Source organism: Hyla sarda, chromosome 2, assembly GCF_029499605.1.
Source record: "Hyla sarda isolate aHylSar1 chromosome 2, aHylSar1.hap1, whole genome shotgun sequence".
In the NCBI taxonomy this organism is placed as follows: domain Eukaryota; kingdom Metazoa; phylum Chordata; class Amphibia; order Anura; family Hylidae; genus Hyla; species Hyla sarda.
The window spans coordinates 153,370,447-153,514,625 of NC_079190.1; positions in this window are offsets into that span (position 1 = coordinate 153,370,447).

Genomic DNA, 144,179 nt, shown 5'->3' on the forward strand with positions numbered 1-144,179 from the left:
TAGGAGATGGCACCAAAAATATTTTTCACAATCTCATGTACATCTCATTCAGGGTTCTATTGAAGGGACTGTGGGCAAATTAGTACCTACTAATATGTGTGGTGTGAGATCCCACCAAAATATAATTTTTTGTTTATTTATATTATTATCAGCAACATTCAGAACTCTCCTAATCCAGAATTTGCATTTTGGTCTCTAGACTTCAACAATATGCCTGGTCAGCACGAAGTAGTGTATTTTTTTTTCTTTTTCCATTCTGGAATATAAATCAACCACCTTCAAGACATAATTGGCAGTGTCTGTTATACCTTCTCATACACCAATCGTACCCATACATCTACATTGTCTCTAAAATGTTGGCTTCAATGGAAGATATATTAAACACATTGTTAATTCATGAACCCACTATAGCCTGGTTAATGTATTTGTCACACCAATGTGTGACCTATTTACACTTTTAAACTACTTCAATACAATATCACAGCATGACAATCACAGGGTGTTCACACATTGTCAAAAACAAAATATGCAGTTATTATCTTGTGATAAAGCGTCACTAAATCATGTTGTTGTGAAAGGCTCACCACAGACATGTTGAGAGAAAGAGGATAAAAGGCTTCAGAAGGAACCCGGTTCCACGGCGCTGAACGACCACAGCAGGTGAAGGATTAAAAGGATTTTATTGTCCAGAATGCAACGCGTTTCGCTGCGCATGTGCAGCTTCATGTTGCCTGATACGCGATACGCGTTGCATTCTGGACAATAAAATCCTTTTAATCCTTCACCTGCTGTGGTCATTCAGCACCGTGGAACCGGGTTCCTTCTGAAGCCTTTTATCCTCTTGCCTTATATCTACCGGAGGGCAGCAGACGACCTAACATCTTCCTACGCCTACATCATTGTTGTGTATGAAGTTGCACAACCACCCAGGGTGAGCAATTTATTTATATACTTACCTCACCATTGGATCCTAAACATTACTACTCTATGGAGCGCTTGTTTTCCTTATTCCCATGTTGAGAGAAAGGACACATATGAATAATGTTTTAGAATTGTTTGCTAGGCTATAATATAAAATGTGATTGAGTGTATAATATGGTCACTTGAATATATTCTTGACACTTTCTTGTTATATACTTTATTTGGAATGTTACTTTGACTCTTTGTCTTATTATTGTAAAAGTCTTCAATAAAAATGCAAAATAACTGACAACAGTGTCAAAAGCAGTGTTCTATAGTCAGTGCTGTTACCACCAAAAAATGGTGTTTAAAATTGTCTCTATGTGCATGTCACTGATCTCAAGGAAGTCATATCAACGTGCCCTTAGAATTTATCTCCTAAGATGACATCAATCATGTCCCCTTGAGCTTCTTTGGGCTCTCTCCATCACAGAAGGACATGCACTAATATTAATAAAAAAAACAGTGAATATATGGTCAGTGTTTTGACAGGACACAATAACATTTTTATTAATAGGTATAGTAACTGGACTGTGATCAAATTATACATTATGGGGGGAAGCATGCACAAAAAAATAGCACATTTTTCCTCTCTGTGCTGGGAATGATACATTCTATACATTGACTTTACTTTTGGTTTATTATTTATACATTGTAATGAAAAATTTGACTTATCCATGCATGTTCTCAGCCTCATAATTGTAGAGTAGGTTGAGATTGAACTGATGTATCTGTTTTTGGTCATAGATATATCATATTCTTTCCTTCTTTCCATCAAACATAGATCTGATAAATTAGATGAACACTCTAGGCAAAACGGCTCCCTTTAGATCCTTTGTAGAGCTGGTTTCACATAAGCATAATACATATTATGGCTGAAAGGCTAACCACAGGTCTATAGTCCCAGATTGACAACATCATAGATCATCATGATGCTGCTAGGTTGAGTCATTAGACCTGTGGTTGAGATGGGACTTGCAAATGTAATACAGCTGAAAAAATGTGTCCTCCTTATGCTCAAGTGATACTGGCTTAAAGCATACCATAGTGTTTATTCAAAGGAAACTAGGTTTGAATGAAAGATTTTTTTTGAAAATAATTGTTTCAACAACAAAAAATGTGCTGTTGAATGACTAATTTTGGCAAAATATATCAATTGCTGCATGAAAGTTGTATGGTTAACAAAAAAACCACTAAAATGTATAGTATATCCATCAAACCCTAATAATAGTAACATAGTTCATAAGGTTGAAAAAAGACCAGAGTCCATTAAGTTCAACCTATATCCCCAATGAGTCCCTATTGAGTTGATCCAGAGGAAGGCAAAAACCCTCATACTAGAGGTAAAAATTCCTTCTGGACTCCAAATATGGCATCAGAGTAAATCCCTGGATCAACGTTCTGTCCCTATAAATCAAGTAAACATAACCAGAGATGTTCTTACTCTCCAAAAATGCATCCAGACCCCTTTTGAACTCTCTTACTGAATTCAAAATTACCACCTCCTCCGGGAGATAATTCCACAGTCTCACTCCCCTTACAGTATAGAACCCCTGTCTGTGCTGGTGTAGAAACCTTCTTTCCTCAAGACGTAGAGGATGCCGCCTTGTAATTAATACAGTCCTGGGTATAAATAGATCATGAGAGAGATCTCTGTTAGGTCCCCTGATATATTTATCCATAATTATTAGGTCGCCCCTAAGCCTTCTTTTTTTCTAAACTAAATAACCCCAAATCTGATAATCTTTTTGGGTACTGTAGTCCTCCCATTCCCCGTATTACTCTGGTTGCCCATCTTTGAACGCTCTCCAACTCCACTGTTTCTTTCTTGTACACTGGTGCCCAGTACTGTACACAATATTCCATGTGTGGTCTAACTAGTGATTTGTACAGTGGTAGAATTATTTCCTTGTCGTGGGCATCTATGCCCTATTGATGCATCCCATGATTTTTTTGCCTTGGCAGAAGCTGCCCAACACTGGTCACTGCAGCTAAAATTACTGTTAACAAAGACTCCCAAGACCTTTTCCATATCTGTCATCCCAAGTGTGCTCCCATTTAATACATAATTTCAGCCCGTATTTTTCTTGCCCATGTGTATTACCTTACATTTATCAGTGTTGAATCTCATCTGTCACTTCCCAGCCCAAACCTCAAACCTCTCCAGATCAATTTGTTACAGTGCTCTGTCCTGTATTGTGTTGACCACTTTAAATAGTTTAGTATCATCTGAAAAGATTGATACTATTCTACCCCTCTACAAGGTGATTGATGAATATATTAAATAGATTAGGACCCAAGACTGACCCCCTGTGGTACTCCACTAGTGACAGTCACCCAATCAGAATAAGTACCATTAATAACCACCCTCTGTTTCCTATCACTGAGTCGGTTACTTACCCACTTGCACACATTCTCCCCCAGCCCAATCCTTCTCATATTATGTACCAATTTTTTATGTGGTACCATATCAAATGCTTTGGAAAAATCCAGATATACTACATCCAGCGATTTCCCCTGGTCCAGTCTGGAGCTCAGACTGTAATAATAATAATAATAATAATAGCTAATCATGCTTAAAGGGAACATGTCATGAGATTTTACCATATATAATGCATGGCAATGGGAGACGTTCCTGCCCACAGGAATGGGCGGGAAGCTATGCTTACCTAGTCCATTCTTCCCCAGCTGTAATTATGCCCCTTCGGCGTGATTTACAGCCCACATCACCATTCTGCTCTTCAAGCAGATCTAGCTGAGCAATGGAGCAGGCCATGCCCAAGCTGTACAGCGGGAGAAGACAGGACTAAGTAAGTATAGCTCCTCGCCCAGGGGACTACTTACAGGGCTTACAGTGGACACTTTCTAACTTTATACCCTCTTCCCACAAAGGAACATCCCCTAGGGATGATGAAGGAAATTTTACCATATGTCATGGAAACTATCATGAGATTATAAGGTAGAAGCTCATGAAAGGTTCCATTTCATACTATTAGTACTTATCATGTTGATTACTAAGAAAAAACAATCTCTGAGTTTATATTTAAGGGAATGTGAAGCACATTTAGCATATTATGTTGAATTGACATGTACTCTTTTTTATTTGTATTATTTCCAGAATGGATCTGCAAACTCATGTATGTTCTGGTATACTTATTACTTGAGATGAGCAAACTTTTTAAAAATTCTATTCGGCCGATTTGCCGAAATTTTTGAAAAAATTTGTTTTGGTCTGAAATTATTTGCGGGGAATCTGTATTAAAAACATCTCTTTCTGGCCTACAGAGAGCATCAATAGGGGTGTAGAGCACTTTGCCTTGTCCTAACACACATAGGGAGTACTCTGTGTTAGTAAAATTATACTGTTATTCAGTATGACATTCAGATTAATGACATTGCTCTTAGAATCACTGCAGCAGGGAGACCATATGGTGTCAAAATTGAAGAGTATAAATAGATTTTTTTATGTAATTTTAATTTAATGTAATTTAATTTGAATTTATTAACATTTTTGGCGTACCCATTCTGGTGATCATTGAGCTGGCGGTCCTTCGCCAGCCGAGATACCACCTGTTCCAGGTCCTGCCTTTCAGCACCCCCTGACTATGAAAGTGCAAATGTTTCATTTAATCAGTTATGCTACAAGCTGTTTCATTGTTCCAAGCTGTTTCGTTGGATTCTTGAGAAAATTCCACAGGTAATATGATGTAGATGACCATTGGGCATCAATCTTGAAAAGATTACATAATTTTTTTTAAATTTAAATTTAAGATTGATATAACATTCCCGGCAGCATTAGGAGACCATATAGTGGCAGAACGACCTAGTCTGGAGATGGGAACAGACTGAAAAGACCATAGGGCCTCACAATAGAGAAGATTAAAGATATTTTTGAAATTTTAAATTGAAGATTTTAGATATATTAAAAATTTAAAAGTTTAATGTCAGGTGCCAACAGCATAAGGAGACCATATATTGGCTGTATGACACTGCCTGGAACTGGCGGCAGCATGAGTAGACAATAAGGCGTCAGAATCCCTAAGATTAAAAGATGAATTTAAAAATTGAAATTGAAGATTTATGGTAGCTAGTGCTACCATAAAATATTTTTAGGTAATGTCCCAGGCCCAGCTGCATCAGTAAACAATATAGTGGCTGAATGTTACAGCCTCGAGCTGGCAGCAGCCTGAGTAGACAATGTAATTTTATTTATTTCATTTGAATTTATTTACAATTTTTGAGTACCCATACTGGTGAGCATCGAGCTTGCGGTTCGTTGTGAGGCGAGCTACAACCTGTTCCAAGCCATGCCTCACACTGCCCCCGCCCCCCTCCTTCTGTTTTACTCTTTTGTGGAACTGCAAATGTTTCATTTAATGAGTAATGGTCCATTGTTATCACTCCAACCTGTTTAACCTCTTCAGGACCCATGACGTATGCATACGCCATCACACCCTGGGTCTTAAGGACCCATGACGTATGCATACGTCATGGCGTTTTCCGGTCTATGCCGCTCGCCGGGCAGAGATCGGAACCGGATGCCTGCTGAAATGCTTCAGCAGGCATCCAGGGCAAACGCCGAGGGGGGCCATGTAGGCCCCCCATGTCGGTGATGGCCGCAAATCGCAAGGGAAATCGCCCTTGCGATATGCGGCGATACCGGGCTGATCGGGTCTCTGGGACCCGACCACCCGGTAATTTCGCATGATCCCGGCTGTCACAGACAGCCAGGACCATGCTAACGTATAGGAGCGAGGTGGCAAGCCGGCCACCTCCTCCTATACCCTGCGATTCTTCGGTTAGTTAACCGACCAATCGCTGGAGGGGGGGGCGGTTACTTCCTCCCGTCCTGCCCGGCCCCTGAAAGTCCGAAGAGGACGGGAGGAAGACCGGAGGACGCGGCGGGGGACGGGGGAGTGCTGGGGACCGGCCCCGGTACTTACCTCGTCCCTGAAGATCCGGATCCCGGCGAGGAAGACGGCGGCGGCGGCGACAGGTGAGTATATCTTTAGCCGCGGTCGGGCCCTTTACAACAATGCACGTCGCCGTAAAGCGACATGCATTGCTGTAATAGGACCCTGTAAACTACAACTCCCAGCATGCCCAGACAGCCCTTGGCGTCTGGGCATGCTGGGAGTTGCAGTTTTGCAACATCTGGAGGTCCACAGTTTGGAGACCACTGTGCCCTTCCAGATGTTGCAAAACTACACATTCTCAGCATGCCCTTACTGTCCAGGCATGCTGGGAGTTGTAGTGCTGTAACATCTGGCCCTTCAGATGTTGCAGAACTACAACTCCCAGCATGCCTGGACAGTTTTGGCATACTGGGAGTTGTAGTTTTGCAACATCTGGAAGGGCACAGATTGGGAACCACTGTATTAGTGGTCTGCAAACTGTAGTCCTCCAGATGTTACAAAACTACAACTCCCAGCATGCTGGGAGTTGTAGTTCGGCAACATCTGGCTCTAAAGATGTTGCCGAACTACTACTCCCAGCATGCCTGAGAATGTTTGGGAGTTGTGGTTTTGCAACAGCTGGAGGCACACTGGTTGGGAAACATTGTTTCCTAACTCAGTGTTTCCCAACCCGTGTGCCTCCAGCTGTTGCAAAACCACAACTCCCAAACATTCTCAGGCATGCTGGGAGTAGTAGTTTTGCAACAGCTGGAGGTCCCCCCACCTGTGAATGTACAGGGTACATTCACATGGGCAGGGGGCTTACAGTGAGTATCGGGCTGCAAGTTTGCGATGCAGCAAATTTTGCGCGGCAGCTCAAACTCGCTGTAACCCCCCGCCCATGTGACTGTACCCTAAAAACACTACACTACACTACCACAAAATAAATAAAATAAAAAGTAAAAAACACTACATATACACATACCCCTACACAGCCCCCCTCCCCTCCCAATAAAAATGAAAAACGCCTGGTGCGCCACGGTTTCCAAAATGGAGCCTCCAGCTGTTGCAAAACAACAACTCCCAGTATTGCCAGACAGCCGTTGACTGTCTAGGCATGCTGGAAGTTTTGCAACAGCTGGAGGCACCCTGTTTGGGAATCACTGGCGTAGAATACCCCTATGTCCACCCCTATGCAAATCCCTAATTCAGCCCTCAAATGCACATGGCGCTCTCACTTCGGAGCCCTGTCGTATTTCAAGGCAACAGTTTAGGGCCACATATGGGGTATCGCCGTACTCGGAAGAAATTGACTAACAAATTTTGGGGGTCTTTTTCTCCTTTCACCCCTTATGAAAAGGTGAAGTTGGGGTCTACACCAGCATGTTAGTGTAAAAAAATAAACTTTTTACACTAACATGCTGGTGTTGCCCTATACTTTTCATTTTGACAAGAGGTAAAGGGGAAAAAAGCCCCCCAAAATTTGTAACGCAATTTCTCCCGACTACGGAGATACCCCATATGTGGGCGCAAACTGCTCTGGGGGCGCACAACAAGGCCCAGAAGGGAGAGTGCGTCATGTACATTTGAGGTGATTTGCACAGGGGTGGCTGATTGTTACAGCGGTTTTGACAAACGCAAAAAAAACAAAACCCCACATGTGACCCCATTTCGGAAACTACACCCCTCACGGAATGTAATGAGGGGTGCAGTGAGAATTTACACCCCACAGGTGTCTGACAGATCTTTGGAAGAGTGGGCTGTGCAAATTAAAAATGTTGTACAGCCCACTGTTCCAAAGATATGACAGACACCAGTGGGGGGTAAATGCTCATTTTATGCCTTGTTACGTTCCTCAAGGGGTCTAGTTTCCAAAATGGTAGGCCATGTGGGGGTTATTTTGCTGTCCTGGCAACATATGGGCTTCCTAAATGCGACATGCCCCCCGAGCAAAATTTGCTCTCAAAAAGCCAAATATGACTCCTTCTCTTCTGAGCATTGTAGTTCGCCCGTAGTGCACTTCAGGTCAACTTATGGGGTACCTCCATACTCAGAAGAGATGTGGTTACAAATGTTGGGGGGTATTTTCTGCTATTAACCCTTGCAAAAACGTGAAATTTGGGGGGAAACACACATTTTAGTGAAATTTTATTTTTATTTTTTTACATATGCAAAAGTCGTGAAACCCCTGTGGGGTATTAAGGCTCACTTTATTCCTTGTTACGTACCTCAAGGGGTCTAGTTACCAAAATGGTATGCCATGTGGGGGATTTTTGCTGTTCTGGCACCATAGGGGCTTCCTAAATGCAACATGCCCCCCAAAAACCATTTCAAAAAAACGTACTCTCCAAAATTCCCTTGTCGCTCCTTCGCTTCTGAGCCCTCTACTGCACCCTCCGAACACTTTACATAGACATATGAGGTATGTGCTTACTCGAGAGAAATTGGGCTACAAATATAAGTATACATTTTCTCCTTTTTCCCCTTGTAAAAATTCAAAAATTGGGTCTACAAGAACATGCGAGTGTAAAAAATGGAGATTGTGAATTTTCTCCTTCACTTTGCTGTTATTCCTGTGAAACACCTAAAGGGTTAAAACGCAGACTGAATGTCATTTTGAATACTTTGGGGGGTGCAGTTTTTATAATGGGGTCATTTTTGGGGTATTTCTAATATGAAGGCCCTTCAAATCCACTTCAAACCTGAACTGGTCCCTGAAAAATTGTGAGTTTGGAAATTTTGTGAAAAATTGGAAAATTGCTGCTGAACTTTGAAGCCCTCTGGTGTCTTCCAAAAGTAAAAACACATAAATTTTATGATGCAAACATAAAATAGACATATTGTATATGTGAATAAAAAAAAATTATTTGGAATATCCATTTTCCTTAGAAGCAGAGAGCTTCAAAGTTAAAAAAAAATGCAAAATGTTCAAATTTTTCATAAAATTTTGGGATTTTTCACCAAGGAAGGATGCAAGTTATCACAAAATTTTACCACTATGTTAAAGTAGAATATGTCACGAAAAAACAATCTCGGAATCAGATTGATAACTAAAAGCATTCCAGAGTTATTAATGTTTAAAGTGACAGTGGTCAGAATTGCAAAAAATGCCCGGGTCCTGAGGTGTAAAATGGCTGGGTCCTTAAGGGGTTAATTGGATTCTTGTGGTAATTCCACAGCTACTATATGACGTTGACGACCATATCGGCCTCAGTCTTTCAAAGATTACATAGATTTTTTGAAATTTAAGATTTTGAAATTGAAATTTAAGATTACACTCTTAAGTTTTAATGTCCCGGGCCCTGGTGTGTGGTTACAAAATACCAAATTTCACAAGGAGTCACATGGTGGCATCAGTATGAGGAGACCATATAGTGAAGAGTTGGCTGAAGAATGAGGAGCACAACCTGGAGTTTGCGGCAACATGAGGAGACCATATGATGTCTGAATGGCAAAGCCTGAAGGTAGCTGAAGCATGAGAAGACCATATATGGGCTTAATGGCACAGCCTGGAGTTTGTGGTAGCATGAAGAGACCATATAGTGTAGAGTTGGCTGAATAATGAGGAGAATGAGAAGAGTGGTTGAATGGCACAGCCTGGAGGTGGTTGAAGGAAGAAGAGACCATATAGTGGCTGAATGGCACAGCCTGGAGTTTGTGGTAACATGAGGAGACCATATAGTGTCTGAATGGCACAGCCTGGAGTTGGCAGAAGCATGAGGAGACCATATAATGGCAGATTGGCACAGCTTGGAGTTTGTGGCAACATAAGGATACCATATAGTGTCTCAATGGCAAAGCCTGGAGGTGGCTGAAGCATGAGAAGACCGTATAATGGCTGAATGGCAGAGCCTGGAGTTTGTGGTAGCATGAGGAGACCATATATTGTCTGAATGGCACCGCCTGGAGGTGGTTGAAGCATGAGGATACCATATAGTGGCTGAATGGCGCAGCCTGGAGTTGGCAGAAGCATGAGGAGACCATATAATTGCTGATTGGCACAGCCTGGAGTTTGTGGCAACATAAGGATACCGTATAGTGTCTCAATGACAAAGCCTGGAGGTGGCTGAAGCATGAGAAAACCGTATAGTGGCTGAATGGCAGAGCCTGGAGTTTGTGGTAGCATGAGGAGACCATATAGTGGCTGAATGGCACAGCCTGGACGTGGCTGAAGCACGAGGAGACCATACAGTGTATGAATGGCACAACCTGGAGGTTGCTGATGCATGAGAAGACCATATGGTGGCTGAATAGCACAGCCTGGAGTTGGCTTAAGCATGAGGATACCATAAAGTTTCTGAATGGCATAGCCTGGAGTGTGCTAAAGCATGAGGATACCATATAGTGGCTGAATGACACAGCCTGGAGTTTGTGGCAGCATGAGGATACCATATAGTGTCTGAATGGCACAGCAAGGAGGTGGCTGAAGCATGAGGAGACCATAAAGTAGCTGAATGGCACTGCCTGGAGGTGGCTTAAGCATGAGGAGACAATATAGTGGCTAAACGGTACAGCCTGGAGTTTGTGGCAGCATGAGGAGACCATATAGTGTCTAATTGGCACAGCCTGGAGGTGGCTGAAGCATTATGAGACCATACAGTGGCTGAATAGCACAGTCTGGAGGTGGCTGAAGCAGGAGGATACCATATAGTGGCTGAATGGCACAGCCTGGAGTTAGCTGAAGCATGAGGATACCATATAGTGGCTGAATGGAACAGCCTGAAGTTGGCTGAAGCATGGTGATACCATATAGTGGCTGAATGGAACAGCCTGGAGTTTGTGGCAGCCTTAGGAGACCATATAGTGTCTAATTGGCACAGCCTGGAGGTGGCTGAAGCATGAGGAGACCATATAGTGGCTGAATGGCACAGCCTGGAGTTTGTGGCAGCATGAGGATACCATATAGTGGCCATTTAGCACCTTATAGTGACTGAATGGCACAGCCTGGAGGCGGCAGCAGCACCTGGAGTGCTGAAAGTGACTTGGTGATAGAGTGGTGCGGTGGGTGGCAATACCAGTACCCGGTGACGAAGGTGGGTGAAAAAAGGTCTGATGCAGAGTTATGTTTGCAAATAGGGAGCAGTGGCTTAGATCTGTTTGGCACTATCCATATTTGTGAAGTGTTGGTGTGGCACCATGTTCAATCTACTCTGATGCATCAGGCATTAGTGGGTGGAAATCCTGTCTGATCCATGCCTGATTCATCTTCACAAAGTCTTTCAGTTTCTCCTGGAGGTGGCTGAAGCATGAGGAGACCATATAGTGGCTGAATGGCACAGCCTGGAGGTGGCTGAAGCATGAGGAGACCATATAGTGGCTGAATAGCACAGCCTGGAGATGGCTGAAGCATGAGGAGACCATATAATGGCTTAAAGGCATAGCCTGGAGTTTGTGGCAGCATGAGGAGACCATATAGTCTCTGAATGGCACAGCCTGGAGATGGCTAAAGCATGAGGAGACCATGCAGTGGCTGAATGACACAGGCTGGAGTTGGCTAAACATGAGGATACCATATAGTGGCTTAATGGCACAGCCTGGAGGTGGCTGAAGCATGAGCAGACTATATAGTGTCTCAATGGCACAGCCTGGAGGTGGCTGAAGCATTAAGAGACCATATATTGGCTGAATGGCACAGCCTGGAGGTGGCAGCAGCAGCAGGAGCCCTGAAAGTGACCCGGTGATAGAGTGTTGTGGTGGGTGGCAATACCAGTACCCGATGATTAAGGTGGGTGAAAAAAGGTCTGATGTGGAGGAATGTTTGTAAATGGGGAGCAGTGGCTTAGATCTGTTTGGCAATATCCATATTTTGTTGTTGTGGCACCATGTTCAATCTACTCTGATGCATCAGGCATTAGTGGGTGGAAATCCAGGTTGATCCATGCCTGATTCATCTTTACAAAGTCTCCTGGAGGTGGCTGAAGCATGAGGAGACCATATATTGGCTTAATGGCACAACCTGGAGTGTGTGGCAGCATGAGGAGACCATATAGTGTGTGAATGGAACAGCCTGGAGGTGGCTGAAGCATGAGGAGAACATAATGGCCGACATTTATCATTGCAGTGCAAGTTAAGCATTTTTTTTTACACCTTTTTTTTGTGTGTTGATAATGTGTAGGAGCACCAAATTTATTAAAAGGTAAAAGAGCTTTAATAAATTTTGTGCAGGTCCACATTTTCTAAAATTTCTGTCTACACATACACCAAAAAGCTACACCATGTCTGGGCTGGTGTAGTTTTAGAGACTTTTCAATGGCTTTTTTTGCTCCTTTATACAAAAAGGCGCAATGATAAATACCTTCTCTATCATGTGTATTGCCGAATTCAGTGGATTGCAACTCAAAATCAATGGATTGCAACTCAAAATCAGCAGAACTGTGTAAACCAAAAGGGGCAAAAAAAGGCGCAAAAAACCCTGCTTGCGCCTTTTTTGCGCCTTTTTAAGACACAAAAAACAGTCTAAAGACAATGATAAATGTGGGCCAAAGTGTCTGAATGGCACAGCCTGGAGATGGCTAAAGCATGAGGAGACCATATAGTGTCTGAATGGCACAGCCTGGAGGTAGCAGCAGCAACATAAGGAGTCGTGAAAGTGACTTGGTGATAGAATGGTGCGGTGGGTGGCAATACCAGTACCCGGTGACAAAGGTGGGTGAAAAAAGGTCAGATGCAGAGGAATGTTTGTAGATGGGGAGCAGTGCCTTAAATCTGTTTGGCACTATCCATATTTGTAAAGTGTTGGTGTGGCACCAGTTCAATCTACTCTGATGCATCAGGCATTGGTGGGTGGAATGACATTGTTCATCCCATAATTCTGGCGACTTACTAACAAAGTGGCTTCCTCAAAGAGCCTGAGCAAATGGCAGGTGTCACGTATAAACTGCTATTGGTTGACATTAAAGTTACACAGGGGAGTTCCCCTATCCGCTTAGATCATCAAGAAATCGGTGATGGCTATTCTCTGTTCGTACAGTCGGTCCAACATAATAAGGGTGGAATTCCATCCTGTGGCAATGTCGCAAATGAAACTATGTTGGGGGATACCTTTCTGACGCTGCAGCTCAAGGAGGGTTTGCTTTGCAGGGTACGAGTGGCTGAAGTGCATGCAAAGTTTCCTTCCCATTATTAGGATGTCTTGGGGGGAACACTTCAGGAACTGCTTGACAACCAAATTGAACACGTGTGCCATGCCTTACAATTCGCAGTGAAAACAAGATGTTCTTCCCATTGTCAGTCACCATGGTTCTCATTTCCAGTTTTCGTGGAGTAAGCCATGCTCCAATTTCGTTACGGATGACTTTTAGCAGTTCCTCCCCTGTGTGACTTCGTTCGCCAAGACATATCATGTGAAGAACAGCGTGACACTGCCGTGCCCTGCACACATGGTATGCTGAAGGGCCACTGAGACTTGTCTGGGCAGTGGAGCTGAGGACACGGTGGAGGATGAGGAGGCGGAGTCGCACACTGTCACAGGACCAATGGCCTGAGAGCGTGGAGGAGGAAGTGGCGTGACCTGTCGAAGCTGGTGTTGTGGCTGTGCAGGAACCACATTCACCCAGTGAGCCGTAAAGGACATGTATTGTCCCTAACCTTAGCTACATCTTCAGACGTCAGCGCTGCTGTGCACTTTGGTACACACTGACAGGCTCAAGGACTGGCCCACCTTCTCTTCCACAAAATTGTGCAGAGCTGGTGCTGCCTTCTTCACAAAGAAATGATGGATTGGCACTCTACACCTGGCTCGGCACAAGCCATCAGTTCTCTGAAAGGTGCAGAGTCCATCACTTGAAAAGGGAGGGACTGCAGCTCCAGCAACTTAGACAGGAGCACATTCAGCTTCAGAGTGGACGCATACTGTTATCTCCTAGACATGGCTTCGCCGATGGATTGTTGGCGGAATGACTGACTAAAAGTAGGAGGAACAGGAGCATCTGGAGCGTATGACAAATAGCTCCCTTTGGCTGAGGTGGTGGAGCCTTGGCTGGCTGAAAGAGGGAGCGGTGTGCCACTGGGTGATGCAGCAGGCTGGACCACTACATCGGAGCCACTGTTCTTCCAGGCTGCTTTATGGTGATGAAGCATATGTTGATGCAGGGCCATGGTGCTAATTTTCCCACCAACAGACCACACTAATTGACTGCTACTGCCGCCGTCTCCAGGAACCCCTGTTCCACTACCTCCTGGGAAGGTAGGCAAAGCAAGTGGTCTCCCCGGGCACGATTGGCTCCAGAATTTCCACTTCTGCCATCATGTTGACTGTCAACCATGCTACCACCTTGCTGGCTCAGCTGCTGCCTCATGGGCAACCTGCAACCTTGTTCTCCTGATGATGACTTGCGATCGGCTTCATCATTAGAGGTAAACGAACTTTTGAAAAATTCGATTCGGACGATTCGCAGAATTTTCCGGAAAAAATTGTTTCCGGTCGAATTTATTTGTGGCAAATCTGTATTAAAAACAGCTATTTATTTCCTACAGAGAGCCTCAGTAGGGGGTGTAGAACACTTTGCTTTGTTCTAACACGCATATGGAGTGTGCAGGGGTAGTGAAATAATACTGTTATTCATTATGACATGCAGATTACAGGCATCACTATTAGAGCTACTGCTACAGAGCAGCACAATGACAGAGCCTGGAGGTGGCATCAGTATGAGGAGACCATATAGTGCAGGGGTTGGCAACCCCTGGCGCGTGTGCCACTCATGGCACGCAGGGTGCATTTGAGTGGCACACGAGCGAATGCCGACCTGCGGGTAGTCCTGGAACACTGTCACTTTAAGCGGCTGCTAAAAGATCCAGTCATGGACGGAAGATGTATCCCTCCTTCTCCCTGCCCGGTTATTGCTGTGCTGCACTGGGAACAACTTTTTAGGGAGAGAGTTTTCTCTCTTTTCTTCCCCTTTCACCTTTCAGCTGCCGTGCTCCGCTGTCTGTCGGCAGCATGGAGGGGGATCGCTCTGAGCTCTGTACAGGCTGCAGTAAGGTGTCTGAAGGAGGTCAGGGGTCACTGCTACAGACCAGTAAGTCATTATGTTTCTGCGGAATACACGTAGCTCAGCTCCTGGCTCTGACAGCAGCTTTCCTGCCCCAGAGACAGGCTCTGGACTCTGTCAGTCTATAGATCCTCATAATTGTGTTATCTACAGATTCCCCCATAACAGTGTTCATTCACAGCTCCCTGATAACAGTGTTCATTCACAGCTCCCCCATAACAGTGTTCATTCACAGCTCCCCCATAAGTGTGTCATTCACAGCTCCTCCATAAGTTTGTCATTCACATCTCCCCCATTAGTGTGTCATTCCCAGCTCCCCCATAAGTGTGTGATTCACAGCTACCCATAACAGTGTTCATTCACAGCTCTCCATAACAGTGTTCATTCACAGATCCCCCATAAGTGTGTCATTCACAGCTCCCCCATTAGTGTGTCATTCACAGCTCCCCCATACGTTGTCATTCACAGCTCCCCCATAAGTGTGTAATTCAGAGCTCCCCATAAGTGTGTCATTCACAGCTCCCCATAAGTGTCATTCACAGCTCCCCATAACACTGTTCTTTCACAGCTCCCCATAACAGTGTTCATTCACAGATCCCCCATTAGTGTGTCATTCACAGATCCCCCATAAGTGTGTCATTCACAGCTCCCCCATTAGTGTGTCATTCACAGTTCCCCCATAATTTTGTCATTCACAGCTCGCCATAACAGTGTTCATTCAAAGCTCCCCCATAAGTGTGTCATTCACAGCTCTCCCATAAGTGTATAATTCACAGATCTCCATAAAGTGTGTCATTCACACATCCCCCATAAATGTGTCATTCACAGATCCCCATAAGTGTGTCATTTACAGCTCCCTCATAAGTGTGTCATTCACAGCTCCCGAATAACAGTGTTCATTTACAGCTCCCCCATAACAGTGTTCATTTACAGCTCCCCCATAAGTATGTCATTCACAGATCCCCAATACATTTTTCATTTACAGATCCCACTATAAGTGTGTTATCTTAGGAACCCACATAACAGTGTGTGATTTGCTTATCCCACAAAGGTGTATCATCTTAAGATCCCCCATAAATGCGTCATCCAGAGATCCCCCCCATAAGTGTATCATCCACAGATCCCCCTATAACAGTGTATCATTTACAGATTCTAATAACAGTCATCTACAGATTATGCATGGCAGTGATTCTGGGGTCTGATTCTGGGGTTTATATTATGCAGGGCGGTGATACTGGGGCCTGATTCTGGTGTCCGTATTATGCGGGTCATGATATTGGGGTCTGATTCTGGGGCTGTATTATGGTGGGGTCTGATTCTGGGGTCTGTATTATGGTGGGGTCTCATTCTGTGGTCTGTATTATGTAGAGCAGTGATACTGGGGTCTGATTCTGGGGTTTGTTTTATGGGGGGGTGATTCTGGGGTCTGAATTAAAATGTGTATCCATGCTAAATAAATATTTTTGGCTGTTGTGGGCAATACCCTCTCTTTTTGTATTTTCCTCTCTGTAAGTTCCTTACATCAGGGACAATAGTTTGGAAACATTCAGTCACACCCTGTGACAAGCCACATCCCTACAAACCCCACCCACAGTAAGCCACACCTATAATAAAGCCACACTCATATTTCTGACACACCAAGTGACTTAAAACATTTTTTTGGGCAAAGCACTACCAAAAGGTTGCCTATTAGAGATGAGCGAACATTTCAAAAATTCAATTCGGCCAATTCGCCGAATTTTCCCGAAAAGTTTGTTTCGATCCGAATTTGTTTGCGGCGAATTGATATTAAAAAAGGCTATTTCTAGCCTACATACAGCCTCTATAGGGGTATAGAACACTTTGCTCTTAGAATCACTGCCGCACAGCAGCACAATGACAGAGCCTGGAGGTGGCATCAGTGTCAGGAGACCATATAGTGACTGAATGACATAGCGTGGAGGTGTTGGCAGCATGAGGACACCATATAGTGGATGAATAGCACAGCGTGGAGGTGTTGGCAGCATGAGGACACCATATAGTGGATGAATGGCACAGCGTGGAGGGGTTGGCAGCATGAGGACACCATATAGTGGCTGAATGGCACAGCGTGGAGGTGTTGGCAGCATGTGGACACCATATAGTGGATGAATGGCACAACGTGGAGGTGTTGGCAGCATGAGGACACCATATAGTGGCTGAATGACACAGCGTTGACATGTTGGCAGCAAGAGGAGACCATTTAGTGGCTGAATGGCACAGCGTGGAGTTGGCTGATGCACTAGTACACTACACACCAGGGCTTCACAATCCCCCCACAAAAAACAACACAATATATGAAATTTTTGACAAAGATTTCTCATAGGTAGCACCCGCTATCCAAAACTTAGAAATTTCCAGACCCAGGCCCCGCGGCATCAGGAACCCATATATTGCCTGAAGGACACAGCCTGGAGTTGGCTGATGCACCACTACACACCCGGGCTTCACAATCCCCTCCAAAAAACAACAACATTTTAGAATTTTTTTTAAAGAAATACCTATGTGTAAGAACAAGCGCATATCCAACAGTTCACAAGACTCTGTAATGCAGGACGGTGGACCACCCAAAGACATTCTTCTCAAAAATAATAAACCACACAATGTTTGAAATTTTTTTTACAAAAACTAATTCAATATGTGTGTAAGCGCATCTGTCTCCAAAAGATCAGATCACCAAAGGACTTTTTTCGCCCAAAATGATGAAGCAGAGTTAATCCCTGTCCTTATTTATTATTTTTTTAAATTTTCATTAAAAAATCACACGCAACAAGCGTTCCGTTGTGTAACGGTTAGCATTCTGGAAAATTCAATTTTATTACTTATAAAATTATCAGTAAATAAAAAAAAAACACTACCCAAGAGTGTTTAATTACCCCATGCATTACACCAGGAGCAGTCAGGAGTAGGCCTCAGCAGTACCCAAGAGGCTTTAATAACCCCTCACCTTTGCACGACCAATTGCGAGATCAAGCAATACCAGGTGTGTTATGCCCTAAGATTTCCAGGGCCGCAGCAGCGCTCCACTGAACGGATTAGCGTGTCTCTATCTTTCAAGGACAGGTGCGTGTTGCACGCTGAAACCAGTTCGTGATAGGGATCTGAAGATTGCAATTATTTAACCTTAAAATGAGGAATTACCAGTAAGTGAGGGTCATAAACTGGCGTTGATTAAGTCCCTGCCCTTTGTACACACCACCCGTCGCTATAAGCGATTGGATTAGTTAGTGAGTTGGTTAGTGAGGTCCTCGGATCGGCCCAGGCGGGGTAGGAGAAAGCCCTGGCAGAGCGTCGAGAATTTAACGATCATTGTTGGAATTTGCATTAAGCATGTATTTAGCTACTGCTAAACATCCAAAAATTTTAGGCCCAAGGCCAGAGGCACCAGGGAGGCAAGTATTTCCTGAAAGACACAGAATGAGTCTGGAGCATGCATTTGCAGTACCCAAGAGGTTTTCATAACCCCTTTCATTTAAAGATCAATGTTTACATTTGCATTAAGCATGTATTTAGCTACTGCTAAACTTGAAAAAATTATAGGCCCAAGGCCAGAAGCTTCAGTTTTCCCCATATTAGGAGCATAGTTGTCCCCCAGATTAGGCAGCATAGATGTCACCCAGATTAGGCAGCATAGATGTCCCCCAGATTAGGAGCATAGTTGTCCCCCAGATTAGGCAGCATAGATGTCCCCCAGATTAGGAGCATACCTGTCCCCCAGAGTAGGCAGCATAGATGTCCCCCGGATTAAGAGCATACTTGTCCCCAGATTAGGCAGCATAGATGTCCCCCAGATTAGGCAGCATAGATGTCCCCCAGATTAGGCAGCATAGATGTCACCCAGATTAGGCAGCATAGATGTCACCCAGATTAGGAGCATACTTGTCCCCCAGATTAGGCAGCATAGATGTCCCCCAAATTAGGCAGCATAGATGTCCCCCAGATTAGGCAGCATAGATGTCACCCAGATTAGGCAGCATAGATGTCACCCAGATTAGGAGCATACTTGTCCCCCAGAGAAGGCAGCACAGATGTCCCCCAGATTAGGAGCATACCTGTCCCCCAGATCAAGTAGCATATATGTCCACCAGATTAGGAGTTTAGTTGTTCCCCAGATTAGGAGCATAGTTGTCCCCCAGATAAGGAGCATAGTTGTCCCCCAGATTAGGAAGCATATATGTCATCCAGATTAGGCAGCATAGATGTCCCCCAGATTAGGAGCATACTTGTCCCCCAGAGTAGGCAGCATTGATGTCCCCCAGATTAGGATCTTAATTGTCCCCCAGATTAGGCAGCATAGATGTCCACCAGATTAGGATTTTAGTTGTCCCCCAAATTAGGAGCATAGTTGTCCCCAGATAAGGAGCATAGTTGTCCCCAGATTAGGCAACATAGATGTCACCCAGATTAGGCAGCATAGATGTCCCCCAGATTAGGCAGCATAGAAGTCCTCCAGATTAGGAGCATAGTTGTCCCCCAGATTAGGCAGCATAGTTGTACCCCAATCAGCGCGGGCCAGTCAGAGCCAATTAAAGGGCCGTATGTGTCAAGCGGGCCGTACAATGCCCAGGTCTACCCCAGAGGGTTTCATAACCAACCACAATAGTGAAAATTTTGTTGTAGGAGCATGGTTAATCTACTCAGACCCATCTGTCATTGGTGGCTGGAAATACTGGCTGATCCATCCCTGATTCATCTTGACAAACGTCAGTCTCTCCACATTTTTAGTGGACAGACGAGTTCGCCTTGGGATGACTATGGCCCCGGCCGCACTAAACACCCGCTCTGATGGCACACTACTGGCTGGGCAGGACAGCTTTTCCAGGGCAAACTCCCCTAGTTGCGGCCATAAATCGAGTTTGGCTGCCCAGAAGTCCAGCGGATCTTCAACAGTTGTTGGCAGGGTCATGTCGAACCTGCTGGTTCAGGTCCTGCTTCATGTCCACCTGCTACTGATGAGTAGCTTCACTATGCGGCTGAAGGAAGCTACTCATCAGCGACTGTAGACTCAGGCTGCTGCTGATTGAGCCAGTACTGCTCCTGCCACCCCTCCCCTCCCCAGCAGCCGTGGCAGTGGAAGGTGAGCGCAGAGGGCCCCCCGAGTCAGACCTGTGAGTGGATGTACCATGTGGCTGATAGGCATCGGCCAACCGACTACGTAGAAGCTCCCTGAAGTAGGTCAGTTTGTCCTCCCTCTCAGTGGGTGTAAAAAAGGCCCCCATTCTGGGCCGGTAACGTGGGTCTAATAAGGTGGAGATCCAGAAGTCATCACGCTGACAAATTTTGACAATTCGGGGGTCACTACGCAAGCAACTCAGCATGCATCGTGCCATTTGTGACAGTGACTCGCTGGGACTACCTGCCTCCATCTCCACTGCATACTGCCACGGTGTGTCTGGGTCCTCTGTCTCGCCTCCCTCGTAATAACCCTCCAGCTCCTCTGGCTACTCCTGCTCCTCCTCTCCTGTCCAATGACCAGAAACACCGGCCATCTCATCCACCGTAAACTGTGCTCCGCTCTGCCCCTCATCATCCTCCTCCAGTTCATCCCCCACAGGACTCATGTAGCCTTCTGATGTAGGCGCAATGTCTCCATTACCGTGACCAGCCATGTTTTCAATTATTTTTTGGAGTAAATGTAGGAGTGGAATTACTTCATTCATGGCGTAATTCGAGCGACTTACAAAAAATGTGGCTTCCTCAAAGGGCCTCAGCAAATGGCAGGTGTCATGTATGAGCTGCCACTCGTTCACATTGAAGTTACACAGGGGAGTACTCCTATCTGCTGGTATCATCAAAAAATCTTTGATAGTCTGTCCAACATATGGAGGGTGGAATTCCAACGTGTGGCAACGTCACAAATGAGACAATGCTGTGGGATACCGTTCTGACGCTGCAGCTCAAGCAAAGTGTGCTTGGCGGTGTACGAGTGGCTGAAGTGCATGCGCAGTTTCCTTGCCATTGTCAGGACGTCTTGCAAATGCGGTGAAGACTTGATGAACTTCTTGACAACCAGATTCAACACATGTGCCATGCAGGGCGAATGGTTCACACTTCCTTGTCGCAGCGCGGCGACAATGTTCTTCCCATTGTCGGTCACCATGGTTCGCATTTCCAGATTTCGTGGAGTAAGCCATACTCGGATTTCTTCCCTAATGAACTTTAGCAGTTCCTCCCCTGTGTGACTCCGTTCACCAAGCAAACTATGTGAAGGACGGCTTGACACCGCTGTGCCCTACACACGTGGTACGATGAAGGGCCACCGAGATTTGGATGTGCAGTGGAGGCCGAGGACACGGGGGAGGAGGAGAAAGAGGCACACACTGTAAAAGTACCAACTGCCTGAGAGCGAGAGCGTGGAGGAGGAAGCGGTGTGACCTGTCCAAGTTGCTGTTGTGGCTGTGCAGGAACAACAGTTACCCAGTGGGCCATAAAAGACATGTATTGTCCCTGCCCGTAGTTACAGCTCCACACGTCGGCGCTGCCGTGCACTTTTGAACGCACCGACAGGCTCAAGGACTGGCCCACCTTATCTTGTACAAACTTATACAGGGCTGGTACTGCCTTCGTCGCAAAGAAATGACGGCTTGGGACTCTCCACCTCGGCTCGGCACAAGCCATCAATTCCCTGAAAGCTGCAGAGTCCACCAGTTGGAAAGGGAGGGACTGCAAAACCAGCAACTTGGACAGGAACACATTCAACTTCTGCGCCGTTGGGTGAGTGGGCGCATAATGTTGTCTCTTGGACATGGCTTCGCCGATCGATTGTTGGCGGAATGGCTGACTACGAGCGGAAGAAGCAGGAGCGCAAGAAGGAGGGTTTGACACAATGCTCCCATCGGCTGAGGTGGTGGAGGCTTGGCTGGATGACGGAGCGGATGGCCACTGGGTGATGCGGCAGGCTGGATCACTACATGGGAGCCATGGTTATCCCAGGCCGTTTTATGGTGGCGAATCATGTATTGACGCAGGGCCGTGGTGCCGAGATTGGGACCCTGGCCACGCTTCACTTTCTGCTGACAGATTTTGCATGTGACTACGCTAAGGTCCTCCAGATTCTTTATGAAGAACAACCACAGAGTAGCTGATTTTCCCACCAGCAGTCCGCACTATTTCACTGCTACTGGCGCCGTCTCCAGGAACCCCTGTTCCACTACCTCCCTAAATGATAGCTTTCCGCAAAGCAGGTGGTCTCCCCCTGGCACGTTTGGCTCCTGAATTTCCACTACTGCCACCACCACGCTGATTGTCAACTGTGCTACCGCCTTGCTGCCTCATAGACAAAGAGCAAATCTCTTCTCCTGATGATGATGAAGCCCCGGCTTCTGCACCCGGCTTCCAATTGCGATCGGCTTCATCATCATCAAAATATGTGTGCACATCACTGATGTCCTCCTCCTGTTCCACAACAGTGTCTGCCTCAGGACCCTGAACAATTGAAACACCGCCTCCCACGTCACTCTCCGCATAACTACTTGCCCGCCTTGCGGAGCAAGCAACGCATGTCTCCTCACATTCTTGGCTGCCCATTATCTGATGACTGTCCTCTATTACATCATCCTCACTAAATAGATGAGCTTAACCCAAACCATGAGATACTTCTTTGGGAGAGGGAACAGCATAGGACAAAGGCAATGGGATTATGGGGACTGATCCCGGGCCATGCCAACTGAGGGTTGTGTCTGAGGAACCCAGCGACTCTTGACTGGGGTTGTCAGATGTCGCTTGTGATGATGGGGATATGTGTACAAACCAATTGACGAGGAGAGATGGGTCGACGACACGACCGCTGGGTGTTAACGGGAGCTCAGACCTATTCATGCGACTCCTGCTGCCACTCGCCCCAAGTCTGCTGCCAACTCTGCCTGACGTAATTAACCCTCATACTGCCCCATATGTAGAAAAATAAAAAAAAGTTATAGGGGTCAGAAGATGACAATTTTAAAGGTATACATTTTCCTGCATGTACGGCAAAATCAAACCTATATAAATAGGGTGTCATTTTAACCGTATGGACCTATAGAATAAAGGGAATGTGTCATTTTTACAGAAAAATGTACTGCGTAGAAACAGAAGCCCCCAAAAGTTACAAAATGGCGTTTTTTTTTTTTTCAATTTTGTTTCACAATGATTTTTTTTCCGTTTTGCAGTAGATTTTTTGGTAAAATGACTGATTTCATGACAAAGAAGAATTGGTGGCGCAAATAAGCAATCATATGGATTTTTAGGTGCCAAATTGAAAGAGTTATGATTTTTTCAGGTAAGGAGGAAGAAATGAAAGTGCAAAAATGGAAAAAAAAAAAAACTGGTCCTTAAGGGGTTAAAAGATGAATTTTGAAATTGAATTTGAATATTTATGGTAGCCAGTGCTACCACAAAAAATTTTGGGCCCAGGCTCAGCAGCATCAGTAAACCATACATTGGCTGAATGACACAGCCTGAAGGTGTCTGAATCATGAGGATACCATATAGTGGCTGACTGACACAGCCTGAAGGTGGTTGAAGTATGAACAGATCATAAAGTGGCTGATTGGCACAGCCTGGAGGTGGCTGAAGCATGAGGAGACCATATAGTGGCAGACTGACACAGCCTGGAGGTGGCTGAGACATGAAAAGACCATATATAGGCTGAATGGCACAGCCTGGAGGTGGCTGAAGCATGAGGAGACCATATAGTGGCTGACTGACACAGCATGGAGGTGGCTGAAGCATGAAGAGACCATATAGTGGCTGAATGGCACAGCCTGGAGTTTGTGGCAGCATGAGGAGACCATATAGTGGCTAAATGGCATAGCCTGGAGGTTACTGAAGCGTGAGGAGACCATATAGTGGCTTAATGGCACAGGCTGGAGTTTGTGGCAGCATGAGGATTCCATATAGTGGCTGAATTGCACAGTCTGGAGTTGGCTGAAGTGGAAGGATACCATATAATGGCTGAATGAGACAGCCAGGAGGTGGCAGCAGCCGCATCAGGAGTCCTGAAAGAGACCCTAATTCAAGGAATTTCTGAAACTGGGGACAAGCACCTTAATCATGTTTTGCAATATCCATGGCAACAGAATGAGAGAGCCTGGAGGTGGTAGCATCAGCATGAGGAGACGATAGAGCAGCAGAATTAGAGAGCCTGGAGGTGGCAGCATCATCATGAGGAAACCATATGGCAGCACAATGACAGAGCCTGGAGATGGTAGAATTAGCATGAGGTGACCATAGAGCAACACAATGACAGAACCTGGAGGTGGTAGCATTAGCATGAGGAGTCCATAGAGCAGCACAATTATAGAGCCTTTAGGTGGCAGCAGCAGCATGAGAGCCATGTTGTCACGATTTGGCTGGCAGGAGGTGGATCCTCTGTGCCAGAGAGGGATTGGCGTGGACCGTGTTGGTGGACCGGTTCTAAATTGCTACTGGTATTCACCAGAGCCTGCCGCAAAGCGGGATGGTCTTGCAGCGGCAGTAGCAACCAGGTCGTATCCACCAGCAACGGCTCAACCTCTCTGACTGCTGAAGATAGGCGCGGTACAAGGGAGTAGACAATAGCAAGGTCGGACGTAGCAGAAGGTCAGGGCAGGCAGCAAGGATCGTAGTCAGGGGCAACGGCAGGAGGTCTGGAACACAGGCTAGGAACACACAAGGGAACGCTTTCACTGGCACAATGGCAACAAGATCCGGCGAGGGAGTGCAGGGGAAGTGAGGTATAAGTAGGGAGTGCACAGGTGATAACACTGATTAGGCCTGCTGCGCCAATCAGTGGCGCAGTGGCCCTTTAAATTGCAGAGACCCGGCGTGCGCATGCCCTAAGGAGCGGGGCCGCGCGCGACGGGACAAGACAGACGGGGAACGGTTCAGGTACGGGAGCCGGGACGCGCATCGCGAGCGGGCGCCTCCCGCGTTGCGAATCGCATCCCGGCTGGGAGAGATATTGCAGCGCACCCGGTCAGCAGGTCTGACCGGGGCACTGCGAATGAGAGGATGCTGCGAGCGCTCCGGGGAGGAGCGGGGACCCGGAGCGCTCGGCGTAACAGTACCCCCCCCTTGGGTCTCCCCCTCTTCTTAGAGCCTGAGAACCTGAGGATAAGACTTTTGTCTAGGATGTTGTCCTCAGGTTCCCAAGATCTCTCCTCTGGGCCACAGTTCTCCCAATCCACCCAAAAAATTTTTTTACCTCTGACAATCTTGGAGGCTAGAATCTCCTTCACAGAGAAGACGTCAGACGAACCGGAAACAGGAGTAGGGGAAACAACTTTGGGAGAGAAGCGGTTAAGGATGAGTGGTTTAAGGAGAGAAACATGGAAGGCATTGGGAATACGGAGAGAAGGAGGAAGAAGAAGTTTGTAAGAGACAGGGTTAATCTGGCGAAAAATGTGTATAAAAAATTGCTTTAAATCCTATAGACACACTAGAACACCAATTTTATACAAAAATAATAAACTTTATTGAGAACATCATTTAATAAAAACAGTTAAAAGGGACAGTATAGCCAGACAAAAAAGGAGTTGGTAAGGCAGGTAGTATATTGTTGGTTAGTATAAATGCAGAAATGCAAAACATGACATAGTTATTCCTAACTACAAAGTAGGGCCACCAGTATAACAACAATTACAAGTTACACATAATAGTCATGTAAAAAATTGCACCAAAAAACAGAGCTAACCTAAATAAGGAGGTCACTGCATAAATAGCCTCCAGCGAGTGGTCAGGAGAAAGGCAGGTAATGGTGTGCAATTAGAGCACAGAATATCAGCATTACCATAAGGCTTCCCCACTCACAAAGCACAGGCCGGGAGATATAAACAGTGTACCTACCTACACAACACCAGTACCCCAACGTCGTTTCGCCGTTTGGCTTCCTCAGGGAGTATGAGGAAGCCAACCGGCGAAACGACGTTGGGGTACTGGTGTTGTGTAGGTAGGTACACTGTTTATATCTCCCGGCCTGTGCTTTGTGAGTGGGGAAGCCTTATGGTAATGCTGATATTCTGTGCTCTAATTGCACACCATTACCTGCCTTTCCCCTTTCTCCTGACCACTCGCTGGAGGCTATTTATGCAGTGACCTCCTTATTTAGGTTAGCTCTGTTTTTTGGTGCAATTTTTTACATGACTATTATGTGTAACTTGTAATTGTTGTTATACTGGTGGCCATATTTTGTAGTTAGGAATAACTATGTCATGTTTTGCATTTCTGCATTTATACTAACCAACAATATACTACCTGCCTTACCAACTCCTTTTTTGTCTGGCTATACTGTCCCTTTTAACTGTTTTTATTAAATGATGTTCTCAATAAAGTTTATTATTTTTGTATAAAATTGGTGTTCTAGTGTGTATATAGGATTTATTGTTAGTCATTAACACACTCGACTCTAAATATATTGATATTATTTTGCCCTTTCTTTGGATTTATAAAAAATTGCTTTGCCAACTGAGGCGCTGAAGGAAGGCCAGGAAGAGGAATAAAATGTGCCATCTTGGAGAATCGATCAACGACCACCCAAACAACGGTGTTGCCATGGGATGAGGGCAAGTCCGTAATAAAGTCCATACCAATCTGTGACCAAGGCTGTTCAGGAACAGGCAGAGGATGAAGGAGACCAGCAGGCTTCTGGCGAGGAGTCTTATCCCGGGCACAGACAGTACAGGCCCGCACAAAATCAACAACATCAGTCTCCAGAGTCGGCCACCAATAAAATCGAGAGATGAGTTGAAAGGATTTTTTGATGCCCACATGGCCTGCGAGGTGGGAGGAGTGTCCCCACTTGAGAATCCCGAGACGCTGGCGTGGAGAAACGAAGGTCTTCCCTGGAGGAGTTTGCCTGATGGATAGAGTTGCTCGCGAATATTCGCAATTCGAATTTTATTCGCGAATATCGCATATTCGCGAATTCGCGAATATTCGCGAATATAGCGCTATATATTCGTAATTACGAATGTTCGTTTTTAATTTTTTTTTTTTCACAGTACACATCACAGTGATCATCCCTCTCTGCTTCCAGCTTATGTGGTGTAAGAAGGCTCTAATACTACTGTGTGAGACTGGTGTGCGAATTTTCGCATATGCGAAAATATGCATATGATAATTTTCGCATATGCGAATTTTAGTTTATGTTAATTTTTGTATATGCAAATTTTTGCATATGTTAATTTTCGCACACGCAAATATTCGCATATGCGAAAATAAAACGAGAACATTACGAATATGCGAATATTCGCGAATATGACGAATATTCGTCCATACATTCGCGAATATTCGCGAATTCGAATATGGTCTATGCCGCTCAACACTACTGATGGAAGCTGGAGAAGTGGAGATCAGACAGTCCGGAGGAATGATGTGTTGCGGAGAGGCTTCTACTTCAGAGGCATCAGAAGCACGAGAGAGGGCATCGGCCCTAACGTTCTTGTCAGCAGGGCGAAAATGGATTTCAAAGTTAAAACGGGCAAAGAACAACGACCACCTAGCCTGGCGAGAGTTCAGTCGTTGGGCAGACTGGAGATAGGAAAGATTCTTGTGGTCAGTGTATATAGTAACTGGATATTTTGATCCCTCCAGCAGGTGCCTCCATTCCTCAAGCGCCAATTTTATGGCCAGTAGTTCTCGATCACCAATGGAATAGTTTTTCTCCGCCAGAGAAGGTCCTAGAAAAAAAACCACAAGTAACAGCATGCCCGGAAGAATTTTTTTGTAGAAGAACTGCTCCAGCTCCCACTGAGGAGGCATCTACCTCCAATAGGAAGGGTTTAGATGGGTCAGGTCTGGAGAGCACGGGAGCAGAAGAAAAGGCAGACTTGAAATGTTTAAATGCGTCTTCCGCTTGGGGAGACCAGGACTTAGGATTGGCATTTTACTTGGTTAGAGCCACGATAGGGGCCACAATAGTGGAGAAGAGTGGAATGAATTGTCTGTAATAATTGGCAAACCCCAAAAAACGTTGGATAGCACGGAGTCCGGAGGGGCGTGGCCAATCTAACACGGCAGATAGTTTATCTGGGTCCATTTGTAGTCCCTGGCCAGAGACCAAGTATCCTAGGAAAGGAAGGGATTGACATTCAAAAAGACATTTTTCCATTTTGGCATAGAGTTGATTGTCCCGAAGTCTCTGAAGAACCATACGGACATGCTGGCGGTGTTCTTCTAAGTTGGCAGAAAAAATCTGAATATCGTCCAGGTAAACCACAACACAGGTATATAGCAGATCACGAAAAATTTCATTAACAAAGTCTTGGAAGACGGCAGGGGCGTTGCACAGGCCAAAGGGCATGACCAGATACTCAAAGTGTCCATCTCTGTTGTTAAATGCCGTCTTCCATTCGTCCCCCTCCCTGATGCGGATGAGATTATAAGCACCTCTTAAGTCCAGCTTGGTAAAGATGTGGGCGCCTTGTAGACGATCAAAGAGTTCATAGATAAGGGGTAAGGGGTAGCGTTTTTTTACCGTGATTTTATTAAGTCCGCGGTAATCAATGCAAGGGCGTAGGGAGCCATCTTTTTTGGACACAAAAAAAATCCAGCTCCGGCAGGAGAGGAGGACTTGCGGATAAACCCCTTTTTTAAATTCTCCTGGATGTACTCCGACATGGCTTGGGTTTCTGGAGCAGACAGAGGATAGATTCTGCCCCGGGGTGGAGTAGTACCCGGGAGGAGGTCAATAGGACAGTCATAAGGCCTGTGAGGAGGCAAAGTCTCTGCTTGTTTTTTGCAAAAAACATCAGCATAGTCCAGATAGGCCTTAGGAAGACCAAATACCGGGGGGACCCACAGGGTCACGACTGTGAGTACTGGGAACCGGTTTGAGACAGTCCTTGTGACAAGAAGTACCCCAGTTCTTGATTTCTCCTGTGGACCAATCAAGGGTTGGGGAATGGCGTTGAAGCCACGGTAATCCAAGAAGAATTTCTGAAGTGCAGTTAGAGAGGACCAAAAATTCAATTTTTTCATGATGGGGTCCGATGCACATTAGGAGAGGTTCCGTGCGGTAATGCACGGTACAGTCCAATCTTTCATTGTTAACAGAATTGATGTAGAGGGGTCTGGCGAGACTGGTCACCGGGATGTTGAACCTGCTGATGAGAGAGGCCAAAATAAAATTTCCTGCAGATCCGGAATCCAAGAAGGCCATAGCAGAGAAGGAGAAGGTAGAAGAAGATATCCGCACAGGCACAGTAAGGCGTGGAGAAGCAGAGTTCACATCAAGAGCTGTCTCACCCTTGTGCGGAGTCAGCGTACGTCTTTCCTGGCAGGGAGGGCGGATAGGACAATCCTTCAAGAAATGTTCGGTACCGGCACAGTACAGGCAAAGATTTTCCATGCGGCGTCGTGTCCTCTCTTGAGGTGTCAAGCGAGACCAGTCAACTTGCATAGCCTCCACGGCGGGAGGCACAGGAACAGATTGCAGAGGACCAGAGGAGAGAGGAGCCGGGGAGAGAAACCGCCTCGTGCGAACAAAGTCCATATCCTGGCGGAGCTCCTGACGCCTTTCGGAAAAACGCATGTCAATGCGGGTGGCAAGATGAATAAGTTCATGCAGGTTAGCAGGAATTTCTTGTGCGGCCAGCACATCTTTGATGTTACTGGATAGGCCTTTTTTAAAGGTCGCGCATAGGGCCTCATTATTCCAGGATAACTCGGAGGCAAGAGTACGGAATTGGATGGCGTACTCGCCAACAGAAGAATTACCCTGGACCAGGTTCAGCAGGGCAGCCTCAGCAGAAGAGGCTCGGGCAGGTTCCTCAAAGACACTTCGAATCTCCGTGAAGAAGGAGTGTACAGAGGCAGTGACAGGGTCATTGCGGTCCCAGAGCGGTATGGCCCATGACAGAGCTTTCCCAGACAGAAGGCTGACTACGAAAGCCACCTTAGACCTTTCAGTAGGAAACTGGTCCAACATCATCTCCAAGTACAGGGAACATTGCGAAAGGAAACCACGGCAAAACTTAGAGTCCCCATCAAATTTATCCGGCAAGGATAATCGAAGGCTGGAAGCGGACACTCGCTGTGGAGGAGGTGCAGGAGCTGGCGGAGGAGAAGCTTGCTGGAGCTGTGGTAATAGCTGCTGTAGCATCACGGTCAGTTGAGATAGCTGATGGCCTTGTTGCGCTATCTGTTGCGACTGCTGGGCGACCACCATGGTGAGGTCGGCGACAACTGACAGCGGGACTCCAGCGGGATCCATGGCCGGATCTACTGTCACGATTCGGCTGGCAGGAGGTGGATCCTCTGTGCCAGAGAGGGATTGGCGTGGACCGTGTTGGTGGACCGGTTCTAAGTTGCTACTGGTATTCACCAGAGCCCGCCGCAAAGCGGGATGGTCTTGCAGCGGCGGTAGCAACCAGGTCGTATCCACCAGCAACGGCTCAACCTCTCTGACTGCTGAAGATAGGCGCGGTACAAGGGAGTAGACAATAGCAAGGTCGGACGTAGCAGAAGGTCAGGGCAGGCAGCAAGAATCGTAGTCAGGGGCAACGGCAGGAGGTCTGGAACACAGGCTAGGAACACACAAGGGAACGCTTTCACTGGCACAATGGCAACAAGATCCGGCGAGGGAGTGCAGGGGAAGTGAGGTATAAGTAGGGAGTGCACAGGTGATAACACTGATTAGGCCTGCTGCGCCAATCAGTGGCGCAGTGGCCCTTTAAATTGCAGAGACCCGGCGCGCGCGCGCCCTAAGGAGCGGGGCCGCGTGCGCCGGGACAAGACAGACGGGGAACGGGTCATGTACGGGAGCCAGGACGCGCATCGCGAGTGGGCGCCTCCCGCGTCGCGAATCGCATCCTGGCTGGGAGAGATATTGCAGCGCACCCGGTCAGCAGGTCTGACCGGGGCGCTGCGAAAGAGAGGATGCTGCGAGCGCTCCGGGGAGGAGCGGGGACCCGGAGCGCTCGGCGTAACACATGTCAACTGAGCGTTGAGTCTGAGGAACCCACCATTTGTTGACTCGTGGTGTCGGATGTCACTTGGGATCAAGTGGATGACCGATTGAACCGATCAATCATGGCTATTGGGTTGCTGGTAGAGACACGACTGCTACCTGACACCGGGAGCTCAGACCTCTTGCTGCCACACGCCCATACTCTGCTGCGACCTCTGCCAGCCCCAGATGAATTTAGGCCTCTGCCACTCCACTGTGCATGTCCTGGCACTACTCTGCCTGACATACTTATTGCGTATATGAGGGGAGTATAATACACTTCACTACACTTAACCCCTTAAGGACTCAGGGTTTTTTCCATTTTTGCACTTTCTTTTTCTCCTTCTTACCTTTAAAAAATCATAATTCTTTCAATTTTGCACCTAAAAATCCATATGATGGCTTGCTTTTTGCATCACCAATTCTACTTTGCAATGACATTAGTCATTTTACCCAAAAATGTACGGAGAAACGGGGAAAAAAAATAATTGTGTGACAAAATTGAAGAAAAAACGCCATTTTGTAAATTTTGGTGCCTTTCATTTCTGCGCAGTACATTTTTCAGTACAAATGATAACTTCTCTTTATGCTGTAGGTCCATCCGATTAAAATGATACCCTACTTATATAGGTTTAATTTTGTCCTACTTCTGGAAAAAATCATAACATCATGCAAGAAAACGTATACGTTTAAAACTGTCATCTTCTGACCCCCTATAACTTTTTAATTTTTCTGCTTACGGGGTAGTTTGAGGGCTCATTTTTTGTGCCATTTTTAGCGGTACCATTTTTGCATTGATCTGAATTTTTGATCGCTTTTTATAATTTTTTTCATGATATAAAAAGTGACCAAAAATACTCTATTTTGGAATTTTTTTGTGCGCACGCCATTGACCGTGCGGTTTATGTAAAGATATATTTTTCTAATTCGGACATTTCCACACGCAGCTGTACCACATATATTTATTTTTATTTACACAGTTTTTTTTTTTTAAATGGGAAAAGGGGTGTGATTCAAACTTTTATTAGGGAAGGGGTTAAATGATCTTTATTCCCTTTTTGTTCCACTTTTTTTTTTTGCAATGTTATAGCTCCCATAGGGGGCTAGAACACTGCACACACTGATCTCTTTCATTGATCAATGGTTTCTCAGAGGAAACCATTGATCGATGATTCTGCCGTTTGACTGCTCATGCCTGGATCTCAGGCACTGAGCAGTCATTCGGTGATCAGACAGAAGGCAGGTAAGGGGAACCTCCTGCTGTCCTACTGCTGTTCAGGATGCTGCGATTTCGCTGCAGTGATCCCGAACCGCCCACTGAGCTAACTGGCAACATTTTACTTTCACTTTAGAAGTGGCTTTCTAATTTGAATGCCGCTTCAGAAGGGTTAATAGCGTTAATAGGGTTACTTAAACACTGTGGCCTTATAGAACGGGAGCGGACTCAGGATGTACAGGTACGCCCTGAGTCCTTAAGGGGTTAAAACAGTATTTGTCTAGAACAGTAGCAGGTGTGTACTATTAGCTGTCCTTTCACAGTATATAGGACCTTGACAGATTAACAGTTACAAAATGACAGATTAACAAGTACATAATAGTACACTACGCATTCATTGCAAATCAAAATTTTCCTGAAATTCGTAACAAATTCGGGTTCGTCGGCTTTGATTCGCTCATCTCTATTCATCATCATCATCGAGTTGTGTCTACATGTCACTGATGTCCTCCTCAGGTTTCTCAACAGCATTTGCTTCAGGACCCTGAACGCTGGCAACACCGCCTCCCACGTCACTCTCTTCATCACTACTTGCCCGCCTAGCTGAGAAAGCGGTGGATGTCTTCTCCACTTCTTGGCTGGGCAGTAGCTGCTGACTGTCCTATATTAGATCGTCCTCTGTGAATAGTGGAGCTTCTTTAAGGAGGGAACAGCATAGGACAGAGGAAATGGGAGGACAGGGACTGCTCCCAGGCCATGCCAACTGAGGGTTGTGTCTGAGGAACCCACCGACTGTTGACGGGGGGTATCGGATGTCACTTGTGATGAAGTGGATGACCATGTTAACCAATCGATGAGGGCAGATGGGTTGCTGGTCGAAACATGACTGCTAGCTGATACCTGGAGCTCAGGCCTCTCGCTGTGACTCCTGCTGCCACTCACCTCTTGTCTGCTGCGACCTATGCCTGATTAATTTAGGCCTCTGACACTCCTCTGTGCACATCCTGGCACTTGACTGACATACTTAGTGCGTATATGAGGGGAGTGCAATATGTTTCACTATGCTTAAAACTTTATTTGTCTAGAACAGCAGCAGGTGTGTACTTTTGGTTGTAATTTCACAGTATCTAGGCCCTTGACAGATTAACAGGTACAAAATAGTACACTACTTAGATGTAGGTATGTGGTATGCACTTATGAGGTCAGAAAAATGCCCTACAGTACGCTTAAAAAAACGTATTTTACTAAAACACCAGCCTGTGATTACTTTTCTTTGGCCTTTCACAGTATCTAGGCCCTTGAGAGTTTCAGGTACAAAATAGTCCGCTACTTAGATGTAGGTATGGGGTATGTACTTATGAGGGAAGAAAAATGTGCCACAGTACACTTAAAAGAGTATCTGAGTAAAAACACCAGCTGGTGATTACTTTTGCCTTGACTTTCACAGTATCTAGGCCCTTGACAGATTAACAGGTACAAAATAGTTCACTACTTAGATGTAAGTATGTGGTATGCACTTATGAGGGCAGAAAAATGCGCTACAATACACTTAAAAAATTGTTTTTGCACAACACCAGCAGCGCACAGTCTCTCACAGACTATGAGGAATGGACTGCTGGATATGTATTATACCGTCTACGGACTAGTTCAACCAGCAGATGATTTGTTGTGGAACAAAAAGGGCAGAAAAATATGCTACAGGCTTAAAAAAAATGTATTGGAGTAAAACACCAGCCGATGATTACTTTTGCCTGGACTTTCACAGTATCTAGGTCCTTGTCAGATTAACAGCTACACAATAGTACACTACTAAGATGTAGGTTTGTGGTATGCACTTACGAGGGAAGATAAATGCGCTAAAGTACGCTTAAAAAAATTGCACAACACCAGCAGTACACAACAGTGCTGCAGCACACAAAAACTGTGTACTAAACCCAAAATTGCACTTTGTCAAAGAATATTAGGAATGGACTGCTGGGTATTATACCGTCTACAGACTAGTATAACCAGCAGATGATTTGTTGTGGAACAAAGACACAGAATTGCGCTGAAAAATTATTCCTGCCTCCTCTGCTAAAGTTTATGAAGGTGAGGCAGCTTGTTTAAATGTATATGGCAACACACAGCTCTCTTTTCAGTGAAGAAAAGCACTGCTCTCTGTCCACCAAAACGCTGATGTGACCAGGAGGTGAAACACTGTTGGAAAAAGCTTTTCTATGTAACACACGTGCTTTCTGTCCTATCTCTCTGCAGTGTAATGAATGAAGTGACTAGCCGGAATATGGTTGCCGTTTATATAGGACTGTGACATCACAGGAGCGACTGGCTGCTGATAGGCTGCATCCTGCATGTGATTCAGGGTCATCCCGCCTACCATCATTCCCTCCTTCCCAGAGTTCCTTGCCCCATGTTCTCACATGTGGATACAACATTTTAGATGCCCTGGAGCCTGGACTGAAGTAAATGGAGTTTAATGAAGCAATTTGCACGATAGAATCGTGGAGATATTTGAATTCATTGCAAATCAAATTTTTCTTGAAATTTGTAATGAATTCGGATTTGGCAGCTTCGATTCACTCATCACTACTTATTACTAGTTGTGTTATAATCTTAAAAAAAATAATAATAAAAAATATAGAAAAAAACATGTATAATTTAAAGTCATATTGTTGAAATGTTTACATAAATGTTAAAATACTTTTAATAAGCATTTGTGTATGCTAGATTTGTTCCCTAATAAAAAAAAAATTCATAACTGGAATCCCACATGAACCTTTTATGAAAGTTTTTTTTTTTTCTCTCTCTTGGTTAGGTAAACATACCTTAAAAAGTAGAACCTTTGGACTGCAATAGTTTTGGCAGGAACTTCATGACCCTGAGGAATCATGTTCACAATCCACAGTGAAAATACATTTGGGATTTTTGGACAGCATTCTTTAGAGAATCACCAATTGCCTGCAGGCTCAGTAGTGATGCAGGAACAGGAGGGTAGTCAGATGGAATCATGGGGAGTAGTCAGGTGGAGTAAGATATAGAAGTTCAGCCAGGGCAACAAATCCAGGTAAAGTAACAAAAGTCCTGGTCAGTTGTCAAAATTGAAGAAGCTGCAGAGAACATAAACAAATATTTTGGATAAGAGAGGGGGCAGAATTTAAAAGACAAGTTGGGTCAAACACAGGTTGGTTGGGAATTATAAGACAGTAGAGGTGTAGACCAAAAAGAGACACTGGACATGAGTTTGTTGTGAGCTTTCAAATGGCCACCAGTGATTTGTAGCTGGATGCATTAGCAACCAGACACCCTGGTTGGTGATGCCATGGACACATGCTGGTTGATGCAATGTACTGCAAGAGGAGGCATGTAAACCTTTTTTTCTGAATCCACAGGCCAATATGTTGCTTACAGGCCCATAGATGTGAATGGGTAAAACATAGTCCAATTGTGACTATGGTTAGAGGCTCGCTCTGTAGATCCAGGCAAATAACATAAAATAGCAGTCAGACAGTGACAAAGAACTATCTTAAATCTTTTAAAATCTTAAATAAATCCTACTTTTCAAAGCACTAGCTAATCATATTTCCTAGTTATGTACATGACTTTCTACCAGTCATCGGACCAAAACAAAAGGCATCAGGATGTATCACAGCAGTTTTACCTGTCACACAAGAGACTAGCAGAACTGTCTTTTTAACTTCTAGCAGAGTTTTAATTGCCTCACAGTCTCTTAGTGCACATAGTGTAGAACCTTTTGTAAGCCCAGTAATGAACTGGCCTCCAGCACCTTGGCTGACTTAGGTCAAAATGGCAACCAGGACAGGGAATGACAGATCCTACTACCAACCTGTTTGTCATTCCATAAAAACCCATGCCCATTAACAGACTTTTTCAAAAATCCCTTAGCAACTATGCTTGCTATAGATTTCCAACTACTCCTAAATTTCTCATATCTCATTCAGATTTTCCTGGATGAGGAATGAGGTATGCACAAAGACAGATGTGATAGTGATCCCATTCACCATTCCTGTCACTGATTCACACTACTTTGTCCATTTCCAAAACATAAACGCTGTGCAGAACTCAAAAATATGGTTTCTGGTTTTGAGATCTGTGCGTTAAGAAATCTAGAGTTTGCTGAAGAAGCAGTCTATTTGGGCCCTTTGTGTATGCTCTTCCAACCTTTCTTACTGCTGATACTATCCCCTTCCCCTCTAGGCAGTTAGAGAGGGGAGGGGGGGAATAGACAGAAACACACAACTCTTAGATTTTTTGTAAGTGGACAGATAAATGACCAAAAGTGACCAAACAACTACAATTGATGTCAGCAGAACATTTATTCTAAATCTTCCCAAAAACATGGACGTTCAGTATGGCTAAATGTTTATATGTTCTCACTAGAGAAGGAAGGAGTAAGCCACTGCCAGACAAAGAGCCATTGTTGTCTTTAAGAACAAAAGGGTTATCTAATATGTTTCATCCTTCTCTCCTCTGATGTGCCCTATAAACTTTAGTCAGTTGGCCAGCTTGTCTGATGTGATCAAGTTAAGCAGATCTTTGACTGAAGTGTATGGGGAAACTTACACAGACATCAACAAAAATGGTGGGGCATTTTTCAGAAAAAAATGAGTAGCAAAAATAATAAAAAATACTAGTCAATAAGTTTTAATTGCCAAAGAAGATAAGCTAGCAAGATGTACAATCTCACGTTCCACAAATTCACCCCGTTGATTCCAATTGCATGAGAAAATGCATCAGTTGATGAAGACCACAATGACAATCATGATGGCCCATATTTATCAATCTCTGAGACAAATGTGTCTGATCTTTGTCTCAGATAGTAATTAATTACAACTTATCTTTCATTTTACTAGAACAATTTGAGAAACAAAAGCCAAGCTATCTGTTTGCTATATGTCTGGACAAAAACAAGCACATTGGTTGATAAAGCTGTGCCCAAGTTCTGAGTGAAATGGAATCTGTTGAGACCTCCCAGTTTCCCCTTGAATACCAAAGGAATAAATGAATATAAAATAATGTTTGTCCATTAATTTGATGACCCTTAGGCTGGGTTTACACATTTTAAATGTTCTGCATGTATTTCTTATGAAAATGTGACCATGTAGTGGATCTGCTGGGCCTGTGTGGCAGATGATGCAGGCCGGGCCAGGGAGCGGAGTCTAAGGTGCCGCTGGTTTTCACCAGAGCCTGCCGCAAAGCGGGTTGGACTTGCTGCAGCAGGTGACACCCAGGTCACTACCCCTGGCACGACTCGACCACACAGGCGGCTGAGGTCAAGCGTGGCACCGAAGGAATAGGCAGGAGGTAGTCAGACTGACTAGAGGTCAGGGCAGGCGGCACAGGAGCATAGTCAGTAGGGTAGCAGAAGGTCAATAGGCTGGCGGCTAGAAACAAGGTCGGGTAAGGGAATACAAAGGTCTGGTACATGGCAAGGAAACACTAAGACTGCTTTCTCTAAGGTGCAAGGCAAACAAAGATCCGGCAAGGGTACTAGGGAGGAGCTAAAACTTGGTGCAGGTGTGAATGCTAATTACGGGCGCACTGGCCCTTTAAATTTCAAAGCCCCGGCGCGTGCTAGAAGGCAGGGGCACACACATCGGAGCTGAGGGACAGAGGCCGGGGATGGAGATGAGTGACAGGCTGGGACTCGCATGTGGGTGCATAACGCGATGCGAATCCCAGCACCGCTGGGAGCCAACATATGGGGAAAGATGCGCTGTCTGGCCGGAGCGCTGTTCATTACACATATGTTCATAGCAAATAATAAAATGCTCTGAATTTTACGCAGTGAGAACCCAACCTTAATGTGTTGACCACCAATAAGAATATGTAGAAATAAGTCGGATCCTGTGTATTCAAATGTCTTTTAGTTTATATTCTCTTGTGCAATAAATGTCATTACTTGATGCGATGAGTAATAAAGATTTATAATATAACCATTTATCTGAAGTCCTTGGATGTGACCAGCTCATGGACAATCAGGGGGAGCTTTTTGGACCTGCTCCCCTCAATGAAGTAAGTCTGCTTATTGTTCAAAGGAGTTTGAGAAGCTTTTTTTTTGCATTGCAATATTTGTACATTATTACATTTTGTTACTAAGAACTACTACACATGTTTTCTAATATTAAACTAGGTCAATGGGGCATAAATACCCAAGATAAGGCACGTGCTTGGCAAGTAAAGAAAATGTAAACTATTGATGAAAAGTACAATGTCTAGATTAAAGGAGTATTCCAGGATTTTTATTTTATTTGATTATGCTACAGAGGCTACAAAGTTAGTGTAGTTCATAATATAGTGTCTCTACCTGTGTGTGATGGTTTTCTCACAGTTCTTATGTGATTTTCACCCCAAAATGTATTTTTAACAGCATACAAAATGACTGTTGTCTCAGATTTTTCCCAGGTGGCAATACGGCCGAGACCTGACTCACTATTCAGATGATGACAGGGAGCCTGTCTTCTTCAATGGGTGGAGGGATTGCTTGGTGGGAGAGAGATCAATCTGCAACTAATGCAACAGCTTTAGGCACCCTGATTGAAAACCACAGATCTTTTGAATGGATGCAGCTCATTTATGTTTCAATGGGTGGGGTGGCTGAAAAAAAAAACTGAAACAGGAAATACCAGTACACAAGAAGCTAGCCACAGTATTATGGTAATCTCACAACATAGCCATGTAGCCCCAAGACAAGCGCAGATCCTTCCTAAGCATGTCCATTACTGCCTGCCACGTACATACTAAAATCACCTTATGATGGATAACCCCTTTAATGATAACACAGCAAGCGCAAGGTTAAATTAGTTTCAACTTTCAAATTATGGCTACTATTTCAATGGTGATACTTATTTCTGAAAATGGGGTTAGAAGTATTGTGAATAGCAAGTAAAGCTATCAAACAAGCTGTCTATACAAACAGAAACATAGTTTATCCATACATTTATGTGCTGCAGATGTTTGGGTAAAATGCTGCCAGACACCTGCAACTTTTTATACATTGTACATTTTGCTTAAAGACAAAGTGGTTTCAGATGCCCATAATATGGCAACAATTTGATACGTTTGCTATTGCAACAAGACCAGTAGCTAAACTGAGCTAAGCTTAAATCACTATAGGACACTGATAAATATGAATAAATGCTCCTATTCTGAGGTAAGAGTGTAGCTGTTTATTCATTAAATGGAGAAAAAAAAAACTAGAGATAACAGAGTAGCAAAATAAGCAGTAGCACCCAATGCCAAGCAGCGCTTCAAAAGAAATTAAAATACAATTTGAATCTGCAGATACAAAGAGATAAAACGTGATTCAAATATAGAAAACCCAATATACAGATTAACTGTGAGGACATATCCTGAATATGAAGTTCACCTTTGGTCATCACTCTGTGAAAAGAATAAAAAAGAGTTGAAAAGGGTTCATAGGTATGCAAGTAGATAACTAAAAATATTGAAAGGTTCCTTTTAAAAGTATGATATATTAGATACAATGACAGTATGCAAAGTACTTAAGCCCTTAAGGAAGACTAGTGTGGAGCAACTATGATTAGGTAATTAGGAAATAATCTATTGTTTAAATAAAATAAAAAAATAAAAAAATATATATATATTTTTGGTGTTTTTTATTACTATTATTATTATTATTACTACTAATTAGGTCCTTCAGATCGATTTGGGTGGGGGGGGGGTGTGAAACATAAAATTACAAAAGTGTCATGACTCACCTGATAAATCCCCTGTCATTCCAGCTTTCTCCATTGGTGGTCCACAACAGCCTTTGAATACTATGCTGCAGCCCCTTGCCTGTATATTCAGCTTGGCATTTAATATGCATTTGATAGTTGTACAAAGAAACTTTCAAATTTGTGGTCTGAGAAACTTCCTGTAAAAATAAAGGAGTTCATCCTTAGGCTGAAACAAGTCATTAGAATGCTAAAAGAATGTTTAAGTGGCCAATTCAACAGTTTTATACAATCCTGAATGTAAGGGAAGCACTAGTAAACTCAGCAATACCAAACTGACAATATAGAGATTGAAATTCTCATGTAGTAAACTGATAAACATTATACACATTTAAATAATCATATTTATATTGCAAGGTCAGGTCAAGTCAATGATGAAAAGTTAGGGAGTAATTATTGGAATCCATCAAAATATACATGTTCTGAGATATATTTAGCTCATTTATCGTATATACAGTAAATATCTGCCTTTTTCTGGACAATATCAATTCAAATGGGACCTCTTGCAAATACACAGACAAGTGTAAGAAACCCTTTTAGATTCTTAATTAAATTGTACTTAGTCTATTATGCAATGTAAATGAAAACCCTTATCTAAAAGAAATATTTTAGGAAATCTCATAAATTTGATCAAATTCAGCATCTCCCCTACTCTATTCATCACACTAAATTAATCCACAGGATGCCCCAAGATGACCATAGATCCCCCAATAGCCTTCAGACAACACATGCATGCCCTAACCCCTTCCCATGACCATCATATTGTTAAGCAAATGCGTATATCTTATTTCATCTCTTGATACCAGTTGACACATAATATCTGGTTCTTGCTAGACCTTTTTTTTTTTTGCTTTCCTCTTGTCTACTCCTGTATACATCATCATTTTCAAGGTTTCTTTTGTGCGTCTCCAATACTCTACAACTAACTGTCCCAACATATTAATGCTTGAAATGCAGTTCACATATTTTAATTCATACCATAAGCAATTCTTTCCTTACCCGGAGTTGCACAACCTGTGTGGACAGTAGCATCAAGGCTCTACCGTGTCACAGAATATTGCTAAGCAGAATGTTTTGAATAAGCAGAATGGTTTGAATATATGCAGTCATGTAAATGTAAGTGTAAATGTTGGCACCCCTGAAATTTCTCTAGAAAATTAAGTATTTCTTACAGAAAAGGATTGCAGTAACACATGTTTTGCTATACACATGTTTATTCCCTTTGTGTATATTGGAACTGAACCAAAAAAGGGAGGAAAAAATCTAATTGGACATAATGTCACACCAAACTCCAAAAATGGTCTGGACAAAATTATTGTCAGCCTTTAAATATTGTGGAAAAATAAGATTGTTTCAAGCATGTGATGCTCCTTTAAACTCACCTGGGGCAAGTAACAGGTGTGGGCAATATAAAAATCACACCTGAAAGCAGATAAAAAGGAGAGAAGTTCACTTAGTCATTTCATTGTGTGTCTGCTTGTGCCACACTAAGCATGGACAACAGAAAGAGGAGAAGAGAACTGTCTGAGGGCTTAAGAACTAAAATTGTGGAAAAAATATCAACAATCTCAAGGTTACAAGTCCATCTCCAGAGATCTAGATTTGCCTTTGTCCACAATGCGCAACATTATCAAGAAGTTTGCAACCCATGGCACTGTAGCTAATCTTCCTGGACGTGGACAGAAGAGAAAAATTGATGAAAGGTGTCATTGCAGGATAGTCTGGATGCTGGATAAGCAGCCCCAAACAAGTTCCAAAAATATTTGAGCTGTCCTTCAGGCTCAGGGAGCATCAGTGTCATCGCGAACTACCCATTGACATTTAAATGAAATGAAACGCTATGGCAGGAGACCCAGGAGAACCCCACTGAGACATAAAAAAGCAAGACTACATTTTGCCAAAAGAGACCAAGATAGAGCTTTTTGGTAAAGCACATCATTCTACTGTTTAAAGAAATTTAATGTTTAATGAACCTCCTAATTAATAACTATAATATGTAATTCATTTTTAATCAGTTTTCCATAAATAATTGTACAAAGCCATTACTGTCTACAAGTCAACAAATCGAATACTTGACTTACAGAGATACATATCAAAGAGCTAGTAGATATTCACTTATCATTTCTCAAGATCATGCACACCAATGTCTTATATTCTGCATATTTATTTTATTTTATTGAATTTTTTGTCTTTTCAGCTGATTAGATCAGTTGATAAATAAAAACAAATCAAAACAACTTTCAGTAAATTTACCTATATATTTTCCATAAAATTATCCAACATAAAAATGTTTTTACAAATTGTCAATATAAAAAAAAGGTACAATTAATTATAAGGGTACGTTCCCACACGGCGTATTTTACTGCGTATTTGCTGCGTATTTGGTGCTGCGTATTTTCCTACCCATTGACTTCAACAGAGAAAATAAAATACGCAGCAGCAAATACGCAGCAAATACGCCGTGTGGGAATGTACCCTTAAGCTGTATAAAGCCTTCCTATAGAGCAGTTTGTCAAGACAAGCTGACCTCCAATTCTGGGGATCCTTCCAAACTGGTCAAGGGTTTTTGAGAAGAAAAAAGCAGAAACTTTTGTGGCTTGTTTTTTGCACGACTAATTGCACTTTGTAATGACACCTTTCATGTTACCATAGAATGTATGGCAGACAACAAAATATATTATTTTTGGTGAGAACTTGGAAAAAATGCAATTTTTGGTTATTCACACAGTGCTTTTAAGATATTATGTGGGTTAATATGATTACAAAAAATACCCATGTTAAATGGATAAGCAAAGCCTTAAAACATGTATTACACTACTTAAGGGCTCTGAATCTATGTATAACACTGCTAAGGTTACCTAGGAATGTATTCAGGTTGTTTTAAAGTGGTGTTAGGCTAAGTTAATGTCAAAGTTATGGAGACATGTGGTACCCATGGTAACTAACAGCTTTTTTTTTACAAAACACACTGTGAATTTCGTATGCTTTTTAACACTAAAATAAAGCTGCATAATGTATCCTTGGTTGTTGGCAGATGCCGGCCAAAGTGGATGCAGACATCGGAAGACAGAATTGTTTTTTTTGCTATTCCAACAGGATTGATAAAGGTGTCTCAAAATAGTGAAGAACCTGTTGACATAGAAGAAATCTCTTTTGTAAATTTTTTTTAACTTGAAACAATTAAACAAGATTCTCCCTTTTTGGGAGTAACAACAGGATATTGAAGAACCTGTAGGTAGTAACAACATTCATTTTGTGCAATGTAAAAATTTGAAAAAGTTATAAAATTTACCCTTTTTGGGAGTTTTTGGGAGAACCTGTAGACAGTAAAGACTTTTTTTTTTTGCACATTTTTAAAATTTGAAAAAATGTATATAAAATTCTCCCTTTTTGAGAGTTGCAACGGGGTATTAAAGAATCTTTACATAGTGAACAAATAGCTTTTGTTAAAGGAGATTTTCTATTCTATTCTTTTTCTATTCCATCCTGCCTGGGCTGCAAAAAAAGAGAAAACAAACTTTCACTTACCTTCCTACATTCCCCCGGAGCTCTGCAACAGCTGATCGATTGGCCGGGCTGTCTATTACCTACTTCCTTTAGCCCGGTACGTCACAAGGCGCTTCAGCCTCCCGCCTCGGCCGGTTATAGGCTGAAGCGCCTTGTGACGTACCGGGCTAAAGGAAGTAGGTAATAGACAGCCCGGCCAATCGGTCAGCTGTTGCAGAGCTCCGGGGGAATGTAGGAAGGTAAGTGAAAGTTTGTTTTCTCTTTTTTTTGCAGCCCCGGCAGGATGGAATAGAAAAAGTCAGCACCGGACATCTCCTTTATTGTTGAAAATTTGTCAAAATTCTAAAAAATGTTTCCTTTTTCGAGATCATGACGGGTTGTCTATGTATAGGCCTGGCTGGTTGTAGCAGTACATGACTTTGGTGACGATTCATGTCAGGTAGGAATGCCATATTTAAAAACTTTATCATCATCTACTCTAACATAAAGATGCTGCTGCTGCTCCTGGCTCTTGCAGAGATTGTGAAGTAGAATGACTTCTTCAGGTATTCAGTGCTTATCTATTCCCAGCCAAATTTTTTATCAGTGCTTATCTATTCCCGGCCAAAGGTTTTGCCTGGAATACCCCTTTAATGGTTTAGTATTTGGGTATTTCCGCAGGGGTGCATGGGGGTCGTCTGGGTATTCTTCATAGTCGATGTTTGTCATCAAGGGAGTAGCATTGTCCATGGCTTTTTCACACATCTTCTTCAAGCATGGTAGAACACAACAGATGATAAAAGCAAGGATAATAAGAATTGTTAGAATTGATATTCCTCTTTACATCAACATTTTCTGCCATCCCCCTATTCCACTAAAATATTGGTCCCAAGGGTCTGACACTCCTGAATTTCTTAAGTTCTATTGACAGGCTTTCTAATTTCTTTATGGCTAGGGTTACTTTACCGTTGGGGCCTATATTATCTGGGATGTATGTACAGTAGGTATCTCCAAACATTTTACACACCCCTCCTTTTTCTGCTGGAATCATATCTTAGGCCATCCTATTCTGGAAGGTCATAGTAGATGTGGCACTAAGCTGTTCAGCCTGCCCTTTAAGAGCATTTATAAAGAAATGTATTAATCTCTGTTGGTTATAATAGATATAATTTATCTTGCTCATGGAAATCTGGGATATTATTGGCTCCACTCCGGCTTTTACTTGACCTATAGCTCTAAACTCATCTGGGACCCCCCATGGGACTCCTATAACATCAATATAATATACACATAGGGATCAAGGCTCCCAGCAGGGGCTGTACATTTACTTCTAGAGTGTGGTTCGGGTTCCTTTGAGGGTTCGGTAATGGAAATGTGTATGGGCAAACGTGTCTTGACTAATGTGTATTCTCCAGTTCAATTCCCTTCTAATTGGATTCTAAGCTTCATATCCCCAAGTATCTCATACTTTACAATGGTTACCATTCACTCATCCCACTAGCTAGGCTTATCCTTTCTATAATCTTACACCAAGTACTCCTTTCTTTTAGAACATTATCACCCACTAAAATGCTTACTTCATTCTGCTATTTGTACATGTTCAACCACTGATTCTCCTCATGCAAAGTCACATTCTAACAATCCGTTGTGATTATCTTTCCCTCTGGAGCAACCATGGTTATGTACAGACATAGATTTAACAGTTATCAGAGAATATATCTTAGACACATCTAGACGGGATCCTCATATGTAAGCCTCTCTTTCCTCATACACTCATAGGTTTTAAGGAAATGGGTGACAATTACAGAATCTGAACAAGGCACAACTCTACAAAAGGTTCTTATTTGTATTCTTTACTGTATCTATGGTTAGGGAATCAGTACAGTCAGACAAGGACATACAGTATATGCAAAAAAAGAAACAGAGAAGAGAGCGCACTAATGTGCCATGATTCTGTATGTATAGGAGATACACAGGTGAACAAAGACTGGTGCGCTCACCTGGGGGTGTTGTGTTACAGACACAACACCGTTGAAGGCTTATTCCCCAGATCCCTGGGACGTGATGGTGGAAGAGCTGCTGGGCACCCGTTCGTCTCGGGAACTGGTCCTGGACGTCTGGTATAGGGAAAAGAGCAGTGGAATCCTGGTTCCACGAAGAAGCGGTGCTTGGTAGCGCTCGTTTCCAGCGAAAGACGAAAGATTATAGTCTACGAACTCAGGTATGGAATAAAGAAAAAAGTCTTTATTCGCACATGTAGTAACACAAGGGATAACGCGTTTCGAGGGGCAGAGACCCCCTCTTCGTCAGATCCAATCATATGTTGGGATAGGTTCCCATTCCACTTATACAGAAAAAAGCCCGCGGGAAAGTACACACTGGCGAATCAAATTGCGTTACGCTATATACATCTTATTTAAATGTACAAATCAATAATCAATAATATATATAAACCGTAAAAGGATTAAAAGAATTCCCACTGGGAAAAGAGGAAGGGGAAAGATCAGAGGAAGCTATAATGATAGTATGCTCACTTATAGATCCTAGGTTGAGGGTTCGGGTGGCTCCCTCGTTTGGGCCGCCAATAGTTGAAATGAAGCTCAGTGGTCCGGTGCCATGGTTCCTGGTGAGATGAAAAAACGCACAGCAGAGGAGGAACTGGCCACACAGGAAATGGGAGACCCGTTCTCCCGGCCGAGAGTTGCTCCGGGTAGATGTCGGATCACCGCGTCGGCGGAGTTCCATGGGACACACTGCACCTGACATTCTCTAGGTTAGGAGGCACGGAGAATGGGAGGAATCGCATGCTCTAAAGACAGTCGCTCAGCTGCACGGAGTGGTGAGTGAGGTTTACTCTGTCTTACTATCAGAGGTATTCATTATTTGTGATGATTCACACACCTGGATGTTAGGTTTTACTGGACATAGTCTCATTGATTCAATGTATAAGTTCTACTGCCTCATTAAGACCATACGGTTGGAGTGATTCCAGCCTATATATCCAAAACATTTCCCTCTTTGCTAGGGCTTCTGAACGGTTGGTGATATGGTTGGGAATGTAATCAATTGGAATAATGGAGAATGAATTTGCAACATCTTTGTGTTGTAAAGTGATGTGCCGTGACAGACTGTGTTTCATATAGCCCTTCTTGATGTTACTTCTATGCTGGTTGGTCCTTAGATGCAGTTTCTGTGACGTGCGACCAACATATTGTAAACCGCAGCAACAGTTGATTAGGTAGATCACATATTGGGACTGACAGGTAAGATGGAATTGTATGTTGAATTTTTCTCCTGTGTGATGACTTGAAAAGGAGATATTGGGGTTGTTATTGTTTTGCAGCACAGGCATCTTCTGGTGTTGCATCTGAATGCCCCTTTCTTTTGGCTCGTTTCCATATTTGTTGTTGCTTTTTTCTTTTGTTTTTTGAGGCGGCTTGGAGCCAACATGTTTTTTTAAGGAGGGGGCCCTTCTAAAGGTCATTGAAGGTTGTATGGGTAAAATATCTTTGAGGTACGGATCGCATCTCAAAAGGCCCCAATGTTTTTTTAGGATGTTCCTAATTTTCGAATGGCCGGTTGAATAGGTGGTAATAAAGTTGCCGGCATATTTTTTAGTATTTGAGATCTTTGCTAGACCAGTCTGTCTATTGGTGGTTTCATTTATTTGTTCATCCTTAGTTTCCACCTTCATTTCTTTAGGTATCTGTGATGAAGCTAGACAGTCATCCTGTGTGAGTAGCAGAGTTTTGTGATATGCATTCTCTACCAAGGATTTAGGATATCCTTTCACTTTAAAACGTTTTTTTAGGGTTTTGGATTGCGTGATGAAAGTTCTTGTCTCCGTGCAATTTTTCCTGATTTGTCGGAATTGGCCATATGGAATATTTAGTTTCCATTTATTGTAATGGCCGCTTAGAAATGGAACATAACTGTTCGAATCTACTGGCTTGAAATGAGTAGAAGTGATAATTTTGTTATTAATATGTGAAATTTGGAGGTCTAGAAATTCAATAGACATGCTTGAGATATTCGGGGTCAAAGTAATGCCCCAGTTGTTTTCATTAATTTCTTTGATTAATGTTTCAAGTTCTTCTGGGGAGCCTCTCCATAGTAGGAACAAATCATCTATATATCTTTTATAGATGACTGTATTGTTCTGGAATAAGGGGTTCTTTCTGAGGAACCTGTCTTCAAATTGGCCCATAAAAAGATTGGCACGCAATCCAAAACCCTAAAAAAACGTTTTAAAGTGAAAGGATATCCTAAATCCTTGGTAGAGAATGCATATCACAAAACTCTGCTACTCACACAGGATGACTGTCTAGCTTCATCACAGATACCTAAAGAAATGAAGGTGGAAACTAAGGATGAACAAATAAATGAAACCACCAATAGACAGACTGGTCTAGCAAAGATCTCAAATACTAAAAAATATGCCGGCAACTTTATTACCACCTATTCAACCGGCCATTCGAAAATTAGGAACATCCTAAAAAAACATTGGGGCCTTTTGAGATGCGATCCGTACCTCAAAGATATTTTACCCATACAACCTTCAATGACCTTTAGAAGGGCCTCCTCCTTAAAAAACATGTTGGCTCCAAGCCGCCTCAAAAAACAAAAGAAAAAAGCAACAACAAATATGGAAACGAGCCAAAAGAAAGGGGCATTCAGATGCAACACCAGAAGATGCCTGTGCTGCAAAACAATAACCAACCCCAATATCTCCTTTTCAAGTCATCACACAGGAGAAAAATTCAACATACAATTCCATCTTACCTGTCAGTCCCAATATGTGATCTACCTAATCAACTGTTGCTGCGGTTTACAATATGTTGGTCGCACGTCACAGAAACTGCATCTAAGGACCAACCAGCATAGAAGTAACATCAAGAAGGGCTATATGAAACACAGTCTGTCACGGCACATCACTTTACAACACAAAGATGTTGCAAATTCATTCTCCATTATTCCAATTGATTACATTCCCAACCATATCACCAACCGTTCAGAAGCCCTAGCAAAGAGGGAAATGTTTTGGATATATAGGCTGGAATCACTCCAACCGTATGGTCTTAATGAGGCAGTAGAACTTATACATTGAATCAATGAGACTATGTCCAGTAAAACCTAACATCCAGGTGTGTGAATCATCACAAATAATGAATACCTCTGATAGTAAGACAGAGTAAACCTCACTCACCACTCCGTGCAGCTGAGCGACTGTCTTTAGAGCATGCGATTCCTCCCATTCTCCGTGCCTCCTAACCTAGAGAATGTCAGGTGCAGTGTGTCCCATGGAACTCCGCCGACGCGGTGATCCGACATCTACCCGGAGCAACTCTCGGCCGGGAGAACGGGTCTCCCATTTCCTGTGTGGCCAGTTCCTCCTCTGCTGTGCGTTTTTTCATCTCACCAGGAACCATGGCACCGGACCACTGAGCTTCATTTCAACTATTGGCGGCCCAAACGAGGGAGCCACCCGAACCCTCAACCTAGGATCTATAAGTGAGCATACTATCATTATAGCTTCCTCTGATCTTTCCCCTTCCTCTTTTCCCAGTGGGAATTCTTTTAATCCTTTTACGGTTTATATATATTATTGATTATTGATTTGTACATTTAAATAAGATGTATATAGCATAACGCAATTTTATTCGCCTGTATGTAATTTCCCGCGGGCTTTTTTCTGTATAAGTGGGATGGGAACCTATCCCAACATATGATTGGATCTGACGAAGAGGGGGTCTCTGCCCCTCGAAACGCGTTATCCCTTGTGTTACTACATGTGCGAATAAAGACTTTTTTCTTTATGCCATACCCGAGTTCGTAGACTATAATCTTTCGTCTTTTGCTGGAAACGAGCGCTACCAAGCACCGCTTCTTCGTGGAACCAGGATTCCACTGCTCTTTTCCCAGACAAGGACATACTGATATTGACCCACCCCATGCAGTTAGATGAAGTCTACTAATAGTCTCTGAAACAGGTAAGATGATTATGAAGCATGTTGGTGAGGTACCTTTATTGTTTTACCTAGGTCATAACAGATGTAAATGATGACATCTGTAGAAACCTTCTTTCTGCATTGTTGAATCCTGAGGCCACCCAATATACGGACATTACTACACACATAGCTCCTGTTACGCCGAGCGCTCCGGGTCCCCGCTCCTCCCCGGAGCGCTCGCAGCGTTCTCTCATTCGCAGCGCCCCGGTCAGACCTGCTGACCGGGTGCGCTGCGATATTACTCCCAGCCGGGATGCGATTCGCGATGCGGGACGCGCCCGCTCGCGATGCGCATCTCGGCTCCCGTACCTGACCCGTTCCCCGTCTGTGTTGTCCCGGCGCACGCGGCCCCGCTCCTTAGGGCGCGCGCGCGCCGGGTCTCTGCCATTTAAAGGGCCGCTGCGCCACTGATTGGAGCAGCAGGCCTAATCAGTATTCTCACCTGTGCACTCCTTATTTATACCTCACTTCCCCTGCACTCCCTCGCCGGATCTTGTTGCCATTGTGCCAGTGAAAGCGTTTCCTTGTGTGTTCCTAGCCTGTGTTCCAGACCTCCTGCCATTGCCCCTGACTACGATCCTTGCTGCCTGCCCTGACCTTCTGCTACGTCCGACCTTGCTCTTGTCTACTCCCTTGTACCGCGCCTATCTTCAGCAGTCAGAGAGGTTGAGCCGTTGCTGGTGGATACGACCTGGTTGCTACCGCCGCTGCAAGACCATCCCGCTTTGCGGCGGGCTCTGGTGAATACCAGTAGCAACTTAGAACCGGTCCACCAGCACGGTCCACGCCAATCCCTCTCTGGCACAGAGGATCCACCTCCAGCCAGCCGAATCGTGACAGTAGATCCGGCCATGGATCCCGCTGAAGTCCCACTGCCAGTTGTCGCCGACCTCACCACGGTGGTCGCCCAGCAGTCGCAACAGATAGCGCAACAAGGCCACCAGCTGTCTCAACTGACCGTGATGCTACAGCAGCTATTACCGCAACTCCAGCAACAATCTCCTTCGCCAGCTCCTGCACCTCCTCCGCAGCGAGTGGCCGCTTCCGGCCTACGTTTATCCTTGCCGGATAAATTTGATGGGGACTCTAAGTTTTGCCGTGGCTTTCTTTCACAATGTTCCCTGCACTTGGAGATGATGTCGGACCAGTTTCCTACTGAAAGGTCTAAGGTGGCTTTCGTAGTCAGCCTTCTGTCTGGGAAAGCTCTGTCATGGGCCACACCACTCTGGGACCGCAATGACCCTGTCACTGCCTCTGTACACTCCATCTTCACGGAGATTCGAAGTGTCTTTGAGGAACCTGCCCAAGCCTCTTCTGCTGAGACTGCCCTGTTGAACCTGGTCCAGGGTAATTCTTCTGTTGGCGAGTACGCCATCCAATTCCGTACTCTTGCCTCCGAATTATCCTGGAATAATGAGGCCCTCTGCGCGACCTTTAAAAAAGGCCTATCCAGCAACATTAAAGATGTGCTGGCCGCACGAGAAATTCCTGCTAACCTGCTTGAACTTATTCATCTGGCCACCCGCATTGACATGCGTTTTTCCGAAAGGCGTCAGGAGCTCCGACAGGATATGGACTTTGTTCGCACGAAGCGGTTTCTCTCCCCGGCTCCTCTCTCCTCTGGTCTTCTGCAATCCGTTCCTGTGCCTCCCGCCGTGGAGGCTATGCAGGTTGACCGGTCTCGCTTGACACCTCAAGAGAGGACACGACGCCGCATGAAGAATCTGTGCCTGTACTGCGCCAGTACCGAACACTTCTTGAAGGATTGTCCTATCCGTCCTCCCCGCCTGGAAAGACCTACGCTGACTCCGCACAAGGGTGAGACAGTTTTTGATGTCAACTCTGCTTCTCCACGCCTTACTGTGCCTGTGCGGATATCTTCCTCTACCCTCTCCTTCTCTGCTATGGCCTTTCTGGATTCCGGGTCTGCAGGAAATTTTATTTTGGCCTCTCTCATCAACAGGTTCAACATCCCAGTGACCAGTCTCGCCAGACCCCTCTACATCAATTCTGTTAACAATGAAAGATTGGACTGTACCGTGCGTTACCGCACGGAACCTCTCCTAATGTGCATCGGACCTCATCACGAAAAAATTGCATTTTTGGTCCTCTCCAACTGCACTTCTGAAATTCTTCTTGGATTACCGTGGCTTCAACGCCATTCCCCAACCCTTGATTGGTCCACAGGAGAAATCAAGAACTGGGGTACTGTCACGATGCCGGCTGGCAGGTAGTGGATCCTCTGTGCCAGAGAGGGATTGGCGAGGACCGCGCTAGTGGACCGGTTCTAAGTCACTACTGGTTTTCACCAGAGCCCGCCGCAAAGCGGGATGGTCTTGCTGCGGCGGTAGTGACCAGGTCGTATCCACTAGCAACGGCACACCTCTCTGACTGCTGATGATAGGCGAGGTACAAGGGAGTAGACAGAAGCAAGGTCGGACGTAGCAGAAGGTCGGGGGCAGGCGGCAAGGTTCGTATTCAGGGTGGATAGCAGAAGTTCTGGTACACAGGCTTTAGACACACAAAACGCTTTCACTAGGCACAAGGGCAACAAGATCCGGCAAGGGAGTGCATGGGAGGAGGTTAGATATAGTCAGGGACCAGGTGGAAGCCAATTAAGCTAATTGGGCCAGGCACCAATCATTGGTGCACTGGCCCTTTAAGTCTCAGGGAGCTGGCGCGCGCGCGCCCTAGAGAGCGGAGCCGCGCGCGCCAGCACATGACAGCAGGGGACGGGAACGGGTAAGTGACCTGGGATGCGATTCGCGAGCGGGCGCGTCCCGCTGTGCGAATCGCATCCCCAACGGCCATGACAGTGCAGCGCTCCCGGTCAGCGGGACTGACCGGGGAGCTGCAGGGAGAAAGACGCCGTGAGCGCTCCGGGGAGGAGCGGGGACCCGGAGCACTAGGCGTAACAGTACCCCCCCCCCTTAGGTCTCCCCTTTTTTTTGTCCGGTGACTGCCTCCCCTGGGATGAGGACACCGGGAAGGAATGGATGGTTTCCTCAATGGCAGGCAGTACAGCAGGAGTAGGAATGGGGAGGGAGGGCAGAGGGTGAAGCTTGGCACGGGGCAGGGAGACACAAGGACGGGAGCCATGAGGGGACACAGAGGCTTGCCTGAAGGGACTGGGAGGGGGGGAGAGGCATTTTCTGTGGCAGGCAGAGTCCCTAACGACCTTAGGGGGACCGGATACAGGAGGAACCACAGGGTCACGGCAGGGAGTACTGGGAACTGGTTTAAGGCAGTCCTTGGAACAAGAGGGACCCCAACTCTTGATCTCCCCAGTGGACCAGTCCAGGGTTGGGGAATGGTGTAGAAGCCAGGGTAGTCCAAGGAGAATTTCGGAAGTGCAATTGGGAAGGACCAAAAATTCAATTTTCTCGTGATGAGGTCCGATGCACATTAGGAGGGGCTCCGTGCGGTAACGCACGGTGCAATCCAACCTGGCTCCGTTGACCGCGGAAATGTGGAGTGGCTTGACAAGACGGGTCACCGGAATGCGGAATTTATTCACCAAGGACTCCCGAATAAAATTCCCAGAAGCACCAGAGTCCAGGCAGGCCACGGCTGAGAGGGAAGAGCTGGCTGAAGTAGAAATCCGTACAGGCACCGTGAGACGTGGAGAAGCCGACTTAGCATCAAGAGACGCCACACCCACGAGAGCTGGGTGCGAGCGTGCGTTTCCCAGACGTGGAGGACGGATAGGGCAATCCACCAAAAAATGTTCGGTACTGGCACAGTACAGACAAAGATTCTCTTCCTTACGGCGATTCCTCTCTTCCAGGGTCAGGCGAGACCGATCCACTTGCATGGCTTCCTCGGCGGGAGGCCTAGACGCAGATTGCAGTGGAGACTGTGGGAGAGGTGTCCAGAGATCTAAGTCTTTTTCCTGGCGGAGCTCTTGATGTCTCTCAGAAAAACGCATGTCAATGCGAGTGGCTAGATGAATGAGTTCATGCAGGTTAGCAGGAGTTTCTCGTGCGGCCAGAACATCTTTAATGTTGCTGGATAGGCCTTTTTTAAAGGTCGCGCAGAGGGCCTCATTATTCCAGGATAGTTCAGAAGCAAGAGTACGGAATTGTATGGCGTACTCGCCAACGGAAGAATTACCCTGGACCAGGTTCAGCAGGGCAGTTTCAGCAGAAGAGGCTCGGGCAGGTTCCTCAAAGACACTTCGAATTTCCGAGAAGAAGGAGTGTACAGAGGCAGTGACGGGGTCATCGCGGTCCCAGAGCGGTGTGGCCCATGACAGGGCTTTTCCAGACAGAAGGCTGACTACGAAAGCCACCTTAGACCTTTCAGTAGGAAACTGGTCCGACATCATCTCCATGTGCAGGGAACATTGCGAAAGGAAGCCACGGCAAAACTTAGAGTCCCCATTAAATTTGTCCGGCAAGGACAGGCGGAGGCTAGGAGTGGCCACTCGCTGCGGAAGGGGTGCAGGAGCTGGCGGAGGAGATGATTGCTGCTGAAGTTGCGACTGAAGTTGGTGCACAATGGTGGACATTTCCGACAGCTGATGGGTTAGATGGGCGATCTGTCGGGATTGCTGGGCGACCACCGTGGTGATATCAGAGATATAAGGCAGAGGGACCTCAGCGGGATCCATGGCCGGATCTACTGTCACGATGCCGGCTGGCAGGTAGTGGATCCTCTGTGCCAGAGAGGGATTGGCGAGGACCGCGCTAGTGGACCGGTTCTAAGTCACTACTGGTTTTCACCAGAGCCCGCCGCAAAGCGGGATGGTCTTGCTGCGGCGGTAGTGACCAGGTCGTATCCACTAGCAACGGCACACCTCTCTGACTGCTGATGATAGGCGAGGTACAAGGGAGTAGACAGAAGCAAGGTCGGACGTAGCAGAAGGTCGGGGGCAGGCGGCAAGGTTCGTAGTCAGGGTGGATAGCAGAAGTTCTGGTACACAGGCTTTAGACACACAAAACGCTTTCACTAGGCACAAGGGCAACAAGATCCGGCAAGGGAGTGCATGGGAGGAGGTTAGATATAGTCAGGGACCAGGTGGAAGCCAATTAAGCTAATTGGGCCAGGCACCAATCATTGGTGCACTAGCCCTTTAAGTCTCAGGGAGCTGGCGCGCGCGCGCCCTAGAGAGCGGAGCCGCGCGCGCCAGCACATGACAGCAGGGGACGGGAACGGGTAAGTGACCTGGGATGCGATTCGCGAGCGGGCGCGTCCCGCTGTGCGAATCGCATCCCCAACGGCCATGACAGTGCAGCGCTCCCGGTCAGCGGGACTGACCGGGGAGCTGCAGGGAGAAAGACGCCGTGAGCGCTCCGGGGAGGAGCGGGGACCCGGAGCGCTAGGCGTAACAGGTACTTCTTGTCTCAAGGACTGTCTTAAACCGGTTCCCAGTACTCCCTGCCGGAACCCTGTGGTTCTCCCTGTAACCGGTCTCCCTAAGGCTTATATGGACTATGCTGACGTCTTTTGCAAGCGGAGACTTTACCCCTTCACAGGCCTTATGACTGTCCTATTGACCTCCTCCCGGGTACTACTCCTCCCCGGGGCAGAATCTATCCTCTGTCTGCTCCAGAGACTCTTGCCATGTCGGAGTACATCCAGGAAAATTTAAAAAAGGGGTTTATCCGCAAATCCTCCTCTCCTGCCGGAGCTGGATTTTTTTTTGTGTCCAAAAAAGATGGCTCCCTACGCCCTTGCATTGACTACCGCGGACTTAATAAAATCACGGTAAAAAAACGCTACCCCTTACCTCTTATCTCGGAACTCTTTGATCGCCTACAAGGCGCCCACATCTTTACCAAACTGGACTTAAGGGGGGCTTATAATCTCATCCGCATCAGGGAGGGGGACGAATGGAAGACTGCATTTAACACCAGAGATGGACACTTTGAGTATCTGGTCATGCCCTTTGGCCTGTGCAGCGCCCCTGCCGTCTTCCAAAACTTTGTTAATGAAATTTTTCGTGATCTCTTATATTCCTGTGTTGTGGTTTATCTGGACGATATTCTGATTTTTTCTGCCAACTTAAAAGAACACCGCCAGCATGTCCGCATGGTTCTTCAGAGACTTCGGGACAATCAACTTTATGCCAAAATGGAGAAATGTCTCTTTGAATGTCAATCTCTTCCTTTCCTAGGATACTTGGTCTCTGGCCAGGGACTTCAAATGGACCCAGATAAACTCTCTGCCGTCTTAGATTGGCCACGCCCCTCCGGACTGCTATCCAACGTTTTTTGGGGTTTGCCAATTATTACAGACAATTTATTCCACACTTTTCCACTATTGTGGCTCCTATCGTGGCTTTAACCAAGAAAAATGCCAATCCCAAGTCCTGGTCCCCACAAGCGGAAGACGCATTTAAACATCTCAAGTCTGCCTTTTCTTCTGCTCCCGTGCTCTCCAGACCTGACCCATCTAAACCCTTCCTATTGGAGGTAGATGCCTCCTCAGTGGGAGCTGGAGCTGTCCTTCTACAAAAAAATTCTTCCGGGCATGCTGTGACTTGTGGTTTTTTTTCTAGGACCTTCTCCCCGGCGGAGAGAAACTATTCCATTGGTGATCAAGAATTACTGGCCATTAAATTGGCGCTTGAGGAATGGAGGCATCTGCTGGAGGGATCAAAATTTCCAGTTATCACATACACTGATCACAAGAATCTCTCCTATCTCCAGTCTGCCCAACGACTGAACCCTCGCCAGGCCAGGTGGTCGTTGTTCTTTGCCCGTTTTAACTTTGAAATTCATTTTCGCCCTGCTGACAAGAACATTAGGGCCGATGCCCTCTCTCGTTCTTCTGATGCCTCTAAAGTAGAGGTCTCTCCGCAACACATCATTCCTCCGGACTGTCTGATCTCCACTTCTCCAGCCTCCATCAGGCAAACTCCTCCAGGGAAGACCTTTGTTTCTCCACGCCAGCGTCTCGGGATTCTCAAATGGGGACACTCCTCCCACCTCGCAGGCCATGCGGGCATCAAAAAATCCTTGCAACTCATCTCTCGTTTTTATTGGTGGCCGACTCTGGAGACGGATGTTGTTGATTTTGTGCGGGCCTGTACTGTCTGTGCCCGGGATAAGACTCCTCGCCAGAAGCCTGCTGGTCTCCTTCATCCTCTGCCTGTCCCCGAACAGCCTTGGTCACTGATTGGTATGGACTTTATCACAGACTTACCCCCATCCCGTGGCAACACAGTTGTTTGGGTGGTCGTTGATCGATTTTCCAAGATGGCACATTTTATTCCTCTTCCTGGTCTTCCTTCAGCGCCTCAGTTGGCAAAACAATTTTTTGTACACATTTTTCGTCTTCACGGTTTGCCCACGCAGATCGTCTCGGATAGAGGCGTCCAATTCGTGTCTAAATTCTGGAGGGCTCTCTGTAAACAGCTCAAGATTAAACTAAACTTCTCTTCTTCTTATCATCCCCAATCCAATGGGCAAGTAGAAAGAATTAATCAGGTCCTGGGTGATTATTTACGGCATTTTGTTTCCTCCCGCCAGCATGACTGGGCAGATCTTCTACCATGGGCCGAATTCTCATACAACTTCAGAATCTCCGAGTCTTCTGCTAAGTCCCCATTTTTCGTGGTGTACGGCCGTCACCCTCTTCCCCCCCTCCCTACCCCCTTGCCCTCTGGTTTGCCTGCTGTGGATGAAGTGACTCGTGATCTTTCCACCATATGGAAAGAGACCCAAAATTCTCTTTTACAGGCTTCATCCCGGATGAAAAAATTTGCCGATAAGAAAAGAAGAACTCCCCCCATTTTTGCTCCCGGACACAAGGTATGACTCTTTGCTAAATATGTCCGCTTTCGTGTCCCCAGTTACAAACTGGGACCACGCTATCTTGGTCCTTTCAAAGTCTTGTGCCAGATTAACCCTGTCTCTTACAAACTCCTTCTTCCTCCTTCTCTTCGTATCCCCAATGCCTTCCATGTCTCTCTCCTTAAACCACTCATCATTAACCGCTTCTCTCCCAAACTTGTTTCTCCCACTCCTGTTTCCGGTTCTTCTGACGTCTTCTCCGTGAAGGAGATTTTGGCCTCCAAGACGGTCAGAGGGAAAATATTGTTTTTGGTGGATTGGGAGGGCTGTGGCCCAGAAGAGAGATCCTGGGAACCTGAGGACAACATCCTGGACAAAAGTCTTATCCTCAGGTTCTCAGGCTCCAAAAAGAGGGGGAGACTCAAGGGTACTGTTACGCCGAGCGCTCCGGGTCCCCGCTCCTCCCCGGAGCGCTCGCAGCGTTCTCTCATTCGCAGCGCCCCGGTCAGACCTGCTGACCGGGTGCGCTGCGATATTACTCCCAGCCGGGATGCGATTCGCGATGCGGGACGCGCCCGCTCGCGATGCGCATCTCGGCTCCCGTACCTGACCTGTTCCCCGTCTGTGTTGTCCAGGCGCGCGCGGCCCCGCTCCTTAGGGCGCGCGCGCCGGGTCTCTGCCATTTAAAGGCCCGCTGCGCCACTGATTGGAGCAGCAGGCCTAATCAGTATTCTCACCTGTGCACTCCTTATTTATACCTCACTTCCCCTGCACTCCCTCGCTGGATCTTGTTGCCATTGTGCCAGTGAAAGCGTTTCCTTGTGTGTTCCTAGCCTGTGTTCCAGACCTCCTGCCGTTGCCCCTGACTACGATCCTTGCTGCCTGCCCTGACCTTCTGCTACGTCCGACCTTGCTCTTGTCTACTCCCTTGTACCGCGCCTATCTTCAGCAGTCAGAGAGGTTGAGCCGTTGCTGGTGGATACGACCTGGTTGCTACCGCCGCTGCAAGACCATCCCACTTTGCGGCGGGCTCTGGTGAATACCAGTAGCAACTTAGAACCGGTCCACCAGCACGGTCCACGCCAATCCCTCTCTGGCACAGAGGATCCACCTCCAGCCAGCCGAATCGTGACAGCTCCCTTCTGCTTAGTGTATGGGGTCATATATGTTACCATGGGGTATAAGACTGCTGGCGCACTCAGTTTCTTACCAACTCTCCAGATGCCGTCTTTGCCCTGCACCACCTCTTTCTTCTTCCATTGGTCTCTCTCAGCATGCATTGCCGGTTCCTGCAAGAGACTTAACCATACAGATCCATACTCGCCATCATCCTGTACACTCTGTACCATCATTGTGGAAGGACAGGAGCACTGCAGCCTTGGCAGCCTCCTTCACCATTTAGTCCCCTTGGATTCTGGGGCTGTTTCCTTCATGTGGTTCTGATCTTTACGATGGCCCCTTTCTCTGGCCGATCTCAGACTTTGAACACTTGAATTGCCAACTACAGATTGGTTCGCCCCAGGATTCAAGAAAACCTTCACTCCAATAGGCCCTTACTTGTGGACAGTAACAAAAGTGTACCCGTACTCATTATGTCTTACCTTCAGATATCTTACACATCTCAGTGAATAACTTCAACTCTACTTTTCTGAACCACAAGCTCAGATCGAGTGGTTTATTGCAGTAGAACTTCATTCTGCGTGTGGTCACTATATATCCTGTCTTATGTATTACATCTTTACATTACTTGGAACAAGCTTACATTTCTAACTCAGCATCAACCACGGATTCTCTGATATCCTGTCATGGCTCTTGAATGTTTAACCTTATAAGTTTAAGACAATCAGCATCTTCGTGTTACACTAAATTATCATAATAAAGATATCCACTCAAAATTGATATTATTCAAATAAATGCAATGCAGAATGTATAGGTATATCCCAATGTGTATGCAGAGTATGTAAACACACTCAAGTGTATGTAAACACACTCAAGTTTAGACAGTAGATATGTAATTTCTTCAATTTAATGTGATTGTGTTTCAGTAGACCAAGGCAGTTCTGTCAATCTTCCTATAAGCCCCGCCTTTCTCCTCCCACTCATCCATGTCACTGGTCACCACCTCTTTGAGTCTGGCTTTTTGTCCTCCCTCCGGTTTGGTCAGTCCTCAATCACCTTTGAACGTCTAGGTGTCTGCCTGGATTCATGTGTTACTTTACAAGGAGACATACAATACACATGTAACATGTAACAATACAAACATTTACAAATACTCAATGTACAACACACGCAGGGCCCACATTCTCACCAAAAACAAAATGTAAAAGAATAAAAAATAAATAAAAATAGAGAGCTCTTTCAATATTTGGGAAAAAAATCACCTTCAATGCACATTATTTATAATCAATAAACCATTAGCTGATTTTAAAAGGTAATATTCATTAATTAAATAGTGATCACTTTTTAATTTATTTTATGTTTTATTTTATTTTCCTTGGCCAAACTTCTTCTCTGGTTATTCCTATAATATAATCAGACCATTAATTGCATTTCCTTATACATTTAATTTTTTGCATCCATCCTGCGCTTCTGTTAAAACAAAACTTATTAGGAACTTAATAAAATATTGTCAGATAGGTTCAATTAATACAATAAGGATGTTTTTTTGTTCTCTACCAATTTAAAAGGATCCATTACAGCATAAACACTTACATAAACATCTTCAACCGAAAACATTCACTGGTTATACTCCATGTATTCCTAATTCATTTAATCTACATCATACATACTTCACTATACTAGGTATGCTAAGATGGCTGCCGGGGTTGGAGGTGGGAATAATTGGGTGAGCTAACATGGCTGTTGGGGGAGGAGCTTCTCTTCTGGGGGTGGTAACAAGGCTGCCCCCCATACGGAGTAAACATGGGGCAGAGACTAGCAGCCTCATGGCTATCTCCAGAAAGAGAGAGAGAGAGCATACGATGAATAAAGGTAAAATCTTAACATTATCTGAGGCTATGATTTTAGGGTGAACTTGATGTGCGCCACATCTGTAACAAATATCACTCCATAAGGGATTCTTAGCTCCATTATGATATGATAGCATTATACAGACAGCTCTATTTTCACATTCCCTTGTTTCCCTCACTCAATCTCCATAATCTATTATTTCTTGCTCTAGCCAATTTTTTTTCTGCACAAATCTAGCTGTGTTATACCATGCTTCTGCCACTTTCAACAGATTATTATCAACTACTAACCCCTTCTTTTCTCTGAGAACTTTCTGCCACTCTTCTAGTTGCAACCTTCCACCAATTACAGGTTGCATAGCACATATTTTCACCAACTTTCCCAACTTTCTGACATTCTCTTCACCCTTTCTCTGCCACCAAATCACATGCTAAAATACCCTTCTCTGGCTTCACCTGTTTCTGTCCCATTGTTACGCCTAGCGCTCCGGGTCCCCGCTCCTCCCCGGAGCGCTTACGGCGTCTCTCTCTCCGCAGCGCCCCGGTCGGTCCCGCTGACCGGGAGCGCTGCACTGTCATGGCCGTCGGGGATGCGATTCGCACAGCGGGACGCGCCCGCTCGCGAATCGCATCCCAGGTCACTTACCCGTTCCCGTCCCCTGCTGTCATGTGCTGGCGCGCGCAGCCCGTTCTCTAGGGCGCGCGCGCGCCAGCTCCCTGAGACTTAAAGGGCCAGTGCACCAATGATTGGTGCCTGGCCCAATTAGCTTAATTGGCTTCCACCTGCTCCCAGACTATATCTGATCTCTGCCCCTGCACTCCTCTGCCGGATCTTGTTGCCTTAGAGCCTAGTGAAAGCGTTACTGTGTTTGTCCATACTGTGTACTTGACCTCCTGCTATTACCTTATTGACTACGATCCTTGCTGCCTGCCCCGACCTTCTGCTACGTCCGACCTTGCTTCTGTCTACTCCCTTGTACCGTGCCTATCTTCAGCAGTCAGAGAGGTTGAGCCGTTGCTAGTGGATACGACCTGGTCACTACCGCCGCAGCAAGACCATCCCGCTTTGCGGCGGGCTCTGGTGAACACCAGTAGTGACTTAGAACCGGTCCACTAGCACGGTCCACGCCAATCCCTCTCTGGCACAGAGGATCCACCTCCTGCCAGCCGGCATCGTGACAGTAGATCCGGCCATGGATCCCGCTGAGGTTCCCCTGCCTTATATCTCTGATCTCACCACGGTGGTCGCCCAGCAATCCCGACAGATCGCCCATCTAACCCACCAGCTGTCGGAAGTGTCCACCATGGTGCAGCAACTTCAGTCGCAACTTCTGCCTCTGCTACAGCAGCAACCATCTCCTCCGCCAGCTCCTGCACCCCTTCCGCAGCGAGTGGCCACTCCTAGCCTCCGCTTGTCTCTGCCGGACAAATTTGATGGGGACTCTAAGTTTTGCCGTGGCTTTCTTTCGCAATGTTCCCTGCACTTGGAGATGATGTCGGACCAGTTTCCTACTGAAAGGTCTAAGGTGGCTTTCGTAGTCAGCCTTCTGTCTGGAAAAGCCCTGTCATGGGCCACACCGCTCTGGGACCGCGATGACCCCGTCACTGCCTCTGTACACTCCTTCTTCTCGGAAATTCGAAGTGTCTTTGAGGAACCTGCCCGAGCCTCTTCTGCTGAGACTGCCCTGCTGAACCTGGTCCAGGGTAATTCTTCCGTTGGCGAGTACGCCATACAATTCCGTAGTCTTGCTTCTGAACTATCCTGGAATAATGAGACCCTCTGCGCGACCTTTAAAAAAGGCCTATCCAGCAACATTAAAGATGTTCTGGCCGCACGAGAAATTCCTGCTAACCTGCATGAACTCATTCATCTAGCCACTCGCATTGACATGCGTTTTTCTGAGAGACATCAAAAGCTCCGCCAGGAAAAAGACTTAGATCTCTGGGCACCTCTCCCACAGTCTCCGTTGCAATCCACGCCTAGGCCTCCCGCCGAGGAGGCCATGCAAGTGGATCGGTCTCGCCTGACCCAGGAGGAGAGGAATCGCCGTAGGGAAGAAAATCTTTGTCTGTACTGTGCCAGTACCGAACATTTTTTGGTGGATTGCCCTATCCGTCCTCCACATCTGGGAAACGCACGCTCGCACCCAGCTCTCGTGGGTGTGGCGTCTCTTGATTCAAAGTCGGCTTCTCCACGTCTCACGGTGCCCGTGCGGATTTCTCCTTCAGCCAACTCCTCCCTCTCAGCCGTGGCCTGCCTGGACTCTGGTGCCTCTGGGAATTTTATTCGGGAGTCCTTGGTGAATAAATTCCGCATCCCGGTGACCCGTCTCGTCAAGCCACTCTACATTTCCGCGGTCAACGGAGTCAGGTTGGATTGCACCGTGCGTTACCGCACGGAGCCCCTCCTAATGTGCATCGGACCTCATCACGAAAAAATTGAGTTTTTGGTCCTCTCCAATTGCACTTCCGAAATTCTCCTTGGACTACCCTGGCTTCAACACCATTCCCCAACCCTGGATTGGTCCACAGGGGAGATCAAGAGCTGGGGTACCTCTTGTTTCAAGGACTGCCTTAAACCGGTTCCCAGTACTCCCTGCCGTGACCCTGTGGTTCCCCCTGTATCCGGTCTCCCTAAGGTCTTTATGGACTCTGCCTGCCATAAGAAGTGCCTCTCCCCCCCTCCCAGTCCAGTCAGGCAAGCCTCGGTGCCTCCTCATGGCCCCCGTCCTGGAATCACACTGCCCCGTGCCAGGCCTCGCCCTCTGCCCTCCCTCCCCATTCCCACTCCTGCTGTACTGCCTGCCGTTGAGGAATCCCTCCATTCTTTCCCGGTGTCCTCATCCCAGGGGAGGCAGTTACCGGACAAAGAGAAGGGGAGACCTAAGGGGGGGGGTACTGTTACGCCTAGCGCTCCGGGTCCCCGCTCCTCCCCGGAGCGCTTACGGCGTCTCTCTCTCCGCAGCGCCCCGGTCGGTCCCGCTGACCGGGAGCGCTGCACTGTCATGGCCGTCGGGGATGCGATTCGCACAGCGGGACGCGCCCGCTCGCGAATCGCATCCCAGGTCACTTACCCGTTCCCGTCCCCTGCTGTCATGTGCTGGCGCACGCGGCTCCGCTCTCTAGGGCGCGCGCGCGCCAGCTCCCTGAGACTTAAAGGGCCAGTGCACCAATGATTGGTGCCTGGCCCAATTAGCTTAATTGGCTTCCACCTGCTCCCAGACTATATCTGATCTCTGCCCCTGCACTCCCCTGCCGGATCTTGTTGCCTTAGAGCCTAGTGAAAGCGTTACTGTGTTTGTCCATACTGTGTACTTGACCTCCTGCTATTACCTTATTGACTACGATCCTTGCTGCCTGCCCCGACCTTCTGCTACGTCCGACCTTGCTTCTGTCTACTCCCTTGTACCGTGCCTATCTTCAGCAGTCAGAGAGGTTGAGCCGTTGCTAGTGGATACGACCTGGTCACTACCGCCGCAGCAAGACCATCCCGCTTTGCGGCGGGCTCTGGTGAACACCAGTAGTGACTTAGAACCGGTCCACTAGCACGGTCCACGCCAATCCCTCTCTGGCACAGAGGATCCACCTCCTGCCAGCCGGCATCGTGACACCCATCTTTACTTTGGCTCTCCCAGTGGGAGTCCAAACAAGTCTGCTGCCTCTGTTCTGTTCTTCTAATTCACAGTCTTCTGGTTGCTCTTGGTTGCAGGGACACCTAACTGGTTCAATCCCCTTTGCTCTTGCTCTACTTTCTATTTCTTTCAAAGACAATCCCTGTCTCCAACCTCCTATTGGAATATGCATATTCAATCTAAAGTTAACAAAATCTTCCCACCCTGGTCTAACCGGGTGACGTCCTAATAATTCAATTGGATAACCTGGGACAGCAACGTTAAGCAATCTCCAACCACTATCTGAAACTCCTACCATTAACCCACAGACACAATTATGACATGACATATACAAACAATGTACAATTTACTTCCTAGGACAGATCCCAGAGGTATCTTATTACCAGGGAAATCCCTGTGCTCATGTACATATCCTGGTGGCTTGCCAAATTCACTAATACCTTCTCTCACAGATATCCTGGAGGAAGGATTATTAGTTTTCCCTGGAATGCAACCTCTCAGAGAACCTGTCGATACAAACACATGCACAGTTTCAAGGGAGGGTCACAGGAATGTCTTATAGGCTGAGGGGCTCCCGTGTTATACTTCCTTGTATACACGTACGTTCAAGACCGCCTCCAGGGAGACCCTTTGAACCTCTGGCATCAAGCACCTAATCCACTAATACCTTGGCTAACAGAACAGAAGCATCTGTAGCAACAGTTATTAGTGCCCTCGGCTTATTCAATTCTCCAGAGGCCCAACCCACCATGCATTCCCGGGAACACATACACACACCCACAAGTCAACACATATACCCGGGCAACAGAAACACTTTTTGTGACAGGTCCAGTAAGTAGACCTCAAGCAAAAACTATACCTGTCTTTTTGTGGCCTGTAAGGCCATCGGCTAAGTCATAAGGTAAACCAAGCGGAGGAGACAGCGTACTGGCTGGGTTACAAGAAAATGTTGTCCTATCGTACAGCGGAGGTGATCAATCTCCCATCTGCACCCGTCCACGGTTGGTTGGCCCAATGCCTCGTATGTTGCGAGTTTACTTCCAGAAACAGAAATTGAGGTCCCTGTTGGGGCGTCAACTGAAGTAGAATGACTTCTTCAGATATTCAGTGCTGATATATTCTCGGCCAAATTGATTATATGATGCATGCATGGAAGGAGAGATAACAACTGACACACGTTCAGGTTTACCAAATCTCTTCTGTTTATTAAAGCATTTTACAAGGGCTTATAAGGCTTCAAGATTAACATAAATTAACACCCATATTATCGATCATCATTCAATGACGTGTATGTGTGCGTTATGCGGCTTGTCATGCGCTAAGTTTATAGTCTTGTTTTTCTCATAACCGTTGAGTAATCATAATTTGTTTCTCTTTCCTTCCAGATGGTCAGCCTGACATTTATCGATCGGGCATTATTAGGCAAGCATTATCAGGTGTTGTTCCACATGTATCTTGGTTTAGCCAATACTATCTTTTTACAACAGTAATATTAATAAATTGAACAAAGTTCAATCTTGTTAGTTAGGCTACACTGGAAGGAAGGCTATATGCCATCTGTTACATATGAGCTAGTTGTCACATATGGACAGGGAAGGAGTACACACTAATCTCGCCCGCTCCCCTATCCCTGCCTACTTACTTACCTGCCCTAATCCACAAGTCCATAACCACGGTGACAGTCCCTTCCTAAATAAGTGAGGGACAGTCAAAAAGTCAAAACAACAAACTACAAAACTGACAAGAGGTCGGGAAAGGCTGGAGGCAAACAGCTAACAGAAAACAAACCTAAACACGCACACAGAAATATACGTAGTCAGAGGGCCAAGTCAAAACCTGGAGAGCATGAAGTACAGTAACTAAGTAACAAAGGGAAGTCAAAAGCCAAGCCAAAAGTCACAAAACCAGTATAAGAGCTATCACAAGCAGAGAATCACTGAAAAGGGTCTTCTTATATGCCTGAGCTACAACCAGGAGGACACTAATTGGCTCATCAAGCAAAACCACACCCAGGAGCACAGAGGTGTCGTCCCAGCAATCAAAACAACAGCAGGGCTAGAAATCCTTAACCCTATGGGTTCTGGCAGAACCAGACCTCACACTAGTGTTTGCAAAAGCCAAGCAAAATGTGAAATAGACTTATTACTGAATTAAAGTGACATAGACATTGTATTGGATTATTATATATGATTATGTTTTAAATATACCACAATTGTGCTGGCAAAGAGAGTGGATCATTGACTCAGCGCAGTGCAGAGAGTGGACCCCGGTTTGGCAGGTATTTGCTGCCTAAACTCTGTGGAAAACTAGCTGCATAGCTTGTCCCTATAACAATCCAATTAAGCCTTCTTCTTGAAAGGTAAAAAAAATGGTTTTAAACTGTTGGTTTTAAAGGGGTACTCTGGTTAGAAACTAGCCAGAAAGTTACACAGATTTATAAATTACTTCTATTTAAAATTCTTAATACTTCGAGTACTTATCAGCTGCTGTATGCTCCACAGGAAGTTCTTTTCTTTTTTTTTTCTTTTCTGTCTGACCACAAAGCTCTCTGCTGATACTTCTGTCTGTCTCAGGAACTTTCAAGAGCAGGATAGGTTTGCTACAGGGATTTACTCTTTACAGTTCCTGAGACAGACAGAGGTGTTAGCAGAGAGCACTGTGGTCAGACAGAAAACACATTTAAAAAGAAAAGAACTTCCTGTGGAGCATACAGCAGCTGATAAGTACTGGAAGGATTAAGATTTTTAAATAGCAGCAATTTGCAAATCTGTTTAACGTTCTGACACCAGTTGATTAAAACAAACAAAAACAAAAAATCACCAGAGTACTCATTTAAAATGTGGCTATCCAGTATAATAGACCTGTCAGTGGGAATTGTTGGCGTTTGTAGTGGTAGCTGTAACCAGCAGACACCAGGCATTGGTGGACAAGTGTTAGATGTAGCCAATCCTTTTAATGCCATGCTGTGCTACCGTAGAGCTGTGACTTCTAAACTTGGACCCTATCTATGCATTACATTCTTTTTGCAGAGATGTGACTGTGTCTGGTTTTCTGCATCTGGTAAGGCAGAAAAGAGATAGGTACACCACCACCTGATTGTGCCCCTCATCCCGAAGGCTTATTTCTCAAGCAGTATAGTTGTCCCCTTCTCCTTAGCTGATTAGACTAACAGGCCTTCTGATATCCTCATCTTCAAATTGCTTCTCCTCATCCCCACCACTCCTCTCAGTATGAATTTTGATGTCTGATTCTGGACTTCTTGTTCCCCATCAGCTTATCTATGGTGATGCTTTATATTCTGACCATCATGCTTACCACTACAAATCCCACTAGTGCTATGCTAGGTCACAGCTTCCACCTCCACCACCTTTGCAACACACTCCATGTAAAGGTAATATTGTTTTAAATTTACGCAGTTTACGGTATAGGATTGATATGGTTATATTTTTATAGTTCACACAATGTATATATTTTTTTTAATGGGAAAAGGAGGATTGATTAAAATTTTTATTAGAAGGGGCTTTTTTATTTTAGAAAACATTTTATTTTATTTAAACTATTACAATTCCCATAGAGGACTTATTATCAGCAATACTTGCTTGCTAAACTAAATAATGCAGCAGGTCGCCCCAGGTAGGCATGTAAACTAATCAGACCCCCAATGTTAGCAGACATGTAATTCAGGCTTTTAGGTGTCGTGTTTACTCACAGCACTCACAGTCAATTATACACATCAGCAGTTGTCCATCATTTACTGTAAGTATACAGCTGCCGATAACAGCCGTCACCCTTTATAGAAAGAACCGCCCTCAGGATATACATCCTGGTGCATTAAGTACCAGGGCATCAGGACATATATTTGCGCACAATGCCCTTAAGAGGTTAAGCAATAAAAAAAAAATGCTTATCATAACAAAGTTACAAAAAGAAGCTTACAAGTATGAAACTACATACAGTATATTTTAACCACATATTTCAGCGTACATTTTGTAAGACAACTTTTTTTTTTCAATGAGAGCTGTTCCCCCTAGATATAGAAGTTTTAGAAGAACGTATATGCGCTTTTACAGGGTGATAAAATGTTAGTAGGCGGTAGACAAGAAACGCTATAATACCATTTAGTTTAACCTTCAAGTGACTTTTAGAATCTTCAAGATAAATTATTTCAAAGCAATTACTGCTATTTGCCTAAGGTAATCTCAAAAACAGATAAGCTCCTAGCCAGAAATTAGTAACCACAATTAAAGAATTGTATTTAAGATCCACAGTAGTTCTCTTTAAAGACCCAATATTCATCAGCGAGTTCATGAATGATTTAAATTAATCTTTAGCCCTGAAATGCTGATTTTCATACAGTAATCCCTGGAGAAAATAAAATAATAAAGCAGAGTTTTGTTTCATGATGTACATTAACATAATTTTTATACACAGGTTAAGCCTTGCTTAATAAAACAGCCCGACTGCAAATGTGGTGCAGCATTACAAGCAAAAAGGTGAATTTTGCCACTTATTAGCGTGTATAATGAATACGATGAACACAATGTACTGCTTACTAAACATGATTGTCAGTCAGTCTGCTGTTTCGGATTCATTTGAAATGTCAGAAAGGACAATTTACTAAATAAAGTTGCATCTTGTGTAATTGCATCATGTTTAATAGATCTAGATTTAGCTTTTTCAGTGAGCATTGTGATGTGACATGGTTTGAAGTCTGAAGATTGTACAGAGTTAGGCTAAAATAGAAATAAATGAAATATTCTTCATATTGTTGTTAGAAATCTATTCTCATTATCTTTCATACAGTAGAGATGAGCGAATAGCATTGGCACAAAACTGACTCAACCCAAAATTCATAAAATATTTGGAGCTCTGTAAATCTATTTTCTGTGAAGGATCACATAAGCTTGATTAGCGTTCTTGTGGGTTTCTTCATAGTGCCTTGCTGTCAGCCCATCCTGTGTGACAGCAAATGATGAACATGATGAGAGATGGTCTCACAGCAATGAAAGAAATACATTTTCATTTGTTGGGGATAAGGGTACAAAAAGAGGGGCTCACAGCCGGTTGGTAAAAAATAGTACAGAAATACAGATAGATAATGTAGTGGATTAATGCCAGTCAATGTTTAAGTGTGTTTTTAGTGAGGAGAACAAGGGAAAAAAGTGATAAAGATAAAACTGAGAAAGAGAGAAAACTCAAGGAAGCAGCCATTTATTTGCTGTGAATTGGGAATGATTGCAGCAGAAGCATACAATTGGTAAATATAATTTTTTTCAAAGTTATATTGATGTGGCTGATAGCATGCCATCTTCAATATTTATAGTGTGCTTTTATACACCGGCCTGTGTCCAAGGGAAAATGTAACTTTTCCTAATAGTACTATGTGCTGTGTTTTGCATAAAATTATAGTGTCACCAAAAATATTGTTTTGTTCTATGTGAAGTAAATGTTTAAACTTCAGAGTTAAAGCAGCCTCTGTCCAAGTGTCAATTTAAGCACCATTGTTCATATCAATATGCAGTGAAAATTTTCATTTAGTATTTTGTAAGATATGTATTTTACGCTTCTTTGTCAATTTAATGTATACCAATAAAATATGTATATTTTTATATTGAAATAAGGGACTCCATCCCTCTTTTTTGCAATTAATAATTGTGTAGGAGTACACAATAGGTCCTATGCTTTTGTGCACATGCTGATATAAATTGTCCGAATAGCAAGAATTTGCCTTTGTATATTTAAGTTTTTTCTGTATCATTACAGGTGGGGTTTGGCAAAAGTTACCATGGATTTCAGACCCAGGAAACAAACCTGGCTCTCACAACAAGGTAATGTTTTTAAGGGAGAAGCAACTGCTGGTGGAGATAATGATCAGAGAAATGTGGCTTTTTTACAGCACTAATATAGCACTTAATTGCACAAAAAATGATGTGTTTGGTGGAACAAGTTATTTCTGGAAAGTTATATTTAATAAAAAGTTGATTTCGACAGGTTTACGTATCCCAGTGTTTCCATCTTTCCCCATAAATAATGAAACCTTTACTACAAGATGAGCTGAGATATGCAACCAGGCATCACTCCAATTTATGGAGTTATTGGTTGGACTACATAAAAGAACTTTGGAGAAAGGTGAAGTGGAGATTACCACAGTCCAGACTCAGCTTAATAATGCTACTACACTAGAAGAACTGGAAGGATTGAAAACCAAAATGGAGAAATCACTGCTTGGGAAAAGGATATTTCTGAGAAAAAAAAGTAAGAAATGATCAAGTGATATGCATGACTTTCAGTAAAAAGTAGTGTACGAGTGGCAGAGAAGAGTGACGGGTGATCAACCCCAACAACGGAGGAGGGGAATGTCTGTCTCCTCCATTTCTTCAAGTAGTGAATATAGTGGTGCGTCCTATTGTTCCAACTACTTCAATAATCAACAAAAATGTAACAGGGAGTTTCAACGCGATAACAGTAAGCAGAGATTTGATCCTCAAGAAACATTGATCCCAGCAGATGATACATCTAAGGTAATCAATTTATCTCAATATAAATTTACCCCTATCAATATAGAAGTACTTGCAAAGGGAATTACTTTTTCACCTACTTCATCTTTCAATCATTTTAAAGCCTTGAAAGATTTGCATATTTCACTTATTTTTTAAAAAGCATACCACAAAGATTAATATGTTACTACTTTTACTACATCCATGGAGAGACAAGCCATATGCACTTTAGATTATCTACTATTGGAACAAGAAGTGTCACAAGACAATCAGGTATCTTTATGTATTAAACAAAAATCTAAAAATGTTTCCTTTTTGCCAATTTGTTCAGTAGTTGAAACCTTTGTGAAAATGGTGGAAAAGGAATTTAAGAAAATGTATAAAAATTTAATACAAGACAATCTAACTAGTGAACAAATAATGAGTTTAGAAAAATTGAAGAAATTTGAAGGAATCATACTCAAACAGCAGACAAAGGTGGTAATATAGTTGTATGGCCAAAAGAGATGTATTAAGCTGAGGCCCGTAGACAACTGAGGGAGAATACCTGTTACAAGAAATTTACATTTAATCCTTTGATTTCTTTTAAAAACAGTTTGGAAGAAATTCTTGAACATGCAGAATCCCAGTCAGTCTATTATTTCACTAGAACTTCATCGTGCCTTGATGGTACCACATCCCACAATAACAACGCTGTACCTTTTACCAAAAGTGCACAAGAACATGAATAATCCACCTGGAAGACTCATAATATCAGGTAATGGAGACCTAACTGAAAATATTTGCTAGGGAGGATTGAAGGTCTTCAACTTGGAGTGGATACTCTATTGGTGGCCATTGATATTGAATCCTTGTATACATGCATACATCACACTGATGGTTTGGCAGCAACATAATTTTTTCTTAGAACTAGTGACATGAAACCTGACATGTACAACTTTTAATGCCAGTTATTTGAGTTTGTTCTTACCCAAAATTTTTTCACATTTAACGGTTCCCTCTACTTGCAACTTCAGGGCACCGCTATGGGGGCACCTTGTGTGCCCTCATACATTAATTTGTTGCTGGGGCTGTGGGAGAGGGATCTATTCCTGTCAGATCATGGAGACCTCTCAATAGAACATGAACTCTTTTGGCATGGTACATCAATGATGTCCTCATGATCTGGCAGGGAACTGTCACTGAATTGAAACGTTTTACGTCTAATCTTAATTCTAATTATAAAAACATCAAGGTTACTTACTCATTTGATCGATATCCCATTCCATTTCTAGACATGACACTAACCAAAGATCAAAATGGATTTATACAGATGAATGTGTACCAGAAACCGACAGCCACTAATACTTACCTCCATGCTACATCGGCCCACCCTAAATATGTGTTGAGAGCAGTACCGATTGATCAATACTTGAGAATTCAGCAAATATGTTCATCTGATGAGATGTTTGAAGAGCAGGCGAGCCAAAGAAACTCCAAGACATCAACTGTTACACAGGAAGAATGAAAAAGTTCCAGATGATAGAATGAGGTACATCTCAGATTACAATGAGCAATGGGAAAATATGAGAGAATGTATTGAGAAACAATTCTCTCTATCTTGAAAAAAGATCCCATACTTAAACACTACTTACCACTTAGATTACAGATGACAGCAAAAAGATCGAGGGACTTGAAGGACATTCTTGTTAAGAGTGAGCATATTGATCCTGAGACTCCTAACCCTTTTGGTTCTATGGGCCCAAAGAAAGGATGTTCCCCTGTGGAAAATGTATTGCATTCCCAACTGTGGTGAGAGTTGACTCATTTGTGGACTCAACGGGTTTAAAAACTTTTGACATCAGACAACATTATACATGCAACTCTAAAGCAGTTATATACTGTGTTTCCTCTCCATGCCCAAAGCGTCTAAATGAGAACATATTGATGAATTGAAATCAATTGAAATCAATGGCTGAGCATGGTGGTGATCCTAAATTATTGAGAGTTAAAGGCATTGATTAGGTGGTTCTGGGTCTAAGGGGTGGAGATGTTCCGAAAATACTTGCGCAGTGCAAAAGTAAATGGATTTGTCATCTTAACACTTTACAACCACATGGTTTGAATGAGGTACTACCATTTTCCCCATTTTTCTGATCACCAGAAGTTTTTTCAGCAGCTTTACTTTTTAATCATTTTTTATATAATGTCTTCTTTTTATATTAGTACAATTTTTTTTCTTCTTTCCTTTTATCAGAGTCAGTGCTGGGTCATATGAAATTTCTACCGGATATTGGTGGTCGGCTGGATGGTGAATTAGCGGGATACTATATACAGTCTGGAGAAGATAATGGGACTTTCTATATGAGTTTAATATTTATTTTACAGCTCAGGTTATGTTCATAATATATTAATTGGGGGTTTTGTAATTATTTTTGGATTGAAATTCCTCTTCCTTCTTTCTTTTTTTTTTGAGTCTTGGTTCCTATCATCATTTCCCCTTCCCTCCCCTTTTCTCTTTTTTCTCCCCTCCCTCCCCTTTTTCTCCCCTCTCCCCCCTTCTCCCCCCCCCCCTCTCCCCGCTTCTTCTCCCCCTTCTCCCCTCTTTCTTTCCTCTTTCCCTTTCCCTTTGTGAGTCACTTATTTCTATATTAAATTTTTTATGTATCCCCTTTCTGATATACACACACATAATATGTACTATGCACGTTGTGTTATGATTTTTTTTCCCTTTGTTTATTAATTATTAATTGTGGGCACAGTTTTGCACCTTCATACAATTTTATGATTTTTCACATATGTATTTTGCAGATAGGTATGTATGTATATATGTACATATATGTGTTTATGTATTTTTAATTAGCAGTGTTTTATAGTTATATACACCATTAATTAATGCACTCAAATTAATTATACATCATAATGATAGAATATACACTATTTATTAATACACAGACACAAACCTTTGGTATTTGTATTTATTATTTATTCATTACAGTATATGCACAAATATAACTACACTCTGTCTTAATATATAACTACACTATTTAATCATGTTATTTATATGTGTCCTTTAATTATTTATAACACGCACAAAATGTTGGATATATAACAATAGTATGAGAAAATTAATACATAGAACATACATGCTAGTCCCAATGACTATTTATGACAGTCCCCTCTCTCTCTTCCCCACCATAGGATTGAGCTACTCATTCATATTATGTATTTAGATCAGCCCAGTGTTGGAACTATACACCATGCTCCCAGCTACATAGGACATGGGATCGATGGGGTTAACTTCTGACGCTGCGCTGACATCAACAGCCTGTCGTGCACATGAGCGGGTCTGCCAGGCCGGCGCTCTTCCGAGTCTGTACAGCCAATCATGTGGTGTGGTCATGTGACCACATTGCGTGACTGGGCTGGTTACGCGGTTCCCGGAAGTGGAGGCGGACAGACGTGTCCGTGTCTCATGCGCCAAACAAAGCAGCTAAACCCAGGAGGGTTTTTCCTATAATCATGATATGATTGGTCTGCTTTGATATAAATAGTGCATTCTGCACAGATGACAGCATCCCCAGAACGAAGGACATTACGAAACATACGTTGGGGTGGCTTTGTTGCAGCAGACCTCCACATAATAATAGGGGATCCAGCAGATCCCCACTGCCATCAGCAGCTGACATCTGCCAGTACTTATCAGCTGCTGTATACTACACAGGAAGTTATTTTCTTTTATTAATATCTCTTCTGTTTGACCACAGTGCTCTCTGCTCATACGTATGTCCATGTCAGGAATTGTCCAGAGCAGGAGCAAATCCCTAAAGCAAACCTATCCTGCTCTGGACAGTTCCTGACACTGACAGAGGCGTCAGCAGAGAGCACTGTGGTCAGACGGAAAAGAAATTCAAAAAGAAAAGAACTTCCTCTGTAGTACACAGCAGCTGAGAAGTACTGAAAGATGGTGGGGATCTGCTGGTTATGAGGCGGACCCAACCCGCAGGCCAGCGTCATGTTCCCCTCACCCGACCCATGACGTACTTGCAGGACAGTAGGCGGCACAACTAGTATTCATTCTTCACCTGCGTCAGCAAGTAACAAGCAGTTGCAGAGAGTAAAATGGTTCCCTAAATAAGATTAGGGAGGCACAAGCTACTGTGTTAAGGCCAAACCCCAGAAGAAATGTAATAAAAACTGAAAAAAGTCACATGGGGGTAAAAGTGGTACCGGTAAAAACTACAGATTATGGGGCAAATATTAACCCTGAAACAGCCCAGTATACTGAAAAATAAAAGAGTAATATAGGTCAATCTTGGGAAATTTTAAGCATATTTATTAAGGGGGTTCTCCCATGCCCCAGCCTTCCAAAAAATTTGTTCAGAGCGATTGGAGCGAGAGGCTGTGATCATGATGACACGGCCACGCCCCACTTGATGTGACACCATGCCCCCTCCATGTCACATCCCCTCCCATAGACATGAATCTAGGGGCATGACGTGATGTCCCATGGGGTGTGGCCATAACAACACAACCACGGAGGCAAGAACACGGCATTTGTTTAGAATGACGAGCGCTACATGAGACCATAGGGGGGGGGGGGTTGTCAGAGGCAGGATCTCGGCAATCAGACATCTTTTCCCCAATCTGATGATGTCTAGCAGCAGAGTATCTCTTTAAGTTATAAAAAGGCTTGTTAGGTAGTACAAAAACTATGTAAATATAGGTATTGTTGTAATTGTATTGACACACAGAATAAAGAAAACATGTCAGTTGTACCATATAGTGCATTGTGTAAAAACACTTCTTCCAAAAAATTATTATTTTTGTTTCTGGTAAATTCTGGTAAATTTGAAGGTGTCATTGCAAATTAAAATTGTTTGAAAAAAAGGAGCCTATATATGGCCCTGTGGATGGAAAAAAATTGTTATGTCTCTTAACCCCTTATGTTCTGTCTTCTAACACATTCACACAGTGTGCAGTCTGACATTCAGCATAAACCATTCCTGTCTTCCTAATAAGAGTCCTGTTCTTTGTAGTTTAACAGGTTTATTATGTGATGGCGAAACAGGGTTGCAGAAATGTGGTAAAACTATAACAATACAAACAATATGAATAAGTACAAGTATAAGAACTGCACGTATCATACATTACATAAAAGTGAAGCACATGATGAAATGGCTGCCTATACATAGGATTACATGGTTAGCTAACAGTCTAATATCTACACAGAGTAGTAATACAAACAACTGCAAAGCTCTGAATACAATAATGTCCTAGTAACAGAGGGAAGTGACTCACCAGATATGCTGTCACACAGATGGTAGAGTTTTAGAAGAGAGACATATAGAAGCAGCTCTGATCTTGTGTCCAAGAGACTAAGGACTGCCCCTTCTTCTACCCAGAATGCCTTGCAACAACCCACAATGCATACCACCACCCACAAGGCAGAATTCAATAATTCAAGAAAAACAAGGCATAATTCAGCTTAACACCACTAACCACACTAATGCACTCTCAGATACAATGACAGGAGCAGAATGCAAATTGTAAATGTTTCTCAAACCCTGCTGGGCAGAGCACCTTACGTCCTAAACATAAAGTGAATGCAGGAGCTGCACTTGCTTCATGCACGGCAGGTCCTAGCTGCTGATTTCCGCCATTAACCCATGAGATGCCATCATCAATACTGATCATGGCATCTGCAGAAATGTGGCCGTTCGAATAGATCTGAATGCCTGCTCTCCTGGCATCTTCTTCTCTGGTCTGCCTTCTAGCAGACTAAAGAAGTAGAATGCAGATAATCTTGATCTGTGCTATGCATATGCATAGCACTGAACATTATTAACAATTGAATGATTGCTGTAAATAGTTCTTTATGGGGACATAAAAAGTGTAAAAAAGATTTAAAGTTAGAGTTTAAAAAAGTAAAAAAAATGTGAAAAAGTCCCTCCCCAATAAAACTTTAAATGGGCCCTTTTTCCCATTTTACCCCAAAAAGCATAAAAAATAGTATTAAGAAACATATTTGGTATTGGCGCATGTGTAAATGTCCAAATGTCAATTGCTGCTTTTTTGTCACATCACATTCCAAAAAAAATTAAAAAATGTTAAACGCGATTAAAATTTCACATATATGCAAATACGTGGTACCTATAAAAACTACAGATCACAAAGCCAAGAATGAGCCTTCAGGCAATAATGTATATGGGAAAAAAGAGGAATTTATAAGTGGACAAAATAGGACAATTTTATACATATTTATTTCATAAAAGAAAAAGTGAAAGTTTTTTTAAAAGCAGTACAATAATATAAAGGATATAATCATGGCTATCATTTTAATCATATTGACCCACAGAATAAAGAAAACATGTCACTTTACCATAAAGTGCACATCGTGAAAGTTCACATCACGTTTTCTCCCTAACGGGAGCTCCTGTATGTAATTCATTTCAACAAGCCGTCCGGAGTGAAACGTTCGGTCCGGTCGGCTCATTTTTGCACCATATGCGCTTTTTCCTCGGGCATAAAACTGTGGTCAACCACGGTTTTAGGTCCAGTTGTAAAAGCGCATATGGCGCAAAAATGAGTCGACCGGACCGAACGTTTCACTCCGGCCGGCTCATTGAAATGAATTACATATGGGAGCACATAGAAAGGCATACGGGAGCACGAGGTTTTAGCTCTCCCCTGCCGTATGCGCTCCCGTATGGGAGAAAACGTAATGGGAGAAAACCCAGCCTTATCTTTAACCTCTTAAGGACACAGTCTATTTTAACCTTAAAGAGGGTACTCCGGTGGAAAACAATTTTTTTTTTTTTTTTTATCAACCGGTGCCATAAAGTTAAACAGATTTGTAAATGAATGCAGTAATAAAAGATCGTGCTTCAATTATAATTAACTAAAATGTATTTTATTAAAAATTCGTATACATATATGTATAGATAATTGTATTTTCCCCCACAGAAGGCCCTTGTGGAGGAGATAAACAATATATATCTTACAATAAAATAGAAAAATTATGAGTATTAAGAGTTAAAAAATGAATGAAATTCATCACTGATGCATAAACTGTATTGAATGGGTTAAGTCTTTTTATGCAATCCTGCTTAAAACAAAAGTTCTGGGCAGTTCATAGTAGCAGATAATATTAGATACAGTTGCAATTGGCTTCCTTTGAAAGTGAAAGTATAAAGATACAATGTATCAGCAATTGACAGTCTTAGTGATATACAGTGTTACCCGTCCTTAGCAGAGATCACAGCTCAGGTTTCGCTGGTTTGTGGGAGCGCTTTCAGGCGCTGACAGCTCTGATTGATGTGGCTGCAGAGAGGTACGTGCTGGAGGGAGCAGGTCACGATTGTGCTGGTGACCAGGAGGGAGCCTCTGGCAGGGGGAAGCTGTTCACTGTAGCTGATAGCCTCGTGGTGCTGGCGTGTGACGTCAGAGGTTCCCGGGTTCTCTCCTCCAAATCTCCAATTCTCTGATTTAATGGACCGGGCTGGATTAGGCTGATATGCTGGATTAGATCGAGGAAGCTTTCAATCCTTTGAATACAGGGTATGCAGATACCGCTAGGTTAGTTAAAGAGTTCAGATGTAGCAGTTTTTCAGTGATGAAATCGCAGACTAGACGCGTTTCAGGGTTCTATATTTTGACCCTTTCCTCAGTAGTCATATTGACTACCTTTCCTCAGTAGTCATATTGACTACCTTTCCTCAGTAGTCATATGACTACTGAGGAAAGGGTCAAAATATAGAACCCTGAAACGCGTCTAGTCTGCGATTTCATCACTGAAAAACCGCTACATCTGAACTATTTAACTAACCTAGCGGTATCTGCATACCCTGTATTCAAAGGATTGAAAGCTTCCTCGATCTAATCCAGCATTGCAGCCTAATCCAGCCCGGTCCATTAAATCAGAGAATTGGAGATTTGAAGGAGAGAACCCGGGAACCTCTGACGTCACACACCAGCACCACGAGGCTATCAGCTACAGTGAACAGCTTCCCCCTGCCAGAGGCTCCCTCCTGGTCACCAGCACAATCGTGACCTGCTCCCTCCAGCACGTACCTCTCTGCAGCCACATCAATCAGAGCTGTCAGCGCCTGAAAGCGCTCCCACAAACCAGCGAAACCTGAGCTGTGCTCTCTGCTAAGGACGGGTAACACTGTATATCACTAAGACTGCCAATTGCTGATACATTGTATCTTTATACTTTCACTTTCAAAGGAAGCCAATTGCAACTGTATCTAATATTATCTGCTACCATGAACTGCCCAGAACTTTTGTTTTAAGCAGGATTGCATAAAAGGACTTAACCCATTCAATACAGTTCATGCATCAGTGATGAATTTCGTTCATTTTTTTAACTCTTAATACTCATAATTTTTCTATTTTATTGTAAGATATATATTGTTTATCTCCTCCACAAGGCCCTCTGTGAGGGAAAATACAATTATCTTTACACATATATATATATATATATATATATATATATATATATATATATCAGAATTTTTAATAAAATACATTTTAGTTAATTATAATTGAAGCACGATCTTTTATTACTGCATTAATTATAGCATCTATTCTCCTGGAGGTCTGGACAAAAAATCCTTCTTTTTTCTACATTTGTATATTGCAGCTTGGGTATAGCTGCTTGTCCATTTGACCTCGGGGAATATTTAATTGTGAGCTGCACATAACCTTCCTCTTTCTTTTAGATTTGTAAATTACTTCTATAAAAAAAAAATTACCTTTCCAATACTTATCAGTTTCTGTATGCTCCCTAGGAAGTTCTTTTCTTTTTAAATGTATTATCTGTCTGACCACAGTGCTCTCTGCTGATGCCTCGGTCTTTCTCAGGAACTGTCAAGAGCAGGATAGGTTTGCTATGGGGATTTGCTCCTGCTCTTGACAGTTCATGACATGCACAGAGTTGTCAGCAGAGAGCACTGTGGTCAGACAGAAAAGAAATTAAAAGAAAATAACTTCCTGTGGAGCATACAGCTGCTGATAAGTACTGGAAAGGTTACAATTTTTAAATAGAAATAATTTACAAATCTGTTTAACTTTCTGACACCAGTTGATTTATAAAAAAAAAAAAAGTTTTTTCACTGGAGTACCCCTTTAAGGAAACAGCCCAAAAAATGTTTTACATTTGTAATTACACTTTTTATTTTACCATAAAATGTGTGGTGCAATCAAAAAATATTATTTAGTAAGCAAATTGAAAAGAAAGCCACAATTTAGCAAATTTTGCAGGGTTTAGTTTTTACACTGTGCACTGTGCACTGTGTGTTCTCTTTTTTCTGTGGGTCAGTACGATTAAAATGATACCGATGCTTATATGCTTTAATATTAGTGTACTACATTTAAAAACAAAACTTTTTTTTAAACAAAATAAGTATGTTTAAAATCGTCCTATTCTTATAACTTTGTAACTTTTTAATTGTTCCGCATACAGGGCTGTATGAGGGCTAATTATCATTATTATTTTTTATTTTTTTTGCTGAGATCTTTAGTTTTTATTGGTTTCACATTTGCTTATATGTGACATTTTTCTGGAATGTGATATGATCATTTTTTTTTTTTACGTTTACAGTACGTCGTTCTCTGTATGGAATTAACATTAACATTATAGTTCAATGGTCCACACATTTTACATATGTGGTGATATCAAGTATGTTTATTTATTTATTTATTTTTTGTAAGGTGGGAAATGGGGGGATAATTTTTATCGGTTGAGGTGCTGATTCACATTTCTAATAAATAATTTTTTTTACCAACTTGTTTTTTATTTCCCCATAGGGGACTGTCCATAGCAGTCAATAGATTGCTATTGCTGATCAGTGCTATGCAAATGCAGGGATGCCAGTAAGGGGACTTCCGACAGTCATCTTGACCGATAATGCCGTAGATGCAGTGATCAGTACTGATCACAACATCTGAAGGGTTAATGGTGGGCATCAGCACAATCTCTGATCTCCGCCATTACTGGCAAGTCCCTGGCTGCTGGCTGCAGCCAGAACCCACTGTGAATGAAGCAAGCGTAGCTCCTGTGCTCACTCCATGTACAGTAAGTAAATGAATGTCCTGGTGTGTTAAGGGCACCAGGATGTACGTTTATGTCCATTTTTCTTTAACCCCTTAACGAGCAAGGACATGTATACATATCCTTGTGCCGTTAACGATGTATGGCGCGGGCTCCCAACTCGAGCCCGCACCATACCGATCGGCCCTCAGCTGATTCTTGTAGCTGAGGGCCGGCGTCAATAGCCGGCATGCGGCAATCCCCGCTGGCAGCCATTGACCCTTTAGATCGCCACTGTCAAAGCTGACAGCAGCATCTAAAGGAAGCTATAAACAATCCCTGGTGGTCCAGTGGGGTGGATCAACCCCCCCAACCCCCCACCTCGTGGTGGGGGGGGGTGCGATCTACTGCTGAGGTAGCTTACTTTTCCTCCGGCAATGGTCCCAGCTCTGAGATTGATAAAGCCTGGCAGGACCAGGCTTTATCAATCGAGTGCAGAGGAATCTAACGATTCCTCCTTAAAGTCCCCTAAGGGGACTAATAAAGAGTAAAAAAAAAAAAAGTTCAATAAAAGTTTAAAAAAACACTCATTAACCCTTTCCTTATTAAAAGTTTAAAAGACCCTCCTTTTCCCAAGTTCCATATAAAAATATATACCCATAATAAAAATAGACATACAGTCATGGCCGTAAATGTTTTCTCACAGAAAAGGATTGCAGTAACACATGTTTTGCTATACACATGTTTATTCCCTTTGTGTGTATTGGAACTAAACCAAAAAAGGGAGGAAAAAAAGCAAATATGACATAATGTCACATCAAACGCCAAAAATGGTCTGCACAAAATTATTGGCATCCTTTAAAAATTGTGGAATAATAAGAATGTTTCAAGCATGTGATGCTCCTTTAAACTCACCTGGGGCAAGTAACAGGTGTGGGCAATATAAAAATCACACCTGAAAGCAGATAAAAAGTTCAGTTAGTATTTGCATTGTGTGTCTGTGTGTGCCACACTAAGCATGGACGATAGAAAGAGGAGAATAGAACTGTTAGAGGACTTGGGAACCAACATTGGGGAAAAATATCAACAATCTCAAGGTTACAAGTCCATCTCCATAGATCTAGATTTGCCTTTATCCACAGTGCACAACATTATCAAGAAGTTTACAACCCATAGCACTGTAGCTAATCTCCCTGGGCATGGACGGAAGAGAAAAATTGATGAAAGGTGTCAACGCAAGATAGTCCGGATGGTGGATAAGCAGCCCCAAACAAGTTCCAAAGATATTCAAGCTGTCCTGCAGGCTCAGGGAGCATCAGTGCCAGCGCGAACTATCAGTCGACATTTAATTGAAATTAAACGCTATGGCAGGAGATCCAGGAGGACACAGAGACATAATAAAGCAAGACTACATTTTGCCAAAATTAAGTTGAGTAAACCAAAATCCTTCTTGTGGACAGATGAGACCAAGATACAGCTTTTTGGTAAAGCACATCCTTCTACTGTTTACCGAAATGCAATGAGGCCTACAAAGAAAAGAACACAGTACCTACAGTGAAATATGGTGGAGGTTCAATGATGTTTTGGGGTTGTTTTGCTGCCTCTGGCTCTTGGCCTCTGGCCATGAATGTGTTCAAGACATAATTAAATCTGAGGATTACCAACGGATTTTGTATCGCACTGTACAGCCCAGTGTCAGAAAGCTGGGTTTGCATCTGAGATCTATGGTTGGTCTTCCAGCAGGACAATGACCCCAAACATACCTCAAAAAGCACCCAGAAATGGATGGCAACAAAGCGCTGGAGAGTTCTGAAGTGACCAGCAATGAGTCCAGATCTAAACCCCATTAAACACCTGTGGAGAGATCTCAAAATTGCTGTTGGGAAAAGGCGCCCTTCCAATAAGACAAAGTCCCAAGAAGGTCGGCACAGCAATAGGTAGTTGGTGCTCGAGGACCAAATATAACGATAAACCAAATGAAGAAAGGGTCCCGGCAATCAGATTCTTGTGAAATCTCAAAGATTTATTTATGCGACATGCATAGCATACATCTGCAGACCTCCAGATGTTGCAAAACTACAACTCCCAGCATGCTTTTACAGCCATCGTCTGTCCAGGCATGCTGGGAGTTGTAGTTTTGAAACCTCTGGAGGTCCGCAAGTTGAAGACCACTGCGGCCTTTGTCATCATCCAGCCCCCCTTTTGTTTTGTACTCACCTTCCCTCGACGGGAAGTTAGGGTGAGCTGGTCCGGGCCATCTATGCTGCAGGGACCGTCCGGTGGGGATGGTTAGTCATTGCGGGTTGTCCATTTCCCCCCGGGGGGAGGGGAAGGTCCTCTTCTCCGCGCTTCGGGCCCAGACTAGTGACGTTGCTTTGACGACGATGCACAGGGACATTGAGCATGAACGTCCCTGTTCGTCGACGTCAAGGAAACGTCACTACTCCGGGCTGGGCCCGAAGCGTGGAGAAAAGGCCCCCCCCCCCGGTGAAGATGGACAGCCCGTAATGACTAATCCTCCCCACCGGACGGTCCCTGCAGCATAGATGGCCCGGACCAGCTCACCCTTCCTTCCCACCGAGGGGAGGTGAGTACAAAACAAAAGGGGGAGGGGGGCTGGATGATGACGAAGGCCACAGTGATCTTCAACCTGCGGACCTCCAGAGGTTTCAAAACTACAACACCCAGCATTGGCCGGCTTGCTGGGAGTTGTAGTTTTGCAACATCTGGAGGTCCGCAGGTTGAAGACCACTGATGAAGGGATTGACAGGGGGAGAGTTAACTCGAGTATAAGCCGAGGGGTGCTGAAAAAACTCAGCTTATACTCGAGTATATACAGTACTAATTTTCGTGCATAAAGTTATCATTTTTTTACAGAAGTTAAACAAAGTCAAACCTATATAATTTGGGTATTATTGTAATCGGGCGGACCTACAGAATAAAGATATGGTGTCATTTTCACCGGAAAGTGCACTGCATAGAAACAAAAGCCTCCAAAAATTACAAAATGCTGTTTGTTTGTTTTTTTCAATTTACCCCCGCAAATATTTTTTTTTCTGGTTTCGCCATAGATTTTGTGGTAAATGTATTGATGTAAGTAAAATTGATGGTGCATGAGTTTGTAGGTGGAAAATTTAAAGTGTTATGATTTTTAGAAGGTGAGGAGGAAAAAATTAAAGTGCGAAATGTTAAAAACCTGGGGTCCTTAAGGTGTTAATAGATATTTAGCCAACCCTGAACAAGATCCTCCAATCAACCAAAAGATTGTCAATGTAGACTAACTCAAGCATCATTTACAAATCTGAATCGGCATAGCTGAACTACATATTTTTTAGGTAAAAATAAAAAGGATTATCTAGGGGGAAAAAAAGTTGTGTAATAGTAGCTCTTATATGAGATCAGACCAGATGGACTAGCCCTTGTTCCACATGTGCATCATGGGCACCCATGACCCGACTATTAGTTCTTAGACTGTGTTTGGCAGATACCAATCACTGCATACTTGGAAAACATGATAAAACCTGCCGTTTTGGAGAAGCTCTGACCCAGTCATCTAGATATTACAATTTGGCCTTTTGTCAAAGTCCCTCAGATCCTTATACTTGCCCATTTTTCCTGCTTACAGAACATCAATATCAAGAACTGACTGTTTACTTGCTGTCTTACATATGCCGGTACCATTGTCAGAAGATAATCAATGCTATTCACTTCACCTGTCATTGGTTTTATTGTTATGGCTTTTGCAGTGTTCATGATTATTTATAGAGTCTTTCACATCAAGGTTATGAGCAATGGTGGTGCTGATTCAGAATTAATGGACGCTTATGTGTTTTTCCCAGAAGCAAAAGAAAATAGAGGTTATTGTATAAAATATATTTGCAGTATATTTCTATTGATTTTTCATGTTGATACAGCTTTTTATGTCTAGAAAAAAAAACTGCACATACAATTTTAAAGGAAACAGATTACCATATTTTTTTATACTTTACTAGTACAAAATTTAAAGTGAAATGTGTAGATTGTCTTTAGTTATTAAACTGCATGTTTTTCTTCTATTTTCTGTACATGATTATGGGGACAACCATCCTGCCCTGCAGCGGCAGAGGTTTTCTTTGTAGGTGACCCCTAAATATAAAAATATGTGAGAGAGTATTATTGGTAGGATCTATGACATTTATGTTTGTTATAAGTATGATTATTATGCCCTCTTATTAGAAGACAATTAATTGTAGACTGCAGTTTATTGCCATATTAATACAGCACATTGATGAAAAGTCATCTCGAAAACAAAAGAAAGTGTTAGCCTTTTGTGACTGTTCAGTGGATAAATAAAAAAAAAGTGAAGAAAAAAGAAAAATGCAGTTGAGTCATTTTTTATGTAATTTATTTTTAAATTTTGAGGGATTTCTGTTTTAGGATGTTGTGGTCATTTATCAGGATACATTTTCCATATGGTTACACCCATTACTTACTTCAACATGAACATTTATGTTCATTTTAAATAGATTTTTAAGGAGAAGTCTCATGGTAAAAAAAAAAAAATAGAATTCCTAGGTTGCCTGAAAAAAATAAACAGGACTTAACTGCCTCTGCTCCCTCAGTGTCTCAATCCGCTCCTCCGGTGCAGTCTTCTTCCTGGTCTGGCCGTGGTCATTGCATCACACGGACGCTCAGAAAATCCCCGGCCACAGCGTTGTCCTGCCTCGCCAGGTAATAGGCTGAGCAACAGTGTGATGCATTAATCCCCGGCTTTGATCGCCTAGGCTTAATGTATTATACTGTTACTCAGCCTATTGCTGGGACATCGATGCAGCCGGCAATTTGCTGAGTCTCAGTGTGAAGCGATGACCACGGCTGGACCAGGAAGAAGGCTGCACAAGAGGAGCAAATTGAGATACCAGGACACCGAGGTAACGGAGGCAAGTGAGTCCTGTTTATTGTTTTCTTTTTAGACAGCCCGGGCATTATAGATTTTTTTTATCATGAGACTTGTCTTTTAAGCTCTTATCTTATTGTACATGAAAACAAAAGGCTGAACAATTTTTGAGGTTTTCATTAGATAGAGACTGATCACCTATCCCCACCTATCCATGATAAGTCTGATTGCATGTGGCCCCCATTGTTAGTGATGGTGACAATGGGGATCCCATGTTACTCTTTTGAATGGAGCAGAGGTCCCATATGTGTGCTGCTCCTTCTTTTTGGTCTCAAATTTTGTCGCAATGAGTGAAAAGTCAGAAATGTGTGCTACACACCATTTAGACTCTTTCAAGAAAACAACTTGAATCAAGTGTAGCATAGTTGACGTATCAACGGCAACTTTCTTAAATTGCCACAAAATTTTTATGCTAACACTAAAACTTTTCTACAATCTCACACCAGCCAGAACCACTTGTCTACATCTAAGCTAGCTTACTATTTATGAAGAATGTGCATCTCTTTGATAAATGTGGGAAGGAAGTACACATGATATACACCCAGGCAAAAGTGGGTTAAAATAACTTAAATGAGTACTCCAGTGCAGTAAAACGTATCCCCTATCTGACCGCTGGGACCCCTTGTGATCTCCTGTATGTTACTTTGGCAGTTCCCAGGAAGAGAGCGTGTCGAGCGTGTTGCATGAAGTGGCAGCCGACACGCCCCTCCATGCTTCTCTATGGGAAAGCCGAAGATACCCGAATGTTAAGATGGGCACTCTTGGGACAACCTCTTTAATGTCCCTACTATTGAAATAAAAAAGACAATTTATATACTTTAATACATTATTGTTACATTAAGAAAAATGATAATGTACAACAAATATGTCATTTTTCTTTCTTTGTCTTTTTTTGCTGGTATGTTCTTTTAAACATAGAATAAAAGTAAGTAGAACAAAAAATGAGAACATGACGAGGTATAAAGTATTACAAGCAGAAATACTGAAGAAATAAGGTCTTCCCTGTTGTGTAGTAGAATGTGTAGAAATTGTTATTTAGTAAGATTTGCAATAAATTGCTCAATAATGTAGCACAGTATGAAAAGCCGAAATGAATCTCCATCCCCTGTAGTGTTTTTTTTTTCTATATAAAACTATAAAAATGCATTGTTTATAGGATATTCCACAGTTTCACAAAAAAAATGTTTTAGGCTCAAATTCTCAATGACGTCATACGGAAAAAAAAAAAAATAAGCCAAAGTTGCAAATGCATTAATATAATAGCACATAAAAAGCACAATAATTTGTATATACTGCGAGAAATATATGCGAAGATAACCAAGTAATCATTGTGTAAGTAATAGCATTAATAAAAGATGAAAAGGACAGAAAAAAATTGAAGGCTATTTCCCTTTTTCTGGGAGCCTCTTTAAGGCAAAGCCAATGCATTTAGTAATAACCTGGGTCTGTCTGAAAGACTTGTGAAAGTTTCCAGTGATTGAGAATCTTGTCTTCTTATATGGCCCCCTATGTCTTTATATCACATCTCACAGTACCATGCCAGCCATTAGGAACATTTTCTCTAAGGGTAATTTTCTTTCATGTGTAGTTTAGAGATTTTAATTAAAAATGGAGGCTCTTAATTTTTCAGGTCCCTAATGTAGAAAATCTACAGATATACAAAATAATCCTGCAGGTATATATATGTTTTCCTTTTTTTATTAGGCCTCAACATAGAAGGACATTTATCATGCTTGCCTTTTACCAAATTTTAGCAACAATTTGCGACTTTGGGTAGATTTCTGCACTGTGTATGCAAACATTATAAAATAGGCAGGCTTCATGTATTGGCCAGAGTTACTAAAACCTATGTCTGCACACAGGCATAAGCTTTCGTTTACATCTATGCCAGCTCTTAGCTGAATTATAAAATTGTCACTATAGTATTTGATGGCCAGAAGGGAGTCGCAATACTGGCACTGCCTGCTTCACTGATGTACACTTATGGGGAGGTGGAGTCAGCGCAGCCAGGTGTCAGGCCAATTAAGGGGAAGGCTTCCTTTAGCATCTAAAGCTTGGCTGCACTGACTCCCCGCCCTCAGTAAGTGTAGGCTGCACAACAGGGAGTACAGGCTATAAGTGTAGGCTGCACATCAGTTAGTACAGGTTGTGAATGTTTGTTGGTGCGGTGCCCCTGTACAGAACAGTACGACTTACACTTACAGCCTGTAAGTTACAATGCTGTGAATATTGAGATTGTACCTCTGAGAGTGATAGGAGTGTGATTACAGCAGTTACACTCCTATCACCTACAGACAGCCGATGCAGCTCTGGCGGTGACTGCAGTTTAAGACAGCAGAATAGTAAGTGCAGCTCTACAGGTGACAGAAGGAGAAGACATGATGTGACAGAAGAATTGTGACTTCAGCTCTGTAGGTGACTAGAGTATAAAATATGATGCTAAAGCAGAATAGTGAGTGCAGCTCTGGAGGTGACTAGAGTATAAAATATGATACAAGAACAGAATAGTGAGTGCAGCTCTGGAGGTGACTGAAGAATAAGCCATAATGTAGCAGCAGAATAGCAAGTGCAGCTTTAAAGATGACTAGAGGATAAGGCATGGTGCAAGAGCAAAATAGAGAGTGCAGCTCTGGAAGATAAAAAAAAATGATGTTACAGCAGAATAATGTCTGCAGCTCTGGAGGTGACAGGGGAATATGACATGATGTATCAGCAGAATAGTGGCTGCAGCTCTGGAGTTGACAGGAGGTTAAGACAAAATGTAACAGCAGAATAGCGAGTGCAGCTCTAAGGTTGACTGGAGGATAAGGCATGGTCAAGAGCAGAATAGTGGCTGCAGCTCTGAAGATGGCTGGACGATAAGGCATGGTGTAACAGCAGAATAGCGAGTGCAGCTCTGTAGGATAAGAAATTATGTTACAGTAGAATAGTAGCCTCAGCTCTGGAGATGACTGAAGGATAAGGCATGATGTAACAACAAAATAGGGAATGTAGCTCTGGAAGTGACAGAAGGATAAGATATGGTGCAACTGCAGAATAGGGAGTTCGTTTTGGAGGTGACTGAAGGATAACACATGGTGTAAAAGCAGTGAATAGCAGTGAATGCATGCACACACACCTTACTTTTTCTTTGTCTTCTTCCTCTGTGCAGTGAGGCTTAAAGGGGTACTCCAGCGCTGAGACATCTTATTCCCTATCCAAATATATACAGCTGTCATGCCCCCTCCCATGGGCTTGCATTGAGGGGGTGGAGCGTGACATCACACAGGGGCGGAGCCGTGATGTCACAATGCTCCGGCACCAGTAATCAGACTCGAAGCGAACTGATTGTAATGGGGTGCTGCGTGCAAGATCACGGGGGTCCCCAGCGGCGGGACACCCAACACGATCAGGCATCTTATCCCCTATCCTTTCGATAGGGGATAAGATGTCTTAGCGCTGGAGTACCCCTTTAAGGACCTGCAGGTTATGTGACTCGGGTCCTAAGCATTCTACTACACAGATCGTGAAGGGGAAAAGTTCCTGCACTCAAGTTAGATAAAATGATAGCCCTCCCTCCATCCTATCTGTCCCAGGCTCTGTCACTCCCTTACTATACTCCTGCACTAACTGGAAGAAGATCAGGGAGCATGCATGCTCACTATGCTTAACCAACCAGAAAGAGAGGGCTGGTGGACAAGACCAAAACTCCCTTAACCCTGCAATAAGTGATGCAATCCACTACATGGACCTTACCTTTCCCTATAGCCTATTGGCCAACTCCTACTTATTACACACTGTTACGCCTAGCGCTCCGGGTCCCCGCTCCTCCCCGGAGCGCTCACGGCGTCTTTCTCCCTGCAGCGCCCCGGTCAGTCCCGCTGACCGGGAGCGCTGCACTGTCATGGCCGTCGGGGATGCGATTCGCACAGCGGGACACGCCCGCTCGCGAATCGCATCCCAGGTCACTTACCCGTCCCGGTCCCCTGCTGTCATGTGCTGGCGCGCGCGGCTCCGCTCTCTAGGGCGCGCGCGCGCCAGCTCTCTGAGACTTAAAGGGCCAGTGCACCAATGATTGGTGCCTGGCCCACTTAGCTTAATTGGCTTCCACCTGCTCCCTGGCTATATCTGATCTCCTCCCTTGCACTCCCTTGCCGGATCTTGTTGCCTTGTGCCAGTGAAAGCGTTTAGTGTGTCCAAAGTCTGTGTTACCTGAACTTCTGCTATCCATCCTGACTACGAACCTTGCCGCCTGCCCCCGACCTTCTGCTACGTCTGACCTTGCCTCTGCCTAGTCCTTCTGTCCCACGCCTTCTCAGCAGTCAGCGAGGTTGAGCCGTTGCTAGTGGATACGACCTGGTTGCTACTGCCGCAGCAAGACCATCCCGCTTTGCGGCGGGCTCTGGTGAAAACCTGTAGCCTCTTAGAACCGGTCCACTAGCACGGTCCACGCCAATCCCTCGCTGACACAGCGGATCCACAACCCGTAAGCCGAATCGTGACAGTAGATCCGGCCATGGATCCCGCTGAGGTGCCGCTGCCAAGTCTCGCTGACCTTACCACGGTGGTCGCTCAGCAATCGCAGCAAATTGCCCAACAAGGACAGCAGCTGTCGCAGTTGACCGCCACGTTACAGCAACTTCTGCCTCTGCTACAGCAGCAACCATCTCCTCCGCCAGCTCCTGCACCTCCTTCGCAGCGAGCGGCCGCTCCTAGCCTCCGCTTGTCCCTGCCGGACAAATTTGATGGGGACTCTAAACTCTGCCGTGGATTTTTGTCTCAGTGTTCCCTGCATATGGAGATGTTGTCGGACTTGTTTCCTACAGAACGGTCTAAGGTGGCGTTCGTAGTAAGCCTTCTTTCAGGAAAGGCCTTGTCTTGGGCCACACCGCTCTGGGACCGCAATGATCCTGCCAGAGCCACAGTCCAGTCCTTCTTCGCTAAAGTCCGGAGTGTCTTCGAGGAGCCAGCCCGAGCTTCTTCTGCCGAGACTGCCCTGCTGAACCTGGTCCAGGGTAATTCTTCAGTGGGCGAGTACGCCATCCAATTTCGTACTCTTGCTTCCGAGTTATCATGGAATAACGAGGCTCTCTGCGCGACCTTTAAAAATGGCCTATCCAGTCGCATCAAGGATGTGCTGGCCGCACGAGAGATTCCTGCCAACCTGCAAGAACTCATCCATTTGGCTACCCGCATTGACATGCGTTTTTCTGAGCGACACCAAGAGCTCCGCCAGGAAAAAGACTTAGATCTCTGGGCACCTCTCCCACAGTATCCGTTGCAATCTACGCCTGGGCCTCCCGCCGAGGAGGCCATGCAAGTGGATCGGTCTCGCCTGACCCAGGAAGAGAGGAATCGCCGTAGGGAAGAAAATCTCTGTCTTTACTGTGCCAGTACCGAGCATTTCTTGGTGGATTGCCCTATCCGTCCTCCACGTCTGGGAAACGCACGCACGCACCCTGCTCACGTGGGTGTGGCGTCTCTTGGTTCTAAGTCTGCTTCTCGACGTCTCACGGTGCCAGTGCGGATTTCTCCTTCAGCCAACTCCTCCCTCTCAGCCGTGGCCTGCTTGGACTCTGGTGCCTCTGGGAATTTTATTTTGGAGTCCTTTGTGAATAAATTCAGCATCCCGGTGACCCGTCTCGTCAAGCCGCTCTACATTTCCGCGGTCAACGGAGTCAGATTGGATTGCACCGTGCGTTACCGCACAGAACCCCTCCTGATGTCTATTGGACCCCACCACGAAAGGATTGAGCTCTTCGTTCTCCCCAACTGTACCTCTGAGGTCCTCCTCGGTCTGCCATGGCTCCGGCTTCATTCTCCCACCCTTGATTGGACCACCGGGGAGATCAAGAACTGGGACTCTGCCTGCCACAGGAAGTGCCTCTCCCCCCCTCCCAGTCCCGTCAGGCAAGCCTCTGTGCCTCCTCATGGCCCCAGTCCTGGTGTCTCCCTGCCCCGTGCCAAGCTTCACCCTCTGCCCTCCCTCCCCATTCCAACTCCTGCTGTACTGCCTGCCGTTGAGGAAACCCTCCATTCTTTCCCGGTGTCCTCATCCCAGGGGAGGCAGTTACCGGACAAAAAAAAGGGGAGACCTAAGGGGGGGGGTACTGTTACGCCTAGCGCTCCGGGTCCCCGCTCCTCCCCGGAGCGCTCACGGCGTCTTTCTCCCTGCAGCGCCCCGGTCAGTCCCGCTGACCGGGAGCGTTGCACTGTCATGGCCGTCGGGGATGCGATTCGCACAGCGGGACGCGCCCGCTCGCGAATCGCATCCCAGGTCACTTACCCGTCCCGGTCCCCTGCTGTCATGTGCTGGCGCGCGCGGCTCCGCTCTCTAGGGCGCGCGCGCGCCAGCTCTCTGAGACTTAAAGGGCCAGTGCACCAATGATTGGTGCCTGGCCCAATTAGCTTAATTGGCTTCCACCTGCTCCCTGGCTATATCTGATCTCCTCCCTTGCACTCCCTTGCCGGATCTTGTTGCCTTGTGCCAGTGAAAGCGTTTAGTGTGTCCAAAGTCTGTGTTACCTGAACTTCTGCTATCCATCCTGACTACGAACCTTGCCGCCTGCCCCCGACCTTCTGCTACGTCTGACCTTGCCTCTGCCTAGTCCTTCTGTCCCACGCCTTCTCAGCAGTCAGCGAGGTTGAGCCGTTGCTAGTGGATACGACCTGGTTGCTACTGCCGCAGCAAGACCATCCCGCTTTGCGGCGGGCTCTGGTGAAAACCTGTAGCCTCTTAGAACCGGTCCACTAGCACGGTCCACGCCAATCCCTCGCTGACACAGCGGATCCACAACCCGTAAGCCGAATCGTGACACACACCTTACTCCTGTTATCTTAAAGAGACCAAATCCCATTATTTCTAAAGCACCCTATACATAACCTTCCCTCCACTTTTTTTTCAACCTAATGACCTACTGAAAGTAACTATGTAGCTATCAATATCCTTGTACTTAGCACCCAGGGTCTAAATGGTGACAGTAAAAAAATAAATGATGAAATGAGCAGAAAGGTTTCTTTCACTGTGCTAAAAAACTGGAGAGAATGAGAAATCCATTGGTACCAGGCTCAATATCATAGCGTCAGAGTCTTTCTCCTCCTGAGAATGAGCCAACCAGTGCACAATGGCTGTATCATCTGACATAATGGGGGAGATTTATCAAAACACATGCAGAGTAAAAGTTGCCCAGTTGCCCATAGCAACCAATCAGATCGTTTCTTTCTTTTTTTAAAGAGCCTGTTGAAAACGAAAGAAGCTATCAGATTGGTTGCTATGGACAACTGGGCAACTTTCCTCTGCACAGGTTTTGATAAATCTCCTCCAATATGCCCACCAGCAGAGATGGACAACTAATACTAGTTGATGCTGCTACAACTACTACTATTACTATTGCTACTAATAATGTTACTACCAGGCACATGGCTGCTGCTGGACCTGGCAAAAAATGTACTTACTGCCAGATGATTTGGCAGGAGTGTTGTTTCCGCTACACTGTCCTCTTCCTCCCTTTTGTTTCTGAAACATTTTTACTTAGAAATTTAAAGCCAATGAAAAACATTTATTGGTTGGTTTAAAGCCCTTTATGTACTGCCTTTTTACAACAACTTACACACCACCCACTGACGTGTACTGAGCAGCAGTTTGACTTTCTGGGGTAACTCCAGGCCCAAGCACCAGGCTTTCTCTCAGAAAGAGGATCAAAGACAGGGACTGGAGCAGGATACCGGAGGCATCGTTGGAGCACTGGAGGTAAGTGGGCATTCTTCTAAACCCTCTCCTTCATGGATAACTCTTTTAACACCAGCAAGCAATTGCCACCGAAACAGAATACTTTATGGACGTTTTTTTTATTTTATTTTATTTTTATATATATTATGCCCCCATTAACGATAATTAAAAGAAAAATATGTCAGGTGGATGCCACTGACCGGTGCCACCATAGTTATAGAGATGAGCGAGCCAAGCCCCACGAGAGATTTACCAAGGTTTCCCTACATTTTGCTTTTTTTACACATGCTCTGATCTATTGAGTTCTCCTCAGTTGAAATCCACCACATTTTCTGTGGAAACTGTTGTTTTTTTGTGAAAATGCTGGGGGCGCACCCCTTTTCTGTGACCACACCCCTTTTTGGAGTTTACTCAGTAAAATAGAGAGTTGATCAGGTTTTTTTCATTTCTTGCACAATGAGACAGAATTCTGGAGCAATGAGACAGAATATGTTGCAATGCGCCAGAATCTGGCGCACAACCGACATAACATGTCGGGTGTACAATAGTAAATCAGGGCCATTTTGTGTGTAAGCAGGAGTCTGCAATACTGCAGAATACCAAAAAAGCCTTCTGATATCAAAATAACCTTCACAGCTGGCTGAGCACAATCCTTAGGCTATACAATTCCTTAGCAAAGTGAGCCCAGCCTTGATCTGTGGGCTGATCTCAGGGATCTACTGTCCATTTCTGCAGCAGCCTCATTGTGCACTACAGATTCCAGCCAGTCTTTTTCAAAGCCTGTAGGCTTATCTAAGGGTACTGTGCTGTTCCTTCCTGCATAACCCTCATTGTGCACTACAAATCCCAGCTAGCCTTTTTTTTAGGCACATACAGATATCTGTAGAACTGAGCAAAGCTTTATGTGGACCTGTATGATAGCAATATGTATTTAAATCACTGTGAACACAGCATAGTCTTCTGAAGCATCTTACTTACATTTAGAGAGAGAAAAAAGGGGGGGAAAATGAGAATGGCGCCTCGTGTATTACCCTTAATAATGTGGGTACAAATGGGGTGTGGAAAGCCCACAGGTCTTATAGGTGGCTGCTCACCTGAGCAATATTTAGTATGCGCATATCACTCACTGATGTCCAAGGTGCTGCTGTGCCGTAGGTCACAGGAAACAAGTAGCCACTTGTCCTGATGGAAATATACAGTGCAAAGGAAAAGAAGACCTGTGAATTCAAGGCACTGCCAAACTTGGTAATCAGATGCTGGAATAAGGTGAAACAGATCCTTGGATATTCATAAACAAGGTTGTTTATTGATAACAGCTACAGACAGATGATGCGTTTCAAGGGGAGTCCCCCTGTTTTTCAGATCAGGTATACATGCACTCAGGATGGGTAGCATATTTAAATGGTACAAATTGGTGTCAAAGTACATAAAGGGGGCATGGCCACCAATGTGGGATGCCTTACATATCACAAACACAATACATAGGACCAAACAATAATAATAGAATAAACATTTAGCCACAAGTTCTAGTCAGAGAATAAACAGTCAGGATAGTGTAAAATGAAAATTTATGTTACAGACGAATAAAAGTAGTTGCAGTAGTCAATACGATCGTACACTGTATACAGGCGAAGATCCTGAAGCTTGTGCGCCGGCGTGTCAGTTGCTAGTGGCGCGTTGCCAAGGGAGGCCGTTCACATGTTTTGGTAATTCCAATCACAGCACGAGGCCTGTTGAACTCCAAGACATGGACTGCCAGCCAGCTCCGATTAGCTGTTAGCTGTGTCTGGGCTAGCGTCACAGCATCTCTGTTCGGCTAATCGCTTGCTAAATAAGGAGCATTAGCAGACATGTGGAATAACAACAAAGGGATGGATATAGTATAGTATAGTGTATTTGCTATAATATATAAGTTGATAGTAGGAAATGGTGACCTGCTATAAAAACTGTGTATTAATAAATAGTGGGATAAATATGATATAAATCAAAATGGATAGATAAAAATGACACTAGTCATTAAAAACAGGGGGATAGCAGAATGAAGTGGGGACTTCCGTGAATAAATAAACAAATACCTACAATCTGGGGGGAATACATTTCAATAAATAGATCAGAAAAATAATACATAGGTGGAACAAGGTATATACATGGGATGATAAAAACCAGATACCTAAAGAGGTCAATAAATATAAATGTATATAAAACAAAACAAAAGTCCCAGGTAAATAGGGTGACATGAAAAGACGAATGAATACATAAAAGAGAACGATTAGCACAATAAACACACTTATAAAAGAATAAGATGCAGATAAAATGTACAGAAATCAGAAAGCACATTCGATCATTTCTTTGAGCCCTACCAGTACCAAAGTCTGGAGTTTATATATCCAGAAATTCTCCCTTATACGGAGTGTGTTAAATCTCTGCGGGTTTTCTTTAGGCACACCTTCAATGGGAGTAAGGGTAATACACCCAAAGTCCTGGTTATGGTGTTGCGTGAGGCGTCTAGATACGCTATGAAGAAGGAATCCATTAGTAGTATTACTCATGTGTTTGTTTAACCTCTCTCTCAAGCATCTCGTGGTGCATCACACATACGGTAGCCCACATGAACACTCTAGCAAATATATAACATATTGAGAGGAGATGATTAAAATGGACTTAATATTAAATGTTTCACCTGAACTTTTAGAAAAAATGTTTTTGCATTTGTTATTAATTCTGCTACAACATTTACACGTAGCTAAACCACACTTAAAAGAAACAGTAGTGGATAAAAAAGTAGTAGGATTACCCGTTTTGGAAGACCTCAGCCTGCTGGGGGCAATCATATTGCGTGAAGTTCTCCCTCTTTGAAAGGTTGCCTCCGGTATTGGGGGGAGAATTTCCCACAAATATGGGTCTCTTAAAAGTATAGCCCAGTGTTTGTGTAGAACATCTTTAATCAGTTTTGTTTTCCTTTGTGTACGTAGTGATAAAATGAAGGGACCACCAGCCGGTGTCAGGATTTACATTTGACTTAGTCTTGACAAGGTATTCAGATTGAGATAATTTACTGGCTTACATCAAATGAGGAATCAACCAGGGATTGATTTGGGATATTTTTTTAGAAGGTATCTTGCTCTGTTCACAGAAGTCCTCAGAAGTGGCACAATTTCGCCTTATACGTTTGAACTGCCTAAACAGTATATTAGTCAACCACTTCTTGTAACGGCCACTAGAGAAATCAAGATAGCTGTTGCTATCCACTTTTTTAAAATACATCTTCATTTTGAGAGAGCCATTTTCGTTATGTAGTACTACAACGTCTAAAAATTCCATTGGATCCATCTATTTTATATCTATTTTTATATCTATTTTTAGATCTACCCTCCAACATGATAAAACAACCATGTCCCCCTTGATAGAATCACCTACAGTGAAGAAGATTTACATTGCACCCCCTTTAATAACAACAATAAAAAAACACGGAGAAGGGGATACAGGGGAGGGAGGGGAAGGGAGAGGAAAGAGACGAAACCAAAACCTGACAGTCAAGATATTTAACCTATCTTCTTATGTTCTTAATGATATAGAAACTAAACTATTACAGAGAGGTTTGTATTTCTGTCCCACAAATAGTGCTGTGGTGTGCCACAGTGCTGAATGGCAGGGCCACGGGTGTTGCGGTGATGAGTGTTGGGATCAAATGTTATTAACCCCGGGGGACGGATGGTATTAACCCCTATGTGTTCATGACACCAGTGTGGTTTTCGGGTTCCGGAACACCACACGCCCAGATTATCCACTATCCCACGGGCCAGTAGTGAATAAAGAGTCCACAACTAGTTGAGGGTAAACGGAGGCTTTACTGAATAGAAGACAGGTGTAATTATCTTCACAGCTATAGCCAGAATTCCCAGAGAGGTGACCAGTACCCAGAGGTTCTCGCAGCTTGCTGGACCAATACTTGTAATAAACTTGACTTGTAATTAGACTTGACTTGTAACGAGACTTGACTTGTACTATTGTTACGCCGAGCGCTCCGGGTCCCCGCTCCTCCCCGGAGGCTTTCGTAGTCAGCCTTCTGTCTGGAAAAGCTCTGTCATGGGCCACACCGCTCTGGGACCGCAATGACCCCGTCACTGCCTCTGTACACTCCTTCTTCTCGGAAATTCGTAGTGTCTTTGAGGAACCTGCCCGAGCCTCTTCTGCTGAGACTGCCCTGCTGAACCTGGTCCAGGGTAATTCTTCCGTTGGCGAGTACGCCATACAATTCCGTACTCTTGCTTCTGAACTATCCTGGAATAATGAGGCCCTCTGCGCGACCTTTAAAAAAGGCCTATCCAGCAACATTAAAGATGTTCTGGCCGCACGAGAAATTCCTGCTAATCTACATGAACTCATTCATCTTGCCACTCGCATTGACATGCGTTTTTCCGAAAGGCGTCAGGAGCTCCGCCAGGATATGGACTTTGTTCGCACGAGGCGTTTTTTCTCCCCGGCTCCTCTCTCCTCTGGTCCTCTGCAATCCGTTCCTGTGCCTCCCGCCGTGGAGGCTATGCAAGTTGACCGGTCTCGCCTGACACCTCAAGAGAGGACACGACGCCGCATGGAGAATCTCTGCCTGTACTGTGCCGGTACCGAACACTTCCTGAAGGATTGTCCTATCCGTCCTCCCCGCCTGGAAAGACGCACGCTGACTCCGCACAAAGGTGAGACAGTCCTTGATGTCAACTCTGCTTCTCCACGTCTTACTGTGCCTGTGCGGATATCTGCATCTACCTTCTCCTTCTCTACTATGGCCTTCTTGGATTCTGGATCTGCAGGAAACTTTATTTTGGCCTCTCTCATCAACAGGTTCAATCTCATCAACAGGTAACCAGTCTCGCCAGACCCCTCTACATCAATTGTGTTAACAATGAAAGATTGGACTGTACCATACGTTACCGCACGGAGCCCCTCCTAATGTGCATCGGACCTCATCATGAAAAAATTTAGTTTTTGGTCCTCCCCAATTGCACTTCCGAAATTCTCCTTGGACTACCGTGGCTTCAACGCCATTCCCCAACCCTGGATTGGTCCACAGGGGAGATCAAGAGCTGGGGTACCTCTTGTTTCAAGGACTGCCTTAAACCGGTTCCCAGTACTCCCTGCCGTGACCCTGTGGTTCCCCCTGTAACCGGTCTCCCTAAGGCCTATATGGACTATGCTGACGTATTTTGCAAGAAACAAGCTGAGACTCTGGAAACGGATGTTGTTGATTTTGTGCGGGCCTGCACTGTCTGTGCCCGGGATAAGACTCCTCGCCAGAAGCCTGCTGGTCTTCTTCATCCTCTGCCTGTCCCCGAACAGCCTTGGTCTCTGATTGGTATGGACTTTATTACAGACTTACCCCCATCCCGTGGCAACACTGTTGTTTGGGTGGTCGTTGATCGATTTTCCAAGATGGCACATTTTATTCCTCTTCCTGGTCTTCCTTCAGCGCCTCAGTTGGCAAAACAATTTTTTGTACACATTTTTCGTCTTCACGGGTTGCCCACGCAGATCGTCTCGGATAGAGGCGTCCAATTCGTGTCAAAATTCTGGAGGGCTCTCTGTAAACAACTCAAGATTAAATTAAACTTTTCTTCTGCTTATCATCCTCAATCCAATGGGCAAGTAGAAAGAATTAACCAGGTCCTGGGTGATTATTTACGGCATTTTGTTTCCTCCCGCCAGGATGACTGGGCAGATCTTCTTCCATGGGCCGAATTCTCGTACAACTTCAGAGTCTCTGAATCTTCTTCCAAATCCCCATTTTTCGTGGTGTACGGCCGTCACCCTCTTCCCCCCCTCCCTACTCCCTTGCCCTCTGGTTTGCCCGCTGTGGATGAAATAACTCGTGATCTTTCCACCATATGGAAAGAGACCCAAAATTCTCTCTTACAGGCTTCATCACGCATGAAGAAGTTTGCTGATAAGAAAAGAAGAGCTCCCCCCATTTTTTCCCCCGGAGACAAGGTATGGCTCTCCGCTAAATATGTCCGCTTCCGTGTTCCCAGCTACAAATTGGGACCACGCTATCTTGGTCCTTTCAAAATCTTGTGCCAAATTAATCCTGTCTCTTACAAACTTCTTCTTCCTCCTTCTCTTCGTATTCCTAATGCCTTTCATGTCTCTCTTCTTAAACCACTCATCATCAACCGTTTCTCTCCCAAACTTATTTCTCCTACTCCTGTCTCCGGTTCTTCAGACATCTTCGCCGTAAAGGAGATACTGGCCTCCAAAAAGGTCAGAGGAAAAACTTTTTTTTTAGTGGACTGGGAGGGCTGTGGTCCTGAAGAGAGATCCTGGGAACCTGAGGACAATATCCTAGATAAAAGTCTGGTCCTCAGGTTCTCAGGCTCTAAGAAGAGGGGGAGACCCAAGGGGGGGGTACTGTTACGCCGAGCGCTCCGGGTCCCCGCTCCTCCCCGGAGCGCTCGCAACATCCTCGCTACGGCAGCGCCCCGGTCAGATCCACTGACCGGGTGCGCTGCGATACCGCCTCCAGCCGGGATGCGATTCGCGATGCGGGTGGCGCCCGCTCGCGATGCGCACCCCGGCTTCCGTACCTGACTCGCTCTCCCTCGGTCCTGTCCTGGCGCGCGCGGCCCCGCTCCCTAGGGCGCGCGCGCGCCGGGTCTCTGCGATTTAAAGGGCCACTGCGCCACTGATTGGCGCAGTGGTTCCAATTAGTGTTTTCACCTGTGCACTCCCTATGTATACCTCACTTCCCCTGCACTCCCTCGCCGGATCTTGTTGCCCTTGTGCCTAGTGAAAGCGTTCCCTTGTGTGTACCTAGCCTGTGTTCCAGACCTCCTGCCGTTGCCCCTGACTACGATCCTTGCTGCCTGCCCCGACCTTCTGCTACGTCCGACCTTGCTTTTGTCTTCTCCCTTGTACCGCGCCTATCTTCAGCAGTCAGAGAGGTTGAGCCGTTGCTAGTGGATACGACCTGGTTACTACCGCCGCAGCAAGACCATCCCGCTTTGCGGCGGGCTCTGGTGAACACCAGTAGTAACTTAGAACCGGTCCACTAGCACGGTCCACGCCAATCCCTCTCTGGCACAGAGGATCCACCTCCTGCCAGCCGGCATCGTGACAACTATGTGCAGGACTTGACTAACTTCAGTGACAGCAGACAGTTGCCTTCTCGGAGGCTGGCCGGGTGTGGACTTCCTCAAGAGCTGGTCCTTGTAGCTTTCCCATGAGCAACGGCACCTGTTAGTTAGGGGGAAGAGAAACCTCCAGGTTTCCACAATACGTGGTGATCCAGCCGCTGGAATTGAAGAAGCACCCTTGTTCGGTGGTCCTGGAGAACTGGGTGCTGACATCTTGGTTGATTGCGCTGGCCCTTTAAGAGGACTTAAGGGACTCCCCTCAAAACACGTCATCTGTCTGTACCTTTTATCAATAAACAACCTTGTTTATGAATATCCAAGGATCTATTTTACCTTATTCCAGCATCTAATTACCAAATTTGGCAGCGCCTTGAATTCACATGTCTTCTTTTTCTTTGCATTGGATATTACTTACATTTACTGGTTTTGAGCAAACACACATCATACTGTATCTACCGGCTGTAAGGTTACGTGCAATAAAAGTGCCTACCTTTAATATGCAACAGTCCTCTAAAGTGCCTGTGTGTCAACATTCTTGGTTTAAAAACGTTATTAGATTTTAAACCCCCTGCTGTCCACTGAGTACTACTAGTCTCTCTATTCCGCCATCACCTTTGCTGTTGTCGCTACTTCCAGCCAGTCTTGATAAATTTGAAAAACCTAAATGTTTAAACCTCCTGTTGTCTGCTGGTTACTACACCACTTACCAGTCCACTTCCTCCTGCTGTGACTCTGATTACTACCAGTCCCTCTAGTCCTTACCCACCCTTGCCGCCACGACTTTAAGATGATCTTGAAAAATGTGAAAAACCTACATTTTTAAACCTCTTGCTATATGCTGGATACTAGAGGACTACCACCTTCTGCAGATAATTGTTTCTGCTTTTCATACAAAAGCTACTTCTTCTACTATTTTGGGACACCAGTTCTGTTGCTATTCCCAAAAAGGGAATTTTTTTGGAACGCTTGACTTAAACCATGTCTTCTTCTTCACTTACCAGACTCGAAACCTGTTGCTTGTCCCAAAGAGAGATACTTTTTTAAATAAATCTATCCTGTCTTCACTTGTCAGACTCAAAACTGGTTGCTATTTTTAAAAAGATCTTGAAAAAAGGAATTACGTCTTTTGATATCTCCATACACATTTAACATTCATTCAGTCATCTGCCAACAGCCAGAAAAACTTAATGCAGCTTTATCTTAGTGTTAATAGGCCTAAAAAAAATCTGTTAGCACATTAAACAAGCTGTTAGTTACTATGAGTTACCGCAAGTTACAAAAACTGAGCCTTAAAACCACTTTAAAACTTGACTACATTCGTAGAAGTGTTATTCAAGGTTTTAGAGCTCTTAGGTAGCACTGTAAACATGTTTAGGGACTTATTTCATTGCAGATTCATGTTACACTAGTTTGACCAGAACCAAATGTTTTGCAAAAGTTTGGCTAGCCCGGCAACTTGAATTTTTCAAAAGGTTGCTCATCAATATTATAAATTGGATTATACAATACGTATTGCTCCTTTTGCCTCTCATTGTAAAAAAAAAAAAATACATATCATATTGTATCTGACTATATAGGAAAGTGTATCAGACTATGCTTTTTTATACTGTAAAAAAGGCATACTGTAAAAAAGGCATAACAGACCAACATGAATCAAAAAAGACACAATGGATGCAATCAGAATACTATATGAGATGTACAAACTCTAAAAACACATCAGAGCATTCTGTAAATGTCATAAACAAACATAATTTTATTTTATCTGATATGATCATTTGACCCATGCTATTTCAATGCCTTAACTACACTTAACAATGTTATGTATTCATGATTGTAGTATCTACACTTATTGAGAAAAAAAATGATGCACCCAGATAGAAATGTCGGTTTACTGCAAAACTCAACATGCAGTTATGTGTCAGGCAGATTAATGTTACAGGTTAATGATTACAGATGATTGGAGTCTTGTCACAAGAGGTAAAAGATGCTTCCCATATAAAAGACTCTTAGTGGTTACTAGTATACCTCCTTATGCAATAATGTTGACAGATAGATATGCCTCCATGACAGTTTACATTTTGTCCAGTTGACAGACTTTGCGCAGGAGGGCATCATTGGACAGAGAAACAGGATGGTATTTTGAAAGCTTGTCCGCCATCTAGAACATTTTTACAAAGCTGTTTGGAAGTGTTGGGAGCAGATATACCACCCATAAAGAGCATTTGAGCGACTGACAACAACAAGCAGCTCCCACTGTTTCCTTGTCTGCCATCCAGACACAGGATTCTGGAAATTGAATAAATAGTACACTATATAAAAACTGTATAAAATGTGTTTATGTAAAAATGTGTGTTATCGTCAAGAAGTGGATAGAATTTATGGAGTACAATTCAATTACAAGAGTAGAAGAGGCATTGTAAAAAAGAAAGGAGAGCTGAAGGTCAGACTCAAGAACACTTACTATGTACTGTAAATGTCAAGAAAATTATCTTAAATAACAGTTTTGTTAAGCATTCAGGAATACAGAATGCAATGTCCATCTTCATATGAGAGAAAATATTTGCTTCAAAATGGAAAGAAATATGAATTATGTTACATAGGACTCTACATAGTGTAATCTACACTGCTCTTTGAAGCTTAACTCTACATTGCTATTTGAAGCTTTTAACTTTTCATAATTCTTCTAAGTGTATGGACATTTATTAGTTTTATAGCAGTTATTTTAAAGGGTTCTCTGATGACTATATAAATATATATATATGTATATAAATATATATATATATATATATATATATATATATATATATATAAATATCATGTTCCCCTGCGCCTGTGTATTTTATGACTGAGTGGCACTCTCGTCCATGTATTGGTAGCCCAGGTACCAGAGCGCCCCCCGACATCAGTGCCCGGGACCCTTAGTGGCCCTGTGACATGCGACCGGGCGATCCCCTCTGGGTCCACAAGGATCGGGCGGTGGACATTGGGACTCCCTGGTGGGCTAGAGAGATATATGTGCCTAGTATGATTGCTATGATCAGGATGAGTGGGGACTATAGTACAGTTTCTTTACCATCGATACTGCGCTGACTAGCGCCTTGCCAACACTTTATACAGCATTGCCCTACAGTAAGATGGCCACCGCTATGCGATTTGCAGCGGTGCGCATGCGCCTCTGGCCAACATACTGACACTACACCGATAGTCATGTGCTCTGGTTCCATTTGAGTGATTGGTCCGTTCCTTTACAACTTTATTTATACACACACTGGCGTCCGTCGCCATGACACTGGCTGTATCGCTATACTGGCGTTCGCCGCCATTACACTTGCTACACATGGGACACGCTTCCTCGGTGAGTGACGCCACACACCTGCCCTGAATCCCTATGGTATTTAAGTTGTTTGTTTACATACTTTACTGTTTTTATATTTTATACCATTCTCTGTTTTACCTATGTATAAGATCTGCATAGATATGTTTTTAATATCACTCACTTGTATCTGGATGACTATTGTACATCCCCTAATATTTTTTTGATGCACTGTATGCACTGGCACTTTATGAATGTTTACATATCTATAATTGTTTGTAATTATGATTGATTTATTTCACCCTCTATATATACTGCGCTGTGATCACTGTTATTTAGCTTGAGAATGGTGTTGTGAGAACACCGAAACGTCGCTGCTGTTTGCTTTTGGAATAAAGCCACTTTTTTGATATTTTCACTACTATTGAGTGCTGCGGTCATCCTTTATGTTTTATATATATATATATATATATATATATATATATATATATATATATCTCAATGCAAAATCTATGATCACATTTAGTGTTGCCAATAGCAAAATTCACAAAGTACACTAAAGTATAGCTTTTATTAATAATCCCTTTAAATCACCAAAGCAAGAAAATTCTGTAAACCAGCATAAAAATCTATAAAAAAGACTGCATATTGTGGAGCAGTTTTTATCTCTTTTTGTGTAATTTGTAAATTCTTTAGGTACTACGTGGCCCCACCACTTATCAAGTGTGGATGGTACACCATTTTTTGTTATGAGATTTTGTGCTCGTTTACCGAGCTTTGGTGATTTTAGTAGATTGATAATAAAAAAAAATATCTATTTTAAAATACTTTGTAGTTTAGTGGTGGCTCAGTACTTTCCAGTATGCATTGCTTTTCCTCAGCCCACCACCCCCCACCCCCATCGTGCCACCCAGAGCTGTTGCTGTTGTAGCTGTTGCTACTATTGGTACTGTTTAATAGTAGAGTTAAGCGAACTTACAGTACATTGGCTTGTAACAAACCTCGCAGCTCGACCATGGATTACTTTAGTCTGCATAAATTAGTTCAGCTTTCCAAGTGCTCTGGGTGCCTGAAAAAGTCCGGAATGACAGTCTTAGGTCTACTAGGACTGTATCCACCTTTTCCAGGCAACTGGAGCACTTGGAAAGCTGAAATAATTTATGTAGACTAAAGCAATTAACGGCCAATGTTTGTATGACAGGAAGATGGTGATGCAGGCTGTAAGGACTGGTCACCAGGAAGTAGCAGCAGCTGAGTCAACATCATATTGAAAATTAAAGGACCACATAACTTCCTGACAGGGGTATTTCAGCAAAAGCATGCAGAAGCTAGTACAATTTGTTATAAGAATATGTTAGTATCCTATACTGGATTAATTATTTAATAAAAAATGCTCATCTTCAAAAATGGAACAGCATAGCTATATCTTACCTTTCAAAAGTCCCCCTTCTCCTTTATCTTTCCCCACTATCAGTTTTGTTACTACACAGCCAACTATATGTTGATATGTTAACATATCCGTTAACATATTAACGGCTTGCGGGCATGCTGGGAGTTGTAGTTTTGCAGCAGTTGGAGGCACCCTGCTTGGGAAAAACTGTGTTAGGGAATCTGTCAGATCCATACCAAGTACAGAGTTGCAGACCCCAGTATTTAGGTGCTATGGGGATATTATTAACCAAAAATTTTTGGTTTTGACAACGGTTGTCTGTAACATCATAACTGGTGATTTTGAGATGTAGCAGCATGCTTTCTCCTTCCTTCTTCTACCATGCTTCAACTTATTGACATATATGTCTGGAAACCAAGCCCTGTACATCATACATGCATCCATACATTTACAGAGGTCTTCTATCAGAAATTAAAGATACTTCAAATTGTAATTTTCGGAGGCAGATGGCCGGGACAATAATGTATGTACAGATTTAATGTAATTGTGAAGGACAATGTCATTGTAGTTATACAGTATGAGCTGGTTTTAAGTGACAAATTACTGCAAAACTCTTCTTGTAATTCCAAAGTCTCTGCAATGCAGGAAGACATGGATGGGAGCTATAATTTCAGTAGGATGGAAAGGTCTTTTTTGTTGCTGTAAACTGTGTAAGGGAAAATGTAACCATGGATGTGGGATGTGGGATTACCTTTTTATATATGGGAAAAATCATTAAATTTTTATGTAGGGGGTGATGGGAGTTGTATTTCTTGAATTCCATTTGTCCCCTCTTGCAATCACAGTGGTTGCAGCAGGGACTGGCAGGGAGTCCCTTGGGCCATATGATTGGAAAAAAAGAAAGTTTTGAAATATACAGTGGCTTCTCTAATTTCAGCAAATTAAGGTTAATTGTAAATGAGACCACAGCCAATAAAGGTCAAATAGGTAATAGAACATCAACGGAATGTGGGTCAAGTGGTTTAACCTTAATTGGCTGTGGTTTCATTACTCAGTTAACCCCTTAAGGACTTAGCATTTTTCCATTTTTGTATTTTCATTTTTTCCTCATCACCTTCTAAAACTCAAAACACTTTCAATTTTGCACATAAAATTCCATATGATGGCTTATTTTTGTGCCACCAATTCTACTTTGCAGTGACATTAGTCATTTTACCAAACACCCACGGCAAAACAGAAAAAAAATCATTGTGCGACAAAATTGAAGAACAAAATGTCATTTTGTAACTTTTGGGGGCTTCCGTTTCTACGCAGTGCATTTTTTGGTAAAAATTAAACCTTATCTTTATTCTCTAGGTCCATATGATTAAAATGATACCTTACTTATATAGGTTTGATTTTCTTGTACTTCTGAAAAAAATCATAACTACATGCAGGAACATGTATACGTTAAAAATTCTCATCTTCTGACCCCTATGACTTTTTATTTTTCTGCGTACAGGCCGGTATGGGGCAAATTTTTTGCACCGTAATCTAAAGTTTTTATCGGTGCCATTTTTGTATTGATCTGACTTTTTGATTGCTTTTTATTCATTTTTTCATGATATAAAAAGTGACCAAAAATACGCTATTTTGTACTTTGGATTTTTTTTGCGCGTACGCCATTGACCGTGCGGTTAATTAACAATACATTTTTATAGTTCGAACATTTCCGCACGTGGCGATACCACATATGTTAAATTTTATGTACACAGATTTTTTTTCATGGGAAAAGGGGGGTGATTCAAACTTTTATTAGGAAGGGGTTAAATGATCTTTATTAACTTTTGTTTTCACTTTTTTTTGCAGTGTTATAGCTCCCATAGGGGGCTATAACACTGCACACATTGATCTTTTACACTGATCCCTGCAAAGCCATAGCTTTGCATGGATCAGCGTTAAAGGGGGTTGACTGCTCAAGCCTGTAGCTCAGGCTTGGAGCAATCAAACGCAAATCAGACGCAATGGAGCTACGTAAGAGGACCTCCGCTTGAGTCCTAGCTGATCGGAACATCACGATTTTATCGCGATAGTCCCGATCAGCCCGACTAAGCTGCCGGGAAACTTTTACTATCATTTTTGACGCGGCTATCAACTTTGATCGGCGCGTTTAAAGGGTTAATAGCGCGCGGCACAATGATTGGTGCCGCACGCTATTAGCCAAGGATCCCGGCTATCAATAACCACCGGGACTGACCCGGTATGATGCGGGGTCATGGCGTGACCCCGTTTTAAATACCGGAACCGGGCGCAGGGTGTACTTAAGAGGTTGAGGTATTTCCCTCCTATTTACTGTTCTTCATTCATCTGCTGTGTGAGCGAAAATAATAATAATAATATATATATATATATATATATATATGATTTCTCTTTCTCTCACTATATATATATATATATATATATATATATATATATATATATATTGCAAGGATTTCTCCCTGGGGATAGCTCTGGGATTGTTCTTGACACCGCCACCGGACACGTTTCCCCTTCAATCAGCAGACAAACAACAGTACTTTATGTAAGTCCTGCCCCTTGCCAGCTTTATTAGATAGGATGCAGGATAAATAAAAATATAGCACAGGGACAAACAAAACCCTAGACTGTCCAGTCACTAACTAAACAACCAAGCATGCCCTGACAATCAACTGGTGGTCTTTTCCCTGCCAGTTAAACTTATGCCTCCTGCAACCTTCTACTCACTGTTCACACACAGCATTTACAACCTCTTGCTGTGTGTCTTGTCCCCATTTGGGGCCACTCACAGCTGGGGCTTTGTGTTCCTCACCAGGAACCCTGCGTCCCCCCACAGCCAGCTTGCTGTCTTCTGGGGAGAGCCCAGACTATTCTGTTTGACTTCCTTTTAATATATATTTGTCTTAATATATATTATAATATGTAATATATATATATATATATATATATATATATATATATATATATATATATAATTTAACCACAGCCAATAAAGGTCAAACCACTTGACCTACATTCCGGTTGATGTCCTATTACCTATTTGACCTTAATTGGCTGGTTGGTCTCATTATTCAATTAACCTTAATTTGCTTAAATTAGAGAAGCTACTGTATATTTCAAAACTTTCTTTCTTCCATTCATATGGCCCCAGTGACTCCCTGCCAGTCCCTGCTGTAACCACTGTGATTGCAAGCGGGGACAAATGAAATTCAAGAATTACAGCTCCCATCATACCCTACATAAAAATTAAATGATTTTTCCCATATATAAAAAGGTAATCCCACATCCCCACATCCATGGTTGCATATTCCCAGATTCATATGCAGGGGAGCGGACATACAGGAATGCGGGGGAGAAGGAATGGGCGACGGTCCGTTATCGCGCTGTCTGCGCTTTGTCAGGCCCCTAGTGCTTTCACAAACAGGTGTGCTATTTAACATGGGAAGTGACGTAAACACACCCACAGCCACAGGTGAATAACAAAATTAAAATAAACAATTAAAAACACACCTAGATACAAGATTTGAACAAACAGCAACAATTCTACTACTGATAAACATTAATTTTTGAAATTTTTCATTTCTATCATTGAGCATTAGTGGCTCCTAATCTTGAGATCCAACGGGATTCTTTTTTTAAGCAGTAGTTGATGTCTATCTCCTTGTCCTGCCGGATCTACTTTATCTATCCCTGCAAATTTCAAAGACTTCAAATCACTTGAATGGAATTCTCTCACATGTGTAATAAGTTTGGTGGATTCGATCCCTGTTCCAATGGACCGGAGGTGTTCTCTGATCTTATGGAACAGGGGGGTGGATCATTTTACCAATATAGAAAAATCCACATTCACAATAAACCGCATATATAACAAATTTAGTCCTACAAGTAATAAATTGCTGAATGTGAATATGGTAGCCTCCTAACACTAGGGACTTAACACCAGAATTGTAGCCGCAAGAACCGCATGGATAATTACCGCACAGGCTGTGTTCAGACAACGAATGCGTTTTTGCATTTTTCTGTTGAAAAGTTTTATTCTCTTGCTTCAAGTATTGCTGAATGGTTTTGCTCCTTTTGTAGGTGACAATCGGCTTTTCAATAGTAACTGCCGCTAAATCTTCATCTTGCTGTAACATGTACCATTTTTTTCTATTGCTTTCTTAATACAATTATTCATTGGTGTATTATTAAAAGAGAAGGAAATGCGGTTCGATTTTTCTTTACTTTTATTTCTCAACAGGGTCTCTCTTTTAACCTTCTTAGCTTTTTCCTCAGCTTCTTTGATAACTTTTAGAGGGTATCCCCGATTTAAGAACCTTTATTCCAGGTCTGCAACTTGCTGTTCATATAGCTCTTTACAATTATTTATTCTTTTCAATCTGATCATCTGGCTATACGGAATACTGTTTTTAATATGAACAGGATGAGAGGAGCTATAGTGCAGCAGTGCATTCCTGGAAGTAGGTTTCCTGAACCCTGATGTGACTAGTTTACCGTTATCAACATCGATTTTGACATCTAAGAATTCAAGAGAATTCTGTCCAAAATGGGAAGTGAACGACATATTAACGTCATTGGAATAATTCAAATACTTAACAAAATCATTAAATTGGTCACCAGTACCATTCCAAATGACAAATATGTTGTCCACATAACGCCATATGGTACTAATAAACTTTACATATGGATTGTGGGATGAAAAAATGTATTTCCTTTCGAAAACCGCAAGGAAAATATTTGTGAATGCACATGAGATAGACGTACCCATCGCGGTACCATTCTTTGGTCTATACCAGCTTTTTTCGAATTAAAATACATTATTAGAAAGAACAAAATAAACCCCTTCCAGGATGAAATTAATAAGTTCCTCTGAGTGATCAGTACTAGACAGGAACTGTTTTAGAGCCTCTATACCCGCCTCCAATGGTATGCGGGTATAGAGGCTCTCCACGTCAATAGAGGCAAGGGCAAAATCGCTTTGCCAACCATACCCTTCCAAAGCCACAATTAGATTCCCTGTATCACGGAGGTAGGTGGGAATATCTTGCAGCAAGGGGTTAATGAGCCAGTCTACATAATTCGAGAGAACGGCTGTAGGGCACCCTATCCCTGCTATGATGGGGCGGCCGGGAGGAGGAATTCGACCCTTGGGAATTTTCGGAAGCATGTGCCAGTATGCATTCTTGGGGTGGGTGGGAAGAAGTTTTTCAGCAGTTTTTTTTCTCTAAGATGCCTCTCTCTACATACCTGCGAAGGAAGGATCTAAGGTTGTTAGTAATCTTTCCTGTTGGGTTACTAGCTAATCTCTCATAGGTAAGCTCATCATTCAACTGTTTATATGCTTCCTGTAAGTAATCCTCTTTTCTCCACAGAACAATAGCCCCCCCTTTTATCTGCCTTTGAGATGAGCATGTCATCTCTGCTTGCTAATTGGTCTAAAACTTTCTTTTCTTCACATGAGATGTTAGGTACCGGCTGTGGATACAGCAGGGACCTGACATCTCTATAAACTGCTTTCTGAAACAGGTCTATTACTCCTCCCGGTGTCTGTGGGGGTTAAAATTTGAGGGATTACCTCCCAGGAACCCTCTTTCCTCTTTCTCCACTGTGGTAACAGTGGGGTTACTGCCCAGATCCATTAAAATGGATAAATTCCCAATATTGATATCATCAAACTCCAGAACTGGGCTAAACCCCAGAGGCCCAATGGTACACTGTTGTTCGCCCTCTTTTTTCACTGATGTATTATCATTTTTTATTATTTTTAGATGCTGCAAAAAAAAATTCCAATTCAATTTCCTTATTCCTCTATTAAAGTCCTCCTCAAACAGATGGAATGTAAAGGGTTCGGATAGCCCAAAATTCAGTCCTTTATTAAGGGCAGTAAGACATGGTTCACTCAGTTCTATGTCAGTTAGATTCACAACCAAATTATCCGGAATTATCGCCGCCACGTCACATTCTTTCTCTTCTTTCTTTGTGGCAGATCTCCTCCGCCTACCGCCCCATCTGGTTTTCCTCTTAAAGGGATCTCCAGATTCACATTTGAAGAAGATGGGCGTGGGTCAGGTCTCTGTGTCTCATCTGAGTTGCTTGAATCTGATTCGGTGGTCAGGTAATCAGACTTTTTCTGAGCTTTTTTCTTATTGTGGCTCTAAAACAGTTCTTGTCTAGTACTGATCACTCAGAGGAAATTATTAATTTCATCCTGGAAGCGGTTAATTTTGTTCTTTCTAATAATGCATTTCAATTTGAAAAAAGCTGGTATAGACAAAAGAATGGTACCACGATGGGTACGTCTATCTCATGTGCATTCGCAAATATTTTCCTTGCGGTTTTCGAAAGGAAATACATTTTTTCATCCCACAATCCATATGTAAAGTTTATTAGTACCATATGGCATTATGTGGACGACATATTCGTCATTTGGAATGGTATTGGTGACCAATTTAATGATTTTGTTAAGTATTTGAATTATTCCAATGACGTTAATATGTCGTTCACTTCCCATTTTGGACAGAATTCTCTTGAATTCTTAGATGTCAAAATCGATGTTGATAATGGTAAACTAGTCACATCAGGGTTCAGGAAACCTACTTCCAGGAATGCACTGCTGTACTATAGCTCCTCTCATCCTTTTCATACTAAAAACAGTATTCCGTATAGCCAGATGATCAGATTGAAAAGAATAAATAATTGTAAAGAGCTATATGAACAGCAAGTTGCAGACCTGGAACAAAGGTTCTTAAATCAGGGATACCCTCTAAAAGTTATCAAATAAGCTGAGGAAAAAGCTAAGAAGGTTAAAAGAGAGACTCTGTTGAGAAATAAAAGTAAAGAAAAATCAGACCGCATATCCTTCTCTTTTAATAATACACCAATGAATAATTGTATTAAGAAAGCAATAGAAAAAAATTGGTACATGTTACAGCAAAATGAAGATTTAGCGGCAGTTACTATTGAAAAGCCGATTGTCACCTACAAAAGGAGCAAAACCATTCAGCAATACTTGAAGCAAGAGAATAAAACTTTTCAACAGAAAAATACAAAAACGCATTGGTTGTCTGAACACAGCCTGTGCAGTAATTATCCATGTGGTTCTTGCTCTTTTTGCGGCTACAATTCTGATGTTAAGTCCCTAGTGTTAGGAGGCTACCATATTCACATTCAGCAATTTATTACTTGTAGGACTAGATTTGTTATATATGCGGTTTATTGTGAATGTGGATTTTTCTATATTGGTAAAACACCTCCGGTCCATTGGAACAGGGATCGGATCCACCAAACTTATTACACATGTGAGAGAATTCCATTCAAGTGATTTGAAGTCTTTGAAATTTGCAAGGATAGAGAAAGTAGATCCAGCAGGACAAGGAGATAGACATCAACTACTGCTTAAAAAAGAATCCCGTTGGATCTCAAGATTCAGAGCCACTAATGTATTAGGGCTCAATGATAAAAATGAAAAATTTCAAAAATGAATGTTTATCAGTAGTAGAATTGTTGCTGTTTGTTCACATCTTGTATCTAGGTGTGTTTTTAATTGTTTATTTCAATTTTGTTATTCACCTGTGGCTGTGGGTGTGTTTACGTCACTTCCCATGTTAAATAGCACACCTGTTTGTGAAAGCACTAGGGGCCTGACGAAGCGCAGACAGCGCGATAACGGACCGTCGCCCATTCCTTCTCCCCCGCATTCCTATATGTCCGCTCCCCTGCATATGAATCTTCAATAAAGCTCCTGTGATTTACTTCTTACCGGGTGAGTGCTCCTATTCTTCTTCTGCTATGGAGCTATAGTACCAGTACTATTAGATAGACCGCCGCAAGTGTCACTCCTGACACCCAATGCGATCATCCTATCTATTGCAGAGATGGAGCAGCTTTCCCCTGCGCTCGCATCTCTGAACTATACTCTGCTGGCCAGTGATGTGAATATAATTCACATCACTTATTCATATTTTCCGTAGAGAGCTCTGATTGGCCAGATGGTTCCAGCCAATCACAGCTCTCTCTGGAAAATATGAATAATAGGTTTAACCCCTTAAGGACGCAGGGTTTTTACATTTTCATTTTTCCCTCATCACCTTCTAAAAATCATAACACTTTCAATTGTGCACATCAAATTCCATATGATGACTTATTTTTTGCGCCACCAATTCTACTTTGCAGTGACATTAGTCATCTTACCCAAAAATCCACGGCGAAACAGAAAAAAAAATCCATTGTGCGACAAAATTGAAGAGGAAATGTCATTTTGTAACTTTTGGGGGCTTCCGTTTCTACGCAGTGCATTTTTCGGTAAAAAATTAAACCTTATCTTAATTCTGTAGGTCCATATGGTTAAAATGATACCCTACTAATATAGGTTTGATTTTCTTGTACTTCTGAAAAAAATCTTAACTACATGCAGGAAAATGTATACGTTAAAAATTCTCATCTTCTGACCCCTGTAACTTTTTTATTTTTCTGCGTATGGGCCGGTATGGGGCTAATTTTTTGCACCGTAATCTGAAGTTTTTATCGGTACCATTTTTGTATTGATCTGACTTTTTGATTGCTTTTTATTAATTTTTTTCATGATATAAAAAGTGACCAAAAATACGCTATTTTGGACATTGGATTTTTTTTGCGTGTATGACATAGATCGTGCAATTTAATTAACAATATATTTTTATAGTTCGGACATTTACGCATGCGCCGATACCACATACGTTTATTTTTATTTTTATTTACACAGTTTTTTTTTTTTGGGAAAAGCGGGTGATTCAAACTTTTATTAGGGAAGGGATCTAAATGACCTTTGTTAACTTTTTTTACACTTTTTTTTTTTGCAGTGCTATAGCTCCCATAGGGAGCTATAACACTGCACACACTGATCTCTTATGCTGATCCCTGCAAAGTCATAGCTTTGCATGGATCAGCAAGATAGGGGCTCGATTGCTCAAGCCCGTAGCTCAGGCTTGGAGCAGTTAAACCCTGATCGAACGCCGTGGAGACAGGTAAGGGGACCTCCGCTCGCATCCTAGATTATTGGGACATTGCGATTTTATCGCGATTTCCCGATCAGCCCGAGCGTTTACTTTCACTTTCAGACACGGCGGTCAACTTTGATCGCTGCATCTGAAGGGTTAATAGCGCCCGGCACAACGATCGGTGCCGTGCACTGTTAGCCCAGGGTCCCGGCTATGAATAGCGGCCTGGACTGACCCGGTGTGACCCCGTTTTAAACACTGGGACCGGGCATAGGGCGTACAGGTACGCCCTACGTCCTTAAGATGATATATATGGCATATACTCAGTGGGACCAGAGAAGAGTGACCGGCCACCTGCAACTTTAAATTATACAGGAGGATCGCAGCGGGTGTCAAAAGTGACCCCGCTGTGATCTTTCCTTACCTGCAGGTACTACTGGTCCCAACATGGAGCACACTCTGCTCCATTCTGGGAGCTGTAGTACCTGCATTAATAGACAATTTGCAACAGGTGTCAGAATTAAGACCCGCTGTGATCTGTATATTAATGCGGATACTACAGCTGGTGTCACTAATAAAGAAATGTGTTATTTCGAATCAAGTTGAAGTTTGGATTCGGTCCGAATCAAATTTTTCGTGAAATTTGGAACAAATTCGACTTCATCCTTTTCGATTTTCTCATCTCTACTCAGAACCACCAGGTTAACTTATCAACTGCTAACAAAAAAGAGAATTGTGTACCTTTACAAACTGATTAGCAACACTAAGTATATAGTATATCATTTGTTTTATCCCTTTACTATGTATCTACTGTGATCTGCAGCTCTATGATTCCCATTCATGCAGGAAGTGCTTTACTGACATCCCCTAGATCAGTGTGGCATCCAGCTGTTGTAAAAGTACAACTTCAGGCATGCTTGGGCAGCAAAAGCTGAGGCTTGACATTGCACATGGTGACATATATATCCTATTCACAAGATCCTGGTCCACAGTTCTTGCAGTGATGCTAATTTTGAAGTTGTTAGCCCGCTCAATTTTCAGCTACAGTGGGTGACGAAATGCAGACCACGCCATGCAGTACAGTTGTCAAGGCAACCATACCACACACATAAACTGTACCACTGAGGAAGGGCTGCATCTCTCCGGGTGGGCTTACAACTTTGGACTTTTACTTTAAAGAAAATTTGAACACCCCTTTACTCTTATGTTTTATGAGTTTCAGTTACCCCATTTGATAGGTGTGTGGATTCCTGCTTAAACGGGTACTCTGTTGAAAAACAAATGTTTTCAAATTAGCTGGTGGAGTTTCCCTTTAAATAGGCAATGACATGTACATATTTTTGTTCTAGCTTATTGCAGCTACTTTAGACAGTTTACTGTACTGTGCATTGGTGTGTTAACCTAAAGCGCAAATATATGCATATATTTCCATTTACCACAGGAGTGAAACCATATTGTGGTCCACAAGTGCAGGTCCTCCACTCCAGCGTGGTGCACAACTGCACTTGGGGTTGAGCACCTCCTATCACCTTAGACTACGTTAATGTAATGTTTTGCAAATATATGCATCCTATCTTAAAACTTAGAAAATCAATGTAAGAGATGTGACGTATTAACATGAACATATACTTTTCTGACATGACCAGATTACTTATAGTATGGTATATACTGTGACTATCCTAGCTGTCACAGATATGGCTTGTTTAAATGGATCTTGTGTGCTCCATTTAAGGTATTTCTTCCTTCCTCTTCTAAACGTTTGTTGCTAAGTTACAGAGCATTTGATATTGACATCATTAGACTTCTCTTGCTATGGCTGTTTTGAACAAGGAACAATTTGTAAGCAATGCACACTGGTGCATTTCAATGTTGCAAGCATCATATCTCACCAATATTGGGAAAGAGAGAGAGAGAGAGAGAGAGAGAGAGAGAGAGAGAGAGAGAGAGAGAGAGAGAGAGAGAGAGCAATAACATATTGATACCACATTGCAACTGTGTGAATGTTTTCTTTAATCTATTTTAATGCAGACGGAGATGAAAGCAGGAGCGTTATTAGTCTAGAAAATGCATTATTTTCTGAAGAACTTTTAATAATTATGTTCATTTTCAAATGTCAGCAAGTCTTTTACACCAAATCTCAATGGAGCATGGTACACCTGATGAGATGCCCTTATTTCTGAAGGGGCCATTATTCTTATGAAGATTATTTTAATGCACTTAAATGAGCTGAAGTTCATGCACCCATAACCTAATTACTCCATCTAAAATGTATTATGCACTCTAGATAAACTCTGACTTTTTTATTGCAGAGGTGCCTTATTAAGTGAACTATATTGTTAGCACACAGTATTGAAAGTTCCCTGTCAGAGCTTCTTATAACTCCCATCAATTGCTGAGGGATGAGATAGGATATTAATATTTCAATAGGTATTTCAATGCTCACTTCAAAAGCTGTTGTAGCCTCAGCCATTTTGATCCACCCTCTGAAAACGATTACATTAATTCTTAAAGTGATGTATAAATGGTAACTCATCTATATTTTACAGTATGCAATATATGCACATGTATCTTAGTATGAACTTAGATGGGATTGTGGGAGACATAGAACAAACAGGTGATGGATAATTAAATTAAAGGGGTACTCTGGTGGAAAACAATTTTTATAATTTTTTTTCAAATCAACTGGTTCCAGAAATAACAGATTTGTAAATTACTTCTATTAAAAAATCTTAATCCTTCCAGTACTTATCAGCTGCTGTATGCTGCAGAGGAAGTTGAGTTGTTCTTTTCTGTCTGGCCACAGTGCTCTCTGCTGATACCCCGTCTGTGTCAGGAACTGTCCAGAGTAGAAGCAACCCCCATAGCAAACCTCTCCTGCTCCGGACAGTTCCTGACATGGACAGAGGTGTCAGCAGAGAGCACTGTGGTCAGACAAAAAAGAACTTCACAACTTACTCTATATTATACAGCAGCTGATAAGTATTGGAAGGATTACGATTTTCAAATAGAAGTAATTTACAAATCTGTTTAACTTTTTGGCCACAGTTTTACACCTGAGTACCTCTTTAACCTGTTCCTGCAAAATCAGGTACATGTATGTGGTGATGAGTACCGACGTGCTGCATCCCCAGATACATGTACCTGATGATTTTAAACCGTCACAGCACCACTGGGCGCTGTGGCAGTTTAGTGAGCTTGGCTGCGCTGCACAGCTGAGCATCCCTGAAGCCGGCCAGGGACTAATTGCAGTGGTCCCTGACCGGCGATCACTCCCTTTGGTCTGTCAGTACTGATGGACAAATAGAAGTGATCTTTGCAGGGTCTGCTCTTTCCCTTTCTCCTCCTTTGCTTAACACAATGAAGTGGAGGAGAGGGGGACCCCATCGGAGGCCAGCCCCAGCACAGCTCCGATCCTGAGTTTACCTTATAGAAGATGCAGTCACTGTGACCACAGCGTCTATTTGGGTTACAGAGGGAGGAAGCTCCCTCTGTTCTGGACCGGCGCTCTGCAAATTAAAATATATATGTATATTAAAATAAATTATATTTATACACCAAAAAACACACCCAAAAATAGTCCCCCCAAAAAGTCAACATGTCCCAATAAAAAGAGTTTGTGTGAAAAAAATAAAAAAGTTATGGCCTAGAGAATGCAAGGATTTACAAAGTAAAAAAGTTATAGGGGTCAGAAGAGTTATAGGTGTCAATTTCAAACATATTAATTTTCCTGCATGAAGTTATGATTATTTCCAGAAGTACAACAAAATATAATCTATATAAGTAGGGTATCATTTTAATCGTATGGACCTACATAATGAAGATAAAATGTAAATTTTACCGAAAAATGTACTGCGTAGAAACGGAAACCCCCAAAATTTACAAAATAGCGTTTTTCCTTCAGTTTTGTTGCACAATGATGTAGTTTTTTTTTGCATTTCGCTGTAGATTTTGTGTAAAATGACTAATGACATTACAAAGTAGAATTGGTGGTGCAAAAAAAAAAACATCATATGATTTTTTAGGTGCAAAATTGAAAGGCTTATGATTTTTAACAGCTAAGGAGGGAAAAAACTAAAGTGCAAAAACTGAAAAGCACTTGTCCTTAAAGGGGTACTCAACCCCTAGACATCTTATTCCCTATCCAAGGATAGCGGATAAGATGTCGGATCATAGAGGTCCTGCTGCTGGAGACCCCCGCGATCTCTCCTGCAGCCCCCCGAGTCATCAGCTCTCCATAGCTACATTTGCTCTGTTGCTGATGACTCACCATACAGGGACCGGAGCTTCATGACATCATGGCTCTGCCCCCTCATGACGTCACATTCCGCCCCCTTAATGCAAGTCTATGGGAGAGGGCATGAATGTTGCCACACCATCCTCCCATTAAGGGAGTGGGGAATGATGTCATGAGGGATGGAGTCATGACATCACGAACTGCCGGCCCCTGTCATCAGCCACAGAGAAAACTTAGCTTTGAAGAGCTGATGACTTTGGGGGCTGCAGGAGAGATCGTAGGGGTCCCCAGCAGCGGGACCCCTGCGATCAGACATCTTATCCACTATGTTTGGATAGGGGATAAGATGTCTAGTGGTAAAGTACCCCTTTAAAGGGTTTAAAGAAAAATAGTTTTACACTGGAGTACCCCTTTAAGGTCAAAACAGGCTAAGGAGTAAAGAGGTTAAACTAAATTGTCTGGACTATCTTTTTTAACAATCAATTTGAAATTTTTTTTTATTCATATCAATATTCTCACATAGTCTGAAATGTCACTGATGCACCATCACCAGTATTTCAGTATTTCATCAGCAGTACATCTGCATTTCAGTACAGTAAATATTGTTTTTCTGTCTTCTGAACAAGAATTTAAAGTATACTTTGAAAAACAGATGCAAAATAAATGAAAACATTGATAAATATGGATCAAACATGGATGCATAAATATTTTAACCAGTCTTCATAGACTTCATTGGACGTTTTCTGTTTGCAAAACCCATGAAAGTAGCACATTCTAAATTTTTGAAATATGTGAATATTTTATACATCTATGTGAATAGCTCCAAATATTAACATTTGATCTATATTATGACCTACAAAAAAAAAAACACACACAAAATATAGAGAAAATATCCGCTTATGCTTGCCTAGTGCCAAATTGGTCAACTGCTTTGCGAAGCTGCCTTAAAGGGGTACTCCGGTTGAAAAAGTTTTTTTTTTTTTATCAACTTGTGCCAGAAAGTTTGTAAGACTTGTAAATTACTTCAATTAAAAAATCTTAATCCTTCCGGTACTTATTAGCTGCTGAATACTACAGAGGAAATTCTTTTTTTTTTTTGGAACCCATTGCTCTCTGCTGACATTATGACCACAGTGCTCTCTGCTGACATCTCTGTCCATTTTAAGAACTGTCCAGAGCAGCATATGTTTGCTATGGGGATTTTCTCATACTCTGGACAGTTCTTAAAATAGACAGAGATGTCAGCAGAGAACACTGTGCTTGTGATGTCAGCAGAGAGCTCTGTGTTCCAAAAAGAAAATAAATTCCTCTGTAGTATTTAGCAGCTAATAAGTACTGGAATGATTAAGATTTTTTAATAGAAGTAATTTTCAAATCTGTTTAACTTTTATTTAATTGTAACATTTATTAAATGTTTAACATTTATTAAATGAGTTATCCAGTATCAAAAAACATATCCCTTATCTACAGGATAGGAGATAAGTGTCAGATCATGTAGGGTCTGATACTAAGGACCCCCTACAATCTCTAGCCCAGCGCCCCGCCCAGCACCTCTCTGCATGAATGAATGTACTGACCACTGCATAGCGTTCGTGCATCCCCTGCTGTTCCATAGAGATGCATGGAGAAGGTGGATCGACACACTTCATTCATGCAGAGAGCATTGGTGCCGGGCAGGAGATCGTGGGGAGGTCCCAGGGGTCAGAACCCCCCCGATTTGACACTTATCCCCTGTCCGGCAGATAGTGGGGTACGTTTATTTTTATGCTTTATATAAGTATTGACATACAATACTGTCTAAAATATTTCTGTTTAATTGTAAAATGAAAATACAATTCCTTTCCATAGCAGAATAGAAGAGAAATGTTCACTGCTAGAAAATTCCTTTGTACAGAACTACCATTACATACAGTATGCCTTCTGACATGCTGCACACTCCACAGATGTACTACAATTTATTATTATTATATCTCAGATTGACAGGAATGTACAATGTGGGGATTATGGGAATACAAAAGTAAATAACTCATTTGTACTAAGAAGTGACATCTGCAAAGAAACCTCCATGCACGTTGACAAGCCTTTAATTCTTCTCTATAAAACAACAATAGCAAAACTGCCCATACAGTAGTATAGTCTTTTTAACCCCTTAACAACAATGGACGTATATTTACATCCATTGCTGGCTCCTGTCATGTGAAGCGCACTCAGAAGCTGAGCATGCTTCATACCAGGTGGGTACTGGTTAATACCGGACATCAATGATCGGGCTGATGTCTGGTATTAACCCTTTAGATGCCACGATCAAAGTTAATTGTGGTGTCTAAAATGGGAGAAAACACATGCCACTTAGCTTAGTGGGCTCTTTGGGACCGCCGTTGTGAAATTGCGGCATGGCTAGAGGGCCCTTATTTGCCTCCTCATCATCCTATCTGTCCCTCAATGCTCCAGCCAGGCTCTGCAGGCTGGAGCAATCAAACACAGATAACAGTGATCAATGCTATGCTGTGTCATTGTTCAGTGTATGCAATATAAAAATTGCATGCAATCAAAAACTTTAAAAAAGTAACCATATGGACCTACAGAAAAAAGATATGGTATATTTTAAACCGAAAAGTGCACTGCGTAGAATTGGAAGAACCCAAAAGTTACAAAATGGCAGTTTTTTTTTCTTTCAATTTTGCACCACAAATATGTTTTTTCTGGTTTCACTGTAAATTTTGTGGCGAAATGATTGATGTCATTACAAAGTACAATTGGTGGCACAAAAAACTAGCCTCATATGGTCTGTAGTTGCAAAATAGATTTTTAGAAGGGGAAGTGGAAAATATGAAAGGCAAAAATGAAAAAAGCCTGTAGCCCTTAAGGGGTTAAAGGCTACAGACACCTTTAAAAAACTTATTTTTTTTTTGCTTTGTATTTCTTATGGTGCAAAAAGTACATTTTCCCAGTTTTTTTTTGTTTATCTTCTTTTAGCAGTGTGACTCAGGATTTCGCTCCTCCCTGTCTACTGTCTGAGGTAGTGTGTAATTCATAGCCTCCATCCCTGCTGCTATCTCTAACAGTCAGAGAGCAGAATGTCTGTGAGAAACTCTGACTCACTAAGCATTGTCTGAGTCGCAGTTAAATGGTAAGAAAGTTGTACTAAAGACTAGTTGGAAAGTGAACTTAGTGAACTAGTCAACTAACCAAAAGTTGTATTCAGAAAGAAAATCAACAATAAAAAAAATCTGTGAAAAGGTGTCCATAATTGTAATAGAAACATGTCAAAAGTTTTCATTGGTCAGCAACTGGGTGCTAAAATCCCAACCAATCCCTAGATTAAACAAGAATTAGCACTTAACTGAGCACTGTCTCACTGCACCAGACAGATTCCATAGACTTTATAGAGAAGACATCTACTGCAGCAAAGAAGAAAGCGGGAAGAACAAGTTCCCAGCTGTATACTCCTTTCTATTCATTCTAGTGGTTGTGGGGGTCTCAGCAGCCGGACCCTGAACAATTTAAAGTTGTTGTTTTTTAATTAGATTAATAAACAAGGGAAATACAAGTGTATGTAGATCAGGTTAAAAAAAATTATGGAACATAACTGCATCATAGAAAATATATTTAAAAACACAAAAAAAATTAGTCAGGTAAAGGTACAAACAGAGACTAGTCTGCCGAATGCAGAACAGGAGGTCCACAGAGTAACCTATGTGAGAGTTAAACAAAGCACACTCTGGGATATGTATAAGACGTACCCTAAAAGATACTGCAATATGAACAAAGTAATAAACCAAAATTGTATATAGCAAGTAAGGGTACAACAGTATTCACCTAGTGGGGACACAGCAGGCCCTCCGGCACAATCCAACATTTCGCTAAATCCACTTCTTCTGGGACTTCTTCCCACACCTCAGAAGAAGCGGATTTAGTGAAACTTTGGGTTGTTCTAGAGGTCCTGTTGTGTCCCCACTAGGTGAATACTGTTGTATCCTTACTTGCTGTATACTATTAAGGTTTATTACTTCGTTCATATTGCAGTATCTTAACGGGCACGTCTTATACATTACCCAGAGCGTGCTTTATTTAGGTCCTATATAGGTTACTCTGTGAACCTCCTGTTCTGCATTCGGCAGACTAGTCGCTGTTTGTACCTTTACCTGACTAATGTTTTAGTTTTATTAAATGTATTGTCTATGATGCAATATTGTTTAATAAAATGTTTTTTGAACCTGATCTACATACGCTTGTATTTCCCTTGTTTATTATGCTATTGTGTAGGATCATTTAGATTTGGCATATCCTGTATGTATAAATATTTTTAATTAGATTGACACTTTAAACAAACACCTAAGCATTATATGTGCATTGAGCATGAAATTCTAGAATTCCATGAAATCATTATATACAAGATTTTGTTTTACCACAGGATAAGTTAGGATATCATGAATTAACCCTAATAAGTAGTTTATTTTATTTTGTTGAAAACTAGAAAAGCAAAGGTGCAGTGTGACAAGTGAGAAGCACCCCCCTGCACTTAAAGAGATATCCCAGTTTCAACATATAAAGGGAATTCTTTAAGTGGTGAAATGTTATACTTTATTCTTCAATTTCACATGCTTTATTGGGTCTATGCTCATAGTCATTTAATAGAAAAATTGTTTACACACAGGGGATACCTTTCAATGATTATAGGATAAACTTTATTTGAAATGATATACTGTATTTGGCATATTTGTTGCAGAAATCTCTAAAACTGTCATATACATGCTGCAGAAATAATCTCATTAAGATTAAGGGAATAGATTTTGCAGTCATACACCAAATGTGCATTAGGGTGTTATGTAGCTCACTTTGATTATGCATAAGACATGTTATCTATATATATGACCTATGGATTACCATTTTAATTGTTGCTCTGTTAGTTAGATATTGATTTACACATTGCCCTGAAAAAGTGTTCTGTGATGGTGTCAGGTACAATAATGTGTATTGATTATTATTATTTAATTTTTTTTTTTTATTGAATCATGTCAATTGATTTATTTATGCTGGACCATGCTGGAAGAAAGTATTTCTTATTGAAAACCTTGTTACTGCAATATTTAAATGACAACTATCAAGTACAAAAACTTTTCATATCTTGTAGAGACATGTCAAAAGTCTGAGCTGGGAGAAGAACACGCTACAGAGACAAACTTACAATGTAAGTCTATGAAATAGTCTTGGTTAATACTTCTCTCCCTGCTCATTCTAGCAATTGGGCGGGGTCTAAACACTCAGATCCTGGCCGATCAATACTTTTGAATAGTCTCTTGGACATGTGAAAAAATTTTAAAAGTTTCAGATGCACTTAATTTTTTTTTTTCATTAGAATGTGAAAATTTTTTAGAATTTATAATAGTAAAAGAACGTGGCTTTTTTTTAGTGAACAACAAGAATATAGATGATGTTTTATTTTGTTGATCATCAAAAACCTGCAAGAATTACGATGTTTGTAGAAATGATCACTAGTGGCTGGTGTTGACCTTGAATAATGTTTGCTTCACTTATATACTTGGCCACGGAAAGTTGCTATTTTGTCTTTTAACCAAGCTGGCCAATATTTTGCCCATCGAAGCTGTCTTGCTTAACATTTGGTCCTACATCAAAACCACATGGAAATTCAAACAGCACTTGAGTACTGTTACATGCTCCAGTCTTGTGCCCTTGTAAACAATTTTTTCCAGACTGTTCCTGCTCCTTTGCTGAATTTACTTCTTCAGTGTAATCAAGTATTGGAATACAATACTTAAACCATATTGATGTAACACACATTAAATACAAAATAGTTTCTAATTGAAAGATAAACAGCTTTTAATGTTCAACTTTCTGGACACGCTACTCAGGAATTGTAAAATATTGTACTAGATCGATAAGGTGGCTTTTTTTACATTTGATGTGTTACACCCACCTTCCCAATAACACCTTTCAGATTTAGTGGGAAACTGTCCCCCTCTCCCCGGCTGCCAGCGGGGCTGGGATTCGCATTGCAGGATGCGCCAGCATGCAAATCCCAGCCCATCACTTACCATACTCCTCTGCTGCTTCTTCCTCTGCCTCTCAGCTCCGGCGTGTGCATCCCTGTCTCCTAGGGTGCGTATGCCGGAGCTCTGAAATTTAAAGGGCCTGTACGCCCATAATAATGTGAAACACTTGACACTATTCTATAAGTGAAAATTTTGTGGGGAGTGAAGCTCACAATTAATTCTCCGAGGTATACTCTGGTTGTGCACCATTAAATGGAGAATGAAGTAACTATTCTATAAGTTTCTGCACCTCCCACTCTTTCGCGCTGCATCTTCAGTGCCATTTGCCTGAGATTAAGTGTTCCATACTGTCTGTTTGCCTTGCCAGTGTTCTGACTCTTCCGCTACGTTACTTGGCTATGCACCTTTACCGCCTGCCTTGACCTTCTGCTAAGGCCGACCACGCCTCTGCCTCATCCTATTGTACTTCGCCTCGCCCAGCTCCCTGTGTGGTCAAGTTGTATCGGGGGTAGCGACCTGGGTATCGCCTGCCACAGCAAATCCGTCCTGCCTTGCGGCGGGCTCTGATGAAGACCAGCGACACCTCAGACTCTGCTTCCCGATACAGCCCATGTCATCATCCACTCAGGTCAGTGGATCCACATCAGGCATTGTTACAGCGTGGAGGTGTTGGCAGCATAAGGAGACCATATAGGGGCTAAATGACACAGCGTGGAGGTGTTGGCAGCATGAAGAGACCATACAGTGGCTGACTGAAACAGCGTGGAGGTGTTGGCAGCATGAGGAAACCTTATAGTGGCTGTATGACACAGCGTGGAGGTGTTGGCAGCATGGAGAGACCATACAGTGGCTGACTGAAACAGCGTGGAGGTGTTGGCAGCATGAGGAAACCTTATAGTGGCTGAATGACACAATGAGGAGGTGTTGGCAGCATGAGATGACCATATAGTGGCTAAATGACACAGCGTGGAGGTGTTGACAGCAGAAGGAAACCATATAGTCGTTGAACGACACAGCTTGGATGTGGCTGAAGCATGAGGAGACCCTATAGTGGCTGAATGAAACAGCATAGAGGTGTTGGCAGCATAAGGAGACCATATAGTGGCTGAATGACACAGCTTGGATGTGACTGAAGCATGAGAAGACCATATAGTGGCTGAATGACACAGCGTGGAGGTGTTGGCAGCATGAAGAGATCATATAGAGGCTGAATGACACTGCTTTGAGCTGGCAGCATCATGAATAGACACTAGGGCTTCACAATCTCTAAGATTAAAAGATGAATTTTGAAATTGAAATAGAAGATTTATGGTAGCTAGTGCTACCATAAAATTTTTTAGGCCCAGGCCCAGCAGCATCAATAAGCCATACATTGGCTGAATGACACAGCTTGGATGTGGCTGAAGCATGAGAAGACCATATAGTGGCTGAATGACACAGCGTGGAGGTACCTTATGATGAAGTGTATGACCGCGTTAACCAATCAATGACGATAGATAGGTTGCTGGTCGAAACACGACCGCTAGATGATACCTGGAGCTCAGGCCTCTCGCTGTGACTCCTGCTGCCACTCGCCCCTTGTCTGCTGCGAGCTCTGCCTGATGAATTTAGGCCTCTGCCACTCCTCTATGCATGTCATGGCACTTCTCTGCCTGACATACTTAGTGCTTATATGAAGGGAGTACAATACGCTTCACTACGCTTAAAACAGTATTTGTCTAGAACAGCAGCAGGTGTGTACCGTATTTATCGGGGTATACCACGCACCGGCCTATAACACGCACCCTCATTTTACCAAGGATATTTGGGTAAAAAAAGTTTTTTACCCAAATATCCATGGTAAAATGAGGGTGCGTGTGTGCGCTTGTATACCCCGATACATCCCCAGGAAAGGCAGGGGGAGAGAGGCCGTCGCTGCCCGCTTTCTCCCCCTGCCTTTCCTGGGGTCTAGAGCGCTGCTGCCGGCCCTTCTCTCCCCCTGGTTACCGGCACCGCTGCCCGTTCTGTCCCCCTGACTATCGGTGCCGGCACCCCATTGCCGGCGGCGACAGCCAGGGGGAGAGAAGGGGCAGCGGCACCCATTGCCGGCGCCGCTGCCCCGTTGCCTCCCCCCATCCCCGGTGGCATAATTACCTGAGTCTGGTCTGAGCTGCGCCATTCAGCGCATAGCAATGACGCCGAGGACGCACGCCGGAGGCCTGGAGCAGCGCGGACCTGACTCAGGTAATTATGCCACCGGGGATGGGGGGAGGCAACGGCGCCGATAGTCAGGGGGACAGAACGGGCAGCGGCGCCGATAGCCAGGGGGAGAGAAGGGCCAACAGCAGCGCTCTAGACCCCAGGAAAGGCAGGGGGAGAGAAGCGGGCAGCGACGGCCTCTCTCCCCCTGCCTTTCCTGGGGGTGTATCGGCGTATAACACGCACACAGACTTTAGGCTAGAAATTTTTGCCTAAAAAGTGCGTGTTATATGCCGATAAATACGGTACTTTAACCTGGACTTTTACAGTATTTAGGCCCTTGACAGATTAACAGGTAGAAAAATAGTACACTACTTAGATGTAGGTATATGGTATGCACTTATGAGGGCAGAAAAATGAGCTACTGTACGCTTAATAAACATATTGGAGTAAAACACCAGCCAGTGATTACTTTTTGCTGTCCTTTCACAGTATGTAGGTCCTTGCCAGATTAGCATGTACAAAATAGTACACTACTTAGATGTACGTATGTGCAATGCCCTTATGGGGGCAGAAAAATGTGCTACAGTACGCTTAATAAACATATTGGAGTAAAATCACCAGTTGGTGAGTACTTTTGCCTGGACTTTCACAGTATATAGGCCCTTGACAGATTAACAGGTACAAAATAGTACACTACTTTTATGTAGGTATGTAGTATGCATTTATGAGGGCAGAAAAATGTGCTACGGTACATCTAATAAATGTATTGGGGTAATAAACCACCAGGTGATTACTTTTGGCTGTCCTTTCACAGTATGTAAGCCCTTGACAGATTAACAGGTACAAAATAGTACACCACTTAGATGTATGTATGTGGTATACACTTATGAGGGAAGAAAAATGTGCTACAGTACACTTAAATCAGTATCTGAGTAAAACACCAGTTGGTGAGTACTTTGCCTCCTTGAATTTCACTGTATCTATGCCCTTGACAGATTAACAGGTTTAAAATAGTACACTACTTAGATGTAGGTATGTGGTATGCACTTATGAGGGAATAAAAATGTGCTACAGTATGCCTAATAAATGTATTGGAGTAATACACCAGCCAGTGATTACTTTTGGCTGTCCTTTCACAGTATGTAGGCCCACGACAGATTAACAGGTACAAAATAGTACATTACTTAGATGTACATATGTGCTATGCACTTATGAGGGTAGAAAATTGCACTACAGTACATTTTAAAAAAAGTATCTGAGTAAAAACATCAGCCGGTGAGTACTTTTGCTTGTACTTTCACAGAATCTAGGTAACAGGTACAAAATAGTACACTACTTAGATGTAGGTATGTGGTATGCACTTATGAGGGCAGAAAAATGCGCTACTGTACTCTTCAAAAATGATTTGAGTAAAACAACAGCCAGTGATTACTTTTGGCTATCCTTTCACAGTATGTAGGCTCTTGACAGATTAACAGGCACAAAATAGTACACCACTTAGATGTAGGTATGTGGTATGCACTTATGAGGGCAGAAAAATGCGCTACTGTACACTTAAAAAAAACATATTTTTGCACAACACCAGCAGTACACAATAGTCCTGCCGCACAAAAAAGCTGTGTACTAAACACAAAATTGCACTCTGTCAAAGACTATTAAGAATGTTCTGCTGGTATTATACGTATTTTTTGTTAAACACCAGCCGGTGATTATTTTTCCCTGGTCTTTCACAGTATGTAGGCCCACGACAGAGAAGCTGGTATCAAACCGTACAATACTTAGAGATATAGGTATGTGTTATGCACTTATAAGGGCAGAAAAATGTGCTATAGTACGCTGAACAAAAACTTATTTTTGCTCAACACAAGCAGTACACAACAGTGCTGCAGCACAAAATTGCACTCTGTCAAAGACTATTAGGAATGGACTGCTGGGTATTATAATGTCTACAGACTAGTATAACCAGCAAATGATTTGTTGTGGAACAAAGAGACAGAATTGTGCAAAAAAATTATTACTGCCTCCTCTGCTAAGGTTTATGATGTTGAGGCAGCTTGTTGAAATGTATGAGGCAACACACCGTTATCTCCCCAACTCCGTAATACACTGCTGAAGAAAGTGACTGAGAGGTTATTGGCTGCAGTTAAAATTCCTTTTCAGTGAAAAAAACACTTTTCCCTGTCCACCAGAACGCTGATGTGACTAGGATGTAAAACACTGCTGTAATAAGCTTGTCTGTCCTATCTCTATGCAGTGTATTGAATCATATGACGAGCCATAAAATGGCTGCCGAATATATAGGGCTGTGACATCACAGGGGTTACTGGCTGCTGATAGGCTGCATCCTGCATGTGATTCAGGGTCATTCCGCCTACTTGCCTTCCTAGCGTTCCTTGCCCCATGTACTGACATGTGGATCGGCCATTTTATATGCCCTGGATCCCGGACCGCAGTAAATGGAGTTTAATGAAGTGATTCACGCAATAGAATCACGGCGATATTCGGGTTCGCCAGTAGTGATGTCACGAACATAAAATGTTCCATTCGCGAACGTGCGAACCGGGCGAACCGCCATAGACTTCAATAGGCAGGCGAATTTTAAAACCCACAGGGACTCTTTCTGGACACAGCAGTGATGGAAAAGTTGTTTCATGGGGACTATCACCTGGACTGTGGCGTGCCGGAGGGGGATCCATGGCAAAACTCCCATGGAAAATTACATAGTTGATGCAGGGAAGATACCATGATCACCAAGGTCTGAAGAACTCCAAGCATTGTGGTAGAGATTTTGCATAGTACGATTGCAGTACTTTTCGTTCTTCTTAGAACTGCAATTCTCGAAAGCATACCACCTGAAGATCATCTCCTTAAACTGCTTCGGAACATCTGAAGAAGGAGAAGATCTTGAAGACTGCAGCTCTGGAAGAAGCCGAGGAAGAACTTGGAAGAAGGGAATCGGCAGTGAATTCCGGAACTTCGGCGAAGACAAAAGCAGCGCAGAATATCTTCGGAGATGCTTCCTGCCTCTGGAGAACATTTGCATAACTCCTCCCACCTGAGAAAGAAGACTTTGTGAAGACTCTCCATAAGCAGGAAAGCCTTCTGCAAGAAGCCATGGCCTCAACCAGCAAGTCAACCCAGGAAGCTGCAGGGCAAGGCCTGGAGGTCCAGCCCCAACCACAGCAAGCTTCAACCTCCACCACCGCAAGGCAGAAGGGCAGCAGAACCCCCAACCAAGAAGCTCCAACCCTGAAGTCCTGGATGAGGCAGACTGTTGACTTGAAGCTGAAGCCAGTGGATGGAAGGGTGCCGGACATGTCCCACGACGTGTTCTTCAAGAAGATGCTAGCGGATCAAGGCTCCTCTTCTGCGGACACCCTCGGCATTCAGACCTTCATGTCCAGGATTTTCTACATTACCTTCGCTACCATCAGCACCTATAGAAGATACTGGGAGGCGGTAAAAGTGGCGAGTCCCGAATCCCCTTTCTCTCCCTTTGTGGGCAACTGCCCTTTTCAAACAGAGGAGAGGCGGGTGACGTTCTCAATGCGGAACCCACACACCCCAGGCAAGGACATCTCGACATTCCTGAAGTGCTTCTTCACAGTGGTGAGGGAACCCACCCACATCCTGAACTCACTTGGATTCTGGACCTGCAAGTGGTCTGTGGTCATCAGACTTAACAAGAACCCTGCCTCTCCAGATGGACTACAGCACCTGCCACCGACATTCTCCTTGGGCAACTCCACAGGACTTATCTTCTACCCAGACATGCCGCAGACCTGCAGGACATGTGGCAAGATGGGCCACGAGGGCAAGGACTGTAAGGAAGATGCCTGCAGGTTTTGCCGAGTGACAGGTCACACAACCAAGGATTGCCCCAAGAGCAAGACCTGCAACCTCTGTGGACTGGCGGCCCACAGCTACAAGGACTGCCCCCAGAGGGAGGAAACATGGGCATCTGTGGGATGTATATGTATCTTAGGAGTGGTGTGTTAAGTAGTGCTATTCTTATCAGTTTAATCCCTGTTACATCCCCTATCAGGGGACGTGTATATGGCTTTCAATTCATCTGGGCCAAAAAGGGAAGAGTCAAGAGGACTGGGATGTATAGGGAGCCAAGCAAGGGTGGGAAAGTAATCCTCGATATCCCCACTCTGCTGAGGGCCTCCTTTGCATGCGTCAGCGTGCAGTGAACTCTTGTTGAAAAGACTGGCTCAGAGTACAGGTCCATGTCTCGATTGTTTCTCATGCCCCTCTGTACACAGCTGGGCTGGGAAAAGTGGGACAGCTCCATTACTTACAACTGGAACACTCCCTTATTCTATCTGGATGTTGTCCGGTTTGTGAGGAAGCACCAGCTGGAGGATCTGAAACAGGACCTGTGGAAGCCAAAAGACAATCTACAAGATCATCCGAGGTAAAGACTTGTCGGAGCCACCGCCACGTCAGAGTCTGTTTGGACTAATGTGGCTTCAAAGCGGCTTACCAATGGACATAAGGACTTGTCGTGGATGGCCATTAAGAGAGGATTGTCTCTCAGGTCGTTCATGCATGCCCACGACCTGTGCAGAACCCGGTACTGCCCCCGGGGCCCCTTCGTGAAGAAAACATATTTGCATGGGTTTTGGCAGTGCCCCTTTGCACAGGGTATGTTGGCTACCCTGGAATACGAAGTCAGAGACTCCATTCAGTGCTTTACGCTTTGCGCCATAGCCATCTAGGAACGCCTGAAATGGCCACACACCTTCCTGGCCTGCTTCAGGATGTCCTGTAAGCCTGGGTACATATGCACAAAGCGTTGTACGATCAGATTACACACATGTGCCATGCACGGCACATGTGTCAACTGGCCCAAATTCAATGCCGCCAACAAATTTCTTCCGTTGTCACAAGCCACTTTGCCGATCACCAGTTGTTGCAGAGTCAGCCCCTGATCCACCTGTGCGTTCAGGGCGGACAGGAGTGCTGGTGCGGTGTGACTCTCTGCTTTCAGGCAAGTCAACCCCAAGACGGTGTGACACTGCCGTATCCGGAATGTGGAATAGTACCTGGGGAGCTGGAGGGGTGCTGTTGATGTGGAGCAAGACACAGCAGCAGAAGAGGACTCAACCGAGGAGGTTATGGAAGAGGATGGAGTAGGAGGAGTAGAGGAGGTGGCAGCAGGCCTGCCTGCAAGTCGTGGCGGTGTCACCAACTTCTCTGCAGAGCCACGCATTCCATGCTTGTCAGACCTCCGCAGGTTTTACCTCACCAGATATGAATTGCACTAGTGTGACACTGAGCCCTGGCAGGCCAAAAAACTCACAAGTGTGAAGTAAACTGACTGATACTATTTCACAGTCAAAAAAGGTATTTTTATTGTTAAATGTACACTACTGTTACACCAGATATGAGTAGCACTGGTGTAACACTGTGCCCTTGCAGGCCCGTAAACGCACTTGAGTGATGGAAAGTGACTGTTATTATTTCACAGTCAAAAAAGTATTTTTTTTTTTAAATGTACACTATTCTTACACCATATAAGAGTAGCACTGGACTAACACTGTGCCCTTGCAGGCCCTGAAACGCATTTGTGTGAAGCGAACTTACTGTTATTATTTCACAGTCAAAAAAGTGTTTTTGTTTAAAATCTACACTACTGTTATACCATATATGAGTAGCACTGATGTAATATTGTGCCCTTGCAGGCCCTGAAACGCACTTGTGTGAAGGAAACTGACTGTTATTATTTCACAGTTAAAAAAGTGTTTTTGTTTAACCCCTTAAGGACCGAGCCCTTTTTCACCTTAAGGACCGGAGCGTTTTTTGCAATTCTGACCACTGTCACTTTAAACATTAATAACTCTGGAATGCTTTTAGTTATCATTCTGATTCCGAGATTGTTTTTTCGTGACATATTCTACTTTAACTTAGTGGTAAAATTTTATGGTAACATGCATCCTTTCTTGGTGAAAAATCCCCAATTTTGATGAAAAAAATGAAAATTTTGCATTTTTCTAACTTTGAAGCTCTCTGCTTGTAAGGAAAATGGATATTCAAAATAATTTTTTGGGGGGTTCACATATACAATATGTCTACTTTATGTTTGCATCATAAAATTTATGAGTTTTTACTTTTGGAAGACACCAGAGGGCTTCAAAGTTCAGCAGCAATTTTGAAATTTTTCACAAAATTTTCAAACTCGCTATTTTTCATGGACCAGTTCAGGTTTGAAGTGGATTTGAAGGGTCTTCATATTAGAAAAACCCCATAAAAGACCCCATTATAAAAACTACAACCCCCAAAGTATTCAAAATGACATTCAGTAAGTGTATTAACCCTTTAGCTGTTTCACAGGAATAGCAGCAAAGTGAAGGAGAAAATTCAAAATCTTCATTTTTACACTCGCATGTTCTTGTAGACCCAATTTTAGAATTTTTGCAAGGGGTAAAAAGGAGAAAATTTTTACTTGTATTTGCAACCCAATTTCTCTCGAGTCAGCACATACCTCATATGTCTATGTTAATTGTTCGGCAGGCGCAGTAGAGGGCTCAGAAGGGAAGGAGCGAAAAATGGTTTTTGGGGGGCATGTCACCTTTAGGAAGCCCCTATGGTGCCAGGACAGCAAAAAAACACACATGGTATACCATTTTGGAAACTAGACCCATCAGGGAACATAACAAGGGGTAAAGTGAACCTTAATACCCCACAGGTGTTTCACAACTTTTGCATATGTAAAAAAAATATATATTTTTTTACCTAAAATGCTTGATTTCCCAAAAATTTTACATTTTTAAAAAGTGCAATAGCAGAAAATACCCCCCAAAATTTGAAGCCCAATTTCTGCCGATTCAGAAAACACCCCATATGGGGGTGAAAATTGCTCTGCTGGCGCACTACAGGTCTCAAAAGAGAAGGAGTCACATTTGGCTTTTTGAAAGCAAATTTTGCTCTGGGGGCATGCCGCATTTAGGAAGCCCCTATGGTGCCAGGACAGCAAAAAAACACACATGGTATACCATTTTGGAAACTAGATCCCTCGTGGAACGTAACAAGGGGTAAAGTGAACCTTACTACCCCACATGTGTTTCACGACTTTTGCATATGTAAAAAAAATTTTTTTTTTACCTAAAATGCTTGGTTTCCCAAAAATTTAACATTTTTAAAAAGGGTAATAGCAGAAAATACCCCCCAAAATTTGAAGCCCAATTTCTCCCGATTCAGAAAACACCCCATATGGGGGTGAAAAGTGCTCTTCTGGCGCACTACAGGTCTCAGAAGAGAAGGAGTCACATTTGGCTTTTTGAAAGCAAATTTTGCTATGGGGGCATGCCGCATTTAGGAAGCCCCTATGGTGCCAGGAGAGCAAAAAAAAAACACATGGCATACCATTTTGGAAACTAGACCCCTCGGGGAATGTAACAAGGGGTTAAGTGAACCTTTATACCCCACAGGTGTTTCATGACTTTTGTATATGTAAAAAAAAATTTGAAGCCCAATTTCTCCCGAGTACGGCGATACCCCATATGTGTCCCTAAACTGTTGCCTTGAAATACGACAGGGCTCCAAAGTGAGGGCGCCATGCACATTTGAGGCCTAAATTAGGGATTGCATAGGGGTGGACATAGGGGAATTCTACGCCAGTGATTCCCAAACAGGGTGCCTCCAGCTGTTGTAAAACTCCCAGCATGCCTGGACAGTCAGTGGCTATCTGGCAATACTGGGAGTAGTTGTTTTGCAACAGCTGGAGGCTCCGTTCTGGAAACAGTGGCGTACCAGACGTTTTTAATTTTTATTGGGGAGGGGAGGGGGGCTGTGTAGGGGTATGTGTATATGTAGTGTTTTTTACTTTTTATTTTATTTTGTGGTAGTGTAGTGTAGTGGTTTTAGGGTACAGTCGCACGAGTCGCATGAGTTTTTAGGGTACAGTTCACAGTTGTTTCTCGCTGGCAGTTTGAGCAGCGGCACAAAATTTGCTGCAGCTCAAACTTGCAGCCGGATACTTACTGTAATCCTCCGCCCATGTGAGTGTACCCTGTACATTCACATTGGGGAGGGGGGAACATCCAGCTGTTGCAAAACTACAACTCCCAGCATGTACGGTCTATCAGTGCATGCTGGGAGTTGTAGTTTTGCAACAGCTGGAGACACACAGGTTGTGAAACACCGAGTTTGGTAACAAACTCAGTGTTTTGCAACCAGTGTGCCTTCAGCTATTGCAAAAGCTACAACCCCCAGCATGTACGGACAGCGGAAGGGCATGCTGGGTCTTGTAGTTATGCAACAGCCGGAGGCATACTACATCGGCTGGGGATGCTGGGGATTGTAGTTATGCAACAGCTGGAGACACACTGGTTTACTACTTAACTCAGTGTGCCTTCAGCTGTTGCAAAACTACAACTCTCAGCAGTCACCGACAGCCAACGGGCATGCTGGGAGTTGTAGTTATGCAACCACCAGATGCACCACTACAACTCCCAGCATGCACTTTAGCTGTTTGTGCAAGCTGGGAGTTGTAGTTATACAACAGCTGAAGGTACACTTTTCCATAGAAAGAATGTGCCTTCAGCTGTTGCAAAACTACAAGTCCCAGCATGCCCATAAGGGCATGCTGGGAGTTGTGGTGGTCTGCCTCCTGCTGTTGCATAACTACAGCTCCCAGCATGCCCTTGTAGCATGCTGGGAGCTGTTGCTAAGCAACAGCAGGAGGCTGTCACTCACCTCCAACGATCCACACTGCAGGACTGTCCCTCGCCGCCGCCGCCGTCGCTCCTGGGGCCCCGATCCCAACAGGGACGCCGGGGATCGGGGTCCCCAGCACCCGGGGTCGTCTTCCCGCACCCGCTCACGTCCTCCGGAAGAGGGGCGGAGCGGGTTGCGGGAGTGACACCCGCAGCAGGCGCCCTGATTGGTCGGCCGGTAATTCGGCCGACGAATCAGGGCGATTGTGAGGTGGCACCAGTGCCACCTCACTCCTGCAGGCTCTGGCTGTTCGGGGCCGTCTCTCGATCAGCCAGTAATTCCGGGTCATCGGGTCACTGGAGACCCGATTGACCCGGAATCCGCCGCAGATCGCTGGACTGAATTGTCCAGCGATCTGCGGCAATCGCCGACATGGGGGGACATAATGACCCCCCTGGGCGATATTCCGGGATGCCTGCTGAACGATTTCAGCAGGCATCCGGCTCCGGCTCCCCTCCGGCTAGCGGTGGGGGCCGGAAATGCTCAGGGCGTATCCATACGCCCTCGGTCCTTAAGGACTTGGAAACGGGGGCGTATGGATACGCCCTATGTCCTTAAGGGGTTAAAATGTACACTACTGTTACACCCTATATGAGTAGCACTGGTGTAACACTGTGCCCTTGCAGGCCCTGAAACGCACTTGTGTGAAAGAAACTGACTGTTATTATATTACAGTCAAAAAACTATATATTTTTAAATGCAAGCTAGTAGTTGCTTGAAAGAAAAAAAGTTTTTCACCGGAGTACCCCTTTTAACCAGTGGTTCCCAATCAGGGTGCCTCCAGCTGTTGTAAAACACACGTGTGAAATAAACTGACTGTTATTATATTACAGTCAAAAATATATATGGTTTAAATGCAAGCTATTGTGACACCAAATATGAGTTGTGGCACTGGGCAAGTGGGCACAATATACGCTGTGAGCCAGCCACACACGCTGCCAGGCAGGCAAATGCTATTAGATTACACAGGGGAACAAAAAAAAATGCAGACTGATGTTTGAGCCCTAAAAAGGGCTTTTTTGGGTGCTATCCTTACAGCAGAGATCAGATTAGCCCTTCAGGGCTGTAGAGGACCCTGAATAAACTACCTAGCTATCGCTTTTCCTATGAAATCAGGAGCTGGTTCACTTTCCCTCCTCTCACTACAAATGCAGCTTCAGAATGATCCTAAAATGGAGTCTGTCCGAGAGGTGGGAGGGTCTGGGAGGGAGGGTCTGCTGCTGATTGGCTGGAATGTGTCTGCTGACTGTGACACACAGTGTCAAAGTTTACTGCAATGATGACGAATAGGGGGCGGATCGAACATCACATATAGAGCGGCAAATGCGAACAAGCTGTGTTCGCCGGCGAACAACTCTCGACATCTCTATTTGTCAGCTTCAATTTGCTCATCTTATTTTTATTGCTTTTGTATGTGACAAGAAGAATTCTTCCCAACTCTTTCCACATTTTACACATACATAGAAATATGGATAAAAAGTTTCTTTGTCCAACCAACTCACCAGGTTGACAAATATATATTTTGCTAAAAGGAAAGCATTTACCTAAAAATCTTGGGTTGATTATAGAAAATTGCATTTTTAAGAAAACATTTTCAGAAAAAAAAAATTTGAGTTGCATATCATTTGGTTTGCATTAGCCATTATGAACTTCTAGGCACAGCTTAAAACTTTTTGGTGCCCCTACATCTTTCCAGCATTTTATTAATGACATTTTCAAAGACTTGTTAGATCAGTTTCTGATCATATATCTTGATAATAATTTTAAGCTTCTTTAATTCTGCGGAAGAACATCAGAATTATGTGAAAATTGAGCTAAAGCTGCCAAATGCTTATCTCTCTGCCAAACCCGGTGGAGCATGTTCCTAAATGTATTCAACTTTGATGTCTGATCTTGCCTGTTTCCAAAATAATAAGGCTCATGTCTTATCTAGACTGTTCTTCAGTGACTCATTCTTGGCAGTACTGTCAACTATTATTTGGAGTCCAGTTTCCTGGGGTGATCCATAACAAAGGAGGCATATGAGACTGACTTAATTCTTTTATGTTTACCAGATAATGTGTTTGTAACTTTTCAAAATCAAATATGGAATTATTAACACTGCATTTTATGTTACCAAATTGGTAAAAGTAAAGATAGTAAAACAAATTCATGACCATAACCTAGCAGATCACAAAAGATATTAAGCAGATACAAAAAAAAAAGTTTTCCAGCTTAGTTTGGTGGCTCAATTAAAAAATAAAGGGAATTTGGAATATATTTCCTGTGAGACATATACGTTGAAATCACTTTATGAAGACCAAATGGAGAAGGGATGACCCCTTGGGGAACACTGCCTATGTTAATCTTGTCATTATAATTTGTGATACTCTATCTTTATTAATCACGTGATATGGTTGCTGAGAGATGGAGAAGCCTATGCATAATGTTTATGCATATTAGCCCACAAAAGTATTTGAGTTTAAAGGTTGTTACATTATTTATAACGTCTATGGTTCTTTTAAAAATTAAATATATAAAAATTAATAAATCAATAAATAAAGAACAAAGATTGCATTCTACGGGACTGACGTTCTCATAGAAAAAATCCACTATGCATAATGTATGGCGGAGTGAAAATCTGTCATCATGGGAAATCTGGTCTGGATTAAGGGGTTGTCTTCTTAAATAGGTGTTTTTTTTGGAGAGGTTTACCTTACCTGCCCCTCACCAATAATGCAATATTTCTCAATTTCAACTTGTCACTGGAGATGTACCAAATGGAGAAGGGATGACCCCTTGGGGAACACTGCCTATGTTAATCTTGTCATTATAATTTGTGATACTCTATCTTTATTAATCACGTGATATGGTTGCTGAGAGATGGAGAAGCCTATGCATAATGTTTATGCATATTAGCCCACAAAAGTATTTGAGTTTAAAGGTTGTTACATTATTTATAACGTCTATGGTTCTTTTAAAAATTAAATATATAAAAATAAATAAATCAATAAATAAAGAACAAAGATTGCATTCTACGGGACTGACGTTCTCATAGAAAAAATCCACTATGCATAATGTATGGCGGAGTGAAAATCTGTCATCATGGGAAATCTGGTCTGGATTAAGGGGTTGTCTTCTTAAATAGGTGTTTTTTTTGGAGAGGTTTACCTTACCTGCCCCTCACCAATAATGCAATATTTCTCAATTTCAACTTGTCACTGGAGATGTATGTTTATTTCCAATTACTAGTTTCTGCCAAATCCAAATCTAAACAAACTCATGCCTCCCCTGCATCCTGTTCACATTGGTGAACAGGAACATCATACTGTTGAAAAAGTCTTTGATTCCTGGATAGTCAAAAATTTTAATAAGCAATATCAATGAGCCCAAACTTATCACAGAATTCTACCAAAGATATCCAGATAAATCATATTAAAGGAAATATGTCAGATCTATACCAGGAACAAAGTTGCAGAACTCAGCAGATAGCTTTTAGGGGGGAAATAACCATACCTTTAGCTTTGTTGGTTACTTTTGGGGAAACAAAAGGCTTTAGGTTGATGTATTTTGAACATACTGACTATTCTTAAATAGACTTTTTTTTTTTTTTTTTTAGTTTTTTAACCCTTCATGACCCAGCATTTTTTTTTTTTTTGGCTCACATTTTCTTTCTCCTCACATTCTAAGACCCATAACTTTTTTATTTTTCCAGTGACAAAGTTGTATTAGGGTTTTTTTTTCTGTGGGACAAGTTGTACTTTTAATTGGAACACTTTCTTTCATCATTTATTTTATTAATATATTACAGAGCCAGAAAAATTCAATGTAAGGCAAAATTGAAAAAAATTACGCAATTTGAGGGGCAATAATTTTTTCAGGGTTCACAATATCGTAAATCTGACATGCTATCTTTATTCTATTGGTCAGTACAATTCTAATGATACCAAACTTTGTTTCAAGGTGGAAAAAAAATTTGAAAAAAAAAAATATGTAAAAGTTTGTTCAATGCCATGTTCTGACCCCTTTTATTTCATTTTTTACAAATTGGTTTCCTGTAACCAGACATGACTAGCCTTTCATTTTGGATGTCAATTTTAATGTCCAATAATTATAATGGCTCTTGAGAAATTTAGATGTAAATATCATGTTAACCCCATTCTCTTTGTTCAGATATGTAACAAACCCATTTAATTCAGATTCCTCACCATCCCAAATTATGAAAATATTGCCCTCAAACCTAAAATACAATTTTATGTGACAAACAAATGGATATTTTGTGGAAAAGACCATATTCCTTTCTAGTATACCAAGAAAAATATTTGCATACGTGCACAAATTGGACGTGGCCGTTGCTGTACCGGTCTTCAAACTGAAAGCTATTATTAGTAAGGATAAAGAGGATATAATCTGTTATAAAGAGGATGAAATCCATTGATCTGTCTGTGCATTCCATAAATTCTATTACCGCCTGTACACCCGCATCATGTGGGATGCTGGTGTACAGGCTTTCTACATCCACTGAACTTAGCTTGTACCCGTCTTGCCAGTGGAATTCATTAAGGGCTGTAATTACATCTCCAGTGTCTAGTAAATATGATAGAATGTGTTTCAAAAGGGGAGAAATAAACCAGTCTATGTAATTGGACAGATATTCATTTGTTGAGCTGATGCCCTCAACAATCGTATGACCTGGGGGAGGGCTCACCAACTTATGTATCTTCAGTAGTATATACCAACAGGGTTTGCTCGGAGTAATGGGAAGGAGTTTTTCTGATTGTTTAGTTGTCAAAATCCCTTTCTCTGTGTATACACATAGTAATGATCTTAGTCTTATCAGCCTTAGACACAACTATGTCTTCTCTGACAGCCAACCAATCTAATGCTTGCTTTTCCTCTTTAGTGATGTTAAATTCAGAATTGGGACTTATGAGGGCCTTCATATCTCTACAAATTGCTTTGTAAAACAGGTCGATAGTACTTTCTGATGGAATAGGGGATTAAACTTGGACAGATTACTTCCTGAAAAAAACATTCTCCTTCGCATCTACCTCCTTAGTCCCTGTGTTACCTGCTAGTTCCATTATGGTTCTGATACTTTCCTCCTCCTCTACTGTAGCCTCTTTTATAGTGCTTACCCCTAGAGGACCTATCATACATTCCATTTCTCCTTTTTTTTTTATCTAATTCACAAACATTTTTATAATTTTTTACAGATACAAACACATTTTTCAAATTGAATTTTCAGAAAGCACCGTATAAATCTTCCTCAAAGTCTGTATAGCAGAATTTTCCATTCAATCCATAGTTTAAACCTTTATTTAGTACTGCTGTATACTCTGGACTCAAGGGAATGTCTGTCAGATTAACTACTATGTTCTCTGTGGCTATTGGCGCCATGTCACGGCTTTCCTTTTCCAAGATTTTTTCTTTAGTTGCAGGTCTTGTCTTCCCTCTCTCTTTTCTGGTTTTGTGGCTAAAAGGATTTCTGATATGTTTTTTGGATTATTTGTTACAGGGTTTTGACATGTGTTTTCATCAGAAAGACACGTGTCTGAGTGTGTAGTCATGTAGCCCGATACTTTTGATCTTCTTTTTTGATTACTGTCTTGTTATAGTTTTTACTTCAGATTTTGAGGCTCATTGTTTTTTATTTTTGTTCCAGGTGAACACTTGTGAGAGTTCAAAATCTTTTTTGTCTCGTAAGAGTTTGTCTCTTTTAGTACCTTTAATTATTGCCTGTAGTGCTATTTTTTTTGTTTTTAAGTTTTAGTGAAAATAAATAGAATTTCTGCTCTGTGAGCCGTGTCCTTAATTGTAATTTCACATTGAAGAGATCAGCAGCAGATCATGTAGCAATTTCATATTCTGACTCATTTTTGTCTAAAACCAGTTTCTGTAAATTAAGGGAGTGTTGTAAATGCTGTTCATTCCACGTCTCGAACACTGGATCCTCTGTAAACTGGGACAGGTTCTTATATACCCTTAACCTGTATGTTGTGCGATTATTCTCTACATGCTTCTAGGAAGTTTGTGGTCCAGAAAAGCCGGACTTCTCATTCCGCTAGAGAATTAATCCGAAATTCCAGAGATTTGGAAATAATCATCTGCATTTTATCTAATGACTCACAGGAAGCAAAAAACACCCCCACATATGACCTCCCTGCACTATCTGCAGTCTCTGAAGTAGAACTATTCATGCCCATGGTTAATGGTTCTAAAACAGTAGGCTTTGAATGCTTAGAGTATACAACAGAATAGCAACTCATCAAAACTTTTCCTCTCAGGAAGAATTATACTCAGCACTGCTCGTCTGCCTCTAATTACCAGACCCTTTTTCTTTAAAGTCTCAATGAAGTCCTGTTTATATTGACCTTGCTCCGGGTGCTAACATCCATATAATGTAAAGTCCATAGAAATGAAATCCCTTGTAGAGAAAAAGATGAAAACACTTACCATGCAAAGTCTTGCAGCTAATATATATATATATATATATATATATATATATATATATATATATATATATATGCAGCTTATAGATATTTAGGAAAGGGTTTAAGGGTAGATGCCAGAACAAAAGGAGCCCAATAACCAAGAGGGTGAGATCAAAATAGTTAGAGAATGAGACACTGGTCAGAACAAAAACTAGGGTAAGAGGTACTAAGTAACAACTAAACTAAACTAATTCAGAATCAGGATCAGCAGAGGCAGTATGCTGCTACAGGTGTTAGAACTGTTGCCTTGCAACACTGGGGTCCTGAATCTCTATGTTCTCCTCATTTGCATGCTTTACCTATGAGTACTTCTACACTCTAAAATATATTTATAGGTTAATTTTGAACTACTGTCACGATGCCGGCTGGCAGGAGGTGGATCCTCTGTGCCAGAGAGGGATGGCGAGGACCGTGCTAGTGGACCGGTTCTAAGACACTACTGGTTTTCACCAGAGCCCGCCGCAAAGCGGGATGGTCTTGCTGCGGCGGTAGTGACCAGGTCGTATCCACTAGCAACGGCACCTCTCTGGCTGCTGAAGATAGGCGAGGTACAAGGGAGTAGGCAGAAGCAAAGTCGGACGTAGCAGAAGGTCGGGGGCAGGCGGCAAGGTTCGTAGTCAGGGGAGATAGCAGTAGTTCTGGTACACAGGGTATAAACACACAAAGAACGCTTTCACTGGCACTAAGGCAACAAGATCCGGCAAGGGAGTGCAAGGGAGGAGACTAGATATAAGCAGGGAACAGGTGGGAACCAATTAAGCTAATTGGGCCAGGCACCAATCATTGGTGCACTGGCCCTTTAAGTCTCAGGGAGCTGGCGCGCGCGCGCCCTAGAGAGCGGAGCCGCGCGCGCCAGCACATGACCGCAGGAGACGGGAACGGGTAAGTGACCTGGGATGCGATTCGCGAGCGGGCGCGTCCCGCTGTGCGAATCGCATCCCCAACGGCCATGAGAGAGCAGCGCTCCCGGTCAGCGGGACTGACCGGGGAGCTGCAGGGAAAGAGACGCCGTGAGCGCTCCGGGGAGGAGCGGGGACCCGGAGCGCTAGGCGTAACAGTACCCCCCCCCTTAGGTCTCCCCTTCTCTTTATCGGGTAACTGCCTCCCCTGGGATGAGGACACCGGGAAAGGATGGAGGGATTCCTCAACGGCAGGCAGAACCGCAGGAGTAGGAATGGGGAGAGAGGGCAGAGGGCGGGACCTGGCACGGGGCAGTGTGACACCAGGACGAGGGCCATGAGGGGACACAGAAGCTTGCCTGATGGAACTGGGAGGGGGGGAGGGGCATTTCCTGTGGCAGGCAGAGTCCTTAATGACCTTAGGGGGACCAGATACAGGAGGAACCACAGAGTTACGGCAAGGGTTACTGGGAACCGGTTTTAGACAGTTCTTGGAACAAGAGGACCCCCAACTCTTGATCTCCCCAGTGGACCAATCCAGGGTTGGGGAATGAAGTTGAAGCCAGGGAAGTCCAAGGAGAATTTCCGAGGTGCAATTGGGGAGGACCAAAAGTTCAATCCTCTCGTGGTGAGATCCGAAGCTCATAAGAAGGGGCTCCGTGCGGAAACGTATGGTACAGTCCAACCTGGCTCCGTTGACCGCGGAAATGTGGAGTGGCTTGACAAGACGGGTCACCGGAATCCGGAATTTATTCACAAAGGAGTCCCGAATAAAATTCCCAGAAGCTCCAGAGTCCAGGCAGGCCACGGCTGAGAGGGGAGAGCTGGCTGAAGTGGAAATCCGAACAGGTACCGTGAGACGTGGAGAAGCCGACTTGGCATCAAGAGACGCCACACCCACGAGAGCTGAGTGCGAGCGTGCGTTTCCCAGACGTGGAGGACGGATTGGGCAATCCACCAGAAAATGTTCAGTACTGGCACAGTACAAACAAAGATTCTCTTCCTTACGGCGATTCCTCTCTTCCAGGGTCAGGCGAGACCGATCCACTTGCATGGCCTCCTCGGCGGGAGGCCTAGGCGCAGATTGCAGTGGAGACTGTGGGAGAGGTGTCCAGAGATCTAAGTCTTTTTCCTGGCGGAGCTCTTGATGCCTCTCAGAAAAACGCATGTCAATGCGAGTGGCTAGATGAATGAGTTCATGCAGGTTAGCAGGAGTCTCTCGTGCGGCCAGAACATCTTTAATGTTGCTGGATAGGCCTTTTTTAAAGGTCGCGCAGAGAGCCTCATTATTCCAGGATAGTTCAGAAGCAAGAGTACGGAATTGTATGGCGTACTCGCCAACGGAGGAATTACCCTGGACCAGGTTCAGCAGGGCAGTCTCAGCAGAAGAGGCTCGGGCAGGTTCCTCAAAGACGCTTCGAATTTCCGAGAAGAAGGAGTGTACAGAGGCAGTGACGGGGTCATCGCGGTCCCAGAGCGGTGTGGCCCATGACAGGGCCTTTCCAGACAGAAGGCTGACCACGAAAGCCACCCTAGACCTTTCAGTAGGAAACTGATCCGACATCATCTCCAAGTGCAAGGAACATTGCGAAAGAAAGCCACGGCAAAACTTAGAGTCCCCATTAAATTTGTCCGGCAAGGACAGGCGGAGGCTAGGAGCGGCCACTCGCTGCGGAAGGGGTGCAGGAGGTGGCGGAGGAGATGATTGCTGCTGCAGTTGCGACTGAAGTTGGTGCACAATGGTGGACATTTCCGACAGCCGGTGGGATAGATGGGCGATCTGTCGGGATTGCTGGGCGACCACCGTGGTGAGATCAGAGATGGACTGCTGGGGAACCTCAGCGGGATCCATGGCCGGATCTACTGTCACGATGCCGGCTGGCAGGAGGTGGATCCTCTGTGCCAGAGAGGGATGGCGAGGACCGTGCTAGTGGACCGGTTCTAAGACACTACTGGTTTTCACCAGAGCCCGCCGCAAAGCGGGATGGTCTTGCTGCGGCGGTAGTGACCAGGTCGTATCCACTAGCAACGGCACCTCTCTGGCTGCTGAAGATAGGCGAGGTACAAGGGAGTAGGCAGAAGCAAAGTCGGACGTAGCAGAAGGTCGGGG